At 38.1% G+C, this 144,179-nt stretch overlaps 1 protein-coding gene across 1 annotated transcript; it reads left to right on the plus strand.

The window, feature by feature from the left end:
• Positions 1-22,619: 22,619 nt before the first annotated feature.
• Positions 22,620-121,227, plus strand: PRMT10 (protein arginine methyltransferase 10). Its single transcript, XM_089396369.1, has 7 exons — positions 22,620-23,254; positions 91,725-91,917; positions 92,267-92,372; positions 118,977-119,166; positions 120,147-120,332; positions 120,472-120,555; positions 120,668-121,227. The coding sequence occupies exons 1-7, from the start codon at positions 23,036-23,038 to the stop codon at positions 120,842-120,844; spliced, it is 1,155 nt and encodes a 384-aa protein (XP_089252495.1). The 5' UTR covers positions 22,620-23,035; the 3' UTR covers positions 120,845-121,227.
• Positions 121,228-144,179: the final 22,952 nt, after the last annotated feature.

A 144,179-nucleotide genomic window follows, 5' to 3' on the forward strand; every position in this document is an offset into this window, starting at 1 on the left:
CACCTCAAGATATTTGATCCCTCTCGACACCTTGTAGATCCTGAGTTAAGTTGAATCTAGGTTGATACTACTTATTACAGTGAGAAGTGTTCTCCAACCCAATATGGGAGAGATGTTATAATGTCTTGTGATACTACTTATTACACTGAGAAGTGCTCTCTAACCCAATATGGGAGAGATATTGTAATTTCTTGTCCTGCCTTGTATGTAGACATTTTGACTTTGTCAAATTACAAAATAATAATAATAATAATAATAATTAAAATAAAATCGAGGTAAAATAATCAATTTACCATTGGCAGCTTTTGAGCTCCAGGTTTTTCCAACCCATGGTTTTGTTAATGGTATTTTTATGTAAGAAATTATTATATATATATATATATATATATATATATAACCAACCTAAATCCATCATAAACCTAGAGGGATCAAATCTCTTGAGGTGCAAACCTCTCTTCTAGTGAAAAGATATTTGATCCCTCTTGGCACTTGGTAGATCGGAATTAAGATGGATCGAGGCTGGTATAAATTTCACATCTCCATATATATAAATATTCTTATTTTATTTTAAGCTAAGGTGGAACCATTTCTATTATAACAGGTTCAAACCAGTGCATACATACGATGGCCTCAACCCGCCCCGTAGGGAAACCGGGTCTGTTGGCCATCTAAAGTTCTTAATAGCCATCCAAAAAAAAATTTAACTAGTCTGCTTGTCCAAGCTATATAAACTATCCAATAAAAAAAACTACCACTATTTACTAGCTGCATTATGAAAATTAAACAAAGGGTGGCGAGCTTTTCTACTTCCTAACTAAAGAAGAGATAGACATATCTTGACAAAGTCATTCTTCCATTGCACTCGGCTGATGTTCCTCCTCTTTAACCTCCTGAGTGAGCTTCTTGAGCTGCTGTTGTATCTCGTCGAGCTTGCCATCTTGCATCATGATGGTTATCTACAGTTTGTTTATCTCTTTCTTTAGATTAGGAATGCCTTGGGCTAGTTCGGCCATCTCCATGGCTACCTGTTCCATAGCCTTAGCGAACAGTCGCTTCATGACCCAATACACATGTAAGGCCTGTTTATACAGAGACATGCGACCTCTGGTATTGCCAGGGTCCGGTAACCGGTACTCCCAATCCTCCATCTCAGACTCGGACTGCTCCTGGGTTGCTTCCTCTTCTAGGTGTTGGATTATTCTCCTAATGTCTGCATGCGTGTCCTTGCAATATGCCCTCTCTGCATACTGCACTTGGCAAGTTATCGTTTTCCTTCCTCGTTTGGGTCCTACTGTCCTGGTTCGTCCCTGATCCTGTCGACCTGCTTGCCACCGTCCCCTTCTCCCCCTGCAGCCCCTTCCTCGTCCTGCTCTGCCTGCATTGAATTCCCTTGCTCCGCTGCCCTGACCTACTTCTCTGGCTGGTGCTCTCATGTCGGCTTCCTCTTCTTGGTCTCTGTCTTTCCTTTCTCCTATATCCTCCGCTGCCTGTCTTGTATTCTCTTGAATTCTCCCTTTACCTCTATCACTTCTTCTTACCTGCTGTTGCCTATCCCGTTCCAGGTCAGGTGTCTCCTCTGCGTTTGCGTGGGTCTGTTCCTCTTCTTTCCATTGTTCTACCTTGGAACCTTCTGCTCGCGCAGGTCTTCCTCCCCTGTTTCCCTGCATTACCGTCCTCATGCCGTCCTCAATTTTCCTGCTCTGAGTTTTCCCCGGCTTCAGAGGTCGATCCTGAGTAATTACACCTGCTCTGTCTACCACCTTTCCTTTCCTTCCTCCGTTCACCTCGAGAGCGCTCCTTGCATGCTTCCCCTTATGCCTCCACCCGTATCTATTCCCGCTTACTTGCCACCCTCCTCTGATCTGTTGTACCACCTTTCTCTGCCGCTTGCTTTCACCATAAGAGCCCACTCCTCTGCCATCCCTTGTGCGTCCTGGTCCTTGTCCCATCACCATTCTGTCGTCACCTCCACCACCTCCGTGTTTGAGTTTATTCCTCCGTACCTCCGTGTTTGAGTTTATTCCTCCGTCTGCAATTTAACATGATGCCCAGTCCACCTACCTTGTCTTCCACCTGCCACGAGCTCCTGCTGTAAGGTGGTTCATAATTGCCACCCCGCGTCCCTGTACTGCCTTCCCGTCTCATCATATTAACCACCCCGATCGGGGGCTTATTTTTTATTTTAAAAATTGTAATAATACATATTGTAGCTTAAATATAACTTAATTAAACTAAAACATAATAAAGACAAAGATTTCATCACAAAAATAAAACAACTCATTAAATATTGTATTGTTGAATGCCATCGCCAAAATTTAAGAAACATGATTAACTAATATTGTTTATTTTAACATATATACACTTTAATATATATATATATATATATATATATATATATATATATATATATATATATCAAATTTACTAAAATTTGTTTTTAATATAATCATAACTTATTTTAAATTGAAAATATGGAGAAAAAACTAGAATTCATGAAGAAGAAAAAAAGGAAATAAATCTAACAACAAAAAAATTAGTAAATAACATAAATGGAAGTTACCAAAGAGCCCATAATAAGACCTCATAAGCAGCCAGAGATGGCTGTCCTCACTGTTGGTTTGACACCTGAGTTGATAGGTTTTACCACCTTCGGAAAAAAAATAAGACCTTAACCAATCACTTCGAAAAAAATAAATTTAAATAATAATAATAAAGAACAAAAAATTGAATTCCTAATGTTAAACTATGGATAAGCCGCATTTTTTTGGTCAACCATGTAGTCCTACCAAACTTACTATATATGAATAAATTAAGCTATGAAAATATAGTCATTACAAATATGAATCATTATTTTAATTTATATGGAGGAATGGATCTATATTTATAATTATAATTATATTTTATATGTATTTCACATTTGTATAAATGTTTTTGTTTTTAATTATATGCTTATTAATTAAATTTATTAAGTTTCTATATGTTATTAGTTATATGTTATGAAATATCTTGGTTATGAACATGAATCATTATTATTTAAATTTATATTAATGTGATATGTATATTATGATTTTTTAAACCAAAATTTGTTTATAATATTATTAATTGAAATTCTTATTAATCAAGAAAATAAATATTTTCATGTATAATAAAAAAAAAAAATAATAACTTTAATTTAAAAAAAAAAAAAAAAAAAAAAAAAAAAAAACATTAACATATTGAAATCCTTTAATACAATTCCCTTATAAACCTTCTAACAAATTATGATATATCATAATTAAATAAAATTACTAATAATTAAAACAAAATCATCATTTATAAATAAAAAACTTATTGCAAAAACTATTCACTTAAAAGAAAACTAATATATAACTATAATAATTACCCTTAAATAATAAATAATAAATGAAATTAAAATATATATATATATATTAGATAGATAAAAAAGATAAATAAATAAATAAAAATAAAAATAAAAATAATCCTGTTCATTCAAGCATGTAACTAGTCGGCTCTCATTCTTGACAATTCAGCCTCAACCCTATTTATCATCTCATTTCTCTCTCCTTTGTAAATCAAGTCCTGATGATGAGTCTTGGTCTAGACTCGAAACGTCGACAAAGAAAGAATGAAAACTGTGGATTATCTGAGTTCAGATTATAAAAAACCAAACCACAGAAATCTGCAATCCAAGTGCTACATAGTAGCTAGCATCTCTGTTTAGCTTAATGAAACAAAAAAACAACAAAGACAAAGCTTTCATTACAAAAATAAAACAACTAATAAAATATTGTATTGCTGAATGCCATTACAAAAAATTAAAAATATATTTAACTAATATTCTTTATATTAAAATATTGTGTTTTATTTTTATTAATATATATAATTGTCTACAATTAAATTTATTAAAATATATTTTTAATATAATAACAAGTCACCTTGTCTGCTTGGGGTAGCTCAATTGGCAATGGTTGTGGAAATGAAGTCTCATCGAACCAAAAGTCTTGGATTCAAATCTTGTGCTATCCCCCGATCGAGGTGAGAAGTTGGACATGATGAAGATGTAGTCTTATCAAGCTTACTATATACATATATACATATATACATATACATATACATATACATATACATATATATATATTAACATGTCACCTTAAATTGAAAATATTATGAAAACAATTATAATTCATCAAAATAGAAATAATAGAATAAAAAAAAATAAAAAATGAATTCATAATGTTAAATTATGGATAAGCGTCATAATTTTTTTGTCAAAGACAAATTAATACCCAATCAAAGGCGAGATAGAATGTGTTATACCATGCCTGCAGTAGGTGTAATAAATTGTTTACAAAAATAAAATTACAATATAACAAGTTGAATTGAATAAATTTATTATTTTTATTACTTTTTTAATTGTGTAGGCATTATATTTTAGTATTATTGTTTTTTATCTAACATTTTATGTTACTTGCTAGTACAACATCTCCTCAATATTGGAGTGTAGAGTGCTTCTCACCAAAATAATTTTAAATTATTATTATTATTATTATTTTTAAATAAGTTTCTTTTTATTAAACCAGATTACATAATGTCAAAATCCTTTTGTCGTGGTTTACTAAATTGGAAACTAGATCAATGACAAAAGTTAATGTCTTTTTATCTCAAATGTCCATATAGTAACCATATACAGATAAACGGGTCTATTAACCAAGACTTCATTAGACAATACATTATGTCGTGGTTTTGGTAAATTCGAAGTGAAGTAAAAAAACCATAAGTTAATTGAAACCGTGAAGAGGACATGGAAGTATTAATAGTGCCTGGAATGACTGGATTGATTGGAGGTATAGAATTTGGTTTGTTGCACAGTTGCTCCTTAATGCAAGCAAATTCTTCATGTTCTTCCACCCCTAGCGTGGTTTCTCGATCTTTGCTTATTAGATTGATAAGTTCCAGTCTCTAGTCCTTCTATAAGTGATTATTCTAGCTTGTCGAAAGATGAAGGTGAATTTTGTTGCATCCCAAGTTGGCCAGAAGGTCCACTACCTTATTGCATGTTCTCTTGATGTGAGAGGGAATAACGACTAGTACCATATTGTTAATTTGTGTGATATATTTTTCTAATCTCTAGCTATGACAATTTTTTTTTGGAGAAGCTCCACTGATCAATTTATTTATTCTTAAGATGACCAGTTGAGAATCACCCTTTACGATGAGCCTAGAGAAGGCTTGCAATGATGTGATAACAAGCCCAATATCTAAAGCTCCATATTCGGTTGCATTGTTACTTGAATGTCCCATACTATCTGTGAATATAAACATTAGTTGCCCATAAATGTCATGGAAGATTCCTCCAAAACGAGCAAAACCTGAATCAGCTAAAAATAAATTTATGTTAATGCTTATTTAAATTCGTTGTTTTACACACACACACACATAGTACTTGTATTATATAGTTCTACACATGGTTCATAGCAAATACATCAAGAATTACAGGGCTAATTCATCATTTTTTCCAATTGTTTTCTCCTTTCTGATAGGAATATATGATTTCCTTGAGGAAAATATTTTTGAGCAACAAAAAGAGGGGTTTTGTAGGTGAATATCTTACAAAATAGCCCCAACTAAATGCAAAATTTACAACACATAACACTGCTAGGGACTTTTTTTAATATAATTCATCCACCATTAGGGAATTATAACAAGCTTGATCTGGCCATTAATTTTTAGTTCACTTATCTTCAATTTACATCCATCGTCAATATACTTGTTTGCTTCTCTTTTGAAGTATCTTCGAACATGGAAACATGTTTTTGATGGGATATCTTCTGCAATTTTCCTAATTATTTTGATGATGTTTTCCATAGATTTCTCCTTTGGGAGGGAGCCTTTGAACAGGTGTTGCGGGATTATGAGAGAATCTCCCATAACTGTAAGTGTGTCCACTTGATGTTTTTTGGCCAACAAAAGTCCGTGGTATAAATAATGTATATTTGCTTGATTATTTGTGATATGACCAAGACCCCATGAATGCCTAAACACTTTGTCCACCTCGGGGCCATAGAGTACCCCTCCACCTCCTACCCCTATTTTCTTTAACATATTATCATAATATATTTTAAGATTTATATAAAATTAACATAGTTAGAGATATGTAAATAACAAATATAATTGAATTTACTATTATTTCCATTAATGTGATATCATTATATATTATAAGATGTACATAAAGTTGATATTATTTGGAAGATGTGAGAGATGTTATAGTGGTTGCAAATGAGTGTAAACATTTAAATGTCAATTCAATTAAAAAAATAATAAAAAGTAAAAAATAATAAAATAATAAATCAATTCAATTTGTTATACTGTAATTTTATTTTTATTAATAAAATTACAAAAAAAAATTCTATAAAAAATCATAATATGCATATCACGTCAAAATAAATTTAAATAATACCCGGATGCGGGTGTCTTTACTAGCCCCTCACCATGGCATGCGCCATGACACCTGTAGGCGGAAGAGAACGCCGACGCCTGTACAAGGCAGCCTGTACAGAGCTCTTAGAGTTAATGCAAAGGTTTATTATTCTTGGTCTGCGGCAAAAGAGGGAGGACACTGCATTAATGCCGAGCATGGCAATCCAGGCTCTGATGCGAAAGGGGAGAAAGGCCCAAAGCCTTTCCCCCGTGTTGAAACTGCAGGTTAAGTATTTTATGGCTCTTGAAACGCTAGTCACAGCGCAGAACCATTCTATTGTTACTTTCAGTGCACTGAGTGAAGGCAACCTGTCTGCAAATTCTCAAGGGCTCGCTGAGTGTTTGGTCGTGCTTATCCTTCAAGCCATGCCGCGCAGTAGAGGGGTTCCTAGGCGTGGAGGAAGGTCTGGCACCCGCGTGATTCTGGACGATTTACACCCAATTGCGCCAATTGCTGTAGAGCCACCCTCATCCTCTAGTTCGGAGCAGGAGTGTCTCCTTCCACAGGGCACCTACCAGACCTTCAGATTCCGATTTCCTAGCCGCCTTGTTCGCCCTGAAGTGGTGGTCACCTTTACAGTCTTCATCTCTGAAGAAGAGCCTGGCCGGTCTAATTCCAGCTCCCCCACAGTGGAAATTGTCCAAGACAGCGATATCCTCCTGGCTGATATGGAAGGTTTGGTGTATCGCACTCATCGACACGCAGCCCAGCAAGCAATTCAGGAAACTTCGGGCTATGAAGCCTCTGTGCAAGAGGTCCAGCCGCTGCCCAATTCCAATGTGGAGATGAACGTTTACAGCTCCTGTGCTCCAAGACAGGGCATTACCGGTCCCGCCGCCTCTGTACACGAGGTCATGCCACCGCCCAATTCAAATATGGAGGTGGAGGTCTTCAATGTTCGTGCTTCGCCAGTTCAGGGACACCCACTTCAGAACGAGGACGAGTCGGTGATCTGGCTCGGCACGCCAAGCCCAGATACTGGAAGGCAGGAGGCCACATCCAACCAGCCAGTCTAAGTCACGGGTGCTCTGTTTTAGTTTTTCTTACTGTCATGATACTGCATTTCATGTTGTGTTTTTGGAGTCCTTTTTATGTTTCTGGGTCAGGCCTTTGCTGTAAGCCTCAGGCTTCAGCAATTTGCTATTTCTGTTTAATGGTTCATAATGTAAAATGGCTATGTCAGGCCAGTGAATATGAAGTCTCTGTCATTTTGGGTCTAGATTGTATGAAGTCCAAGAACTATAATGGACTCTGTCTCATGATACGGTTAAAGCTGCTTAAGCTTGAGGACTGGCTTCGGCCTCCTCGCAGAAAGTAAACCTCTGTACATATTTTCTTTTCCTTAATATAGCAGTAGTCTTAATTTAGAAAAAAAAAAATAATAATAATAATTCATTTTTGTGATATATATATATATATATATATATATATATATATATATATATATATATATTCGGGTTGGCTTGAATCACAAAGGATTTGAATATTGAATGTCATGTTTTACATCATACTTCATAACACAACAATTGACAATTAAGTCACCCCTATGGGTTGGAAATGATAACATATAATTAATAAACTATAAAAATTTAACAAATTTAATTAATAAAATATAATTAAAAATAAGAATATTTTGATATAGAGAAATATGAAAGAATATAAAAACCCGAAACAACTTTTGCATATTAAACAACTTAAACTTATGATTCTTAACTCTTTTACTCGATTTTGGGCAAAAGTAACTAGAAAAGTGTGCCCTAAAAAAGGCGAAGTAGTATATTAGTTAGACTATGTATAGCCATGAATTAAGATCCATTGTACCGTATACATTAAAAAAAAATGATTCACATTTGCAACCATGATATTTCAGAACTTTATATTAAAATTTACTTCATAAACATTAAAAAACTCAACACTCACATTAAACTTTATCTCTCATTCTCTCTCTATATATATAATCAATGTTATGCATATCACATTAAAAAATTAAGTTGAAAAACTTATAAAATATGTGAAAGAAAAATGTCAAACTCACTATATATATATATATATATATATATATATATATATATATATATGGGTGGGCAATTAAACGTTTCCTCGATTAAAGAGCTTTGAGCAACGGTTTAGGGTTTTTAAATAAAGTTGTCTGGAAGCCAATGCTATTTTGTTTAAGGCTAGTGTGTGGGCGTTCTGTTGCCTAGACTGTTGTTCGCTCGACGTCCTGATGTTATTCACCTGATGCCTAGTCATTGCACTACACTGTTGTCTTTGTTGTGAGAATTGGTTTGTGGAGGATTTAGGATTTAACCAGTTGTGGTTTAGGGTTTAACCTTTCATGGACTATTGCTCCATGCCCGTGGCGCACCAGCGCTTGGCAGATTTGTCTACTTTCGAACCTTTGCAAGATTTCAGTTAGTTCAATGGTGGATATATAGGTTTCACGCTCCAATGGGTTTTCATGAGGGTAAGTTCACTTGACACTCATTTTTCCTTGAATTTCACTTGGGTTGATGGGTTTTTTGCAATTTGTTTGAGACCTTTATGCTTTGTGCTGCAAGTAAGCTCGATTTTTGTTGCAAGTTAGGTATGGGGAGATGTTGGGATCTTCAACATTGATGCAACAACGTTTGTGTTGCTCAGTGTCTTCGTCAATGGCTGTCCGGTAGGATTTTTAATCCTACCAACTAAAACTTTGTGTTTGTCAACGCATTCAATCCATATGCTCGGAATTGTAGTCCATTCAGTGCTTTTATGAAATGTGCTCATTCTATTTGTATTTTCCTATTTGTGGATAGTCAGAAATCCGCTTAGCATGATTATCGTAGGGTTTTTGTAAGTTTTACAAAGGTTTTTGTAAGTTTTACCAGGGTTTTTGTAAATTTTTATCAAGTTTTATTGTAAATTCTACGAGGGTTTTCGTAATTTTTATCAGGGTTTTCGTTATGTTACTTCTTTCAGTTGGATTCTTGCACTATTAAATTTTACAAGGGTTTTTGTAAATTTTATCAGGATTTTTTGTAAGTTTTACCAGGGTTTTTGTAAATTTTATCAAGGTTTTTGTAAAATTTACCAAGGTTTTTGTAAATTTTATGAGGGTTTTTGTTCTGTTGCTTCTTTTAGTTGGATTCTTGCAATATTGGATGAGAAATTGGTCACATCCTTGGTTAAAAATCTCAGGATATGTTGTCATTGATTTGGTTGGTGTACATTAATTATTTGGAAATAAACCCCAAGTCCACAAGAAATTCCAAACTGGAGAGGCTAATGATAAAACTCAAATGGAATCTCATCTTTATATTTGGTTAAATTGGCGTTTGTATTGGGGTGTATTTGGGGTTAAATTGGGGTTTGTATGGTATTGGTTCTAGAGAAAAATGTGTGTCTGGTGCTGGGCATCACAAGTCTATTTCGTGTTTCTTTTGGAACCGTTGCAATGTTGTGTGTCTGTTTGGTGCTAGTGTAAATAAGTCTATTTCGTGTTTCTTTTGGAACTGTTGCAATGTTGTGTGGAAGGTTGAATTTGCAATGTTGTGTGTCTGTATGGTACTGGTGTAAATAAGTCTATTTTGTGTTTCTTTTGGCACTATTGCAATGTTGTGTGTGTCTTGTGTTGGCAGACATACATATATTTTGTGCTTCTTTCGGCGTCGTTGCAATGTTGCGTGGAAGGTTGGCACTACTTTTGGAAAATGCATCATAGAGAGCACAAATTTGTGTTGTTTGATGTACTTACCTTTGTCAAGTGCGTTTATCGTTATGGGCAACAATGTGAACTAATGTGCTCCTCAATCTGGTTCTGACCAACTTTTGGCATGTTCTTCTGATGTATATCTTATTTTGAGAATGAAATATATTGATACTTATTTACAAAAAAAATAAAAAAATAAACTTTGGCATGGATGCATTAGAGGGATACTGAACCTGAACAACCAACTTGTAAAATGAAAGCAAACTGCATCCTAGTAATGTATTAGCTTTGATGTCTTTCAAATAATAGTGGTGTGGTGATTATGTAATACAATTTGTAAATTTGTGTGATTCATGAATTATTTCGAATCATGAAGTATTGAAATTAAATTTCATATGATGCTCCAAACTATCACATTTATGTAGAAGCCTCTATGATGTCAATTTGTCTTCAGAGGTCCACATATAAGCCAAATAAGGGGAAATCTTCACATAGGACCATTATCCACTCATAAGCCACCCATCCATGTAAGAGACAAGGCATTGGGCTAATGGACCTCTAGCCATGTTAAGACCCACTCATGGTTATGGTAACTATTTATTGTTATTGTTATGGTTATTGTTTATTGTTACTGTTATAGTTATTGTTTATTATTACTAGTCATTGTTTACTGTTATTGTTCATTTTTTAAGAGCTAGGGAGTTGGGCTAATGGGCCTCTAACCATGTTAAAACCTACTCATGGTTACACTTACAGTTTACTATTACTATTATGGTTATTATTTACTATTATTGTTCACTGTTTTATGGAGTTTTCAAATTATAAGAAGTGAGTTGTTCAAGATTTCATTATTCCCTCATTTTTCATTTATTTAACAACTCACAGAAAAATCCATTGTTGTAAATCATTTGGTATGTAAAGGCAGAACAAAAATTCCATTTTCATTCTCAACTAGGATTTCTCCATTCTAATAGACTATGAATGTTGCTTCTAAAATGGCTTTTGATTACAATGCCCCAAATAGTATGAAATAAAATGACCTAGGTTATAATCCAAAATCCTCATGTAATAATGAAAAGAGGTAATCCATCCAAAATCCACATCTTAATGTGCTTACAATAAAAAACATATACCACCCCTGTGTTTGATGACCTCGAGAATATTCAGTGCCCAAACTTGTTGAGTTGCTTGCTTGAGCCAAGTAGGTTGGCCTACCTAATAATGGTTGATTAGGATGTGTTAGTTTGTTGTTATGTGCTTCAGTCCAATTCACCCCTTGTCGCCATGGAGGAATTGAGTACCCATAGCTCACAATTGCGCTACTAACCTCTGCATTAAGTTGAAGTGTTTGATAATCATACATAGGATTAACACCAACACCGGTAGGAATATAGCAAGTGGGAAAACCCCCATTTTGATAGCGAGGGACTTGGATGTTTATGAGGTCTTGGAATAATGGTGTATTATCTGCAATATGGTCCCATGTTTCTGACATCATCCTGGTTTCATTAACTGTTCTTGAATCATTGTCATCCCTTGTTCTTTTTGAAGCGTTTATTGAGCCTCTTGATTCCTTTTCCTGCTTTGCCAATTGTTTTTATATGGTCCTTCTCTTGCCTTACTTTCTCTATTTCAAGCATTTCCTTTACTCAAAGTTGTGTTTTAACAAACCTTGTTGCCTTCTTTTCCTTGCCTAAATCCTTATTTTTTCTATCATTTTATATAGTCTTCTGAGGTGAGTAATTGTGAACTTCGGCCTAAGTGAAGACTACCTAGTGTTCCTTGCTTTCTTTTCATTAACACTCTCTCTACTAGTAGCTTTATGAACTAACCAAGTAACTACTCCTTCCCTAACACTTGCATGTCATTGCTTAACACTTTCCTTCCAATACTTGGGATATTTGATTGAACTATATTGTTATCTTCATCCGATTCCTCATTATGTGCACTATGTTCTTCCAATGATCCATTGTCCACACAAAAATGAACAATTTCATTGTTCAATTTTATTGGTTATGAAGGCATGTTCATGCTTTTTCCATTGGTTCTTAAGCATTATGTTTGTTCATATTCATCATGGATTTTCCCAACCATGACGGTGGGGTTACTTGGCTTGGCAAAATCAATTGGTCATTGTTGTTTCCTAGTGCAATATCAACAATGTCATTTTCAACCACATTCTCATTGCCAATTGCATGAACAACAAAGTTGTTACAAGCCATTTTGTCACATCAACACAATAGGCCTGCAAACCAAATCAATATCCTAGAACACTTTTTCATAACCCCTTCATAAAGCCCTAAGCATCACTTCTCCAAATAGTCTGAGTTTCTGGGACAATTAGATCAAAAACATTGTTTTTAGCCCCAATGCACCTTGCATCCTTAACCACCTGTGTTCAACGCGTGTTGCATGCCTATTAGCCAGTGCTGATCAGCACTTGTTGATCCCTTCTACAGGTGCGCTAATTCTAAAAATTTGAGGAAAAAAAATTCCAAAGCTTCCTCTTCTATAAGCTTCCAAGGTAGTTTTAACTATTTTCCATGGATAGAGAGCTCAAATCCTATCTTGGAGACCTTATCTCCTATCACTTGTGCTCATCTTGCCCTCTTAAGTGGATCTCAAGCCTAGATTGGTAATTGGATAATAATTCCTAAACTACCACACTCCTATAAATTTACTGCCTCCCATAAGGTCTGGGTTGGATTTTGGAGAATGAAAGTGCCTTCATGTTGTTGCTTTGAGCCTAAAGGAGTCACCATATTCATGCATTAGGGTTGATGTTGAGGTGTGCGTTGTGACAAGGAAGGATAAGTAAACTTGGGGAGGCATCTACAAAGTCAGCTTCTATTTATGATTGTAAACTCTCTCCTATATTTGTTAATACAAAGAGTATTTTGTTTTCCTATATTTATTGTGTTATGTTTACACTCATGTATTTTAATGCCATGTTGATTCATTGAATAAAGATTTTAGATTATGCTACGTCGATGTTGTGGATCATTTGCTTGTTTTAGTCATGTGTGCAAATTTTAATTAGAACACTTGGAGATAGAATTGGAGCTTACAAGCAAGGAGGAAATAAAGGCTTGCTACAAATTCCATGTAGGATTCTTTCCCATACTCTAATTTCTCTAAGGGGAACTTGAATCTTTTTGTTTTATGTTGTTCTAGATTAGGCGACTAGATCTAGGGAATTCACCTTTGTCCGCATTCATGAAAAATCCATGTAACAAAAGTCATTAAGAATATCACATGCAGAAGTTGCATGTGCTTCAATTGGTTCATGATTATACTGTGTTTCACTTACATATTTATCATCATCACCATAGAAGTGTCCTTGAGAGAGGGAGATGATATTATCAGTTGCAATTGCATCTTTCTATTCATCCACTTCTTCTTGACCATCCACGTGAAATGCCTTGCTGCAACCAGTATCATGCATAAGAGCATCATAATTCAGTGGCCTGATTCCAATCATCCTAAAGCCAACCTTGATATTTGATGGTGTGAGAGCCCTTTTAAAGGATTTACTTGCAAACTTTGCTAGCTTAAACCTTTTCACCTCAACCCCTGGATTCTTTGTCATCCATGAAGCGCGCTCTAACCTGAAATAGTTCTTGAAAGGCCCAAACACATTGACAACAAGGGGTTGCAATCCGTTAGTTGTATGAGCAGGCAATGTTAATAGGGTGATGCCTAAATTGTTAGTCTCCTCAATTGTTTGCACAATGGTGTGGCTTCCATGGCTATCTAAAACCAAAAGGTGTATGTTCTAAGGTGAGACACCACCTAGTATAGATGCAGTAAAGTGACAAAGACAATTCAAAGAAAAATTCTTTAGTCATCCATGCATGGGGATGTGCAACCATGCATGCAACCTTTGGCATATTTTGACTCCCTCTTTTGGCAAATACCTGCATGCCACAATTCATTCCTACCTGTAAACTTGTTTCAGCACGGTTCCATATATGGTATGGAGCGTAAGAATGTATATTTAAATCTCTGTCTCGGTTGTATGCAGTACAAGGTCTAAATGCTTTTTTTAAACCTAAACCACCATGATTTACCAGGAAACCTATCTCTGAACGAGTTTGGCCTCCCCTGATAGATTTGAGAAATTGTGGATTTGGGTTGTATCAATTCTAGCCCATGTCCCAATTGGGCCATTTCCTTACACCACTCAACCACCTCGCCCTCCTCCTCTTCAGTCATAATGGTAAGAGGCCCTCTATGTTTTGAACGAGTGAGCCCATTTATCAAGTAATGTATTATTCATGGAGTAATACCATGATTTTTTGTAGATGCCCGGACTGAATATCCATTAAACTCTATATCATCAATTACAACTAACATGCCTTCTTTTGTCCAACCTCTTATAACATTGATCTTCTTAGTTGAACTCACACCTTGGATTGTGGTCGATAGTGGCTTTGTGGTTGATGGTGGGACAACATCATATTCTGTTGCATGGCCATCCTCAACAACATTGTTCACATTCACATGATCAACCCTGTCCTCATCTGATGAAGTGCATCACAACTAGGCACCCCTGTTCACTTGCTTGCCACTTCTCCTTGTACAAGCAACATAATTACATCTTGTCATAGATGCAACTACCTCCAGATTGATTACATGCATTTAGTTAACGATAATATATTACATAGGCTTATATAAAGGTTTAAATTTTGCATTCCTACAGACTATGAGTGTTTATACTTTCCTACAGATAATTAACAACATGTTAGCTTATTCAGAATTTATAGGAGATTTCAATAAAGAATTTGCAAAAACATGGATTAGAATAGAGACATAATTCACAACTAAAAACAGTAGTAGCTTAACAAATTTTCATACATATGCCTTTTTTATAGTATCCTTGAAAAATCAAATCTACAAAAGGAATTTGTTGTATGTCTTCAAATATATCAGTACATGTTTTTTGTACCACTCCCTCCCAAGTCTACCCAAAGTAACCATGCCAACCGGGGTAAACATGAGAAGAGAGGCTACTATGATCCAATTCAACCTCCTATGTCACCTTAAGGAAGTGGAATCGACGAAACATCACACACAATCATCCAACATCATCAACAGACCCCTCTAGAGACAAGTGAACAACTTAGATAGCCTGTCCCTGGGTCCCACTGCTATTTTATAGCTCTTAGGCCTCAGCCTCTCTCATGCTATGGACAAGGGAGTGACCAACAACCTAAAGTCACTCTTAAAGGCCTGCCTGCCAGCGACTATAGTCTAGAATTGCCAGTGTTGTGCCAACGACCCTAGGATTTGAGCCACTTTTCTAGCCTAGAATCCTGTCCTTTGCCTAGAACTTGTTGTAACTTTCAGAAATCGTTAAGAACATGATAACCATGCTGATCAATAAAAAATTGCCCTCAGGACTAGGTCTGAGCATCCTAACCGGGACTGACATTCTGTCAAACACTTGGCATCAATGCAACCTACAGGTCTAGGATATAAGACAAAGCATAAATGGCTGAAACAAATTATGAAACATAACTAGAAGGATCACCTCCTTCTCCCTTGAACTACTACATCATCAATTAGGTCTTGCATCCATCCATTTAATAGTTACAAGTAAATATATGAAATAAACATGACATGAACCAACCATTCAACCATGCTTATAACCAACATAAAACCATATAAATATCAGAGACATGACAACAATTAAATCCACTTATAAATCAATGAAAAAGTAAGAGAACTTAAATTTTATTAATCATAGGCAAACCAGACCAGGATCGGGACTTCCACGTACCACTTGACCATAAACATGGCTGAACAAAATCTCTCTTTCAGCTAGTCACCCCCGTGCCATATTCCAAGCATGAATGTGGGATCTCATAGAACAACCAACCCAAGAACCACCAAACCACCTCCATCCTCATACAACCGTGATCACACCCAAACCGGTGCTCCGATCACAACCGAACAAAACTTGGAATGCCATCCAAAATCCATCACTATCCTTGAGGAATTTTCCGTCTCCTTGTCTCTCATGCTTTACCACAATCCAAACTCAGATCACTAGGCCCTAAATCGAGATTGCTCCCTCAAGCTTTACCATGTATCTCGCCAAAACCAGTCAAGGGAGTCCTAGGCCTTTGGGAATGAACCTTGAGACCACCTCCACCCTAGATTCCGAAATCTATCCGGTAATTCCAAAGTTCTAGAACCGAAATAAACATCCCAATATACCGTGGCATCCGGAAAAAAGGCAAGGCTGAGCTAAAAACCACTGTCATAACCCGATAAGACCATGCCACACACAGAAAGAGAACCATACACCGCCATGCATGTCCAAACCAGCTAGGAAATCATAAATGCAAAAGGTTACCTGCAAGTATTCTTTCTGAAGTTGCTTGATCTTGCTTTCCTTTCCTTGTTCCTTGCTTGCCTTCCTTTCCTTTGCTTGCTTTTCCTTTCCTTGCTCCAAACTAGAGTGCTCCAAGAAAACTCTAAGTGACCAAGAGTGAGTGAGAGAGAATAATGAGAGAGTTCCAAACTTGAACTTGACAAAAGTCATGAACTGATCCTCATAAGCCTTTTTATGAGTGAGACCTCTATTTTCTTCATTTTCCATTATTTTCCTTCAATTTCCTCCTCACATGCAACTTGTGACCTTTTACCTTCCTTTTCTCCTAATTTCCTTTATTTTCATAAATAAATGTGCCAAAAATGCCTTTTTGCCTTTTAATGCCTTTGACTTACCCTTTGCCAATTTTCCTTAGCCAAAACACACATCCAGTGATGCCCACTAGAATATATTTGCCCAACATTCAGCCTGGAATAAGTGTCCCTTAACTGTGGTCTTATTTTGCCTTTATTAACTTGTATTACATGAACTTTTCACCAGGGCTATTACAGTTTTTATGACTTGTTTTTCCACTTAAAATACTATGACTATATTTGCACTTGGAAAATTACTGCGAGTGTGTTGAAATTTACCTAGAATTGGTTGTATGTCTTCAATTATATTAGTAAATGTTTTTGATAAATTGCTTGCCTTAAATGTTCTATTGAGCTGTTAATTTCCATTAAAAAGGTTCAACCTCGTGCATGAACGCTGACTTTACCAACATAAAACTCGATCAATTGCTTTCTAATGATTAGTGATTCTCATATTGTAGGAATGGTTCTTAGATTTCCAATATTGTTGTTCCTATAGATAACAATCTCCAGGCAAGATGAAAGCTCCAGGCTTGCCTTAATAAAGGTTATATTGAGCTGCCAATTTCCTTTAAAAAGGTTCAGCCTCATGTCCATGAATACTAACTTTACTAACATAAAACTTGATCAATTGTTTTCTAATGGTTAGTGATTATCCTATTGTGGGAATGGTTCTTAGTTTTCTAATATTGTTATTCCTATAGATAACACTCTCCATGCATGAAGGAAGCTCTAGGATTGCCTTAGTGAAGCTTCTATTAAGTTGCTAATTTCCTTTAAAAAGCTCTAGTGTCATGTCCATGAACATTGACTTCACCAACATAAAACTCGATCAATTGCTTCATAATGGTTAGTGATTCTCCTACTGTGGGAATGGTTCTTAGTTTTCGAATATTGTTATTCATATAGATAACACTCTCCATGCATGAAGGAAGCTCTAGGCTTGCCTTAGTAAAGGTTCTATTGAGCTGCTAGTTTCCTTTAAAAAGGTTTAACCTCATGTCGATGAACACTGACTTTACCAACATACATCTCAATCATTTGCTTCCTAATGGTTAATAATTCTCTTATTGTGGGAATGGTTCTTAGTTTGCCAATATTGTTATTCCTATAGATAACACCCTCCAGGCAGGAAGGAAGCTATAGGCTTGCCTTAGTAAAGGTTCTATTGAGCTGCTAATTTCCTTTAAAAAGGTTCAACGTCATGTCCATGAACACTGACTTTACCAACATACAACTCGATCAATTGCTTTCTAATGGTTAGTGATTCTCCAATTGTGGGAATGGTTCTTAGTTTGCCAATATTGTTATTCCTATAGATAACACTCTCTAGGCATGAAGGAAGATTTAAGCTTGCCTTAGTAAAGCTTCTACTGAGCTGCTAACTTCCTTTAAAAAGTTTCAACCTCATGTCCATGAACACTGACTTTATCAACATATAACATGATCAATTGCTTTATAATGGTTAGTAATTATATATTTTTTCATCATTTAGTCCCTCCGTCTTTTAGGCATCTTATACCACTGCAATGAACAACTCGATTTGTTTTGTCTGTATATAGGCTGAATGTTGTATTTCAATCTTGGATAACATCATCTTATACCATTGCAATGAGAAACTCCATTTTAGTTTATGTATATATGCTAAATGTTGTATTTCAATCTTGGATAGCAAATTATAAAATAATTGAGAGAAGCTTATTTGAAAGTATGGAACATGCTAGTTGTTCCATGCACCCTTACTATGGTTTCTATAATGTAATTTTGCTATGTAGATATTGGGTTTTGTTCGGCAAGCAGGTCAATGCATTGAATGAATTGCTCGTATTGAGAAACAAAGTATATGAGCATAATAATTGTTTTAGAATAGTTAAAGAGATATGTAATATGAAATGTAAGAGAATGATGATCTATGGATTTGGATCATGACTTGGTTATGATGTTGGTTATGTTGCTATTGGATCTGGTTATGGATAAGGGCCACCAAGTTGATGTGTCTATCTATGAGAGTGAACTCTATAAACTGTTGGGTAATGCTAGCCTACATTGATGTGGTGGCAACTAAATTCGCTTTTGAATGATAGGATTGGAACTGTAACTACTGGTAACCTGCAACCTGCAAGGATAAATGTTTTGTAGAGTTCAATGTTTTGAGTGGATTTCATGGTTTCCTATGACAGTTTGTGCATGAGGCAACCCGCAACCTGCAAGGATAAATGTTTTGTATAGTTCAAATTTTTGAGTGGATTTCATGGTGTCTTGTGATATTTTGTGCATGAGTTTATACTATGCTTGAGTTTATACTATATAGGTTGTCTTGGAAAAAAAATAGTAAGAACAATAACAATAAATAACTTGAACAAAGATCAATGAACTTAAAAAAACTGAAATGCACACAGTGCAAAAACTGAAATAAATAAAATGAAATACATATTGTGCACTCTCTCTGATGGTATGTCACCAGGGTTGATGAATAATTTGAATGTTTAAAATACAATTTCAAAAAGGGTTGAACTTCTTTTATAGTTTATTTTTTGCTATTGAATTTGATTGGTAACAAGGATTGACATGTATTGCAATATCTCAAATTTAAATGTGTTCTGGATTTACATGTAATCTAATGACTGAGAATTTGCTATGGTTGATCCTTGTGCTTTGATATGTTTAATGGAGAATTTAATGCGTTAGATGTCATTTATTGAATTTAATGGGTTTGATGTCATTTATTGAACTCAGTGGGTTGAATTGTTGAATAACTCAATAATTATGACTAACATCTATTAATGTTGTATATGTGCATGTATGAATGTGCATTGGGATACTTAGCTCCAATTCAGTTCAATGGGGGTTGAAGTGATGGGTACTTTGTATTGGTGGATTACGACCATTTTGGGACAATTTATAGTTTTATTTGTTTTGTAGTTGGGATAAGATGTTTTGTACTCTTAATATTTAAAAGACTATTTATGGATAGTTGTGGGCCCAATCAATATTTGGGGAAATTTTGGACATAAATTAAATTATATTTGCACTTAATGTTATTTATTTTTTGTTTAAATATTGGTTTAATATGTGCGAAGTTTTGGTGGCTTGGTGGACCCAATACTATGGCAACTAGTCCCTGCAGAACATTAGACATCTCTCCCCCATGTATCAAAGTTTTAATAAAATTGAAAATAAGAATATCTATATATAGATATATCTTAAGTTTATATAAATATAAATAATATTATTAAGAACCAACATAAATTCATTTTAACTCTTGATTTACCAAACGTTGTGAGGGATCAAATCTCTCAATATACAACATTTAGAAGTGCAAATATTTTTTTTAAATATTGCATTAAAAAAAAATTCTCATCTTAAACTATTTGATTTATTCACTCTCTATATTTAATAGATAGAAAATTAAAATAAATCTATACAAATTATTATAAATAATATATATAATTCAAGTATGGGGGGTTTACGCAGTGCATTATTATATTAGATATCATTTTGGGATTCAACTGCGTTAAGTAAGTCATTCACGTATGACCATGTCCATGAGAGGTAGTCGTAACTGACTAATTTCTCATGATCTTTGAATAGTTCACTTAGCACTCATTACATTGGGTGATGCTCACAGGGGTGAAGAAGTGGGATTGAAACCAGTGAAATGAATCACATAGCATCAATCATCACTTCCAGGGCTTGCACCCGGTAACCAGGACTTCCCAGGAGGTCACCCATCCCAGAACTCCTCTGGCTCAAGCGCGCTTAACTGTGGAGTTTTCCCCACAATCAAGCCCACTTAGCTTGCTACCCCATTTGCAAAACCTTAGCAAGTATTGTGCCTCATGAACCATTCAAGTAGAGATCCCTTGACTCTTTTTGAATTTAAGTGTGGGGGTTTTACGCAGTGCATTATTATATTAGATATCATTTTGGGATTCAACTGCGTTAAGTAAGTCATTCACGTATGACCATGTCCATGAGAGGTAGTCGTAACTGACTAATTTCTCATGATCTTTGAATAGTTCACTTAGCACTCATTGCATTGGGTGATGCTCACAGGGGTGAAGAAGTGGGATTGAAACCAGTGAAATGAATCACATAGCATCAATCATCACTTCCGGGGCTTGCACCTGGTAACCAGGACTTCCCAGGAGGTCACCCATCCCAAAACTCCTCTGGCTCAAGCGCGCTTAACTGTGGAGTTTTCCCCACAATCAAGCCCACTTAGCTTGCTACCCCATTTGCAAAATCTTAGCAAGTATTGTGCCTCATGAACCATTCAAGTAGAGATCCCTTGACTCTTTTTGAATTTAAGTATGGGGGTTTTACGCAGTGCATTATTATATTAGATATCATTTTGGGATTCAACTGCGTTAAGTAAGTCATTCACGTATGACCATGTCCATGAGAGGTAGTCGTAACTGACTAATTTCTCATGATCTTTGAATAGTTCACTTAGCACTCATTGCATTGGGTGATGCTCACAGGGGTGAAGAAGTGGGATTGAAACCAGTGAAATGAATCACATAGCATCAATCATCACTTCCGGGGCTTGCACCCGGTAACCAGGACTTCCCAGGAGGTCACCCATCCCAAAACTCCTCTGGCTCAAGCGCGCTTAACTGTGGAGTTTTCCCCACAATCAAGCCCACTTAGCTTGCTACCCCCTCTCATGGACATGGTCATACGTGAATGACTTACTTAACGCAGTTGAATCCCAAAATGATATCTAATATATAATTCAATTAATACTTATGTATAATTAAATTAATTTATAAAATAGTAAACAATTAATTTATAAAAAAATAATTTATAAATTTATAAGGAATAAACCTATCAAAAAGAATATTTACTTATAATATAAAAATAAATCACAAACTAGAGTCATTATAACGCAGTTGTCTATAACGCGACTTTTTGAAAGCTTTGAAAGCTTTTCGGGCGGGTTTTTCCGGTGAAAATCCGGCAGCAATTTATTGGAATCGCAAGTTTGATAGCTAGTTTCTGCACAATCAAAGCGTCTCAGGGGTTTTTCAGGGTGCTGAATCCGAATATGCAGTTAAAAAACCATTTTAACTGCAACAAATCATGATTTAATCTCAATTTCTTCCGCCGGATTCCGTCACCGGAATCTCCAAAAAGTCGCATTATAGACAACTCCCATTATAACCACAAATTCATTAAAAAATTAATATATTGCTTATTATTCTAAAAATTTAATATATTGCTCATAAGAATAATACTTTTCTTTTAGAGTATGCAGGTCGAATCTCTATAGAATATCTTACTTTTATCCGGTGACTAGAGAATATATCACATTTACACGATGGATGGGTATTTTATCATTAAATAAATTTATATATTATATATTCTTATTTTACCATTAAATTAGAGATTAAGATATTTTAAATAAACACCTATGAGTTACTTTCATAAAGATATTTTTGTTATATGATATTATAGAGCTTAACATGCTACAAACAAACACATGGAATCCTAAGCTCAATCAAATCTAAATTCCTTGTGAGGCAATTTTATATCTCACACTTCAATCCATACCAATTATCTAATTTATATTTTATAAATAGAGACTTAAACCTATTTAAAAATTTAAATTTAACCCACTATTAAAATTATAATTTAACCCCCATAAAGAAACTGCGATTTATGTTTCATTAGGGGCAATTTGACGAATGTTTATTTGCTGTTTGTCCAACTGCCCGTTTCTCAAGTCTTTGAGCGGGCTAGAAAAGAAAATTTCCCGAAAAAAGTAATATACTTTCTTTCAGAAAGAAAACTTTGTTGTATTTAAAATCGTAGTCTCTCCACGATTGCAATGTGTTGGACGCCGAAATGATCTAGGTCACCGTTCCATACCTCTCTTATTTTGCGCTGTCTTCGGCCTGACAGCCTGCTTTTCCTCAGGGACTGAGACTCGGAGCTAGGATGCTACACAGAGACCCAGTTCTACACACGAATTGATACAGCGGTTCTCTTCTCTACCCTGGGTCACAGAGGTTTTCTAGATTCAAGGACATATCCATCCAATCATATACCAAGATTTCATTCTGAGATTCTTGGTGTGAAGAGCTCTTGATTTTTACTTTTGCATCTGTGTTAGTCGTTGAGTGGGCATAAATACAACCTCAAAGCTTATTTCATTGATTTTGTGCACAATGAGTCAGACTGCAAATGGGTTTGAAGAGCAGCCGCAGCGGACTTTGCCTGCTGCCAGAGCTGGAGGAGCCGCTGTGGTGGACAAGGCAGCAGATTTTGCTAATTATTTTTGCACCTATGCGTATCTATATCACCAGAAAGAAATGCTCTCTGACAGAGTGAGGATGGATGCTTATTACACAGCTATCTTTGAGAACAAGCACCACTTTGAAGGCAAGGTAGGCTTCGGAATCCTTCATCATCTTTACCTTAACATGCTTTTTAATATAATGCTGGTAATATGTGAGATTGCAACTGGTACTGAATATATATAAACATTGGTTACATCATTTTAATTAAAAAAGCAGGGTGCGGTAGCCCCTACAACGCTAGCAATAAGCTGTTAAAAACTCAAAGGTAGGCTGTATTACGCCAAAACACCTGAGAAGATGAAACAGAGTAGCAAAATCCAAGCTGCCTCAAGGCATAAAGCTTGATGCAGAGACATTACAGAATAATGGCATCAACTGGTGAGGGCTCATCACGGTCATCCGGGGCAGGCTCCCATTCTGTCACCGTTGAAGGCTCATCAGCTGGCTCCTCCCACCCATCATTGGTGGGGTTTTGGTGCTTTGGATCTTCCGATATAGCCAGGGCCAGGGTTGGAAACTGTTTGTCATTCCCGGCAGGAGCCGAAGGCTAGCTGCAACCGTACTTCCTCCTCTCCCTAAACCGTCTGCCTACCTGGCGGGTCATTGGTCATTTGCGTATTAGTCTGAATTAGCTTTTCGTTTTTCTGTAATTTATTTATTTGTAAGAGGTTCAGACTTTGAGTTTAGGAGTCCGGCATGGGTGCTATACTTCTGTTAGGGTTGGAAACTGTTTGTCATTCCTGGCGGGAGCCGAAAGCCAACTGCAACCGCACTCTCTCCCTTCCCTAAGCTGTCTGCCTAACCGCTGGGGCATTGGTCATTCGAGTACTATTCTTAATTAGCCTTCGTTTTTCTGTATTTTATCTAATTGCAAGAGGTTCAGATTTTGAGTTGAGGAGTCTGGATTGGTGCCATGCTTTGAAGGCAAATTTTGTGTCAACAAATATGTTTGGTAGAATACAATGTATTTTCGGACATTTCCCGTATCCAAACCATCATGTCATGGATACTTTTTCCCGAAGTGATCTAAGAATGTTTTGAGGGGCCGCATTGCGAAGTGCGGACTTCGAAAATGTCTCATCCCCTTGAAACTCATGCGATGCAATGGGAATAGAACCCAGACGTTTAACACTCCGTGCACCTCAACAGTGAACAGATACTCCGTTGGTAATATTTTTTCGTTTCGTTAGCCATTTGTTGTATGCATCATACAAGGAAGAAGTGACGTAAGATAGGGCTAATGTGTTTGAAAGTATGTTTCAAACCCGAACACTCATAGTATAATCTAGAATTTTGTTATGTTTTGTCCCTTGGTAAGACTGTTTTCATACTTTGTTTTCTACTGTAAACGTTTCTAGTGCAGAAACTGGTACAAAACGTCCCAGAAACACCCTTGAAATGTTTCACAATCATATCCCCAAATCAAAACATCCAAAAACCGTTTGGGATATATTCTGCCGAAAAATAAAGTTGTTTTCAGTGTTTACTCCGAAAGGATAAAAATGCTAGTTTATTGAGAAACATAAAACTAAAAAAAGGAGCAAAATCTTAAATATAGACATCAATAATTGCAAAATAAGGCCATAAAAGAGGGTTTTTAACTATGTTGCACTGCCTTTGGGGATGGGGGGATGGCGGAGACGAGCTTCTGGTACGGCTAGAGTGCACCCCCAATTTTTCCAAGGGACGACATGTTGGGGAAAGCTATCCAAACAACAAAGTAAACCCAGTCAAAATTGTGTCAGACATACCGTTTTTTTTCCTTTGGGGACAGTGAAATGGTGCTCGAAAAGTCCCCAAAATTTGCCTGGGACGGATTGGGAATGTTTTGGAAGTCCCCAATGAAGTCCCAAAAAAATTGGGGATGTTCCCAACCCCTGTAAAAGTCCCCGGAATGTCGGGTACGCAGGATTTTTTGGTGGGGATGGGTCCCCGTGCAACATAGGTTTTTAACCATATATAACACATTACAGACCTTCTCCATGGATTGCCACATTGAGGACCTATTTTGGAAATTGATTTTTTTTTTTCCAATTTTTGAAACAGGTTTGCAATGTGTTATATATACATTGTTATAGCTTCGAGACATCCATTTTTATTATGTGAATTTTTGAAACATGAACTATCATATTTTAGAGAAACTAAATCTCAATTGTTGGGACAATTCGATTCTAGAATCCAAAGTTACACTTCACCTTCTATTTCATTGCTTTTTGGATGTTGCAATGAGAATGATCTTTCGGTTTCACCTGGCTTGGTTTTCTCATATTTTATAATATGCCTTGATTGTTTTATTGCAACGAATCATTGTTTTATTCTTTCAGCAACAAATCTTGCTTACAATGTCAAGTTTGCCTTCTATGTGGGTGCGAATTACATGAACAATATAAGCACGACAATTTTGCTTGCGATGTATCATTTCTTTTAAAGCTATGGACTTCTCCATAAAGCTTGATGCAATGATTTTCATGGATCTTATTATCATGTACTTACAAAAAAAGGATTCACCAAAACATAAACAGTTCTATGGCATAATTTTTTTTGGGATACCTTCATGTGATTGTCAAATTTCAACAACAGTGATTTGTTTTGGTGCTTGTCTGGAATTTTATTGTGTCAAATTTTATTGTATTTTAATGTTTTTCTAGTGTATGATTTTGTAGTGATATGAAATTATGTAAAATTTCTGGCAAATTAGATTGCTATCTTAGATTTCAATGCAAAACAGATTTTACCTCTTTGATGAGAGTTTTTTCAGATCTTAACCCTATGAATTTTCAACCTGTTGTCAAGTAGTGTAAAAAACAACACCAGAAACAGTACAATATTTCATTTCCAAACAGTCTGAACTTCTAGGAGATCCAAGGAGAAAATATACCGAACAAACATGGATACATTCCAGTCCTCTAGGGAATATTATTCCACATGATACAGGTCTGAAAATATCTGTTACAGAAATTACAACAGCAGTATACCAGCAGGTATAGCAGCAGCAAAACAGCCCTGTAGATTCCTCAATAAAGATGTTAAATCACTCAACAAATGTCCTTACATGTCAAATCATCAAGATATATATAGTGGTAAATAATAATACATAAAGAACATATGTGGTTGAAAATCAAATCTGCAAAAATGTTTTGGACCAATGTTGCACAAAGTGGGGATGTGGAAGCGTCATTTCCCAAAAATCTAGGAAACAAAGCATCTCGGAAGTGTCTACCATATATATATATGTATATTATTTTTTTGCATTTATATTAAAAAACATCCCAAGTACCAAATTAGTTGTAAAAGACATGAAAACATGCATATTTTTACATAAATCAAGATAGATATGGCATCCATGATTCCATTGTACATCATTGATTAATTATTCGAGCATCAACCATCCAGATTCTAGCAATTACAAACATACATCAAGTTTTTAAGCATATCATAAAACATAAAACATTTAGAAGATAAAATCATCAGACATTCAAGTAACTTATTTAGCAAGTGAGCAACTGTCAACATGAGCCATGTCCAAAATTCAAATAATAACGTTTACAAAATGGGCCACTTGGCCACCACCAATACTCAAGTACACATTGAACTAGGAAGAGTGATAAAAAAGTTCAAATTCACAACAAGACTACAAGTTTAACCTATGACAAAAGTAGTAAACTGTGAACATATCTACTAACCTTTCCTCCTTCCACCACGAACAAGACGTGAGCCTCCACGTGGTGGCAGTGAAGATGGTGGTTCTAGAAGTAGTGGCAGTGGAATTGATGAAGATGAAGCCCCCGCTGTTGGTGTTGAAGCATGGAACCTGGGAACCAAGGGATCGGATGGGGGTGGCATCTCAACTCAATCATCATCATCTTGGATAAGAGCATCCTCCAATTGCTCTAATCGCAACACTCCATCCTCCAAATTGGGCTTCTCTAGATTTCTGTCTCAAACCTTAAGGTCTTTATTACTCTTTGCATCATCACAGAAATGGGACAACAATCACAAGTTGTAGTGAATATAAACCTAGCTCTTTGCCTGGTCTAAATTACTTGTTCCTTTTAATGCTGTGGATGAAAGAATAAGAGCTCCAACACTTCTTTGCAGAAGAAGTGTTTACCACCTGTGATAGCACCCACAATGCCAAAGTTTGTAGAAGTGGAGTAGCACCTCCATGCATGTTCCACCACTCAAGAGACGAAAAATTCTTTCAATTTCTAATTGCATGCATGCTCCCAAATGGACTAGTGCTAAGCATATAATTGCTCAAATGTTTCCGTAGCATGGCAAACTCCTCACCAAGGACTAATTTATACAATGCTTTCATATAATTAGATAGAACCTTTGGATCTAGGTGTGGTTTTTTCCTGCTCTCCCCCCCAGGTGCTTGTGTTGAAAGCCAGGATGGATGATAGTATTTAGGTGTCAAAACATATGCTAAGGCATGCAATTGAACGTTTAGCATATCCCATCTTTTTTCCACCTCTACACGAATATAATTGTACAAGGTGATATCTCTAGGCTCAACAATGTCTTTAATCTGCCCAACATGCTATCCATTTGCTCATACACCTCCCAATTATTGGCCGATTTGAATCTGCAAACTTGATCATGTAATAAATTGGTTTGGTGAATTGCAAAACATATTTAATCTGTCATCAAAAGTAATTGTCAAGAATAGTGTCCTTGGCTACATTAGCACCATCTCTATCAATGTTAAATTGTTAATTTCCTCCCATGACAATACTAGTTAAAGCTTGTCTCACCTTCACTAGGCACCTAAAGGTGAGGTAATAACTTGCAAATCTCATTTTTGCAAGTTTAAGCAACTGCAACTTGGAGTAAGTGCCATAAAAGTAGTTTACCCTTATATGCCATGTGATAAATTTAATGAGTTGGTTCCCTCTTTTGTAAAGCTCATTAATCCATTCACATTCTTTATGCTTCACAATATCATGCATAAAAAGCTTAAATGTGTGCACCAAACACCCAGACCAAAAGATGTGTGGATGAGTACGCTCAATAATTTTTCCTGCTGGCTTACAATTTGTTTCATTATCAATGATCGCTTGAACCACATTATTAGGACCAACATCTTTGATTGATTGCAGTAGGAGTTCTGTAATGTTTTGGGAAGTTGCATTGATGGAAGAGCAATCATGACATGTAATAAACATTGCACCACTAGCAGAAACTCCACGAACATTTATCAAATGTTGGTTTCTAACATTTGTCCACCCATCTGATACAATGGATACCCCACAATCCACTAACTCATTTGTAAAACATGTCAGAGCTCTTTGAACCTTTGCTTTTTCTCTTTCTAATAACACTGTTTTAGCTTTCTCATAGTTGGGGCTCTTGTATCCTTTTGGGCTTCATTGATGGCCTTAACCATATCATGCCAATAGGGACAGCGAAGCACATTGAATGGTACACCTCAAGCACAAAGAAATCAAACTATCTTTCCATCCACATCATCCCTCCCAAGAACATTTAGGAAATACCCTATTGTTCTTCTACTTCTAGAGGTTGCAGAAGTACCATGAGGAGATGAGCTACCAAATCTAGAGGTTGCACTTTCAAAATGAGTTTTTTCTTTTTCTTTTGTGCAACCATCCTCTATTTGGATGAATTTTCTTCTTTGTTCAGCTGAAACCTTTGGGAAAATTGATATCCCTGACACCCTTTTTGTCATCACTGTCCAACACCCCACAAAGATGCCTCCTCACACGGGTATATGAACCACTGTATGGTTTTCCTCCATGACACCCACAAGGGCATAAAAACTTGTAGCTTCCACCACCTTTTTTCCCCTTCAAGTTTGGTCACAAAATTCCACAAGGATGTCAATGCAGCTTTCCCCTCTAGTATTTAAGTGTCACCCTCATCCCCTTCCTCTTTAAACCTTTCCTCCTCATTGTACATTGGGTCACTCATATGGGGGCCACGTTCCTCTTGTTCTTTTTCCCTTCTATTCCTACTCCCCTTTACCACCATGAAAAACAAAAGTGAAATGATACATAGAAGCCAAAAGAACACCATTTTGGAATATGAATTTAGATGGACAACCTGCAATGAAATGAGCAAGAAGAAAGAATGGGAAAGAGTAGGAGAAGGAGGAGAAAAAATACAAACAATAATGACAAAAAAATGAGGGAGTTTGGGGTTTGCACCTACCTCTTTAGCTCTTGTAGATGGAAGCCCTTCTTTACTCCAACAAGCTCCTCCTCCTTCACTTGTTCTATCTCCTCTTCCTTCACTCCTCCAAGCTCTCTTCTCCTCTCTTCTCCAAGCTCTTCAAAAATACAAGAGTGAGGAAATGAGAGGGGGAAATGGACATTATCCCCATTTATCATTTTCCTAAATCAATCTAAACCCACCCCCAACTCATGTTAGAGAAAAAAAAAGTTATTTGGGTTCGCTGCGTGGAACCGCCTGTCAGACATTCAATCTGCTCAAGATTTGTACGGATTTGTGCCCGATCTGTCGCGGATTCGTGCTTCAGAAATCCAGAATCATAGATTGGGCTGACATGGTTCCGAAATTCTAGGAATTGTGTTTGCCGGCCTAATCCGCGGTTTTGGATTTGCGAACTGCGGATCCAACGATGAATCCCCCACAGATTTGTAGGGGCTGCAAATCCTGGTTTGGATCTAGGGGGAGAGGGGGTGTTTCGTGTAACATTGTTTTGGACAGCTGAAAAATTCATTTATGTACTCAAGATAAAGTACATGTCCATCCCATAACCTTCTCTCAAGGTAAAGTCTCTCACCTCTTCAAAACACGAGCTAGGGAAAACATTAAAACCCTACCTCAACCAAGTAGCTCCGATATGCAACTATCACTCCAACACATGCTCCAAGGCAAGATGTTGTCTAATCTTCTTCTTCTCCATTAAAGGTACCTTATAGTTTTATATCAAAATATTAATCTTCAGTCTCCAAGGGATAAACCCTAACTGTAGACCTTTAGTATTCTCTAAGATAGCCTAAGAAGACCAAAAAAACCTAGAGAGAGAGAGAGAGAGAGGATTAATGTGCACCCCTCTTTAGGTCATGTCTGATCATAAGAGTGAATACAAGTGAGTGAATGAATTATCAATGAGAGGGACTCTCTCCTTCCCCTATTTATATGAGAGGTAATGGAGGCCAACAATGCATGTGGGTTGAAGCCCTTACAAACAATCTACAAGAAGCTCATGTTGGCCAACACAAGTAAGATGCCACTCTCTAAAGTAAATGTGTCATGCTCCAATGTAATGTTGTATACAATAAGGGATCCAAGATGATGTGGCTACACAAGGTATGTCCATACGTGTTTATCACAAGCCTCCATGGACTCCATCCATCTTCTTAAGCAATGTACTCCACTGGCTCATTTGGCCCCTACAAGAACATTGTTGTAGCCGGTTGCCTCAAAATCTCTAGGGTTGATGTCATCTAATGTAAATGCTCCAAATGCCATGTTCAAGGGTGATGAGGTGTCCAAGGTGATGTAGAAGCATGTCAAGTCCATGATTTGATGGTTGGCCCTCAAGTCCACCTCATTTCCTCCTATGGGGTACCAAGATCTAGCTCGGGTGCCACAAAATGGTCTCCATGGGTCTTCGATTGCTCAAAGTGGCTTCGTCTGCTCTAACTTTGAGGGCTTGTCAGGTGCAACTAGTCCTCCCTAGTCTCTCAATGTGAGACCATCCTCATCTTGGCTCTAAATCCACTGACATCCATGAATTGTTGTTAAGGTCGACCTAGGGCCATGTTGGGTCCAGGTGTGTCATCTTGAGGAATCATCAAATTTGGTACAAAGTGATCCAATGTCCTAGGTGCAGGAGGTGTCTTGGGACACATGTCATCTGATGTTGCTGCTAGGATGCCCAAGGGTCTCAATGCTTCACCTGTTTGTGCCATTATACTTCTTTGAAGTGCTTGGGTACTTGTGGAGAGGTGCCCAAGGCCTAGGTTGCTGAACCACTTTACAAGAACAACATGGATTCTAGTGAAAGCAACAAATCATTAGGGACCTGTTACACACCAAAAGTGGGTACCCCTAGGAGAACTCTTCTCTTAATCATCTTCTTCCAGCTGGTAGCCAACAACCCTTTTGTAGCCGATGTGATGTGCCATTTTATCTTCGCCACCTGCATCAACCATATGTTTCCTCGCCCATTTGTTGAGAGCACATGGTAGAAGGTGGGCAATACGATCCAAAAGGTATGTTATCATTGTGCAATCAGGTGCTTATGCTTGTTTTTCATTTAGGCATTTGGCATGGATCATTGGGTGATGTGGAAAAAGGAAGCGCTTTGATCGTGTTTTTGTTCCCTCACCTTAAATGGGAGGTTAATCTTCAATGGTAGTTTAGTGGGACCTCCCCTAATGCCCATGGCTTTAGGAAGGGCACTACTCGAGAAACCCCGATTGAGATAGCATGGTCACGTTTTCCCATTCCATATTTATCACTTCCCTTCGTACATTACGAGTCCTATACTCCACCTTTCCTCACTGGGTCCACTGGGTTCTAGCACACCCACCCCCCTTGTCCACATATCTGGAATGGCCCTGGAAACGTTGCCTCGAAGTTTGATGCAGCTAAAAGAAAAGTAAAAAGCATATCATGGTTACAAGTAAGAAACAAAAAGAAAGAAATTTGTAAAATGCAAAAGATGGTTGGGAAGTTAATAATAGCACGTGGGCAAAACCAAGCATGAGCTCTACCCCTTATCATTATGGCCATCACTCGGTTCTTGGGGCCAGTGTTTCCTTATCACATCATTGAAAATGAACCCTTACATGTTCCAACTCCTGGTGGGGGATGAACTGCACTGCCATTAAGGGGGTAATCATTGCTACACATCAATGATCATACACAACATGCTCTCATTTCCTAGAGCTTTGAGTAGTATACAAAGAAAAAATCAAGAAAAGTCAAAATGTAATAAGGGGTGGAAAAACAAAGGTTGGGGCAACTCATGCATCCACGATTGCTCCCTCTTCACATCTCTATGCCCAAAATGTGGGTTTCCTTATTATAGCTCTGCCTTTGACCATGGCATTTGGCCCAAAGACCCCTTTATCCCTCTTTCGTTCCATCATTATTCACATGCTACCTATTGGTTGAAGGATGTACTAGGGAATTACCTTTCCCCTTAGGGTTTAGGAACACCTAATAAGATTGTCTATTAGCCACTCCTACCTAGGGAGGTAACACTATTATGTGATTAAAGCCCCAAATTTGGAAGGGAAGCCTCGTTTGAAGTGTCAATTTACCCTTGAATGAAAAGCTTGGTTCACTTAGATGCACTAATGATTATTTTACCTAATGGTGAAGATGAAACATTGGTCATTGTGTGTAATTGGTAGGTGGTTTTCATCATGGATTGGGCAAGTTAACTAGGGCCCAAGTCCACTAGAGGAGCATTATGACACCCTACATGTGAAGCATTGAGAGCCATGGGACTCCTGTTACTTGTAGAGCATTCATTCCATTCCATGGGCCCAAAATGTGGTTTTCCTTATTATAGCTACCCCTTTGACCATGACATTTGGCCCAAAGACTCCTTTATCCCCCTTCCTTTCCATCATTATTCACATGTCACCTATTGATTGAAGGATGTACTAGGGACTTGCCTTTCCCCTTAGGGGTTAGGGACACCTAATATGATCATCTATTAGGCACTCCTACCTAGGGAGATAACACTATTATGTGATGAAAGCCCCAAATTTGGAAGGGAAGCCTCGTATGAAGTGTCAATTTGCTCTTGAATGACAAGCTTGGTTCACTTAGATGCATTAATGATTATTGTACCTAATGGTGAAGATGCAACATTGGACATTGTGTGTAATTGGCAGGTGGTTTTCATCATGGGTTGGGCAAGTTAACTAGGGCCCAAGTCCACTATAGGAGCATTATGACACCCTGCATGTGAAGAATTGAGAGCAATGGGACTCCTATTACTTGTAGAGCATCATTCCATTCCATGGGCACCTACAATACCCCCCCAACAGTTTGCACTTTGCCCCACATTATTCATGAGATGATGCAGTTGGACTAGTGTGCCCCAATTGACTTAACAATGATCACATGGTTGACAGTTGATCTGAGGCCCAAATGATGTTTGTCTCACCACTTGAGACATGGGAGGCCTAGCACCATCCTTAGAGCCCTCAATGTTGGAGCAAAATCAAGCTATTTTTATCACCAAGAGACCCATGAGACCCATTTTGTACCCCAAACACAAAAATGAGGTCCACGCAATGATTTGCATGGAGATTTAGGGGCCAACCCCTAAATCATGATGTTTGGAGTCCTCTACACTCACTTTGGCACTAGAGGAGCTCAATGCATGCCCTCAACAGGCCTATGCATGCACAATGTTGACATTTTGACCCTCTTGTGAGTGATTTATTATGATTTTACATTGGCTATGAGGTTGACTTGTGTCCTCACTTAATATTTGCCCATTATTTTATGACTTGAGGGGATTTTAGGCTGAAATTAGAGATCATTGAACATGTATATATTGGAGAGAGATCGTTTGATGTCTCATCATCAAACTTGTGAATTTCAGACCTCTTAGAGAATTTGCACTTGCTTCTTGTGGGTGATTTTGGAGATACTCGGATGCATTTTGATGTACGGATGCTGGTTTTGACATTCTTTGAAGCTATTTCTTGGTCTAATGAATGGATGTGCTACATGTAATCTTGTAAGTGCCTATTGTTGAAGATTATTATTTTGAATTGTCTAATGTATGGAATTGTTACTTCTAGATTATGTTTGTTTGTGCCCTAATTTGTTGAAAATAAATTTTAAAGGCTATCTAGGTGAGTATTGCATATGTTACTCATTGTATAACGTGTAATGAATGTTCCTAGTGGTGTACTTGTTATTCTCCATAAAAATCCATTATTCCATTAAATGGGTAATTGTTGAAAGCGTATGTTAAATCATATTTTGACCTCCTTGGAAAGGAATTAGGCTTACCTAGCACATCTTTGACTCCATATCCCCATAGGACAAGGCACTAGTCCAATCACTTTATGATAAACCTTAAATTTGCTCTGTAATTTTCTCTTCTCAAATTCGGTCCATTCAAGGCTAGGGCAAAAATCTAGGGCTTGGAGTGAAATTTTAAGGAGGAGACTTTTTCGTGATTTGAGAGCTTAAACCTCAACAGATAGGTCTAGGCTACCTAATCTATCAATTTGGTGGGCATCCACTCAAATTTAATACATAAAATCTCTTGCTGTAGTTGTAGCTTAAAGAGGGAAGCCCTAATTTATTTTCCCCTCAACTTAAGGACTTTCTTGAGGGTTTCATAAGCCTTTTTTTAGTTGAATATCTTTGTAAGAAACCCGTTCCTTTGGGCCTTGACTTTGTGAATACCTATCACCATCAAAAATCTAAAAAATCCTAGGTCTTGAGCGTTCTTTTATTGGGATTTTCTTTGAGAGTGTTTTGCTTCTTTGAAGCCTTGTAGCTTTAGTGTGCCTTTCTTTGAATGATCTTTAGTAGGGTCACTTTGTACCTTATCATTATCACATCCATTTTAAGTGATCTCATCCTTACTGGGACTCCTCCCATTGGTGAAAATCCGTAAAGAGCAGGGGGCCTTGGCTGTGGTGACAGTGGGCCATTGCCCCCTTGTTGGCGCTCAGTCTAGCTTTTTGTCTTGTAGGGTTTCCCTCTCCAAGGCTTGCTAGATTTTGTGGTAATAGGACCAAGATCAAAAATGCATCTAAGTGGACCAAACTTGGATGTCAAGGGCAATTTAATACTTTAAGCAAGGATCCCTTTCCAAAATCAGGACCATAATCTTGCAAAGGTGTTTTGCCCCTAGGTAGGGGTGGATAAAGGTCAACAGTTCCCTGGTCCACCCTTCATTTGATAGGTGTTAGTGAATTATAATAATGTTAACGAAAGGGTTAAGACTTCATGGCCAAATGCCATGGTTAAAGGGACCAACCATTGAGGGTGTCCAAATCCTGAGTGTATAGATGTGAGGAGGGAGCATTCATGGATGCATGTGTTTCCAATTTGACCTTAGGTTTTCCACCTCTCTTGTTCGCCTTTATTTTCTTCTTGATTTTTCTTTGTATTACGACTCATAGCTCAAGGGTTAGAGCTTGCTTTGAATGATGTAGCAGTTGTATTATCCCTTAATGATGAGTCAGTTCATCACTCATTGGGGTTGGGACATGCAAGAGTTCCTTTTTTTGATATAATGGAGTGGGACAATAAATTCTCAGGTTCAGGGTGATGGCCATATAGGTGAGGTAGAGCTCATGCTAGGCTTTGCCCACATGCTAATTTTTATGTCCTTGACCATCCTTTGCATTTTGATTTCATTTCTTTAGTTTTTATTATGCTCATGATTTGCTCTTTCTATTTCTTTAGCTGCATCAACCTCATAGGGCAAAGTTTTTGGGCGCTACCCAAGTGTGTGGACACATGGGTGCCAAATCCCAAAGAACTTATGCTTAGTGGAACTCGAAGAATGGAGGTGAGATATGGGGTTGTAATGTAAGATGGAAGGTATTAATTATGATATAGGGGAAGATGGAATTGCACTACCTCAATCAACGCTTCCCAAGTGGTGTACATCCTATACCTATTGGGCCTTAAGGGAGGTCCCATTGAACTATGGTCAAAGATAACCCCTATTTAAGGTAAGGGAACAAGATCACGGTCAAAGTCTATCAATTTTCTATATAACACCATAATCCATATCAAATGCCCACGAAGAAACAAGTATAAGCATTTGATTGCTAAGTAGAGAATCACTCCATTTTTGTTTCTTATAATCACTTGTGGAATTTGGCCTCCTTTAAAGAGCTTGACTTAGCATAGATGTAACTTGCTATTTGTGGATATGTGATATTTTTGGAGCTATTGCTATTGGAGAATGATTTATGTCTGGAAGATGTCTTTTTGGGATTGAAATAAGGCTATCTCTTGGAGAAATTGTAAGTGTAATTGCAGATTTTTAATCTTTTTCATGTGATATATTTATGCTAGCGTCTCTTTTATTCTGTGTCTAAATGCATATATTTTATGGAAAATCTTGCTTGATTATTGCATGTTAAATTTGTCATCCTTGAATGCCATTGAGGACCTCCTAGAGAGTTTCCCTCTACTTAATTTGCCCCCACATAAAAAGATTGTTAAGGTTTATAAAGTGAGAACTATGGCTTTCCCCGTTATTACAAGCATAAATTTAGTTTATCTTAAATTTAGCTCTTAAGATTCCATCACCCAAGTAGGGAAAGGCATTGGGAATCCTTATGGTGATAAAAAATCATAAAAACTTTTATCCTTTCTTCTTCCTTATTTTTTTAAGCCCTTTAAGGCAAGTCGTTAGGGCTAGGGCATAGGGATGAAATCAACTAAGACACTTATTGGAAGGATGTTGGAGCTTAGGTAGCTTGAATTCATCATTGTTGATCCTTTGCAATTAAAATGTAGCGTTTTTCATGGTTGAATTTTCTGTAATACTGTCGACGTCATCTACCCTAGGCAATTTGTGCCCCAACAAAACCCTATCCTTAACTAGGGCTACAACTTGGGCTTAATTTGAAGGTTTTCCCTCTCACTTTGGTTGATTAGTTTATTTGCAACCCTTTTCTTTGTGCTTGTATGCATAGGTTGTTGATATTCATAGCTTGCGCAGGAACTTCTACACATATGTAAATGTCTAGGCATGCAGAAGTTGCCCAAGATCTCCTTAGAACATTTGCTCTAGTGTGAACAAGTTGCATTTGTAACTTAGCTAAGTTAGACTTAAGAAAAACACATACTTAGGAATATGTTTTAATCTTAGTCCTTGATCTCATGTGAGGCCAGATCTAATTTCAATTGTCAATCACTTTAGAGATTAGGGTTAGGGATTTAGCTCAATGTAAAGTGGGTTAGGGATTTAGCTCAATGTAAAGTTATAAAAACAAGGTTACGAAAAGGGAGAAGACACTATACAACAACATAATTTGAGAGAGGCATATAAGTGAGTGTGTTGGTTTCTAGGAAAGGGCAACAAGGAGATCCAGATTAACTAAGGAAGGTTGATCAATTAGATCAGATCCAGTGTTATATGTAATTTCTCAGTTAGGCCATTTTCTCAGGAAGGGAGCCCAAGTAAGTTCATAGCTTAATGAGGAACTTAGATTGGGAAGAATACGTGTTATTTTTGTGATTGAGATTGATACAGTTTGCTTTCTGCTAAATTTTTTTGGAACCTAGTTGTGTATTTAAATCAATAGATCAATTTTTTTGCTAGGAATTTAAGCGTTAGGTGTTATGTTTGCAAAAATATAATATAGGCATTCCTTTGTTGATCTATGTCTTGAAACCCTCGATCACAAGTCCCTCTTTAGGCCTTTGTATATGGTATGCTGCTCCTACACATAGAGAATTGTGCCCTTGTCCTTTGAAGAAGTAACTCTACTTAGCCTTTAATTCATATCACCTTGAGCCATCTAACTTAGAATGTCCTTTATGTGAAATTTGGGAAGCATCTTGTGTGGTGTAATTCCACTATAGAGCAAGAGGAGGATTGCTGAGGTGACAATGGAAATCCGCATCATTATTGCAACAAGGTTATATTTTTAAGTTGACTTTATGTGGAGAAAAAGTACAAGGTTCAAATATAAAGTTATAAAGTGACTATGGAGTCATAAATGAGGGGGACTACATAAAAAGGGGGTCAAGTGAGGGAATGATCTCCACTATTGATCTAGAGGGTTGTGTTAGAAAATGTAAAGTGGTACCAATTATAACTTCTTTTCTTTATTCTTGATACTTGCTTGTGAATCTTTAGTTATTTTCTTTATGTTCTTTATTTAGATCTATTCATCAAACAATATCAAGAACATAGTTTTAAAACTTTGACTTCGACTTTGACTCCGACTCGACATGGATTTGGCCTAGTTAATTTCAATGACTCGGTCTTTGTAAAAAATACATTAAATATATATTTTTATTTATTTATGAAAGAAACATAATTTTAAAGATTTTCATTCATGTTTCCAAACTCAAAGCATTAGAATATAGAGAGAAGACAACATATGATCAAAGTATGCTCATGAATATATCTATTATATCAAAATGGCACCCAGTGCACTGTCCAATACATGTAATATATAGAGATGAAAAGAAAAACACATAACCAAGGAGGCTCTAAATGGCCTCTATAACAACACATCACTAGTCACTACTCACTGCTGCTAGAGAAGCCAACATCATCTGGCTCAGACTTTGAATCAGAGCGAGACGGGGAAACCCATGGCTCCTCCTTCTCATCAAGATCTCCAACTACAACTATAGTAGTAACACTAGCACACTGAGATAGAGGAGCTATGCGCTTGCGTCGTGGTTGAGTAGAGGAAGTGCCTGCAACTAGAGGACTTGGGGTTGGGCCTGGTACTAGTGGATCTGCATTTAACTAAACTTTATGTTCAAGTAATGCCTCCATCTCTAAATCCAAATCAAGAACAATATCCTCATCAGGGTCAAACTTTGTTGGTTGACTCTCCACTACACAATTTGATGTTGGATCAATATCTTCCAACACAATGGGATATGTATCAAGTTTTTTGTTCCTCTCCACTACCCAATCTAATGTTGGATCAATATCTTCCAACACAATGGGATATGTATCAAGTCTTTTGTTCAACAATTGGTTGCGTCTTAGCTAGAGGTTGTATTGGATGAATACTAGATCATTTAACCGTTTTTGTTCCAAACAATTTCTCTTCTTAGTGTGAATCCTCTCAAAGATAGACCAATTGCGCTCACACCGATAAGCACAACAAGTTTGACTCAAAATACGGATTGCAAACTCTTGAAATTTAGGACAATGGCTATCAAATGTCTCCCACTATTGTGTTGCAAAAAACATGGTTGTGTAATGTGTTAGCTCAACAAATTATATCCAACTTTCAAATTATAAAGTTATAAATAATTTAACATAATAAGAATTTGAAAGTTGAACTTGTTTACCTGACTCATCTGCGTCCCTTGCAATCCTTGATAGGTTCTTGCCAAAGGTACCTGTGGCTCTACTGAAGCAAGTGATTTGTCGGTGTATCTCTAATTGGTCACTCTCCTTAGGTACCACTCTCAAGGCACTCAATCAATCCATCTCTAACCTCTCCATTCAAAGCCTTTGCCTCTAGAGCTTTATAATTATACCTTGGGTTCAGAAAAAACCCAGCTGCATGTATTAGGCGATGGAGTTGATTGTTCCATCTTTGATCAATGATTTCCCAAATTGGTTCATACTTAGCCACTCTATCTTTTTATGCGGCCTTAATTTGCTCCTTTGCTTGATCCATAGCCTCATAAATGAAGCCCATAGCTAATCTTTCTCCATCCACCAACCGCAACACCTTAACTAGTGGCTCAACAACCTTCACAATCTTTGCTGCCTTTTTCCAAAATATTTCTTCATTAACTTTTTTTCTCACATCTTTGCCATCCTGTTTGCGAGCCCATTAACATTCATTCCATTCATCATTGAAAAACATCCTCTGCAAGTTTCTATGTTGGGAAAGCATAGATTGCAATATCAAAAAATGAGTTGCAAATCTAGTGATAACAAGCATAACAAGATCCTTGCCCCCTGTGTTTTCCTCATCAAGTTCAAAATCCATGAGTGATTGTAGATATATTTTGTTATGCTTTTGGCATGCTCTACAATGTTCTTGAACCAATCTATTTTACCAATATCCTCAAGCATGAGGTCTATGCAATGTGCAACACATGGGGTCCAAAAGATGGTTTTGTTTTTTCCTTTGACATTTTACCAACAAGAACATAGGTAGAGGCATTATCTGTGATGATACAGATAATCTAAAAAACATTAGCCACCCCCACCTCTTTAACAACTTCATCCAAAAGTTGAAACAACAAGTGTGCATCTTTCACCGTATCAGATGCATCAACTGATTTTAGAAATATGGTTCCTTGTGGGCAAAAGATAAGAAAATTTATGATGGTACAGTTCCTTTGATCAATCTATCTATTTGACATGATGGTACATCTTGTTTTCGCTCATGAGCTTTTGAAATCTTTCAAATATTCATCAATGGACAAACCTTTTTTTGAAAAAGAGATCCCCTTAACTCATGCATAGTAGGGCCTTTGAAGCCCTTACTAGCAACAAATATGGCATCAAACATGGGTTCATAATATGGTGAACGAGATGCATTGAAGGGGATATCAACATCAAACCACCATGTAGCAATGTAATCACAGGGTGTTTCTCTCAATTCTTTCTTCCAATGGTCATCTAAAGTAGGTTGCATTTGACCTCTATTAGCTTGAGGACCATGTGCACTATTAGAGGGAGAGGAGAGTGTGACTGTGAAATAACTTTTGATATCACCCTTCTTTTTAATTTTACCCTTACTATTTTCTTGAATTGTCTTCAAAGAGGGAGGAACATAGCGACAGGTGTGGGATGCATTAGCGCAACAGATAGATAAATAGCCCTCATAATCAAAATTGGGGTTGGCAGCCATCATGTGTTTTATACTCCTCTTCCTCCCAATTTCAACCTCAATTTCTTTTTGCCTAGATTTTTCTTCCTTGAACTCTTCAATTTTTTCTAACGACTCCTTCCTAATATCCCCAGTTTGTTTAACTGGTGCTGCACCTGGAACAATTTGGCCTTTAATACCAGCTAAGTGTTGTTTCAGCTTATGAATGCCCCCTGCACCTCCCTTAATTCTTTTATTACAAAATTTGCAATGCATTTGATTATCAATTATCTCAGCATATACCCAAGCAACATCTTTCATTCTAGGATCCATTTTTGATATTTGGACTTGGAAATGAATGGGCAAAAATCTATAAATGAAAAGAAAAAAAACAACTCTTCAATGTTCATTTATTTTACAAAAATTACTCTTCAATTTCTAGATTTGCAAAAAAAAAAAAAAACAAGAAAAGGCAAATTTGAGAAGTGAAAAAAAAATACCTATAGGCTCTAGCCTCCTCAATGGTGCTCCAACAAACCAACTCCTCAATGCTACTCCAACAAACCAAATCCTCAATGCTGCTCCAACAAACCAACTTCTCAATGCTGCTCTCGTGACTACCCAAGAAGCTCCTCACTGCTGCTCCAATGATTTCCCAAGAGACTCCTCATTGCTGCTCCAAAAACCAACTCCAACTCTTCACAAACTCCTCACAAATGCTCACACAAATGTAATGAGCTAACTGTGATGAAATGTGAGGGGGTTGGGTAACTTTTATAGGTTTGGGAGAGGGTAGATGGAGTGCAAAAAACCTAAAACAAAAAAAATTCGCTTTTGGAGTCCGTCTTTCCCTCTCTTTTTTGCCGCAGACCGACTCGACCTGGTTAAGACAGGCTCGATCGAGTTGGCTGATCCGTTACTGAACTGGCCGAGTCGGTGACTAGCTCAGCTGGTTTGGTAACAAACTGACCTTTGGTCCGGTTTTTGTACTGAGCCGACCCGGGCAGCGGTCCAGCTCGGTCAACTTGTCTGTTTCTGTTTCGGTTCGGCCGTTTTAAAACACTGATCAAGAAACAACAACAACAAAAGAGGACATAGATGTAGGCTCTCAGGCAGGGCAAAACCCCTCCAAGGGGAGAACCCATAAACTCTTCTCTTCTTAGAATTTGCTTCAATGAGATACACTAACCCAGTCCCTATACCAAGTCCTTCTACCAATACCAACTCAGCCCCTTCCTTCAATCCTTTCTTGAATCTATACCAAATTGCTTCTTCCTTGCAACTTCAACCTGCCAACTTCTACAACTTCGATTTCCCAGCTACTGCTACTCGACCTGCAACTTCGGCCCAACTACTTTGTACTTGCAACTTCCTAGAAACCCTAATATAGCCTTCCTCTAAGACCTACTTAGAGCAAGACAACTCTCCCAAGGTCAGTGAGGTCTAAATAAGGGTTTTCCTTTCTTCTAGCTATAGATTTTCCACTTCATCCTCCAGCAACTTGAACCTGCAATTTCGACCTCCCACTGCAGCCCAACAACTCCAGAATTTTGCACTTCTTCTAAACTTACGCTCTCTTTCTCCTAGCTTCCCAGCCACATATTGAACTCTTTCCTTGATAGATCAAACTTGTGAGAGAGTGATTCCAAATGAGGTCAAACTGCTTCCTTTAATAGCTTTCTCAAGGGGTTGAATTCCCACTTTTAGGTCTACTTGAGGATCCCAGGGTTGACTTGTACTCTTGGAGATTCCAAGACTTTCTAGACTCAAAAATAATTCTTTTTATAATTTCAAATTGCCCGGAAAGGTCTTATAAACATGATGTTGACTCCTTTGGCTCACGACAATAAATCCTAAGACCTAACCAACACTAGAAGCACGAAAAACATGCTTTTATTTAAAAGACCATCAATAATGAGCATGAAACCCATGCTTTAATAATAATATTTGTTTTTTCTTTTTCTTGTTTTTTTACATAGGATACATATTGAAATGAGTACAACAATTATGAAGACCGAAACTAGTTATATTTCTCAACACTTCCTTTTAACTAAGGAGGTCTTCAAATTTGTACAACCAATACAACATCATATCTCAAGTTGAAGAGTTCTCAAGAATAGTCAAATTGATAAGCCACTGTAAGCATCATCATCATGACCAACAATGTCCTTGAGGCTTAACTAGACAAGCTCTTATTTAATCAAGAGCATTATGCTGGGAGGCTTTATGTGTGATACTGCACTACCTCTCTAAGGTACATATCTCATTTGGATGTCCACATGATATGTCCTTTTAGGGCTATTCTTATCTTGGATCTCCATACCTGAGTCCTCAAAGAATATCAATCCTCTTCGACCACTCTTCTCTTGGATTCCTGTCCCATCCTTAAAGCGTGTCAGTCCCTTTGCTTTCTTGGATGTTATATCGTCAAGGAAACCATAGATGCTTATCCAATCATCCGTCATTCTTTCTTCACCACCTGAAGAGGAGAATGCACATGTGATGTCCAACATCACTCCCTCTCAATCAGAGAGTACATCCCTATTCTCCTTTAATCTTGAGAATAGAACCTTGCTCCTTTTTCAAGGAGACTACTTTGCTCCTCAAAACCAAAGGGGATTCCAAACTTTTAGACTAGGGAAGTTAACAACTTATATAACTTATTTTCATCAGAGAATCGACTACTAGTTTTCCATAGCTACATGGCTCCCTTTTTCCTTTGCATCTCCTGTATCGAGCCTTCTCTCTTTCGAGGTATCATGGAGCCCTCTCTTCTCTAGTGACAAGATTTAGAGCTTCTCACTTGCTCATCACTTTCTTCTTCGATATGAAGGCATTGCATTGAGCCTTCCCAAACTTCCAATGGATCATAGCTTCCTCAGGAAGGTGATCTTTGACCTTCAAGTTATCTCCTCGTACAAATACCTCTTTAATTTCAAGATGGACTTATCTTGACTTCATAGTTGCCAGGTACCGGATATTGAGCTTCCCTCAACTGTCATCCTTTATTCCTATAACATTCTCCTAGGTAGCTGAATTAATATGTTAACCGGATAACCAAACCATAAATGAAATAGAATTACCTCACCATGGTGACCTTCTCGTATCATCAACATCCTCATCGACCATCTCCACTTGAACTTTCCTTCTTGCATCAGAGTGCCCAAGGATCGAACTTGATTACCAAGTTACAATTTTTTTCTTCCGGAGATTATACCAAATGTTAAACTTATCATATACATATTCTAGAGAAAGTCCTAATTTCTTTATGCATAGTAAGTCAAATCTTATTCTAGCATCATAACTTTCATAACCAACTTTCTTTCACCAGATGCTTATATATATGAATCTTTGTCCAAAGTTAAACATACATTCCTATGCTTTCATCCAATCATCTAACTATCCATACAAAAAGTTTTCATCTTGACCCATTGCAACCTTTCATCCCTTTTTACTAGCATGTTTCCACATTACATAGAATATATACTATTTTTGTCATAATACTTTTCATAAGGACTTTCTAATATAATGGTCCTTCTCGGATCACAATGATCCCCTTAAGCAAGATGACAACCTCTAACATAGTGTTAGATAATATCTGGATGAACAATATGCAAAATGGTCTAACATTCTATCCTAGATGATTTCTACCAAGCAACTTAATCATATAAGTTTCAAACATGCTATCATCATATGCTTCTATCCTATGATCCTTATGCATAATAGATCAAAAGAAAAATTAACATTCTTAGAGAACCTTGAAGTTAGTGAACCTTATTTAATAGTAAAGATCCTTCACATCTTCTTTCTTTGCCTTCTTCTTAGGTTCTCCCATTGCTTCGGCCACATGAGCTTCATGCCAGCCCTTTCTCTTGTCGTTTTGTTTGTTTGGACAATCCCTCTTAAAGTGTCCAAATTCGTTGCATCCAAAGCATTGTACTTTGGACATATCTTTCTTCTTGGACTTCCCAAACTTTCCCTTCTTCATCTTCTTGACTCAAGCTAGAAATGCTTGAGACTGCTCATCATATCCAATGTCGTCCTTGACCTTGATCCTTGACTCTTCTAGAATGCATTGTGCGCACAACTCATCAAAGGGAGTTGAATCTTTCTTGGAGTATATACTTGTTCCATTCCAATGACAATGCATTCAGCACACATATGGTTGCCTCTGAATTAGTGATCGGTTCCCAAGTACTTGCACAAATGGTCTTTCAATGGAGAGACTCATGAAGAAGGATGCCATATCCATACTTTGATTTCTTCATTCTATATAGCTTGTTTTGCAGAGACATCTTTTGACCTGTTGTACTTATAGAGTACAGGTTCACTAGCTTGTCATACATTGCCTTGGAAGTCTTCAAATTTGCTACAAATGGAACAAGAGAATCCTTGATTGATTTCACTATGATCCTTTGAGCTCTTACTTTCCCTTCCTTGTACCTTATTAGTTCTTGTGTCTTGTCTTTCTCAGGTTCAGTGATTTCTTTGGTAACATATCTCATTACGTCTTGCTTTGTGAGTATCAAGTCAATCCTCTTCTTCCATGCTAGATAGTTCACTGCCCCAATGGGCTTATTCCTCTCTTTGAAGATAGAACTTACATGACTTCAAGATTCAACCATTATAAAATAGTGTGATACTTAAATACCAAGGTTTTTCTTTTGAAAATGCCCCCAACCTTCTTGATATCTTCAAGGCCTTTCAAGAGTCCTTGATGATGTCCTTGAAAGATGTTCACCAACAACTTCCAAGATTGATACTTTTCCAAGTAGATTTCTTATTGTGAGATCCACACTCTTCTTGCGAGATTGATGTAGTCCTGATTTTCTTCAGTGTAGAAACCCTAGATCAGAAGGTCTCTTACCAACGAGTTTGTATTTAGATCCTTCAAGAGACAATCTTCTTCTTTTAGGCCTTAAGAGTTTCCTTTTCCTTGATCAGCAAATAGTGTCCTTCCAGCTGCCTTTCTTTCTTACCTTAGCTTTGATACCATGCTAGAAAATGTAAAATGGCAACAATTATAAGTTATTTTCTGTATTCTTGATATTTGCTTCTGAATCTTTAGTTATCTTCTTTATGTTCTTTAGTTAGATTTATTCATCAAACAATATCAAGAAACAACGACAACAAAAGAGGACACAAATGTAGCCTCTCATCCGGGGCAAAAACCCTCCAAGGGGAAAACCCCAAAACTCCTCTTAGAATTTGCTTCAAATGAGATACTCTGAACCAATCCCTAGACCAAGTCCTTCTCCCAATATCAAGTTAGCTCTTTCCTCAAATCCTTTCTTGGATCTGTACCAAACTGCTTCTTCCTTGCAACTTTGGCTTGCTAGCTTTTGCAACTTCGATTTTCTAGCTACTGCTACTTGACCTGCAACTTCAGTTTGCCAGCTGCTATAACTTTGATTTCCCAGCGCATGCTACTCGACCTGCAACTTCGTCCCAACTACTTTGTCCTTGCAGCTTCTTGGAAATCGTAATACAACCTCCCTCTGAGACCTACTTAGAGAAAGACAACTCTCCCAAGGTCAACGAAGTCTAAATAAGGGTTTTCCCTTCTTCTAGCTACAAATTTTGTACTTTGTCCTCCAACAACTTGAACCTGGAATTTCGGCCTCCATTGCAGCTCAACAACTCTAGAATTTTGCACATGTGAGAGAGATAAAGCCCAAAAACAACAAATTTCGTCCTCCCAGCTTCTTCTAGACTTTCGCTCTCCTTCTCCCAACTTTCTAGCCACAGATCAAGCTTTTTCCTTGATATATCGAACTTGTGGGAGAGTGATTCCAAATGTGGTTAAATCAGTGTTTTTAAAACCGGAACCGGTGACTAGACCGGTCCACCTAATGAACTGGTTTATTGATCGGAACCGGTCTAACCGGGACTGGTTTGGTCTAAACGAACCGGTTTTAAAAAAATACATTAAATAATTAATTTTTAATGAAACAAAACTATTTTTAAGATTTAAAACCATGATTCCAAGCCAATAGAGACAAAATATGCAAAGATTGCTCATTTATATACCATGTAAAGGTGAATATATCAAAATGGCACTGAGTGCAATACATATCATCGACAAAATAGCACAATACATAAGCAATGAGGCTCTAAATGGCCTAAAAGTCCAAAAACAATGCTGCAAGCTATGAGGCCATTGGCCTACTACAATTCTACAGTGTACACATGATCAATCATCAAGTTCATCACCACTACTAGCCAGAGGATCATCATCAGGAGCTACATAGACATCATCTGGTTCAGAGTCTGAGGATGCCTTAGCTTGATTTGCAACCTCAGTATCAATGCCACGAATAACAATAGAAGTGGACCTAATGGAAGCACGAGTTTGTTGACCTGCACGACTAGTGTCTTCCATTGGTTCTTTGCCTTTCCTTGATGCCGCTACTGATCCTGGTTCTGATGCCGCCACATAATCTGCTTCATCCCTCACTAAAGCCATGTCGATATCAAAATCAACCTCAAACATAGGATCTTCAGTCTCCTCCACCCATTCTGATGTTGGATCAATATCGTCCAACACAATGGGATCTAGATCAAGTGTTTTGCTCATCATTTGGTTCCTCCTCAGACGAAGGTTGTATTGCACGAAAACAAGATCATTTAACCGTTTTTGTTCCAAATGGTTTCTCTTATTCGTGTGTATGCGCTCAAAAACAGACCAATTGCGCTCACAACCTGAAGCACTGCAAGTTTGACTGAGGACTCTAATTGCAAACCTTTGCAATTGAGGACACTAGCCACCAAATGACTCCCACTAATGTGCTACAAAGAAAAAGACATTAATTAGTAACTTAGTTTATAATTTGAATTGTAAAGAACGTAAACAATTTTAACTTGAAAAGAAAAACAAATTGGAAATTGGAATTGCTTACCTGGTTGGTCCACATCTCTTGCCATCTTTGCCAAGTTTTTGCCAAAGGTACCACCTGCCATAGTGAAAATAGTAAGTTGTCTATGTATTTCCAACTGGTCTGCATGGGTAGGGACCATGCGCTCCAAGCAATCAATCAATCCAGCTCTGACCTCCCCATCATGCAGATCTCCTAGCCGATTTTTATAATGATACTTTGGGTTCAAAAAATACCCAGTTGCATGTATAGGACGATGGAGTTGATTGTTCCATCTGTTATCAATGATCTCCCATATACGACCATATTTAGCTAACATGTCCTTGTAAGCTACCCATATTTGCTCCTTTGCCTGATCCATAGCCTCATAAATGTAGCTCATGGCCAATCTTTCCCCATCCACCATCCTTAGCACCTTAACAAGGGGCTCGGTGATTTTCACAAGCTCTAGAGACCTTTTCCAAAAATAAGCGTCTAACACTTTCTTTTTGGTGTCTTTTCCATCTGGTCTACGAGCCCATCGAGATTGAGACCATTCTTCAGAGGAAAACATTTTCTGCAAGTTTTTATGTTGACCATTGAGACATTGCAACGTGAGGAAGTGAGTTGCAAATCTCGTAATTGTAGGCCTAACAAGCTCTTTGCCCCCATTGTGTTTTTTCATTAGGCTCATTACCCATGAGTGGTTGTAAATGTATTTTGTAATGCACTTGGCATGCTCTACAATGTTTTTTACCCACTCCACTTTGCCTATATCCTCAAGCATGAGGTCTATGCAATGTGCAGCACATGGAGTCCAAAATATGGTCTTATATTTGGTCTCAAGCATCTTTCCAGCAAGAACATAGTTTGAGGCATTATCGGTGATGACCTGCACAACATGCTGCTCCCCAACTTCCTGAATAATGTTATCCAAAAGCTCAAATAGAAGGGCTACATCCTTCACCTTATTAGATGCATCCACTGATTTAAAAAACATGGTTCCTTGAGGGCAAGAAACAAGGAAATTAATGATAGTGCGGTTCTTTCCATCGGTCCATCCATCTGACATGATGGAACAACCTGTTTTGAGCCATGAATCTTTAAACTCAACCAAATACTCATCAATGGAAGATATCTCTTTTTGCAAAAGAGCTCCCCTCAAGTCATGCAGACTAGGGCCTTTGGAGCCTTTTCCTGCAGCTATAACAGAGTCCCACATAGGTTGGTAATAAGGTGAGCGAGCAGCATTAAATGGGATATCTGAGTCATACCACCATCTAGCAATGTATTGATGAAAAGTTTCTTTGCATTGTCTTTTCCAATGTTGATCCAAAGTGGGTTGAGAACTTGGCTGGGAGGAAGTAGGATTAGAAGAGGCAATGTTGGCAGAAGATGAGAAATAACTTTGGATGTTTGTTCTCTTTGTTCCTTTTGATGGTTGGCCAAAAGAAGGATGAACATAGTGAAAGGGGTCATTGGTGGAAGGGATAGAAGAGGAGTCTTGAATCTCATAATCATCATACCCACTCTCTTTCATGGCTTCTAATAATTCCCTCTTCCTTGCAATGTCATCTTGGATGACCTTCTCCCTATCCTTATCTTCACAAAATTTTTCAAGCTTGGAAATGTATTCTGCCCTAATAGGACCTAACACTGCATTTGGTGCATCACATGGCTTTAGTTGGCCCCTTATCCCAGCCAAGTGTTGTTTCAACCTAAGAATACCCCCACCTCCAATAGATTTATGGCATAATTTGCATATCATTTTTCCATCAATTACATCACAATGAAACCATTCACTGTCCTTTCCTTTTGGAGCCATGTTTGCTTGAAATAATAACAATTTGCAAAGAAATCTGCCATTAAAAAAAAAAATTGCGGCTAAGCGACATGGAAAACCAAAGATAAATGTGGGAAAACAAATGCACATGCAAGCTACAAAATTTGATTGCATAGAGCTAGAGAGTTCATGAATCATAGCATAGATGATAGTCATAGAAGTGAGAAGTTTATAAATTTATAACACATAAGAAAATTTAATTCATGGGCAACAGTCAGATGAGGAATTTTCAAGTGAAAATCCTTACCTGGAAATGCAAACTAGCTTCCTTAGCCTCCTCTTGAAATGGCAACTCCACTGACAGCTACACACTATCTCCAAAATAGCTCCAACTCCAACTCCAAGATGACTACTTCAGCAAAAACTCAACACTCGCCAAGCTCACAAACAAACTCACAAACACTCATAAACACTCCAAATCAGATGTGTGAAACAAATGAGAGTGAGAGGGGCCTCTTAAAGGCTTGGAGAGGGTGTTTTTGGAGGGAAAACACCCTTAGTTCCCCCCCAAAACCCATAAACCTTAGTCACAAACTCGCTTTTTGACTTCACGTTGGGTGTGCCTCCTAACCGACTGGTTTATGACGGAATTGGCTGGTTTGTAGGACCGGTTTTTGCCATAAAATGGAGAAATGGGCCTGCTAACTGGGTTTTTGACCGGTTTGGACCGATGGGCCTGCTAACCGGCCGATTAGACTGGTAATCGGTTAGCAAGGCCGGTTTTGAACCCATTGCTTCCTTTTATAGCCTTCTCAAGGGGTCGAATTCCCTCTTTTAGTCAGATTCGAGGATCCTAGGGCCGACTTGTACTCTTGGAGATTCCAAGACTTTCTAGACTCAAAAATAATTCTTTTTATAATTACAAATTGCTTGGAAGGGTCTTACAAACATGATGTTGACTTCTTTGACTCATGATAATAAATCCTGAGACCTAACAAGCCCTAGAAGCACAAAGAACATTCTTTTACCTAAAAGACCATCAAGCACGAAACCCATGCTTTAATAATAATATTTTTTTTTTTCTTTTTCTTGTTTATACATCGGATACATATTGAAATGAGTACAACAATCATGAAGACTGACACTGGCTACATTTCTCAACAGTCTGAGATCTAATCTCAACCCTTGATCAAAAGGGTTAGGATTCTTCTAACTAATGAAGCTAAAAAGGGAGAAAAAAAGGCATAGAGTTCTTATTCGTATGTGCATTTTGTGTGGAGAGAAAGAGAAGAGCAAGCGAGGAGAAAGTTTGTTGAAGGAGGAGCGAATTTTAGCAATTGGAGGAGGAAATACATTGTAGTTCTTAGGGAGATCTCAAGCATGCAAATATAGGAAGTTTCAGGCAACTTCAACGATCATCTTTTGTGTGATTTTGGAGGAGACCGTGGTACATTTCCATTTGAGATATGGAGGAAAAGTTTGGTCTGAAAATTAAGTAAATAGTAGTGTATTTTAGCACTTAAATTGAGGTAGATTTTGCATGGTTTTTAAGGCTAGTGGAGGCTCGAATTTTTAGGAGATTGCAGAATTGCCAGACATAGTTTTCTATGCAAAAGGAGGTTTGACAACAACACTATTCCCAAGATGTTTAGTGCAGGGTTGACTGTCTTGAGTTTCAAGGCAGTGAAAGTCAAACATTGACACAAATTTCTAGGTCAATAATTGCTGGTTCAATTGCATAGAAATCGAGTTAGGTGGTTTGATAGAGCACACAATTTGACGAGGCAGAGATTGCATATTGTGAGACAAATATTAGACTGTGGCTCAAATTTCAAGGGGGAGATAAGTACCCTTGAATGTGTTTTTTCTTATGCTGTAAAAAATCCCAAGAAAGCAAATAAAATCTCATTAGTACTGGTTTGCCCCATTTTGGGGTTTTTCTAGGGTCACTGTTGGACCAAAAATAATTGTGTAAAAATTTGTGAATGCTTGTCTCTCTGTTTTCTATTAGCTTAAAAAGTGAAAAGAGTAGAGTAGTCCTATAATGTTTCAGTTTAATTTGCATTAAAGTTTATTTATCAGCGAACATTTGGGGTTGTGGGCATTAAACCAAATGCTAGACCGCTGAAACAAGGGAGGGCTACAAGGAACCTTGAAGTTTCTACATGGTATCAAAGCTATGAACCTATAGTAAACGAACCTTCAACTGACAAGAGAAACCAAGTAAACCTTCTGTTATAAGACATTGAACAATGAATTAAAGCCTGCCTATACATATGAGAGTACAATGGTTGAGAGGGAGGAGTGACAATCTTTAGTGATTGAGGAATTTGTGTTGGTAGTGGCATTGGTTCTAGGGTGGAGGATAGGTTGAGTGGGGCTGAAAATTTTGGTTCCAAGGAGAGAATGATATTGTTGCTTGAGGAAGTTGAGTTGTGGGACATTGTGGAGAGTTCAATGCAACCTCCCACTGATCCAGCTCAGTGGGTTGACTTCAATAAACAGAATGTGAAGGTAAGGAGAATCATTCCTAATGCTATTAAGGACCATCTATTCTCTCATGTGACAGGGAAGAGGTTTGCCTCTGAGATGCGGGATTCCCTTGTCATAGTTCACTAATGCTCCAATGAGAATATGAAAATGTTGTCGTGTTAGAAATTAAGAATCACCAAGATGACCAAGATTGATACAATGACCTCATACCTTACCAAGATCACATAAGTGAGAGATGAGTTGGCTGCGGTGGGAGAGGCTATTCCTGAGGACTAGTTGGTCAGGATGGCACTAGATGGTTTTCCCAAGTAGTGGGATGGATTCATAGATGACATTGTTGCCAAAGAGCATTTTCCAGATTGGAGGAGGATGTGGGATGATTTCATCCAGGAGGAGACCAAGAGGAGTGCCAAGAGTGGCAACTAGCATGGTGGGGTAGATGATGAGGAGAATGTTGCCCTCATAACTATAAGGGAAAGAAGCCCAAGAAGGGGTCTTTTAGTGGAGCCAAGCAACAAAAGGGGAAGCAAAAGGCCAAAGAGAAGGACATGAGCAAAGTAAAATGCTTTGTGAAGTGTTACCGCTCAAACTAGCATGGGACCTAAAGGGGATCCCTAAAGGGCAAATGCTAGACCAAGGGCAACAAATGGAGACTTAGCCCACTGTCACCTCAGCTAAGGCTCTCTTCTAATTATGAACTTTCACCGATGGGAGGAGACCCGATATATTATGGAGTCACCAATGAAAGATATAAATCAATGAATGGATGTGTTGTGACCCAAATGATTCCTTTCCAGAAGAGGTTGAAGGATAGAGTTTGCTTGCTTTTTAAACGAGGTGCAATGACTTCTAGGAGAGGAATGAGAGGATTTAAGGGATAGGTTTGAGGGATATGATTCGTGAAAAAGTTTCCCAATCCCTAAAACCCTTAATGAAATTGGTATCCTGGAGGGTTCTTGAAGAATTATCTTTTCAAAGGAATGGGACCACACTGGACCCAGTCTAGAATAGGAGGAAAGAATATGGCAACCAATGTTGTTCTACCCTAGACAAGGTGGGGGAAAGGATCAAAGAAAGAATATCCACTTAAAGGTTTGAATTGATCCAAAAAGGTACTAGCCTTTGGGGATGTTAAGGCAAAGTTTGATCTCGAAGCTAGGGCTTGGCTTTTCTCACAACTCCGCCATCGTAATGGCCTCAAATTTGGAGGAGGTCTTGAGGAAACACTAGCGCAAGAGACCTTAAGAGATTGAACTTGTTGGATGGCTAGTTTGTCGGGAAAATGATGCCCTAGGTGACCCAACTTGGCTAGACCTGGGAAAAGGTGAAAATATATAATTTTAGGTGACCACCTCTTGGTAGATCAGTGCCTTAGTTTTGGGAGAATGGAGTCTATGATGAATATGAGTGAGGATCTTTGATTCCAAGTCAAGGAGGCCTAAAGACCACTTCGCTAGCCTTCCAGGTCAAAGAGAAGCAATTTTGCATCTTTTATACTTCAATGTACAAAGGAGATGTTTTATCAAGGTCAATTCATTGATAGAATTACCCCTAGGAGATTTTGTTCACATTACATGGCCCATACATTGAGAGATGCTATAATAGAGACAAAATTTCACAATTTAAAGCAGTAAATGAATGCAACAATTAGCCCTAAAAAGTAGGGAAAATACCAGTCCAATGTATATGACAAAGTAAAACGAGAATAACATTAAAAACATGTACGCACATGTAACAAAATATACCCAACCATCCACAATTGACAAAAGAGAAGCTCTAAGATAAGATAGACCAATATCCACACATCAAAATTCATCCATAAAACTCCAATTCATCTTTTAGAAAAAGTGCGAAATTATCAAGAGATAGAAGATCCAATCCAAAGTGATGATGAGGTAATGAACTCTAATGAGGAGTTCGAATTAGCCTCCTTGGCCTACATAAGCCCCAAAAATAAAATAGTGTTCTAATAATCCAACTTTTGGTGACAAGCCCGCCAAACTAGCTCATAAATGAAAGAATAAGCCTTTGAAGAGGTCAAATAATAATCTATGTATGTCGTAGGGCCCTCTAAGAAGCCTAATGAGGTCCATTGGTGCCATAATGAAGAGTAGGACCCTCGAAAGCAATAGACAAGGGGTTGGCCCCTTGTAATAACTTGTGGTGCTCCAAATGACATGTGGGGGGCGCACAAGTGTCCTCATGGGTCTCCAAATAAATCGAAGATGACTATACATCGCTTGCAAGGGCTAGAATGATGATGTAGGTGATGCCACTTCATCGTGCAAGTCTTGGATTATCTGCCAAGTGAATGGTGAAAATCTGTGGCCAATTGGGCATGATGGATCAGGTGCATCTTCCTTGTCCAATAAGTGAACTGCGAGCAATTGTTGAATGGCTATGGGGATCCATGGAGTGCTATTTGCTACTGTGGTGGCTCATGGCTCTTAATGCACACTCTACATGTGCCAATGTTGTTAAAATTTGGGTACCAGAGGACAAGTCGTTCCCTAAGGCTTTGATCTTTGGCCTAGGGAAAAGTGTCCAAATTTATTTGTACTTTTTTCCTAAAGTGACTTATAAGTGGTAAAGTTACATTCTAATTTAAAAGTGACTTTATAAGTGGTAAAGTTACATTTTAATTTAAAGGTGAGTTTATTAAACTCAATGAAGAATTAGAAAGTGAAAAAGTGACTATGGAAATAAAAGACTAAGTGGGTCTTTATTTAAGTGGGTGAGTTAAAAAATAGAAAGTGAGAATTAAATGCACATTTATTCTCATCCTTAGATTTAAATGAATCTCAGCCATTAGATCTTAGGGTAACCCAAAAGGTCATTTAGAGAATAAAAGGAAAAGAGGAGGAAAAGATCATTCATTCTTTCATGAGCATTTGGGAGAAAAAGAAGAGGGAGCAAGGAGAAAATTTCTGAGCAGTGAGGAAGTGAAGGAGAGCAACAAGAAGACATTTCAGCAAATTTGGGCAGAAACATTTATTGGTACGCATCCTAAGGAAAAACCGTATAGCAAGAGAAAGACACAGAAATCGAGGAAGAGGGACAACAAGTTTTGGGCATGTTTTTTGAGGTTGGCCGTACATCATTTAATGCTGTTTTATCACTGTAAAAATTTCTATTTTTGTTGTTTGCTGATTGACACGATTTTTGAGGTGGAGTTCAAGCACGAAAATTGAGATAAGTTGTAATTTGTGGTTGCTGGAATTTTTACTGTGTATTTCAGTTTCTCTGTAAAAGCATTTTCAAAAATAAAGAAGAGCTCTCAAATTGGTTTTCCCCAAGAGTTGTAGGGGGTTTTTCTAGTGTCACATTGACCAAAAATCACTGTGTTATTTTCTCTGTGTGGCTGTCATAATTTTGCTGTGTTTTATTTTTGCAATTTTAGCAGTTGTGAAATTTCTAAATTTGTGTTTTTAGAAAATTATTGTCATTTCTAGATTTTAGAATTTTTATCATGCTTGGATTTAAAACTAAATGCATGGAGTGATAAGGAAAATTGATAATCGGAGTGGGGGTTGAAATTTCTTCATGGTATCAGAGCTTGGTTAACTAAAAAGTGCAATTTGGGAAAGCAAAGTGAAAATTACAGCACATTGATTTTTACACATAAAACAAAAACTTTTACCATAGATTTGAAAATTTCAATTTGGTAGGACAGTGAAACAGTCTTTGGGTTTGATAGTTGAAGACAGGTTGGATGGACAGAACAACTATAGTGCATGGAAAGAGAGAATCCAGAGCATCTTTGAGGAAACAAAAGTCTGGGGCATTATGGTAAATACTACAAAAAACCTAGTAGTAGTACCTATTGACCCTGCACAATTGGCAAAGTTTAACAAAAAGTATGCTAAGGCAAAAAGGTTGGTTCTGGAAGGAATCAAAGACCATGTCATTCTTCATGTGAGAGGAAAGACTTATGCACATGAGATGTGGACAACGTTGACTAGTCTTTACCAAAGTTCAAATGAAAACAAAAATATGGTCTTAAAGGAGAAACTGAAGGCCATTAAAATGGTTAAGACTGACAGTGCTACATCATACCTCACAAAGATCACTTCAGTGAGAGATGAGCTGACAGCGGTAGGTGAGATCATTGCACCCACGGAGTTGGTGAGGATTGCTTTGAATGGTCTTCCCAAGACTTGGGAGAATTTTGTGGATGGCATTGTTGCACGGGAAAACTTTCCCGATTGGGAGAGGTTGTGGGATGATTGCATTCAGAATGAGATCATAAAGAACCATCTTGGGGCAGCCAAACAGGTGGAGGAGGATGACAATGTGGCATCGTTAGCAAGAGGCAAGAAGGGCAGAGCAAAGAAGCAAGCTTCCAACAGTGGAGGCAAAGGCAAAGGTAAAGACAAGCAACAAAACAAGGAGGAGGACTATTCCAAAGTCAAATGTTGGAATTGTCAAAAGTTGGGAAACTATGTTGTTGTGTGTTTGGAGAAGAAGAACAAGAAAGGGAAAGACAAACCCATGGCATCTTTTGCAGAGATAGAGAGCTTCTCAGAGAGCTTTGATCGGGTGTTTGGGTTCATAGCTTGTGAGGCCACTAGTGCAAGATCACCTGCCATACAGGTTCAGAGGGAGTGTGCATTCCCTGCTACTAGTAGAGCATCTTCTAGCATTTGGTATGTTGACAGTAGCGCTTCTCGCCACATGGCAGGAGTCAAAGAGTACTTCTCAGAGCTTTCAGAGGGTGATACTAATATGGAGGTGGTACTTGGTGATGACAACTAGTGCTTATATATCTTAGGGGAACTCCAGCTTCTTCAGCTAGAAAGATTGGTGTGTGCCATGCCAAGGTGTACAAGTTCTCATTCCAGCCCCTGATGGCATTGAGTAGCAGCACTGGAGACAGGACCAACAACAGATCTAACAACTCAGAGTTGTGTGAAATTTGGCACTGTAGGATGGGGCACATGTATCATTGGGCCTTGAGTACATTGCGGGAGATCATCACTGGTGTGCCAGATTTCAGTTTTGATCACCTTGATGTATGCAGAGGATGTACTATTGGGAAGTTTGCCAGATGCCCTTTTCACAACAGTGACAACAGAGCGACCATGATCCTTGACTTGATTCATATCGATGTGAGTGGTCGGATGTCTCATGTATCCTTGAGTGACTATGAGTACTATGTTTTATTCATTGATAACCACTCTAGGAAGACCTGAATTTATTTATTGAAGACCAAGAGTGAGGTCTTCAAGTGGTTTCAAGAGTTCAAAGCTCTTGTGGAGACCCAGATAGGTAGGAAGATCAAGGTCCTCAGGTCGGACAATGGAGGGGAGTATACCCTTGGAGAGTTTGTTGATTTTTGTGCTGAGGTAGGCAATAGGAGGGAGTTCACAGCTCCTTACTACTCCTAGTAGAATGGGGTTGCAGAGAGGAAGAATAGATCCATTGTAGGGAAGAAGAATAGATCCATTGCAGGGGCTGCAAAAGCCATGCTTCATGATTAGGGGTTACCTTTCTTTTTGTGGGCAGAGGCCTGCAACACTGCTGTGTACCTGCAGAATAGGAGTCCACATCGTGCCTTGGGGAATGTGACTTCGGAGGAGGCTTTTTCTGGGAAGAAGCCTGATGTTGGGCACTTTCGTATCTTTGGGTGCCTTACATATTCCTATGTCCCCAAGGAGAACAGGACCAAGCTAGAGCCCACTGCAGACAAGGGCATCTTTATGGGTTATAGAGAGACCTTGAAAGCTTATCAAATTTATATTCCTGCTCAGAGGAAAGTGGTTGTCATGCAGGATGTGAAGTTCGAGGAGGAGAGAGCTTTCAGGAGGTCACGAGAGTTAGAGTATCCAGAGTCACCAGACCCTCAGGAGCAACTGAGTTAGTCGCAAGGATTCAGTGGTGGGGGATCAGGAGGTATGTTGATTACAATGTCATGTTCATCAGTGACCAGTGGCTCCTAGAGTCAGGTGGGTGGTTCTTCGGGCAGCATGCAGGGCAGTTCGTAGTGCAGTTCACAGGGTAGTCCAGTAATGGACAGTTCACACGATACTTTAGCATCTACAGGCATAGATTCAAGCATGAGGTTAGTTGACAGGCCTTCAAGAGTTCAGGCTTCTGATGATGATGAGGATTCTTTCACGCCGGTGGGAGAAGTATGCTCAGGGAAGAGGAAGCCCAAGTGGCCTCAAGATACCTTGTGCGAGGCCACATCAGTCGCTGGGCCAAAGGCACAGGTTAGAGAGAGTAAACCACCTGAGCGGTTTTGTAGTTACATGGCATTTGTAACAAGCATTGTAGACTTTGAGCCTTCTAGTTATGAGGAGGTAGCCAGCCAGCAAGTCTGGAGAGAGGCCATGATGGAGGAGTATTCTTCTATTATGAGGAACGATGTTTGGGAGGTAGTGCCGAGGCTTGAAAGTAAATTAGTTGTTACTTCTAGATGGCTCTACAAGATAAAGCATGTTGTAGATGGCAGCATCGAGAAGTTTAAGACTCGATTTGTGGCGAGAGGGTTCTCACAGGTAGAGGGAGTTGAGTATGAGGAGACCTTCGCTCCCGTAGCTCGGTATACATCTATTGACTCCATTCTGTCGATTGCAGCAGAGATGGGTTGGAAGATCCACCAGATGTATGTGAAGACCACATTTCTCAATGGCTTCAATCAGGAGGAGGTCTATATTGAGCAGCGGCAGGGCTTTGAGGTGCATGGGAAGGAGTCCCATGTATGCAGATTGAAAAAGTCACTCTATGGCCTGAAGCAAGCTCTTAGAGCTTGGTACTCTAGGATTGATACATGCTTGCAGTAGTTGGGTTTCACAAAGAGTGAGGCTGATCCAAACCTATAATTCATTGTGGTGGGTGAGGAGCCTCTCATTCTGGTGTTGTATGTTGATGACTTGATCATCACTGGTGTAGAGAGACTCATTGAGGGCTGCAAGAGAGATCTTGCTTCAGAGTTTGAGATGAAGGATATCGGCTTGATGCATTATTTTCTGGCATTGGAGGTGTGGCAGGAGGAGGGGCATTTCTTCTTGGGGCAACATCGTGGATATTCTTAGCAGATTTCACATGGAGGACTGCAAAGCCATGTCTACACCTATGATCACTAACTGGAAGAAGCTTCACACTTTTGATTCCGAGTTGGTGGATCCTACTCTATACAAACAGTTGATTGGTTGTTTGATGTATTTGGTCAACACTCGACCAGATATATGTTTTGCAGTTAACACTATGAGTCAGTTCATGTGTGAGCCTAGGAGAGTGCACTGGGTGGCTGCAAAACACATTCTTCATTACTTGCGGGGGATTGTGGATTTTGGTCTGGATTATAGACAGGGTGATGGAGTGAGACTGGCAGGGTACATGGATTCAGATTGCACAGGTTGTGCTTTAGATAGGAAGAGTACTTCCGGGTGGTGTTTTGGGTTGGGTTTGGCATTTATGTCGTGGATCCGTCGGAAACAATAGTCAGTTGCATTGAGCTCAGCTGAGGCAGAGTATATGACTGCTAGTTTGGCTAGTTGTGAGGCCATATGGCTTTGCAAGATGTTGTTTGGTCTATTTGGTCAGCATTGAGACCTTCAATAATTTGCTGTGATAATCAGAGTTGCATAAAACTCACGAAGAATATAGTTTTTCATGACAGGTCAAAGCATATTGAGATCAAGTATCACTTCATTAGAGACTATGTCCAAAAGGGAGCTATCAAGCTTAAGTACATTTCCACAAAGGAGCAAGTAGTGGACATTCTCACCAAAGCCTTACCACGGGGCAAGCATGTCTACTTCAGAAACAAGATGGGAGTGGTGAAGAACACTTTCCTCGATAAGACGGAGTGTTAAAATTTGGGTACCAAAGGACAAGTGGTTCCCTAAGGCTTTGATCTTCGGCCTAGGGAAAAGTGTCCAAATTTATTTGTACTTTTCTCCTAAAGTGACATTATAAGTGGTAAATTCAATTTAAGTTAAAAGTGACTTTATAAGTGGTAAAGTGATATTCTAATTTAAAAGTGACTTTATAAGTGGTAAAGTTACATTCTGATTTAAAAGTGACTTTATAAGTGGTAAAGTTACATTCTAATTTAAATGCGACTTTATGAAACTCAATGAAGAATTAGAAAGTGAAAATGTGACTATGGAAATAAAAGACTAAGTGGGTCTTTATTTAAGTGGGTGAGTTAAAAAATAGAAAGTGAGAATTAAATGCACATTTATTCTCATCCCTAGATCTAAGTGAATCTCAACGGTTAGATCTTAGGGTAATCCAAATGGTCATTTAGAGAGTAAAAGAAGAATAGAAGAGGAAAAGATTATTCATTCTTTCATGAGCATTTGAGAGAAAGAGAAGAGAGAGCAAGGTGAAAATTTCTGAGCAGTGAGGAAGTGAAGGAGAGCAGCAAGAAGACATTTTAGCAAATCTGGTTAGCAACATTTATTGGCATGCATTCCAAGGAAAAACCGTACAGCAGGAGAAAGGCATGAAAATCGAGGAAGAGGGACAAGAAGTTTTGGGCACATTCTTAGAGGTTGGCCGTACAACATTAAATGCTGTTTTATTGCTGTAATTTTTTTTGTTTTGGCTGTTTGTCGATTGGCACAATTTTTGAGGTGGAGTTCAAGCACAAAAATCGAGATAAGTTGTAATTTGTGGTTGTGGATTTTTTACTATGTATTTTAGTTTCTCTGTAAAAACATTTTCAGAAATAAAGAAGAGCTCCCAAACCGGTTTTCCCCAAGAGTTGTAGGGGGTTTTTCCAGGGTCACATTGACAAAAAATCACTGTGTTATTTTTTGTGTGTGACTGTCATAATTTTGCTGTGTTTTATTTTTTCAATTTCAGCAATTGTGAAATCTCTAAATTTGTGTTTTCAGAAAATTATTGTCATTTTCAGATTTTAGAATTTTTATCATGCTTGGATTTAAAACTAAATGCCTGGAGTGGTAAGGAAAACTGATAACTGGAGTGGGGGTTGAAATTTCTTCAAATGTAGCCTTCTGGAGGATTAGAACCGCATATAGGGAGACCAAGCCCAAGAAGGAGACCATCTAGCATTCCTGCATAAGATCCAATGCGTTCCCTAGCCTTCCTGTACAACGAGTCATTAGAGAAATCGAGTAAATGAGCTTACCAATCATGGACCATTGTTGGGAATCATGATTTCCGTTAAACCAAAACCCACAGGTGTTAGTTAATGATCACATCACTAGAGATAAGGATCCACGAGAGGCGGTTAGTTCATGTCACGAAACACACAGGGAAGCGTTGGTTTATCCTCGGAAACAACATCTGGAAGTACTCTTTCTTTTTCGTTGCATCAACCTCGGGTTTCATTCCAGGCCATGATCCAAGGTGTAGGCAAGGGAAAGGGGCAAGCTAAGCCTATGTGGACCCATGTGGGAGAAATGATGAATAGGGTAATAATGAGTGGAAAGAGGGTAATATAAGCAGATAAGGGAGTGGGACCACACAACCAAAATCGAGGTTTCCCATGAAATACCATCCTTAAAGCCAAATGGTCGGTAAAAGAGATCCCACAGGACTAGGATACAAGGTTAATATTCAAAAGGTGGCTAGGGGACAAGGGCACAGACCTTACCCATTCTTTCTGTTGAATCCCCCCATTAATCCATGCCTAGAAGTGTCCATGATAAGCAAATTACAACACTGAATTACCAAATGACAAGGCATACCTTTAGGTTTGGAAGGACCGTCTTCAAACATACGATCATGGCAGATGGGCGAGGGACCACATCGATGGCTCAAGTGGTGGAGAAATGGCACAATGAGCTAGTTAGTGGTTGCAAGGGGTTGTTGACTGCTGATTGAGGACCATCTTGGAGAAAAAATTTCTCCTAGGGATATCACCCACAAAATGGTGGGTAACAGGAAGTTGGGTCACTATGTTGTTCAGTGTCCCAACAAGAAGGGGAAGAAGAAGGGCGTTGCAACTTTGGCAGAGGTGGATGAGTTTTCCACCAGGTTTGATATGGAGTTTGCTTTAGTCTGGAGTCTTGCCACTAGTGTCACATCTTTTGGTGTGTGGTGTGTAGATAGTGGAGCTTCCTTCCATATGATTGGAATGAGAGAGCACTTCACGAGTATCACAATGGATGATATTGACTTGGAGGTTGTGCTTGGAGATAACTCCAAGGTCAGAGCAACAGGAGTGGGGATAATATCTGTTCAGAGGGAGTCATCACCTCCTTTGAAAATGACAAATGTTCTTTATGTTCGATGGTTAATTTTAATCTCCAATATTGAGGGCATGGGTTATGTAGTGGTGTTCCAAGGAGGATAGGTGCTTATATATCTTAGGGGATGTAGTATCGAGTTTGCATGAGTGATTGGAGTAATGTCAAGGCTTGATGGGAATTCAATATTGACTTCCAGCTGTCTCTACAAGATCAAACATGCTGTAGATGTCAGCATAGAGAAGTTCAAAGCTTGTTTTGTGGCACAGGGGTTCTCATAGTTAGAGGGAGTTGACTATAAGAAGACCTTCACATCATATGCTTGTGATACTTCTATTAAAGCAATGATCTCCATAACAAATGAGATGGGTTGGAAGATTCACCAAATGGATGTGAATACTGCCTTTCTCAATGGGGTCATATAGGAGGAGGTGTACATTGAGCAGCCACAGGGCTTTGAGGTGCGTGGGAGAGAGTCTCATGTGCGTAGGCTTAAGAAAACCTTATATGGATTGAAGCAGGGGCCGAGAGCATGGTACGAGATGATTGTACCTACTTGCAACATATGGGTTTCAAGAAGAGTGATGCAGATCCAAACCTATACTTCATCATGGTTAGTGATGATCTACTCATTCTGGTTTTTTATGTGGATGACTTGTTTATTACAGGAGAGGAGAGACTCGTTCAACATTGCATGAGGGACCTTGCTTCAGAGTTTGATATGACTGATATGGGACTAATGAATTACTTTTTGGGGTTGGAGGCTTAGTAGGAGGATGGGCATATCTTTGTGGGCAGGGAAAATATGCAGGAGACATGCTGAGGAGATTTCCTATGGAGGATTGCAAGCCTATGGCTACTTTGATGATCACCAACTGGAAGAAGCTGCGTGCTTTAAATTCCGATTTGGTGAACCCCACTTTGTATCGTCAGTTGATCGATTCATTGATGTATCTGGTCAACACTAGATTGGATATCTGTTTCACAGGGAACACATTGAGTCAAATTTATGATGGAGCCCAGGAGAGTACATTGGGTGGCTGCAAAACATGTGTTGCAATATCTACAGGGCATAGTGGATTATGGTCTGGACTATATCTGGGGAGATGGAGTTAGGTTGACAGGTTGTACATACTCAGATTGGGCAGGCAGTGCTAGTGATTGGAAGAGTACTTTTGGATGTTGTTTCATATTGGGTTCGGTATTGGTGTCATAGTTCAAGAGGAAGCAAAGATTAGTGGCACTGAGCTCAGTGGAAGTTGAGTATATTGTAGCTAGTCAGGGCAGTTGCGAGGTTATTTGGTTTCACAAGATGATATGTGGCTTATTTGGTCAGAGGCTGAGACCAACTATGATATACTATGATAATTAAAGTTACATTTCACGAAGAATCCATTATTTCATGACCAGTCAAAACACATAGAGATCAAGTACCATTTCATCAGGGATTGGGTTCAGAGAGGAGGAATGGGGCTTAAGTTTATATCCACTGATGAACACGTTGCATATATTCTCATCAAGTCATTGCCAAGGGGAAAGCATGTGTATTTTAGAGATACGATGGGAGTGGTGATAAACACTTCCTCAGTAAGAGGGAGTGTAGAAGAAAAAGGTGCCAAGGAAGTGTTTCCTAGTGCATTTGCCTTTTTGCCTAGGAAAACACTTTATAACACATTTTTGGCAAGTGACTTTATATGTTATATTAAATTCATGCTATAAAGTCACTTTATGTGGTAATCTATGTACTATGTTATAAGGTCACTTATATTTTTAAGTTGACTTTATGTGGAGAAAAAGTACAAGGTACAAATATAAAGTTATAAAGAGGCTAGGGAGTCATTAATGAGGGGGACCACATAAAAATGGGGTCAAGTGAGGGAATGATCTCCACCATTGATTTAGAGGGTTGAGATCTAATCTTAGCCCTTGATCAAAAGGTTTAGGGTTCTCCTAACCAATGATGCTAAAAAGGGAGAAAAAAAGGCATAGAGCTCTCATTCTCATGTGCATGGAGGGAAAAAGAAGAGCAAGTGAGGAGAAAGTTTGCTGAAGGAGGAGCGAATTTCAGTAGCGAGAGAAGAGGAGATGCAATGTTGTTCTAAGGGAGATCTCAAGCACGCAAATCGAGGAAGTTTCAGGGAACTTTAATCGTCATCTTTAGCTTGATTTTGGAGATCAGGGTACATTTCTAGCGTAGATAAAGAGGGAAAGACTAGTCTAAAAATCAAGGAAATAGCAATATATTCTAGTGCTGAAATCGAGGTAGATTTTGCGTGGTTAGGTTGGAGGAGGCTCGAATTTCCAGGAGATTGCAGGCCTGCTAGACACGACTTTCTAGGCAAAAGGAGGTATGAAAACACTACATTTCCCAAGGCATTTAATGTAGGGTGGATTGGCTCGAGCTTCAAGGCAACAAAATGCAAATAGTGGCACAAATTTTTGGGTTAATAATTGCTGGTTCAGTGGCATAGAATTTGAGTGAGGAGGTCTGATAGAGCACATAGTTTGAGGAGGCAGAGATTGCATACTGTGAGACAAATATCAGGCTATGGCTCAAATTTCTAGAGGAGTTGAGCATGAACTTCAAGGGGGAGATAAGTACCCTTTAATGTGTTTTTTCTTATGTTATAAAATTTCATGTGAAAGCAAATAAAATCTCCTTAGTACTGGTTTTGCCCATTGTGGGGTTTTTCTAGGGTCACTGATAGACCAAAAATAATTGTGTAAAAAATTGTGAATGCTTTTCTCTCTATTTTCTATCAGCTGAAAAAATGAAAAGAGTAGAGTAGCCCAATAATGTTTCAGACTAATTTGCATTAAAGTTTATTTATTAGCTAACATGTGGGGTTGTGGGCATTAAAGCAAATGCTATACCATTGAAACATGGGAGGGGTACAGGTAACCTTAAAATTCCTACACTTGCTTGCTAGTTTTTGAGGCAATAAGGCCAAGCCCATCCCTCAAGGGATCTTTGCTGTCGTGATAACACCATCTGGCATACACCTTTCAAGATCAAGTGAGATCTCTAATCAATAGGGACAAAAACCTTTAAAGCATCATAGTGGACCATATGTAATGCTAAGGGCACAAGAATAGTTCTAAGAAAACTCACCTTTAAATGTCTAACTAATTTAAGACTTGTAAATAGGTTACCTCACTTATATTAGGAATGCTTAGGTCAATAACCCTATTAGTTGTTTCCAACCCCCAAGGGTAGTGACATGTCCTAAGTTAGCCCATCAATCCATAGATGTGTGTGATAGTGATGGTTACGAAGTGGGAAATATTTAGGGTAGGTGCCACAACCATGAGACCAACTTATGGGGGTCCAACATCCTAAGTGTATAGATGTAAGGAAGGAGCAATCGTGGCGGCATGAGTTATGCCTTTCCTTGGTCAAATTTTTCCACCTCTTTGGTATGCCTTTTACTTTAATGATTTGTCTTTATTTGGTCCATAACTTAGGAGTGGAAGCTTGCTTTTGTATTTTCCAATACCCCTTAAGATGTAGTAGTTTCTTGCTCATCAGGTTTGGGCCTTTCAACAATTCCTTTCTTTAGGTGGAACATTAAATGCTTGAGGAACTGGGTGATGGCTGCTCATACTAAGATTTTGCCCACGGGCTAAATGATGACCTAACCATCTTTTCCTTTTTACATTTTCTTTCACTGTGGCTTTTATATGTTTTTGACTTTTTTTTAGTTGCAACAACCTTCAGGGCAAGTTTCCGGGTCTTGACTCAAGGATATGGATGAGGGGTGCCAATTCTAATGACCAATGACTACCAACCCAATTAATGGAGATGGATATCAGGGAGAGATGGAGAGTGGTTAGTATGGATTGCCTTGGACATGCAACATAAATCAATGCTTCTCTAGTAGTGCCCTTCATAAACCCTTAAGCCTTAGGGGGTCCCACTAGATTAGAGCCTATGTTGCACTACCTGTGGGGACGTGGGGTACGAGTTTCTGGGATGGCTAGAGCACACACCCAAACTTTTAGGGGATGACAAGCATGGCAACCGATTTTTATACTTATTAAAAAATAAAATAAAAATAAAATTTAGTAATTCATCATAAACAATGAACATGAATTATAAATTAAAATATCAAAATTCAAACTATTACTAATTTTGTAATAAAAATTACAAAATAAAATACTAATAGTATAATACTAATACTATCTAATCATCATTACACATCAAAAAAGCAATTCTCGTTATCATTGACCATTGTCAAGAACTTAAGAAGTACTATTAGTTTGCTATAACACAATCTACTACTATCTACATAATCATTATATGATGTGATGCATGATGAATCATTTCAAAATTTAAATAAGAGCTAAACTTTAAAGCCTAAAAGTATAATGTAATAAAACTGTCAACATGAACAAGTCATTAAAGTTTAATTATACATCCAAATTAAGAGTTTTGAAAACCAAGGATTATAAATTTATAAACTATAGTCACAGACTATAGTTAGGTTTTATTTTTATTTTTTTTAATGTTTAAGGACCAAGATATCAAGGGACACCCTGAAGTCCCCAATTTATTCAGGGATGTTTGGGAAGTCCCCTAAACGTCCCCGATTTTTTGAGGGATGGATTGGGGACGACATGGAAATCCCCAAGTCCCCAGTGGAGTCCCTGACCAAGTGGGGATGTTTCTGACGAGTTCCAAAGTACCTAGATTGTTGGGACGAAGGAAACACTATGAATTTTGGTGGGGACGGGTCCCTGTGCAACATAGATTAGAGCCAAAGACTAACCTCCCAGGTGAAGTGTGGGAACAAGAATGCAATTGAGATTAGTCAATCATCCAATTTGCCCCATGATCCATATTAATTTGCCCATACCATTAAATGAAAGCACATGCTTGCAAGAATGGTTAGAGTACCTATAGGTAGAAGGCCCGCCTTTGTTTAAGAAGAAATGCCAGATGGGAGAGAGATATGACCATAGCAATAGGTGGAAAATATTGGCATAATGTTAGTGTCCAAAGAGGAGAAAAATTCTCCTATGGGTTACCCACTTTTTGGTGGGTAATAGTCCACAAGGTGCATGAACACTTGTGATAATCCTACATGAAGAACAAGTGTGTGAATCTTAAGGTGGGTGCTTCAAACTAGTACATTGATAAGTGTGCAATAACAAGTCCACAATGGTCAGACATAATGGCTTGGCCATATGTGAAAAATAAAAACTAGGGAAAAGGAAGCACAACTTTTAATGCATAACAACCCTCAAACAATATGCAAGGAAGGAGTCAATAACAATGTGAAAATTCCTTGAAATTGCAACAACTAGAAATTTATTCTTCTAACTAATTAATTATGTAGTTTATTTGTTATGGCAAATAATGAATAAATCACACTACAATTCTTCATAAAAAAATTACTTAGTGGAAAATACACTGGAAATTGAGAAATAGACGCGCAAACACACAATAAAGATGACACCAATATTTTTGGACAATAGTCCTAGGAAAAAACTCGAAGGGAAAATTGGTGCAACATATGAGGGTTTATTTTATTATTATGTAGCAACAAAATCTGAGTATAATATATGGATGCCCAAACTCGCAATCCTCCAACAAAATAATTTGGCCAAAATATTGGTGAGACAATTTGTCTCACCTGACAACTGGTTAGGCTCCAATAATTGGCCCAACTAGGTTACTCGATTGCCCCTGCGTCAACCTTAGCGTAGGCTCTACTCGTGCTTCTTGTGGAGCTACCAGAAAACTGTTGTTCTACCTGACTTTGCCTTTAGAGATGACTTGCTTGGCCTCTTAGAAATTTTCTCGGCCACTAGCACTTGAATCGATCTCCTCTTCAGCTGAATCGATCTGCCCTCTGAAGCTCCTGCGCTGCCTCTATGCAGCCTCACTGAGGAAATTATGTGGCCCTCTTGTTGTTGACTCTTCGGCACTGGAACCCACCGAAAATCACTGCTTTTGCTCCCTCTTGCTTTTGCTTTTGCTTCCTTCTTGCTCGAACTCTGCAACTGGATAGCTCAATTTGCCTAGGAAGTCACTCTCCTTGTGTGTCGCTACTATGCTCAAGTGTCTTTTTCATCCTCACCGTTATGCTCTTATTATAATCTCTCGTTGTAGCACCAACGACCATGATTAAATCGTCATCAATGACCAAGATTATGTCAAACTCAATTCGTGTGAGTTTCTAGAGCTTTCTCAGCTTTCCTTAATTCCTATCAATTAACCAGTTTTCCTAAGTTAAACTTAAGAAAAATTTAAATGACGCTTAATTAATTAAATTAAGGCGTTTCACAAGCTTATCTTGCGGGTTTGAAGATATCATGTTCCATAGTCTCTTAGACATAAAGAAAGATTAGAACACTTGTCCGATGCTACAAAAACTAACACTCCCTCTTAGTGTGGAAGGCGTTCTTTCCCATAATATCTTCCTTCACGCTATTGATGTCTAACGTTTGTAACATCTTGTCACTGTCCATAAAGCCACTGCGCATATTTTGATTCATCTATTAACCCTGTAGCTGAATCACCTTGCATCTACGTTGCTGCTGACATTGCACTGTTGCCAACTTTGCCTGAACTGTATTTGAGCTGATGTTGCTGCTGGTGTTGCAACTACTGAAATTAAGAACTAATTTGTAGATCCATCATATCTCCATACGACTCTGCAACTGCCTCTTGAGTCTTTTGACTGCAACTAGTATCTGCATTGTTTACTGAGTAATTGTTTGTGCTGCATCTACCTTTGCGCCCCTCTAGTAATTGAGTTGCGACTGCCCCTCACAATTTGATTGCGTTTACTGACTCTGATCCTCTTGCTACTAAAAATTGTGGGCCCCTGTAGCAAGGGTAATGATCTAAGAGGAAACACTTGTCCTATGTAGTCCTCCTTGGATCTTGCCCAAACTTGCAACTCTGAAGCATCACGCTCCTCCATCTGGAGGTATAGCTGCTACCAACGCAAATTCCTCCAACCTGGAGGTTAACTCGTCTATATTTGCCAATGCTGCGGTCTGCTGCTCCACCTTCTTGTCCTTCTTCTTCTTGGGTCATTAAGTGCTGTAGTGACCAAACTCACCACACCTGAAGCATTTGATCTTCGACAGATCCTTCTTCTTCGCCTCTCCTCCCTTTGAGCCTTGTACCTGACTAGGACCTTTCTTCGCTTTTACTTCACCGGCAAGGGCGACATTCTCCTCCTCCTCAACCTTCGACCTTTTGCTATCACTGTTGGTGGTACCCTAGATAAGATTGAGCCTACACTCCTCTTGTGTTAAATCACTCCGTAGGCATTCCTAGTTAGGCAATCTGTCTCGTCCACTAATTCCCTGAACAAACGTGGCCCACTATTTGGTAAACCCATTTAGTGCTATTCGCACAAGTTCACTTTCCTCTGGTTTCTTACCTATAGTTGCTAGCTCATCTTGGACATCTTGAATTCTAATGAGATATGGAGTTACACCTTCACCCTTCATCATCTTTGTGGTCCTAAGCTTTTCCTTGAGAACCATTTTCCTATTCTTAGATGGATCCTGGTATAACTTCACAATGACATCCCACATCTCCTTTACTGTTGCCTTCTCTACAATGTGTGGAACAAAATGATCTCATACTCCATCCAAGACTATCATCTTAGCTTTTGGCCATATCCTTCCTATACTTGTGGAACTGGATAGGGTCTGCTGGTACAGTTATGGCTGTTGTCACAAACTCTTTCAGGCCATGCTCATCCAATAGGAATAACATCCTAGCCTTCCAAATACCAAAGTTTGAGGCTCCCTCAAGTCTATCATGATCTCTAAGACTTGCTGCGACCATCTTTGTGAAAACTCAAAACACTGGGAAATAAATAGGAATCTCCTCGCTTTCCTGCTCGGCCTCTCTCTTTGTTACTCATAGTCCTTTCTGGAATGCGCAGATAAGCTTTTCCTTGAGAACCATTTTCCTATTCTTAGATGGATCCTGGTATAACTTCACAATGACATCCCACAACTCCTTTACTGCTGCCTTCTCTACAATGTGTGGAACAAAATGATCTCATACTCCATCCAAGACTATCATCTTAGCTTTTGGCCATATCCTTCCTATACTTGTGGAACTGGATAGGGTCTGTTGGTACAGTTATGGCTGTTGTCACAAACTCTTTCAGGCCATGCTCATCCAATAGGAATAACATCCTAGTCTTCCAAATACCAAAGTTTGAGGCTCCCTCAAGTCTATCATGATCTCTAAGACTTGCTGCGACCATCTTTGTGAAAACTCAAAACACTGGGAAATAAATAGGAATCTCCTCGCTTTCTTGATCGGCCTCTCTCTTTGTTACTCATAGTCCTTTCTGGAATGCGCAGATATGCTACTGCTTGCATCCAGATGTCCTTCTCCAGTGCTCACACTACCCGTAACACCTCAACTGGGCAACTCACTCAACCTTTTGCAAGTTTTTCCCCGGAATCTGGCACATGATCTGCTGCTCTTGAAGCTTGCATTCGCTGACTGACGAAACTTTTTCTTTTGGAAATTATGGATTTACTCTTGGAAACTGGATATGGAAACCCCCTGAGAAATCTGAAATTCATATCCTCTGTGTGCTTTTTTCTTCCACCCACAGTTGATCTGCTATTGCTAAACTAGTTGCAAACCAACTGCACCTAGATCAAATTGACTGATCTGCTCATTGAATTCCTCTATCTGGCAACTCCTCACCTGCAAATCTCTGCAATTGAGTTTGATCGAATTTTTGCGCGGGTTGCAACTAAAAATCAAACCTTCTACCTCTGCAATTCGCACTTCTTGGTGGCCCGCGCAAATTCGAGAAATTCTGCTCAGAACTTCTATTGAAACTACAAAATTTCTCGCTCTCGCTACTGAGCCTCTGGTCTGGTCTTCAATGTTCTGATACCATGTGAAAATTCCTTGAAATTGCAGCAAATTTGATTTTTATTCTTCCAATTGATTAATTATGCAGTTTATTTGTTATGACAAATAACGAATAAATCACATTGCAATTGTTCACATATAAATTATGCTGAGGAAAATTAACTGGAAACTGATAAATAGATGCACACACAATAAAAATGACACCAATATTTTTGGACAACAGTCCTCAGAAAAACCCCGAAGGGAAAATCGGTGAAATAGATGAAGGTTTATTTTATTATTATGCAGCAACAAATTTTGAGTACAATACCTAGATGCCCAAATTAGCAATCCTCCAACAAAATAATCTGGGCAAAAGATTTGTGAGACAATTTGTCTCGCGTGACAATTGATTTGGCTCCAACAACTGGCCCAACTAGGCTACTCAACTGCCCCTGCGTCAACCTTTGCGCAATCCTTGCGCAGGTTCTACTCGTCCCTGCATGTGGAGCTACCCAAAAACTGTTGTTCCCCCCACTAGCACTTGAATGGACCTCTTCTTCAGCTGAATTGATCTACTCTCTGAAGCTCCTGTGCTGCGTTTGTGCAACCTCATTGAGGAAATAATGCGGCCCTCTTGTCGCTGATTGTTCGACACTGAAACTCCATTGGAAATCATTGCTTCTGCTTCCTTCTGGCTTGAACTCTGCAACTGGATAGCTCGATCTGCCAAGGAACTTGCTCTCCTTGTCCCACTGCTATGCTCAAGTGTGTCTTCTTCATCCCCATCGACCTGCTCTTATAATCTCTCGTTGGAGCACCAACGACCATGATTAAATCATCATCAACAACTAAGATCATCTCAAACTCAATCCGTGTGAGTTTCTAGAGCTTTCTCAACTTTTCTTAAATAATTCCTATTAATTAACCAGTTTTGCTAAGTTAAACTTAGGAAAAAAAATTAAATGATGGCTAATTAATTTAATTAAGGTGTTTCACAAGCTTATCTCGGAAAACCTTTTTTGGGTTTTGAAGATCTCATGTTCCTTAATCTCTTAGACACAAATCAAGACTAGAACACCTGTCAGATGCTACAAAAACTAACAAACAAAACAATAATCAATGCTTAACTAACTCCATAGGTGCGCCCTATAAAAGTGTGCCAACCTCCATCGAATTATAAAATAATGCTCTACCATGCCATAGATTCAAGTACATTCCAACAACTTGCAAGAGCAAGGGGATAGCCTCTCCACTCAAGCAAAACAATAATAAAATATGATAATATGTCTCGACATGTGTGCTAAAGAGGGGTTGGACTCCATCAAAGTGTTGCATCATTAATTTAAAGTTCTTTCTAGCAAAACCCCACCATAGTACCATGATAAGTCCCAATCAAAAAATATAAGGCTCAACCTAGGATTGAACCTAGGGTGCACCATCACCAAGGGACTAATACATCAATATTACATCAAGAAACCTTAGGAAAAGGCTTGACCACCATGAAAGTCCTTATGTAGTAACCCCTCCTTTAACTCAACCTTAGGAAATAATACACATCAACGGTACTTACGACATCAAATACATCCCCACTAGGTGATGTGTAATATTACAATGTTATTATCACCTAGGACAATACCACCAAGGAAAATTTTATCACCACACCACATCTAAAACCATAGGAAAGAAACATAAGAAAATTGCTAGCTCAAGTATACCCTCACTAGACATTCAATAGAAGGTATCATGTATAACACCCCCTCTTAGTGACAAACTAATGTCACAATTGCATCATACATAGCATGGTTTTAAAACCAGGTCGATCCGACTCGGATTCGCCTTTGGTAGACTGAGCCAAACCCCTATCGGGGCCAACTCGGCCAATTAACTGGTCTGACAGCTGGTCCTTTATCGAACCGGCTGACTTGGTCATCGACTCGGCTGGTTCGGTAACAAACCGGCTGACTCAGTCGAGCCTGATTTAAACTGGTTGGCCTAGGCAGCGGAGAAAAATGCGGCAGGGCGGATTTCAATTTGTTTTTTTTATTTGTTTTTTTCCTTAACGCCTCTACCTCTCTCCCAAGCCTATAAAAGTGACCCAACCCCTTCACATTTCCTCACAACTATCTCATTGCATTTGTGAGGAGTTTGTGAAGAGTTGGAGTTGGTTTTTGGAACAACAATGAGGAGGTTCTTGGGCAATCATTGGAGCAACATTGAGGAGTTGTTTTTGGGGCAACATTGAGGAGACTACAGGTATATTTTTTTTGTTCACTTATCAAATTTACCCTTTTTTTTGCATATCTGGAAATTGAAAAGAGCAATTTTTATAAAAGAAATGAAGAATTGCTATCTTTTTTCTTTTCATTTTCAGATTTTTGTCCTTTCATTTCCAATTCCAAATATAAAAAAATGGCTCCTAGAGTGAAAGATGGCAGATGCTACTTGGGAATATGATGAGATGATTGACAATCAAATGTATTGCAAAATTTTTCATAAAATAATTAAGGGAGGTGGAGGGGCATTCACAAGCTGAAACAACACTTGGCTGGTATTAAAGGCCAAATTGTCCCATGTGTAGCATCAACAGAGCAGATTGGGGAAATTAGGAAGGAGTTGTTAGAAAAAATTGAGAAGTTTGAGGAAGAAAAAGCTAGGCAAAAAGAAATAGACGCTGAAATAGGGAGGAAGACGAGTATAAAACACATGATGGCTGCCAACCCCAATTTTGATTATGAGGGCTCTTCATCAATCCCTTGTATTGATGCATCCAACCCATTTTGCTATGTTCCTCCCTGTTTGGAGTCAATTAAGCAAAAGGGTAAGGGTAAAATTAAAAAGAAGGGTGATATCAAAAGTTATTTCTCACCCTTCTCTCCCTCTGATAGTGCACATGGTCCTCAAGCTAATAGAAGTCAAATCCATCCTACTTTAGATGACCATTGGAAGAAAGAATTGATATCCCCTTCAAAGCTGCCCATTCACTGTATTATGAACCTATCTTTGATGCCATATTTGCTGTTGGTGAGGGCTCCAAAGGCCCTACTATGCATGAATTAAGGGGATCTCTTTTGCAAAAACAGGTTATGTCCATTGAGAAATATTTGAAAGATTACAAAAGCTCATGGGTGGAAATAGGATGTACCATCATGTCAGATGGATGGATTGATCAAAAGAGAACCATACCATTATAAATTTTCTTGCCTTTTCCCCACAGGGAACCATGTTTCTAAAATTAGTTGATGTATCTGATAAGGTGAAAGATGCACACTTGTTGTTTCAACTTTTGGACGAGGTTGTTGAAGAGGTGGGGGTGGCTAATGATGTTTAGATCATCAAAGATAATGCTTCTAACTATGCTCTTGCTGGTAAAATGTTAGAGGAAAACCACAAAACCATCTTTTGGACCCCATGTGCTGCACATTGCATAGACCTAATGTTTGAGGATATTGGTAAAATAGATTGGATCAAGAACACTATAGAGCACGCCAAAAGGATAACAAAGTATTTCTAGAGTCACTCATGGATTTTGAACCTGGTGAGGAAAAACACAGGGGGCAAGGATATTGTTAGGCCTACTATCATTAGATTTGCAACTCGGTTTTTGACATTGCAATCTATGCTTTCCCAAAATAGGAACTTGCAGAAGATGTTTTCTAGTGGTGAGTGGTATGGATGTCAATGGGCTTGCAGAATGGAAAAGATATAAGAAAGAAAGTTAATGAAGACACATTTTGGAAAAAGGCAACAGAGATTGTGAAAGTTGTTGAGCCACTACTTAAGGCATTGCGGTTGGTGGATGGAGAAAGATTGGCTATGGGTTTCATTTATGAGGCTATGGATCATGCAAAGGAGCAAATAAAGACAACATACAAGGATAGAGTTGCTAAGTATGGGCCCATTTGGGAAATCATTGATCAAAGATGGAACAATCATATCGCCTTATACATGCAGCTGGGTTTTTTCTGAACCCAAGGTATCATTATAAAGCTTTGGTGGGAGAAGATTTCACTGGGAAGGTGAGAGATGGATTGATTGAGTGCCTTGAGCGCATGGTCCTTGATGAGAGTAATCAACTGGAGATACACTGACAAATCACTCGTTTCAATAGAGCCACAAGTACCTTTGGCAAAAACCTAGCAAGGATTGCAAGGGAAGCATATGAGCCATGTAAACAATTCAATTTTCAAATTCTTATTTTGTTAAATTGTTTATAATTTGAAAGTTGGATATACTTTGTTGAACTATCTCATTACACAACTATGTTTTTTGCAGCACAATGATGGGAGGCATTTGATAGCCAATGTTACAATCCGTATTTTGAGTCAAATTTGAAGTGCTTTTGGGTGTGAGCGCAATTGGTTTGCCTTTGAGAGGATTCACACAAAGAAGAGAGACCGTTTAGAACAAAAACAATTAAATGATCTAGTCTTCGTCCAATACAACCTCCGGCGAAGATGCAATCAGTTGCTGAACAAAAGACTTGATACAGATCCCATTGTGTTGGAAGATATTGATCCATCCTCAATCTGGGTAGTGTAGAATCAACCAATAGAGTTTGATCCCGACGAGGAATTTGATGTTGATGTTGATTTGGAGTTGGATGTGTTGTCGCACAAAGTGTCTAGGCACTAGGACAACGCTCAAAGTAAGGGCTGTCACTCTAATCCTTACTCATTTCGTTTAGACTCTCTCTTAGACAAGTCGAGGGGGGTAGTCCCTGAGGTGAATGAATGAGAATAGCCTGTGGAACACAGACTCTAGGAGACTTAAAGATGGACAACTTGATGAATGTAAACAAGTCCTGGTTAACCGAGATTGATAAATCTTAATAATATAAGACACAACCACAAGATAGAAATGATTATAGACCAGTGCCTTTATACTCAATTAACCATAGACTAAATAAAAAAACACGTTATCCAGAGCAAATTTATAGATGTGGCAAAGCGATGATCATGAATAATTAAATGTCAACGCCCAAAACCTTATCATGCAAGATATCTAGCAATTAAACCCTGTGAAGAATTATGAAATTTAAATCCTAAGCAATGAATCCAGATTTAAAATGTTTTCCATTGATAACTCAGATCTAGAATAATTTATCATTCTCCAATAGTCAATGATTTTAAAACATTAATCGCCCCTGGCAATACAGAGATCACTATCACAAAAGGACACCAAGGAACTTTAGATTAACAATTTAATTATTCCTTAGGCAATTAATTTAATGTGGCAAATGAAGAAATTAATTTTTTAATGTGACCAAAAAATCAAATCAAAAGACCTTAACTAAAATTAAAATTTTTTATGGGCCGTAGGCCACATAAAAATTATTATTCTTTTAAATGTGAGAGCACAAATTCCTCTTTTGATTTAGTTCCTTAGCAATTCTAATGTCACAAAACAAATTTATTCTTTTTTAGATTTTTTAAATGTTTCTTAATTTTTTTTAAAGCAAAATAAAAAATAAAAATAAAATTAAAGGAAAGGAAATCAAAATCAAAATAAAAAAATCATAAGTAAAAATAAAAAAGGAAAATGTGAAATCAAAACAAGACAAAAAAAATAAAAATAAAAAAATCAAATTTTAAATCAAAACAAATCTAAAAGACAAAATAAAATAAATCTAACTCAAATCCTAAACTAAACAAACATAGATAATAAAAAATCAAATTAAACAAACATAGATAATAAAAAATCAAATTTAAAATAAAAAAGGAACGAGTTAACCAAACTAAAAAAAATCAAATGAAATAAAAACGAATTAACTAAACTAAAAAAATTAAAAATAAAACTTCAACCTAACCTAACGCATAAACAATACAAATGAAATAAAAAAAGAAAAAAATTTGAATTGCTTGGGTTTGTTGTGTAGGTCGAGAATGAGGCGGAGAGGAGCTCGACGGACGAGAGGGAATAAAGCAACGGAGAGGAATGCGACTGCGGGAAGGGAAGAGATGCACGCAGTGGTATGGCAGCAATAGAGGATGAGGATTATACGCAGTGTTGAAGGCAGCGGGCATACAATGGAGCAGTGGAAGTTGCGGGTAAGAAAGGACAACGCAGGGAAAAAGAGCTGTGGCGAAGGATAAGACAATGTTTTGGAGGGGCTCGACGACGGAAGGAAGTGGAGGAGCCACGGGATGGAGGAAGCAACGGATGAGGGTTTCGAAGACAATGAAGGGTATGCTGCAATAGAAAGGTAAGGCTGTGAGCAGAGGAGGAAGGCGATAGATCAAAGAATGGAGCAACAGAAGGAGAGGGCAGCGTTGAGGGAACTGTGATGGGTTTGATGAAGAGAGGGAGCAGTAGGAGGAACGTGAATCGGTGAGGGGAGAAGGCAACAATGGAAAAGGAGAAGAGGACGCAGGCTGAGAGGTTTAGGAGGAAGCAACAAACAAAAATGCAGGTAGCAAGAGGAGCGAAGAAAAGGAAAGGTTCTTTTCTAAGAAAATTTTGAAATTTTCTGCAGCAAAAAATAAAAAAAACCCCAGGTAGCAGAGAGGAGAAAAATGGTAGCCAAAAACTTGCGAAAATTTCCTAGAAAATCTTATTTTAAAATGATATGCTTTTGCTTCAGATTTCCTTGAAACCTTTATAAAATTTCCAGATTTAAAACTTTTTAAACCCTTGGACTGCAAAAGTATGTTGATAAACCCCCAAAAATCTAGATCTTACCCTCCAAGGCCTAGATTTGGACTGTACACAAATTTCCTCCTCAGATTTGTAGCTACACGACAACAAGAAAACACCCCAATGATATATATAATGATAAAAACTAAAACCCAGAAAAACCCACGTTAGAAAAATAATTACAAAATTTACAAACTACAGGCTCTAATCAGCCAGATTTATCACTATGCCGCACAAAAAAATTAAAATTTTAAATTATAAAGGAGGTGCTAACTCGAAACTCTTTGTGCATCACCAACAAAAAATCTTATGATAAGTCCAGAGCTAATTTAGATGGGCTCTTCAGGAAACAAAGATTGGGAGTTGGCTAGTCCAATTGAAAACTTCCCCTAATGCCCGAGGATCCTAAATCAAGATTTCCCTGCAAAACTCGATCCAACCATTAAAAATAGAGCGAGAAAATAATAATAAAACTCAGACAAATAGAGATACTTGCTATTACGTTCAAAATTTAGATTATTATTCAAACCCTAGTGACTAAGCAAGATACCTGTACTCAAATCACTCTTTAGAAGCTATCATCAATGGCTTTAGAAAAAATTATGTACGGAAACGACACATCTTACAATATTCTCATGAAGAGTAACACTAGTAGAACTTAACCCCAAAGTCTTTTTTTATTATCCATAAAAAGATTACACAAGAGCTTCTTGCTAAACACACGGCTCAAAAGTCAGATCCATCAACTGACAAACGACTTCCTATTTAAAGATAAATCCTCCAACGACTAGTTCGAGTGATCCTTGTCAAAACAATCTCGACTGTCGATGAAGATTAATATTTTTTTTAATCTTATCCGTCAAAATATTTAAATATCTAGGGAAATTCGATTCTTTTCATTAAATGCATTTCATTTAACTCAAAAATAAAATTTGAGTTAATTTCCCAAAAAATTTGACTTTGACTTAACCCCCAGGGATCAAAGGTTTAAAATTTGGCAAAATAGTTAATTTACCTTTGTCCCGGGACCTTTTAAAATTTAAATTTTAAGGATCAACGAATTTTGCCTTTGGAGAATTTAAATTTACTTAGGATCTAGAATTAATTAAATTTCTGGCATAGGATTTTAATTAAATTTTTGGCCAGAAAATTTAATTAATTAACCTATGAGGGGATAAATTATTTTTCCAACCCTCAAGACATTTTACATCATGATTTTCCCATTTTTTACATTATACCAGTTAGATCACTTATATTTAGAACACAAAAAAGAACAATAGAAGTAAACGCTTTTATTAATATAATCTTTATAATGAATCAAGTACAATATGGGTAGGGCTCCAACCCTTGATGAAGACATCCAGGCTCCAACCTGTGATGTGCCAAGCACCTGCCTACTTGGACTTTAGTGAGGCTCTGACCTCTAGGGCTTTGACTCTATCTTATCCAAGCAACCAACCTTGAGTTTAGGAGCATCAACTCCAAGGACACCAATCCTCAATCTTCTAGGCTACAACCTGTATTTGCCAAGCACCGACTTGGACTTCCAAGGTTCCAACCTTGTCAATTTTGAGGCACCAACCTCAAGTGCTCCAACCCTCTATCTGGTTCACTTTGTCAAGGTATGTTTGGTTGTACTTCACAACTCCCAATATCTTCTTCAACGAGCCCTGTCAATCTCTTCAGCAATGCCTTCTCCAAATTACTTCATCGATGACAACCTTGTCTTCTCAGAAGGTGTCACCACTGCACTTCATGTTACTCAAACAAAACTTCTTCAAGGTCACCTCATGACGACTTCAATGTATCATCATCTCTAAGGGTGCCTTTAAGAATAACTTCTTCAAGTCTTCCAAATGTCTTCAAGAATCCCTCAAGGTGTCTTCAATGAGCTACTAGATGATTCTCCAAGGTATGTTCAAGAATCTCCCCAAGGAGGCTACACATCCACTTCAAGATATACTACTTCAAAATATCTTCAAAACAATGTCTGATGGACTGCTCTCAAACAATATTCGAATCAACTATACCAAGATTAGTTTCTTCAAAGAAAAGCTTCACAAGTTGCAAAGATAATCCTTTAATTTGTCATCACGGCAATGTTCCAAAGTAATTGCCAACCTAAGTCTACTTTCAATTGCTTCTAGGACTGTTTCAAGATGTCTACCCAATGTTGCTCTAAGGTTCTGTGCAAACAATGCCTTCAAGGAAGCTTTATCAGCCTGCTGCAATAAGCCTTCAAAATATGCTTCAATAGAGCTCAACAGTTCAACGTTTCTATCCAAATAGTCTTCAAACACAGTTGGTCTTTTTCATCCAAGTCTTCAAGTAAGTTTTCACTGTAAAAACCAATATGAACTATGTCCCTCCAACCAAGGTTTGCTAGAAGACTTTATTGTAAGACAATCCAGCACTGTGTCTCAAACAATTCCAAGACTGTGTTTGCAACCCAGATTTGTTCACAATAGAAAATACCAAATATTTTCAACAATCTAATTCTTTGTAGTTGAGGAATTTTGCACAGGTTTGAATTTATCTTTAGAAAGATATTATAGGTCCAAAAGTCTTGCTTGTTCCACAAGTTTGAGGCCTATACTTCTTCTAATTCATCACAGGTCCAAGCCTTTCAAAGATTAACCCAATCAACAAAATTCCTCGACTTTCGACGTCCTTCGACCTTCGACGTCCTTCTTTCCCGCTGGACCTTCGGCTTCCTTCCTTCTGCTCGAACTTCAGCTTTTTCTGTTTCTTCAAGTTCACGAGTTGTGAAATGTTACTTCTTCTCTGTGTTAGATGCACGAAATTTGTTGCCTGAAGTGAAGCGTTTCAACTTGTATATATATGAGTTTTGCCGATATGTCGAGGAGAGGCCGACTTATGAGTTTGCACATTAAAAGATTTTATCGGAGAGGCCCTTTTTTTAATATTCATCCAAGGCTATACCCGCATGGAGGTCCCACATTAATCGCAATTGCAACATTCATGAAAATCGAAGTTATTCCTTTAATCCTGCAATCACAATTTTTCGGAGGTTTGCACATAACATAGTGATTCGACTACTATCGACGGAGGGGATGCGATATGATCTTAAGCAATTGTTAATAAACCCGTCGGGTCCACAACCTTATCGCAATTGGCAGTTTGACATCCCTTAGAAACTAGCGATACTACGGATGCAATATTGTATAAAGTCATGTTATAGTGGTGCAGCGGGTCCGTAATATTATATCGCAATCGGAGGTTTTACCGTGACATTTATGACCTGCAATATGAAAGTTCATACGACGGATATTATAATGGAGCCATTGGGTCCGCAGTACATATCGCAATCGACGTTTTAACGTGACATCCCGTTAAGACTTGTGATATGAAAGTTTCGATGAGGTGGACACGATATAACATAATAGTGTATTCTAATGGAGCGGTCGGGTCTGCATATCAAATCGCAATTGGGGGTTTTGTGCGGTGGCATATAATAAAACTCGTCGATATGATATGTTAACTCCATCGGTTTATGCGCTGTGAAATTTTAAAAGGTTTCCACGGTTTATTCCTTCCCCCGATATTGCTCTTAATCTTGGCATATGCGATAGATCTTCTTTGTCTTGGCTTGTCGCTCTTGTGGCTTCTCCTCTTTACTCTTTCTCTTTTTGTTCTCATGGCTTTTGATATATTTCCTCCTCGGTTCCACTGTTTCTATTATGTCTATATTCAATCCTTCGATCCTCCATGAGCAATGTTATGATCAATGGGCATCAATAGGCAACATCATGTATTAAAGAATTTGCCATCACAAACACTACTATATAGACATCAGTGACAACCTAGATTAACAATCTCCCCCTTTGTCATTGATGGCAATATTCTTCTTCTCTCCCCCTTTGACATCAATGGCAAAGGAGCACACAAGGACTCCCTCTGTCGAACTGCTCCTCTTATCAAATTACTCCCCCTATCATGGTGCTCTTCTTATTGCTCAAGATAGAAGGATTGCTGTCTGTACTCTGTTGTCTTCCATAGTCAGATTTAAGAGGTGTTCATAGTCCGAAACAATAAAAAAAAAGCCACTGAAATTGTCTTTCTTGCTATCTTTCTTCAAATCCGAGTTCCTCTATATTTCTGTACTTCTCCTTAAGTCACTGCCATTCAATATTTTAACATTATTGCATTTTGATGAAATGGTGAGAGATTGTGCCCCACTGTTGCTATTTTCCAAAGTGACCAACATTAAACTAAGCTTATATTTGACTGTGCAACATCTTCTTTCTATATTACTTTTGATGAGCCATTTTTCTTTGCGTTCTAGTAAAAGTTTTTTGCAAGTTATTTCTACTAGCAAATTTGACATCCAGTCTATGACACTCTTTTGAATTCTTTTTACCGGTTGACAGCGTTTTGCAATGCTTCAGTTTTGTCAGATGCTGCCAATTGCTCTTGCTTCAAGCTTCATTCACAAATGTATTTGTTTGTTTGAAGGTTGCCTCTATTTCTGTCCATAATTTACCTGTTCTCATATCAAATCCCTGAGTCGAAATATTCAACTTCTGTAATAACAACAATATAGTTATTCACTTATTATCATTAGATGGCCTTTTGCTGCTCCAATTTCTGTTTAGAAATCACGTGGAAAATATTTCTAACAATAGTCCATTGGATAGATAAGAGATCATGTTCTTTCAAAGGAGTGTTCCTGAGAAATGATCTATTAAAGAATGATTGTTAATATAGCTCATCAAGAATTTCATAAGCACCCTTTCACGGATAGCTTCTGCAATAATGATCAAGAATCACAAGCTCCCCCTAACTGTATGCATGGTTTCTTTTTGGTAGAATCCCATCATCAAACACTCGAAATATCAAGAATATCTTCATCAAGTCAACAACATGTGTTGTTGGTTGGAGAGTTCAGGAGATTTTCAGATTGTATTTGCTTTCTTCTCCATACTTGTGTAACTTTCTTTTCTGGCATGGTTCTAGCTTGTGTAGGAGCCCAAGTTAAGTTACAATCACATGCCATATGACCAATGTTATGACACTTGAAGCATTCTATGTTGTTCATGAATAAGAATTCATGATTTCTTCCTGCAGAATTGCTTCTCGGAGATTGTCGGGGACCATAGTGTCTATCTTTGTGGTATGCCCTACAATCTTTTGCCATGTGTCCAAAGTTTGTACAAGAATAACAATAACCAAGAAATATACTTTGGTACTTGGGAGAAGAAGGTTTCCTTGATGTACTTTTGAAGTCTTTCTGCCTTGAGATCCTTTGATTATAACCATTGCTTCTTGCGTCCTTGACATCATCTGCATTTCTTCTTGGAATAGGATTTCCTTCATTGTTGCCTTGACTCTTATCCTTGCCTTTGCTGGAACTGGGAGCATCAAGATTTCTTCCTGGCTTCCTCACATCCTTTTTGTTTGAAGCATTATCATTCTTGCTTGAGGATTCTCCTTCATAGCCAAGACCTGATTTATCAAATGGGGATCTTTGATGGCTGAGCATGTCATCTAAAGCTTGAGAGATTTTCAAGAATTTGTGCATCCCTTCAACCTTTTTTTTGAGGGAGACAATCTCTTCTTCCAATCTTTCACAATCATTATTCTTCTTAGCAAGTTGTTTCTCAAACTTTTCTTTGATACATATTGCTTCATTTGATTCTATTTTAAGGGAGATGATTTCTGATTTCATTATGAAGATTTCTTCATTTTCCTTAGCTAGACTGCTCTCCATTTCTTCCATGATCCTTGTAGCTTTACATGTTTCGGCCTTGAGAAGGTTGAGGTCGGATTTTAGTTTGAATATTTCTTCATCCTTTGCTTTTAGTTGGCATATCATGGTGTTTTTCTCATTTTTTGCTTCATCAACCTGTCCTTCTATGATTACCAATGCTTCCATTGTCTTCTCAGTTCCTTGTGCTTGTTTCCTTGCTTCTTCTAGTTGTGATCTAAGGGAGGAGACCTCTTCCCTGTATTGACCAATCTTTGCTTCAAGTTTGTTCAAGCTCCGGTGCCTTTGTTCAAGGTGGCTTGACAAGTTATCTTCCCGTTTCTTTGCTTTATCCAATTGATTTGTCATGGTTATGACTTATTCATGATGCTTTCTTTTGCTTTGATGAAATTCCTTCTTAAGCTTGGCAAGCTCTTCATCCCTTTCTCGTACTTGAAGCTTGACAAGGTCAACTTTCTTCCTTGTTTGGTCTTGGTCACCAGCTAGTGCTTTCTTATTAAGTTCCCTGTTTTCCTTTTTCAAATTGATAAATCTCTTCCATGGCAGCCATAAGTTTAGTGAGGAGATCTTCTTCAAAATCTTTTTCATTCTTTTCATCTTCTAGGTCTTCTTTAGCCTTGATGTCATCATTCTCATTTTCAGCTTTTATGATGGGTTTTGGATTTCCTTCTTGGTTTCCATCATCTTCTTGACTAGTGGTCATGGTCAATGCTCCTTTTGAGTGAAGGTCATGAAGTTTGTCCCATATACCCTTCGTTGACGAGCATTTTCCTAAATTGTTCTTTATAGGATCTGGTAGCCCATTCAAGATTGCCTATATTGCTTTTGCATTGTACTCCTTGGATTCTCTGTCCATCATGCTATCAACAATCACTGATTTCCAGATTTCAATGCCTTGAGTCTTTAAGAAATTCCTCATTCTTGCTTCCCATATATCAAAGTTGCCATTGAACAACGGAGCCTTCACAAATTGATTGACTTCTATTTAAGTGGTAGAGGGAGACACATCTTTAGGAGGATTGGAGACTTTCTTCCTTGGCTTCGCCATTTGTGTTCTAGTGATCAACCTTCAAGCTATTAGGCTTTGAGTGAAGATACTGGCTCTGAAACCAATTGTTGAAAATAGTGAGAGGGGGGTGAATTAGTATTTCTTTTCAATTGTTACTTTTACCAGTTAGATCACTTATATTTAGAACACAAAAATGAACAATAGAAGTAAACTCTTTTATTAATATAATCTTTATAATGAATCAAGTATAATATGGGTAGGGTTCCAACCCTTGATGAAGACATCCAGGCTCCAACCTGTGATGTGCCAAGCACCTACTTGGACTTTAGTGAGGCTCCGACCTCTAGGGCTTCGACCCTATCTTATCCAAGGCACCAACCTTGAGTTTAGGAGCACCAACTCCAAAGACACCAATCCTCAATCTTCCAGGCTCCATCCTGTATTTGCCAAGCATCGACTTGGACTTCCAAGGCTCCAAACTTGTCAATTTTGAGGCACCAACCCTCTATCTGGTTCACTTTGTCAAGGTATGTTTGGTTGTACTTCACGGCTCCCAATATCTTCTTCAACGAGCCCTGTCAATATCTTCAGCAATGCCTTCTCCAAATTACTTCATCAATGACAACCTTGTCTTCTCAGAAGGTGGGCTCCAACCCTATATTTGGTTCACTTTGTCAAGGTATGTTTGGTTGTACTTCACGATTGCCAATATCTTCTTCAACGAGCCCTGTCAATCTCTTCAACAATGCCTTCTCCAAATTACTTCATCAATGACAACCTTGTCTTCTTAGAAGGTGTCACCACTGCTCTTCATGTTACTCAAACAAAAATTCTTCAAGGTCACCTCATGACGGCTTCAATGTATCATCATATCTAAGGGTGCCTTTAGGAACAACTTCTTCAAGTCTTCCAAATGTCTTCAAGAATCCCTCAAAGTGTCTTCAATGAGTTGCTAGATGACTCTCCAAGGTATGCTCAAGAATCTCCCCAAGGAAGCTACACATCCACTTCAAGATATACTACTTCAAAATATCTTCAAAACAATGTCTGATGGACTGCTCTCGAACAATATTCGAATCAGCTATACCAAGATTAGTTTTCAAAGAAAGGCTTCACAAGTTCCAAAGATAATCCTTTAATTTGTCATCATGACAATGTTCCAAAGTAATTGCCAACCCAAGTCTATTTTCAATTGCTTCTAGGACTGTTTCAAGATGTCTACACAACGCTGCTCTAAGGTTCTGTCCAAACAATGCCTTCAAGAAAGCTTTATCAGCCTGCTGCAATAGTCCTTCAAAATATGTTTCAAGAGAGCTCAACAATTCAATGTTTCTATCCAAATAGTCTTCAAACACAGTTGGTCTTTTTCATCCAAGTCTTCAAGTGAGTTTTCACTGTAAAAACCAATCTGAACTATGTCCCTCCAACCAAGGTCTGCTAGAAGACTTTACTGTAAGACAATCCAACACTGTGTCTCAAACAATTCCAAGACTGTGTTTCCAACTCAGATTTGTTCACAAGAGAAAATACCAAATATCTTCAACAATCTAATTCTCTGTAGTTGAGGAATTCTGCACAAGTTCGAATTTATCTTCAGAAAGATATTACAGGTCCAAAAGTCTTGCTTGTTCCACAAGTCTGAGGCCTATACTTCTTCTAATTCATCACAGGTTTGAGCCTTTCAAAGATTAACCCAATCAACAAAATTTCTCGACCTTCGGCGTCCTTCTTCCCTGTTGGACCTTCGGCTTTCTTCCTTCTCGCTCGAACTTCGGCTTTCTCTGTTTCTTCAAGTTCACAAGTGGTGAACTGTTACTTTTTCTCTATGTTAGATGCACGAAATTTGTTGCCTGAAGTGAAGCGTTTCAACTTGTATATATATGAGTTTTGCCGAAAACCAAAAGACACGTTCATTGGGAGTAGAGTCCGACTTATGAGTTTGCACATTAAACGATTTTATCGGAGAGGCCCTTTTTTTAATATTTATCTAAGGCTATACCCACATGGAGGTCCCACATTAATCGCAATCGCAACATTCATGAAAATTAGAGTTATTCCTTTAATCCCACAATCGCAATTTTCGGAGGTTTGCACATAAGATAGTGATTCCACTCCTGTCGACGGAGCAGACGCGATATGATCTTAAGCAGTTGTTAATAAACCCGTCGGGTCCACAACCTTATCGCAATTGGTGGTTTGACATCCTTAGAAACTAGCGATACTGTGGATGCGATGTTGTATAAAGTCATGTTATAGTGGTGCAGCGGGTCTGTAATATTATATTGCAATCAGAGGTTTTACCGTGACATTTATGTCCTGCAATATGAAAGTTCATATGACGGATGCGATATAGTATTAAGGTGTATTATAATGGAACCATCGAGTCCGCATTACATATCGCAATCGGCGTTTTAACATGACATCCTGTTAAGACTTGTGATATGAACGTTTTGATGAGGCGGACACGATATAACATAATAGTGTATTCTAATGGAGCGGTTGGGTCCGCATATCAAATCACAATCGGGGGTTTTGTGCAGTGGCATATAATAGAACCCGCCAATATGATATGTTAACTCCTTCGGTTTATGCACTGTGAACTTTTAAAAGGTTTCCACGGTTTATTCCTTCCTCCGATATTGCTCTTACTCTTGGCATATGCGATAGATCTGCTTTGTCTTGGCTTGTCGCTCTTGTGGCTTTTCCTCTTTCCTCTCTCTTTTTGTTCTCATGGCTTCTGATATCTTTCCTCCTCGGTTCCACTATTTCTATTATGTCTGTATTTAATCCTTGGATCCTCCATGAGCAATATTATGATCAATGGGCATCAATAGGCAACATCATGTATTAAAGAATTTGCCATCACAAACATTGCTATGTTGACATCAATGACAACCTAGATTAACAGATTACACAAGAGCTTCTTGATAAGCACACGACTCAAAGGTTAGATCCATCAACTGACAAATGACTTCCTGTTTAAAGATAAATCCTCCAACGGTTAGTTCGAGTGATCCTCGTCAAAACAATCTCGATCGTTGATGAAGATTAAAATTTCATTTAACCTCATCCGTCAAAATATTTAAATATTTGGAGAAATTCGAATTTTTTCATTAAATGCATTTTAATTAACTCAAAAATAAAATTTTTGAGTTAGTTTCCCAAAAAATTTGACTTTGACTTAACCCCCAGGGATCAAAGGTTTAAAATTTGGCAAAATAATTAATTTACCTTAGTTTCGGGACCTTTTAAAATTTAATTTTCAAGGATCGATGAATTTTGCCTTTGGAGAATTTAAATTTACTTAGGATCTAGAATTAATTAAATTTCTAGCTTAGGATTTTAATTAAATTTTTGGCCGGAAATTTTAATTAATTAGCCTATGAGGGGATAAATTATTTTTCCAACCCTCAAGACACTTTACATCATGATTTTCATATTTTTTTACATCATAAGGGGGAAATCCCATTTGTAATAGACCCTCACAGACTACCCATTTTTGCGACACAAATATAATCTAGTAGACCAAGCATTTTGTAATAAAATAACCTAACCAAATAGTTAGGATTATTCCCAAATTACTTTTACATAGACTCGATCTAGAACACTAGGACTCGCCTAAGATCCTAGTGACAAAATCCATTTCAGCGTTGGGAAAGGCTAGAGAAAAACTCTGCTGACTATCCGAGAATGGATTGGTGAGACAAAAAACCTCCCAGAATGGAGATCGTCACTAGAAAAGTAGGTTTACATAGGTCGTTACATACATGACACAGATCTGCTGAGATTATTTACATTATACACATGCAAAAAGGGTTTACATGACATCTTGGAAGTCAAGCTGATGATGATAGCTAAACGACACAAACACATCGATAAAGTACTATCCTTTTTGGGGTTAAAAAAGGGGGTGTACTGCTATGGGTAGTTGACACGTAGTGGTCAACATGATGCATTACAGACTGTTCAAGCAAGTGTAGATCCACGAGTACCGACCCCAAGTCCTTCGGCTGCAAGCACTTCCTCTACTCAGCCATGACGCAGGCGCGTAACTCGTCTATCTCAGCGTGCAACTAGTTCTAATACTACTATTTCTACAGTTGCAGTTGGAGATCTTGATGAAGAGGAGCCATGGGTTTCCCCGTCTTACTCCGATTTAGAGTCTAAGCCAAATGATGTTGCTTTGTCTAACAGTTGTGACTATTGATGTTTTGTTGTAAAGGCCCTTTAAAGCCTCCTTGGTTATGTGTTTTTGTTTTGATCTCTATATACTACATGTATTGGATTCTGCACTCTGTGCCATTTTGTTATAGTAGATATATTCATGAGCATATTTTGATCATATGTTGTCTTCTCTCTATTATTCTAATGCTTTGAATTTGGAAACATGAATGAAAATATTTAAAAATATGTTTTTTCATAAAAAAATAAATAGTTAATATATTTTTTACAAAGGACGAGTCATTGAAGTCAACTAGTCTGAGTCGATACTGAGTCGGAGGTGGACTCCGAGTTTAAAACTATGTATAGTCAGTAGATGTTGCAAAAAAATGACACATGAAGTATCAACCATCCATATGTCAAGAGAGTGGACCATCAAGCAAAGGCATTAAAGCAACACCTGTTGTCGCTCAGATTGTACAGGCATCGATACAACGGCTTAGGGCGGGGGCTGTCACTCTGATCCCCGCCCACTCCGTTCTAGCTGTCTCCCAACAATAGGCTATGGGGGGTAGTCCCTTTGGAAATGAGGTAATGAAAGACAAGTTGGGAACCACTTGTCCGGGAGACACATTTGAGTGGCCTAGCTACTTGGTTAAATTTAGCAAGACTTAAAGATTTAATTAGATTTAGAAACGAGACATGTGCCTTACGGAGTCAAAATTCTTGCTTATTACAAATTAAGACCAAGGATTTGGATGGACAACCGCTGCTTAAATGATTGACTAATCTATATGCTATGCAAATCCTAAGATCTAGGTGTAATGCAAGGATCTCAGCTGCTTTTAAATTATATGCCTAGTCTAAATGGAGCGTCCCTCTTAACTGTTTTGAGACCAGTATATAGAGTAGGTTGTGGGATGGAAGCCAACGGGAAGCAACCAGAGGCTTGATTAATGATACCCCCCCCATGTTCCAACCACCCAGTGCCTTCGGCGCTGCAAAGACTGTGGCTCTAAAGACTGCAAGGTCACTATGTTAACCACTAAAAAGGGGCTGAATCCCTCAAGCTAGATGAGAAAGGGTTGTCCTAGGAGTCTATCAACCAAGCTTATGCTTGGAGGTAAATTATTAGTGCAAACTAAGCTTAGAATGCTTATGCAAAATATTATGGGTGAATTCTTGGTTTAAGGTTGAGTTAATGTTTATGATTAGCCTTTAAATGACACGAGTACCAAGAAAGTGCCAATTTACTTAGTGCCAATATCTAATCCACAAGATGCCAATAAAATTACCAAAGCTTCTAAAGATTGTGAAAGAGCACAAGATTATGAATTTAAGTTAGAGCAGCTATGAAACAAATATGCCAATTAGATTTTAATGCCCAAATTCTCAATATGCCAATTCTTAAGATAGACATCACAAGGTGTTTAGCAATTATCAATGATTCCTTAGCAATGCCAATTAGATCAATGAAACTTTAATGCTCAATGTAACTTAAACAATTCCATAAGATTAGAGTTATGATGTGTTAGTGAATTTAGTGCCAAGTTAACGAGAGTTTGATCCAACACAAAACAAGTAAATGTTAGTCTTTAATAGCATAAACCACAATGCGCTGAATTGACCACAAAAAATCACTTTTAATCATGTATAGGACAACAGTAAATATGTCAGTTCAAACCAAGGAATTAACCAGCATAAAAAACTGAAAATGACCAATGGAATGCCTAATGACTTGCCAATTGATAAAATAACTTTGTCAATGTAATTTTTTGAACTTTTAGCCCATATAAGATGCAATATTCAGTGCATATATCAGATCTGAAATGACTTATTACAGCAGTGAGAAAATTATGCAAACAATGAACTATCATTGTAGTATCTTATGCCAAAATATGCCCAAAACTTTCTAAATCTTGAAACAAGTTTACCAATGTGCAATTATGAGCTTTTAGGGCTTCTTATTATGAATTATTCAGAAATGATCAGATCTGATATATTCAGTGATGCAGAGATTTTCCAGCAAGCAAAAGTAGATTTAGGCTAGATATTTAATGCCCAAGTAGTCAAAACACTAGCAAAATTTTACCATCAAATTATTAGGGTGTTTAGACCACCTAGATATGATTTTAGGGCTTTTAATTCACTGTTATAAAATGAATATGCACTTAATAAGCACTTGAAGAAATTATTTCAGTCTGAAAGAGAGAAATTTTATTAAGCTCAGGAAATTTACACAGAAATGCACAGGAAAATTCCAGCAATTAATAGCCAACTTATCTCACTGAGTCTGCCCTCAATTTCTGTACCAAACACCTAGGAAAATGTCCCAGAAATCCCTCCTTGATTTCTGTGCCAAATCTGTCCCAGTTTGATAGCGTACGGCCTCCTACAAAATCATGCCCAGCTGTTGTACCACTGATGTACAGACTTTACCAGCAGAACAGAAAATTGCTGCCTCGATTATTGTGCCCTAGATTTCACTGTAAATACAGCAGTAAATGCGCTGTATGGACTGCTAAGTTTTTGCTGAAAGTTCCTTGAGAACTGTGCCAATCTTTCCTAGATATGCATGCCCAACTCTCCTTTCCTTGCTGCTCCTTCCAATTCTTTCTTCAGCTCTCCCTTTCTCTCTCTCATTAAAACCGAAGAAAAACTGTGCCTCTTCTTCTCTCTTTTCTTTGTGTAATTTCTCATTAATGACTAAAATCCCTTACCCAAGATCTCAATAGTTGAGAACTTGAGATTCAATTTTACCATCTCAAGATCAACGGTCATGATTTCATTTCACATTGGGCCCACTTTAAAGTTACACTCTTTATAAAAACCTACTTTTTAGTCATTAATTAAAAAGATACACCTCAACTTTATAAAATCATTTTATAAAGTGTCTAGGGACTGATCTACATGCTGGTTATTGATGAATGCATGAATCCACAGAAAGGAATCTGTGGCCTTATGGGATGCAACTGGCAGTGTTTGCTTTCAGATTAAATGCCTATGGTCATAGGCAACTAGATGCCAATAACTTGAAAATTTCATAAGGCAGCTTATGAACATGCTGGTTACTGACAATTCATTGCTTACAATTACTGTATAAATTTAGTGCTAAGTTGCTCAGAAACTGTTTTTATGACCACTTGCACTGAATGAGGAAAATGACTAAATCTGATTCATGAATTTTTCTGCAAAAAATCAAAGAGCCTCCATTTTTCTGAGGGGGCTTAGCAATGCACATTTTGAGAAAGGACAAACCAATGTTAGCTGAATTTACCTGGCAAGGGTGGCTTTTTGGCTATTAATTCTAAGCAGTGTTGGTTAATATAACATATTTCATAGGAATTTGACTGTGCAGTCTAAAATATGTGTGTGTATCTCATGTGAGAAATGTTTGGGATGAAGACTGTTTTGGATGTAGGCACAGGAAGTGGCATTTTGGCAATTTGGTGTGCACAAGCTGGTGCAAGGAAAGTTTATGCTGTTGAAGCAACCAAAATGTCAGAACATGCACGCCAACTTGTAATCGGAAATGGTGTTGGCCACATTGTTGATATAATTGAAGGATCTATGGAGGATGTCATGTTGCCTGAAAAAGGTTAGAATATATGAAACTTGTATCATGTATGCTTTTGTCCTTCTGATAAATAATGGACTCCTTCAAATTAGCGTTGCCACTTACCTCTTGAAATACTCTGAAGGTTTAAGGTCTATCTTTCTATCTTTATACATATGTGTGTATCAGTTTGTTGTGTACTGGTAGTGTGGAAGGTCATGTCTTTGATTAGCACTTAGTCCACTGTTGAAAGGTGGAATTGCTTCTTTAGTTCTTCTATTTACAATCTTTGTGCTTATGACTTTCTGTTTGATGTTCAACAATTTTTTTGCTGCGGTCAACTTTTGCTTGATCAAATTTTCTGATAACAGTGGGATCCTTTGCTGGACAGTTGATGTCATTATCTCAGAGTGGATGGGTTATTTCCTTTTGCGTGAATCCATGTTCGATTCTGTGATCTGTGCTCGTGATCGCTTTCTGAAGCCAACTGGAATCATGTATGTTTTTCATATTCTGTTTAACTTATCGCCCAAAATCTTGAATTTCCAGATGATCTAATGGCTTTTTGTTACTTGTGTTCTTTCTTCTATTTTGTATATCTACAACAATTTTTACCAACTATTCCTAGGAAACTTAAACAATGTGATGCTTGTATCTTTTGAAAGCATAACAAACAGTCTCCTCATGATTCTCATTCTAGAGCACATAGAAAACTTGAATTCATTCATTTTGATTTATGTGGTCCAATCCCTGTTCCTTCTGCAAATGGTAATAAATATATGATGACATTTATTGATGACTACACCAGAGTGTGTTAGGTTTATTTATTGAAGAACAAATCTGAAGCTTTGAAACATTCAATAAATTTCATGCATGGATTGAAAATGATGTACAATCTCAGATTGTCTCTATTCGTACTAATAATGGGAAATAATATTCTTCAAATGGATTTAAAATTATCTTTGCCAGCATGGGATCAAATATCAACAACGTGCCTTATAATCCCCAAAAGAATGGAGTAGCTGAAAGAATGAACATGCCAATCTTAAATATGGTTCATTCAATGATGTTTTCAAGAATGTTAAGCTGATGTTTTGGGGTAACGCAGTTCTATGTGTTGAGAAATCTAAAGGGCTATAATTTGAATGATTTCTCTTATACTTGATAATTGCTTGTGATGTTTTTTTACTTTTTTTCTTGATTATTCACTTCCCCTCTTATTATTATGTTATTGTTATCATCAAATAACTACCAAAACAAGAAGATCAACAATACACAAGAACGCAGGATATACGCCGCATGTTGAGAAATATAGGACATAGAGATTAAGTGATTTCTCTTTGATTAGTAACTGCTTGTGAATGCTTTTTACTTTCTTAGATTAGGATCCTCCTTTACTTAGATTATTAGTGTTCGTTTTCATCAAACAACTACCAATGCATAAACCATAAAGAGACAAGAGACACAAAATATAGGCTATTATCTAGAGCCAAAACCTCTCTTTCTTGAGAGGAAAACTTGAACAAATTCTTCTTCTTATAGAGATTCCAATTGATGAATACCAAGACCAAGACCCTTGACCTATTTACAACTCCAAGACCAAGACACAAGTTCCCTTGATGCCATCCTTAGTCAACGATAGCCAACCTTCTGCTCCTTCCTTCCTCACGGTTCCTCTTCAGGTTTGGCTTCCTTCTGCTTCAGACTTTTGACCTCCTTGAATTAAGTCTGCAATTGTTGACCCTAATTCATTCATAAGACCTTCCCTTTATGACTTGATTCCCTTCGCTTTAGAGGGAGTTCCTTTCCTTGGTAACTCGGCTAGAAATACACTCTTGTCTTCTCTTGATTTGTCCTCAAATTTGATTGTCAAACTTCAACTTCTTTCTGCAGTTCGGACAACAGTGATTCCTTGCACGTATGGATAACTTCAGCCCTCAAAAGAAACCCAAAACAATGCTAGGTACTTCGATCTTTCGTCCCTTCTTTTCGCTGATCATAAGACTACCTTTCGCTGATCTTGGCACAACATACTGACTTCAGAACTTCACCGATATTTCTAGTCTGAAATGTGGATGTGCTGGCTTATTTATAGTTGCTGTAGCATCATAATAATCCGATTTGAGAGAGGGTGAGCCGACATGTCCTTTAGTTAAGATCTTTTATTCCATCTTGAAGCCAACTTGAAGAAGATACTTTTGCTTGGTCTTGGAGGGCTTTCTAACTTATTTAAGGACTTATGTAAATATGTAACATACCCAAGAAGGGTCCTTCATACATGAAATAGACTCAAATTGACTTTTATGACTAGATGACAAATCCTAAAAGCTCACAATGGGAGCCATCACTAAAATAAAATTCCTTGCTCATGAAACCCATGAGACAAGTATCACAATAATAATTTTACTTTTCTTTTTTCATCAATTACATAAAATCACAATTACACATATCATTATGAAGATCGAACCTAGTTACACTTTTCAACCCTCCCTCTTATTAACTAGGGAGGTATTCATAATGGTACTTGGTCATTCTCAATCTGAAGATTTTTTCATAAGAAGAGTCAGATTGTTAACCCATCTGTATAGCATTATATCAACCAACGTTCTCACATAGCAAGGCCTTGACTAACAGTGTTATCTCTCCACGAGATATGAGCACAATGCTGGCGAGATCAATGATGTATAAACACCCTCATCATTGTCTCTCTCGGAACATACCCCACCTGGGTTCTTTGGGTGTGTTCCACTAGGACTATTTTATCTTGAAATCCTAGTCCTCAAAGAGCATCAGATGCTAGATGTTTACCCAATCCTCCATTCTGTCTTCCCAAGTGAAGACAAAAATGATGTGTCTATCTCTCCCTCTTAATTAGGGAGGACATATTTATTCCTATGTTACCGGATCCGGCTCAGGCAAGTGGAGTATTGCCGGATCCATGGATCTGAACCGGATCCGGATACGGATACTCCCAAATACGCTTAAAATACGTATATTTTTAAAAACGCGGGTTTTGGAAACGGCAAGCGGATTTTGGATACGGATCCGGACGGTGGCTGCCGGAAGCGGTGATAGGTGGCCGAAAAAGTTAAAACGCAGATATTTTCTAGGTTTTAAGGTTAGATATTTTGTGGTCCCGATATATTAAAACATTACTTTTAGTTTTGTCGGACTCTGCGTTGCTCTGTCTGCTTTGACCCTTTTGTTTTGTCGCCATTCGTTCTGGGCTCAGTGCTCACCGTCGGCCCCTCCTGCACAGGACTTTTGCGTTGCGGGCTTACCGCCGGCCCCACTGCACGCAGCACCATTCACTGCTGCTGGTTCCGTGCACGCAGCACACATTGTGGGCACAGTCGGTCACGCCGAGGGTTTCAGGCTTCCGCGTTAACCAGGTAAACGTTTACGGTTCGGTTTAATATATGTTAATGTAACATTGTAATGTAATATTAATATATTATTATATTAATGTTTAATAACAGTTATATATAATACATGTTATATATGTTATAATAGTTATAATAGTTATATGGTTATATACGTTATGGTTTCGATAAACCCTGCATTATGGTTTCGATAAACCCAGAAAGTTAAAAACTGCATTATGGTTTCGTCGTTTCGATAAACCCAAAAGTGGATGGGATCCGGCTTATATATATATATATATCGGTTTAAACCATTTCGTATATGTTATTTAAGATTATGTTATATATATTATTTAATATTTATATATATATATATATATAGTTATATATATTATACAGTTATATATATTATTTAATATTTATATATATTAAATAACAGTTATATATATTATACAGTTATATATATAAACATGAGAAAGTAAATAATTATAAACCAGTATAATTGTAAATAATTATATTTATAACAGTTATATATATTATACAGTTATATATATTATTTAATATTTAACAGTTATATATATTATTTAATATTTATATATATATATATGTTATATAATATAATTATATATGTTATAACTTATATAACATAATAAATTATAATAACAGTTAATAGTTATATTAATATTTAATATATGTTATTCAAATTTTTAAAATGTATTTAAAATTTAAATTTATTTTTTTTTAATGTATTTAATTTTACAATTTAATTTTTAATTGTTTATGGATAATCATAATATTAATATATTATAACTTGACTTTTAAATGCAGTGGCAACTTGCAAGTAACCAATAGAGTCTATATTATTATCATAATGGAACCATCACAAGATTCACATCATGAGCATAGTGAAGGGGAAATCATCAAAACAGATCCAAAATCTCCTCTATGGCAGTATGTGGAGATTATTGGAAAAAATCCCGGAGGTGGTTCATTTAAATGGAAGTGCAATGAATGCCAAGATATAAAAAATGGCTCATATACTAGAGTGAAGGCCCATCTCACCGGTCAAACTAACACAGGGGTGCAAGTATGCACTGGGCCAAAAGATGCAAATGGAAAACCTGGCCAAGGTTTGAGTCCTGGAAAAATGAAATTCTATGCATCTTTGCAAGAAGCTGCTGATAGGAAACTTGCTAAGGGAAAACACCCTGTGCAAAGTTCTACAACTAGGCCTCCATTGCCATCTAGGCCTGCTGCTACATCTAATAAAAGGGCCACTCTAGGCCCTCTTGAAGCATGTTTCAATAATCAAGGTAGAGACATCGCTGATGAACACGTAGCTCGTTGCATCTATGCAAATGGGCTAGCATTCAATTTGGTGCGTTCCCCTTACTGGCAACAAATGATTAAGGCAGTTAATGAAGCGCCGAAAGGGTACAAAAGCCCTGGATATGAAAAGGTCCGCACTACCTTGTTGGCATCAGAAAGGCAATCCGTGGATAGACAGCTACAGGCAATCCGGGATACATGGGCAGAAACAGGGGTGTCCATCATTTCTGATGGATGGAGAGACCAAAGAAACCGCCCATTAATTAATGTTGTTGCAGTATGCCCCCAAGGGGCAATGTTTTTGAAGGCTGTTGATTGCAGTGGAATAGAGAAAGATGCATCTTTCATATCCACAATTCTTATTGATGCAATAGAAAGTGTGGGGCCACATAATGTTGTCCAAGTCATTACGGACAACGCACAGGTTTGTAAAGCTGCAGGTTTGATTGTGGAGGGTCGATATGATCACATCTTTTGGACTCCATGTGCAGTCCATTCATTGAACCTTATGCTTGCCAAGATTGGTGAGATTGAATGGATTAATGAAATATATGTAGCATCAAAAGAAATCCAAGCATCAAAAGAAATCCAAATGTTCATAACAAATCATTCAATGTCCCAAGCCATTTATCGGGGTTTTGCAAAGTTGGAGCTACTGAAGGTAATTTTTTTGATCATTACTATTTGTATTAGAAATAATGAAATTCTTATTTTTAATTACAAATTTATATATGGTTTATCATTTGAGATTTGGCCTTTTGAAACTTATAGGTTGCTGAAACTCGTTTTGCCTCCCACACTCTTGTCATAAAGAGACTTGTGGAGGTGAGACAAGCACTACAAGCAATGGTCATTGACCCTCTTTGGGAATCATGGAGGACTTCCACTTCTGATAGAGGGCAAAAAATCAAGTCCATCATTCTTGATGATGCATGGTGGGACAAGGTTCAATATCTTCTACGGTTCATTGAACCAATCTTGACCTTGATCAGGGCATTAGATACAGATACACCTTGCTTGGGGGAAGTTTATGAAAACATTGATAGTATGTTGGAGAGGATAAGGGAAATTATCAGGGCAAGTGAAAAGGACCCTCATGAAACATTCTATTATTTAGTGAAGGACATAGTTACGGAAAGGTGGAACAAAATGACCACGCCATTACACCTTCTGGCATATGCATTGCACCCTAAATACTATCATTCTAAAATTTTGTCTTTACCTGGTAGAGCAGCACCAAACAAAGATTCTGAAGTGGTACAAGGATACAAGACGGCCTTGAAGAAAATTTATAGAGATATGGGAGTTGCAATGGAAGTCTGCCAAGAATTTGGAGGGTTTGTACAGTCTACTGGTAGCTTTTCAGATCCAGTAGCTATGGATGATCGAGGACATCTTGATCCTATTACTTGGTGGGGCTTCCATGGTGGGGATAGCATTCATCTGTCTACTCTAGCCACTAGGTTGTTATCACAGTTTGCTAGTTCCTCATCAGCTGAGAGGAATTGGAGTACATATGGCTTCATCCATTCAGTGAAGCGAAACAGGTTGGGAGCGGCAAAGGCTGAGGACCTTGTTTATGTTCATTCCAACCTTCGTCTTCTATCACATGTTGAACCAGAGTATAAAAAAGGTCCGAGCAGGATGTGGGATGTGGAGCCTGAGATCTCTGACTTGAACCTGACACTGAATGCCATGACTCACCTCAACCTACTTGAGGATATTGTTCCACCACCAGTCCAGCCTACTGATGCAACTTCCTACATTCCAGGACCCCCATCATCTATTCATGATGTAGAGTTGCAATATGCAGAAGATATAGATCCATTTGAGGATATGTAAATGTATTTACTATTATCATTCATGATATTATGAATCATGATCCTTGGACCTTTTTGTTACTTTAGTCTTTGTATGAGGGACGATGCACCATTTCAATGTTTTAATCTTCATATTTATGATTTTATCATTCAATGTTCTAAAAATGTTTGATGGTTTCATGGAGTATTTGATTTTTTAGCTTTAAGGTGTTTTTTAAAAGTTTAAATATATATATATATATATATATATATATATATATATATATATTGTACGTGACGTATCCTTGCCGTATCCGGATCTTAGATTTTCAAAAAACTAGCGGATCCGGATCCGTATCCGGATCCGTATCCGTATCCGAATCCTGGTAACTTAGATTTATTCCAATAAAGGAATGTACTCATTCCTATGGAAGGAATGTACTTAAACTCCCTCTTAGCTTAAGAATTTTTGCTTCCAAGTTTCTTCCAAGTAAGAAAACTTGTTTCCAGGCCTCTCTGAATTAGGGACCTACAACAACTCCTCAGGTGGAGATGAAGGGACAATCAACTGCTTGAAGAACTCCTCACGATATCATGAACTTCTTTTCGTTATTTAGGAGTCTTCATGTTTTGGGACTTCTTCATAGTGCACAAACCATCCATCACTTTCATCCATGAGTCAGTCATGTCATCATCGGAAAGTGATTCATTTGTTCATATCTGTTCTTCCTTCATGCCATGTTGCCTTCTTCATGCCACGTTTCCTGAAGGATCTTTCATCCTACTGCAAGGGCATCAGTGGTGGAAGATATCCATAAATCTTCCCTTGGCAACCCTGCATAAACCCATCTAGATATTTTTTCAAAAATAAAGGAATGAACATTAAAATCAAAATTACCCTTGTGATGGTCTTTCATCATAGCATCTTCTAGTTTGTATCAACGTCCTGCATACATATTGACACATCTCCCAAAGATATATATATATATATATATATATATATATATATATTGTCAAGGGTATCGTTTTTTTCTGGATTCCATTCGAATCTTCATATCTTTCATGGAGATATCCTAGTCAAATATTCTTGGTCTATGGATGTTGATTGCCTTTTTCCATGGTTGCATATCCACGATCTCTTCCTTCCTTTCTTCACACATTTCATTCTCAGGAACTTCCAATCAGAGTTCCTCCAATTAATGTCAACCACCTCATACTTCATATGAGGACATATTATGTTGATTTCATCTAGTGAATGTGTGACCATGCATTCCTGCATTCCTTTAAGGGAGGAGATCCTTCCTTTTGATTATGCTCTCAAGATAGAGCATTGATCCATGTTACTTGCAACCATATGATATTGAATATAAGCATACATACCTCATTTTCCGTTGGGTCATCTAGACTTCCTGTAGCATCTCCCTGGATTGAAAAACCTTCAATCCATTGCTTTGCCACTTTTATGTCATCATACCATCATCACATGAATTCCACAAGTTTTGAATTCTTGATGAAACGCTTTCTTCCCCTCATGATCGGTGAACCTTTCAATGAAGATACCATCAAAGAATCTCGAGGCTCTGAAGTATCCCCATCAACAGATGTTTCCTTTTGTTAGATGTATGGTGAACCTTATACGAGATGACCTTGCCATTTATGTTTCCAATGGGATTCCCAAGAGCTATATCCTTGATTTCCATAGATTCTAACCATCTTTCGTACTTCTCTATGATGATGTCCCGAGCTCTTGCTTTCAATGCTTCTATGATGCCTTGGTGCATCTCGTCATTTTTCTTAGTGAATCATGACGACCATATCTTAGAACAAAATACTTAGGAACTTGAAAAGAACATAGACGAGGAAGACTATCTTAGTCATAGTAGAGATCTCTTACTTCCTCTATGTTGGGCTTCTTCTTTTCATCTTCCTCTACTTCTTCAATGATATGATCTTCTCTTCCTCTTTTGTTATTGCCCTTCTTGATCTTAGGACAATCTCTTTTGTAGTGTCCATATTCTTGACACCCATAACATTGAATCTTAGAGATGTCCCTTTTCTTTTTTTGAGAACCAGAATTTCCAAATTTTCCCTTTCTTCTTGTCATCGAAGCATAAGTTTGATTTTGCTCGCCTGTTCCCACATTAGATTTGGCCTTTAGTCTAGATTCTTCAATCGTGCACAATGACCATAGATCTTGGAATGGAGTAGTTTCTTTCTTCCCATAAATGCTTGAAGTAAAGTTACCCCACTCCTCTGGTAGTGCATTTAGTACCACTGTAGCCATTTCTCTATCATACGTGACTTCTCCTAGATCTTTGTAGTTGATCACAGATTTGAGATATCCTCATAAAATATGAGGCTATTCCATCTTCCCTTGACATCTTTAGCTTGTAGAGTTATTGCCTTAATGAGATGACTTCTCCAGCGATGCTTACAAAATACAACTCTACCAGTTTGTCATATATTTCTTTTGAAGTTTTGAGTTTGGATATATATGGGATGAGGGTATCTTTGATTGATTCTATGAGAATTCTTTGAGCCCTAACTTCCTCTTTCATATACTTTGCAAGAGCTTGAGCATCTTCCTTTCTTGGTTTAGTGATAGATCCTTTGACATGTTCCATAACCTCATTTTCAATGAGATTCAAATCTATCCTTTTCTTCCATGCAAGATAGTTTGAAGCCCCAACCAATTTGTTGCTTTCCTTGCGAAAAGACATTTTGACAGATTCAGATGTGGACATAAATATACTTGATAGGATGCTTTTTCTTCTTGTTGCTTCCTTGATGTTGATGATGATATAGAGGATAGAAAACTTCTCCTTGATGAACATAGTTTTCTTCAAGAATGATCCTTGATCCCACAAAGAGTGAGATGACATCGCCTTTTGATCTTGCTTCGTTGGGATGAATAGTCTTTCAAAACACTTTAACTTGATTCACAGATTTCTTCAACTTGAGTAGATCTAGGGTTTTTGCCTTCTTTTCTTGATGATGATCCCAATATTTCTTTGTAGACTTCTTTGATGTAGGGGTATGATGCTTCCTTTGACTTCAAGTTGATCTTCGCTTTGATGCCTTCCTTGAGATTTGATCCTTGAGTGTCCCTTGATAAGATGCCCTTCCTTGACTTAGTCACCTTAGCTCTGATACCATGTTGAGAAATATAGGGCATAGAGATTAAGTGATTTCTCTTTGATTAGTAACTGCTTGTGAATGGTTTTTACTTTCTTAAATTATGATCTTCCTTTACTTAGATTATGAGTGTTCTTTTTCATCAAACGACTTCCAATGCATAAACCATAAAGCGATAAGAGACACAAAATATATGCTATCAGCTAGGGCCAAAACCTCTCCTTCTTGAGAGGAAAACCCGAACAAATTCTTCTTCTTATAGAGATTCCAATTGACGAATACCAAGATCAAGAACCTTGACCTATTTGCCACTCCAAGACCAAGATACAAGTTCCTTTTATGAGATCCTTAGTCAATGATAGTCAATCTTTTGCTCCTTTCTTCCTCTAGGCTCCTCTTCAACTGCGACTTTCTTTTGCTTCAAAGTTTCAACCTCCTTGAATTAGGTCTGCAATTGTTGACCATAATTTAGAAACCCTAATTCATTCATAAAACCTTCCCTTTATGATTTGATTCCCTTCATGTTAGAGGGAGTTCCTTTGGTAACTCGGCTAGAGATACACCCTTGTCTTCTTTTGATTTGTGCTCAAATCTGATTGTTAGACTTCGACTTCTTTTTGCGGTTTGGACAACAACGATTCCTTGCATGTATGGATAACTTCAGCCCTCAAAACAAACCCAAAACAATGTGGGGTACTTCGATCTTTCTTGCCTTCTTTTCGTTGACCATAAGACTCCCTTTCGATGATCTTCGCACTACTTACTGACTTCAGACCTTGACCGAAATTTCTGCTATGAAATGTGGTCGTGCTGCCCTATTTATAGTTGTTGTAGCCTCATAATAAGCCGACTTGAGAGAGGGTGAGCCGACATGTCCTTTAGTGAAGATATTTTATTCCATCTTGAAGCTACTTGAAGAAGATACTTTTTCTTGGTCAGAGGGCTTTCTAACTTATTTAAGGACTTATATAAATATGTAACATGCCCAAGAAGGGTCCTTCATACATGACATAGACTCAAATTGACTTTTACGACTAGATGACAAATCCTAAAGGCTCACAATGTGAGCCATCACTAAAATAAAATTCCTTTCTCATGAAACTCATGAGACAAGCATTACAATAGTAATTTTATTTTTATTCTTTTTATTAATTACATAAAATCACAATTACACGTCATTATGAAGATCGAACCTAGTTACACTTTTCAACACTATAAGTCAGGGCTTAAACATCTCCCCTTGAGGTGAAAACCCACAAATCTCTTCTCTTCTTATAAATTCTTCAAATGACGAATTCCAAGACCTCTAGACCAAGACCACTACCCTTCCAAGACCAAGTGAAACCTTCTTGATGATATGCTTCTTCTATCCAAGTCAAACCTAGTCAAACCTCTTCGAGTTGCACAACTTCAACTCCCAACTACAAAATTTTGGCCTCCACTGTAGGTTTGAAATTTTCGACCCCTGCAACAATTACTGCTTTCACACGTGTGAGTAATTTAAGGGCTTCCAAGGCTTCTTAGGTCACCTAGTTGAGGAAGGTTGACCTAAGAGTCTTGTTGGACACCTAATCCTCAATGGATTAGTGTGGAAGCCGAATGGACAAAAGGAGTCCATGAGACCTTGGGATGTGAAACCCAACAGTCACAACAATGTACTATAAATGTATATGAGTTGTTAATAAAAATGTATTGTCATGTTTTATCTTTCATATTTCTTGTTGCCCATGTGTGTTTAACATGGTATCAAAGCGGGCGATCTCCTGCCCTGCTCAAGTGTGAGCCACCTGTTTCTGTGGCCTTTGTAAACCAATGCTCTCCTCCAGAAATTCAGACATGTCTACAATATGCACAAGAACATATTGAGTTTTCGCAGCTTGAGACAAAGCTACAGCAGGAAGAATTACAGCAGTGGAGTCATCATTCTGAACCTGTTTCTTTTCAGAAGATTGAAACAGACTTCCATAAACAGCGAGACAATAATGTTACAGTTCATTCAGATTTAGTACCCCATAAAGCAGCAGTTGTACATGCAGATGCAGAAACTCAGTGTGCGATTCCCAAGCCCATTATCAGACCTTGGGAACAGCTTGTCCACAACAAGCACAGAACTGGTCTTGTATATGACAAGGACTTGTCCTTTCATATTCTAGACTACTCCAAGCCCATTCAGTTTCAGAGTGCTGGATTCATTCATGACAGTTCACCTGCTCCTCATGACAGTTCATCTCCAGCTGTTCCAGATTCTGCCCTTCTTCCACAACAACAACAACAACAACAGATCGTGAAATGCCAACACTGTGACCGAGTTGGCCATTTGAAAGATCACTGTTTTGATCTTCATCCATGTAAGCACTATCATAAAACCAGTCATTCTTCACACAGATGCTTCAGAAATAAACGTCCTGCAAGAACAAAGATTCATCTTGGATGGATTACTTCTTGGCAATGGGCATCAACAACCAAGAAGATATTCCAAACACATGTCAGAACTTGTTTCAGAGTATTGAACAGTCTTGCAGTTGAATTTTCTCCATCATTTCACCTTGTATCTGACAGGGGGGGGAAATGATGGTCATCTACAAGCTTCAAAGTCACATCAAGCGAGCCTGAGCCACAACCTGCCACATCAGTTTCAGAGTTGTAGCCAGAGACAAAGATGCCCGTAAGCATGCCTTCAGTTGGCAATCTGGGACACTTCCTCTAGCAGAAGACTTCAGCTTCTTGCCAGTTTCGGAAGAATTCCAGGAACAAAATTGAGGACACTTCCTCTAGCAGAAGACACCAGCTTCTTGCCAGATTTGGAAGAGTTCTAGGAATTGCATTAAGCATTCTAGAGTTGTTGGTCATCCTTAAACCATCACAGGTTGAGACTTCCCTTTTTAGGTTGAAGTTCTCCCTTTTATGCGGGGTGAGACCTCCCTTTCATGGTTGAAGGTTTCCCTCTTCAAAACAATAGGAGCACTTCCTCTAGCAAAAGACTTCAGCTTCTTGCCAGTTTTGGAAGAGTTCTGGGAATTGCACTAAGCATTCCAGTGTTGGTGGTCATCCTTAAACCACCACCCTTTATACCAACATTTCAGAGAGCACATTCAGTCTAGTGCTGTCATGCATTTTTGCACATTTTGTATTACAGCTTTCTTCTTGGACACATACATAACCCTTCGGATTAAGGGGGGGAATGTTGGACACCTAATCCTCAATGGGTTAGTGTGGAAGCCGAATGGACAAAAGGAGTCCAAGAGACTTTGGGATGTGAAACCCAATGGTCACAACAATGTACTATAAATGTTTATCAATTGTTAATAAAAATGTATTGTCATGTTTTATCTTTCATATTTCTTGTTGCCCATGTGTGTTTAACAAGTCCCTTCCTCAACCTTCTTTTTGTAACTTTCACAACTTCTACCGTGCAGCTGTAAAACCCTAGCCTTTCTTTCGCACGAGAGAGTGAGAGAAATAGCCCAACAAATTCGTCCTTCGTTCTTCTATCCTTCTTCGCTTGCCTTTATTTTTATTCTCCTTCGCTTGGATGATGAGAAGTGAGGTTGAGTTCCCTCATATATATAGGCTTTCAAGGAGGACGACATGCCCTAATGAGGCTGACTTCTTAGCTGCCAGGCCGACTTGGTCTTGGAGGGTATTTTAACTATTTTAAATACAAAAAATAATTCTTTTGACATGATACAATGTGCCGAATGGGGTCTTCTTCATATGACAATGACTCTATTGACTTCTTGACACTAGAAAAAAACCCTAGAAGCACTCAATGGGTGCTTGACCTCTAACTAAAAAGACCTTGAGCATGAAACACATGCTACAAAAATAATAATAAATTTTCTTTTATTTTTACAATATACAAGAATTAAGAGTGCATTTCATATTTATGAAGACCGAACCTAGTTACACACTTCAACACTATGTGTTGTGTATATAAAGAATAGGTGTCCATCTCATGCTCTGAAAAACAAGACTCCTTATGAAATGTGTATGGCCACATTCATTCGGTGAGACATCTCAGGGCCTTTGGTTCCACCTGTTATGCATTGATACCTAAAGAACAAAGAAACAAACTCAGTTCAAGGAGTTGCAACTGTATCTTTTTGGGATACTCAGATACCTCCAAAGCATACCGTCTCTATGATGAAGTTAAGAAGAAGTTTACAATATCCAGAGATGTGATCTTTCTTGAATCTTCCAACACTGATAATGTTAAGCGACAACTTGATCGCATAGATACCCAACTCAATGTAAGGTTAGTTTGGTTGAAATACAAGCGAGAGTGGGTGGATAAATACCTTATTCAATATAAGGTTACTTATGGCTAAAATACAAGTGACAATGCGTGTATAGATATACCCAACCAATGTCAAGCATGCCGAAATAGAAGTGAGGGTGGGTGTATAGATACCCAAATCAATAAATGGTTGACCATGGATGAAAATACCCAAGTAAGTTTAAGGTCGAGCATGTTGAAAATGTAGCGAGCAAGGTCTTTTGGCTTGTGCCCTAGCCATTGAAGACCTCGAGTTGGCCTCATGAGTTAGACTTCAGTTATAATGAGTTATTGCTAGTTTACTGGAATAATCATCAAGTTAGCATATGTAGGGTTGGAACTTCAGTTAAGTGGAGTCTTCATCGTTTTGACTAGAGAACAAGGTGGTAGTTAGCAGTTTAGTTAGAGCGATTTAGTCTTTAGTCTTGATTGAAGGGAGAGATAGTTAAATCTCCAGTGTTGATTGGAGAGAGCACAACTTAACAACTCCAATGATGATTGGAAGGAGAACGAGTAACAATCTCAGTTAGCTCACTATAAAATTTGGAGTTCTAAATTAAGCTAGGCCTCCTTGCATGGATCGAAGTTCACCTATAAAGAGAGGATGAAGGAACATGTAAATCACAATTATTTTGTGCACAAAGGTTTGTGATAAGACAAAGCTCACGAGTTAGTGTGAGGGCACCTTGATTGTGGAGCTTAGGAATTGTGTCCTAAAGAATAGGAGCAACAAGTGCGCTAGAGTTTAGGAGAATTGGTTGTGTGCGGGTTGTGTGGAGCTCGAATCCTAAAATATAGGAGATCAAGTGTGCTAAGAAATAGGTGTAGAAATGCGCTAGGAAATAGGAGATCAATGTAAGGAATAAGGAGGCTAAGTGTGCAAGGAAGGAGGGGTAGAATTGAAGCAAGCCAGCAGGGTTTGTAGAGCAAGTGGAGGCAGCAAAGGATCAATTGTGTGTAGAAACTGAGATCAAGGAGTGATCAAGGTAGGCCAAGATCAATTGTATCGGATGAGATTGGTGTGAAAAGTAGAATGCTTTTGTCAAGAGAGACAAATTGCTTTGTAATAGATTTAATTGCTCCAAGACAATCAATAAAATAGGCACATCAAGCAAGCAGGTTTTCCATGTTGTGTTTCCTGAGAGTATAAAAGTGTCAATTTGTGCGTGTATTTTTATCTTTGTGTTTTTCTATTCTGCTGCTTATGAATTGTTATGAAACTCTATATCTTGGTGAAAGTAAACTAGATTTCAGTTTTTAGTTATTCATCTAATTAGTTGTAGAGTTCCATGGAAATTTAATAGAGCACACCAAAATATAATGGAGAGTGGGCATATAGATAACCTACTCACTAAAAGGTTGGCTATGGATGGAAATGAAATTCACACCCCTATTTTCAATGTTTCTTGTTAATTTGTACATGGGGCCACAAATAGAAGGCATTATATCACAAGATTCACATTCCCCTTAATGTTGAATAGGGGCCACATGCTATATCTAAAGCCAATGCGATTCCATAAGCTGGCGGGGGATCTTTAGTACAACTATAAAAGAAGAGAGACCAAATAGAGGAGACATTACATAATATCTAATCCTAAATGGTAAATCTCCTACACCAATTTCAATTCCATAAATCAGTGATGATGACATTTGGAAAAAGTATAGAAGAAGAGACTTTTGGAGGATAGGTTTTGATGAGTCATCGATAAGGCCTTTGCCATCAACATTAGTGGTGCATGACCAATAGCCACACACAGGACGATTGATTGTAGGTAGTGGTAGAGCTAGCAAGATCGAGAATGGTCGCAGGTTGGCATAGTCGAGCGAAGGTCATTCAAAGTGTCAGTGGGTGCTAGAGATGTTAGAGCAACTAGTCCAGCTGTGGGTGGAGCACATGGCATAGATTGCAGCGTGCAAGAGCAATTAGGTGTGTGGGTGCAGCTGCGTACAACCATCAAATGTCAGGGCAGGTGGAAGAGGATAGTCCGCAAACTGCCAAGGAGGAGAATGATTGACAACAAGGAGCAATCGTAGTAGGTCGTGCCACAAAGCAGTGTTGAGGATTGTGTCACGAGAAGAGTGTTGCGTCAGGCATGATCAAGTAGTTGTAGGATGTTGCGGTTAGTAAGGTTAGTAAGAAGTTGCTGGGCAGGGGATTTGTTGCGACAAACATGAGCCAAGTTTTGTTGGCAGAGCTGGTAGTGGCCAACAACAGGTACGAAGGATAATACCAACAACTAATAGGACTGACAGGTGTAAACCATCAAAGGGAGAGAGGGAGACCTTACTAGATAGGGAATTGGTAGGGGCTTTCGTGAGTGTCTCATAGGACTGAGATAGACCCACATTAGTGCTAGATGGACTTAGAACAAGAGAACGTGATGCACTATGGGTGTTGGGACTTAGGTGGAATTTGCTCTCATTCTTAATGATTGGTAAGAAGGGTTTTTGTGTGGCATTCTAGGATGGACAAGCACTGATTAGACCCAAGGGATCTAGGTCAGATGTTGGCCATGTCGTTGGATTTAGAGAGAGCAACGTATATAGGGTAAAGGGTCAGCCTATTTGAGCAACAATTGGACGCAGAGTGGTGACAAAGAACAGGGAGCAGGAAGCTTTGAAGGTTGAGCAACTCAGAGGGAGCTAGCCTTCAAGTTCTGGAAGGGAGGAGTAGTCGACAGATTCCTCCCAATCTGTTAAGAAGGTCTCTTGGTATGAGATGACCTTATAGGGTGTTCAGGAAGCAAGATGATTCTAGGAACAAGTTCATGGGGAGCAGACTTTGAGGATGATAGCAGGGAAGTGTTCCAGTTTAGAGGGAGCAACCATGGCAGGGGATACAAGTCTAGAATCAAAGCTAGTGCTAGGTGATAAAAGTACCTCCATTAGTAAGAGGGAGTGTTGACGTTTGTAGTTTGGGTAGGTACTTCTGAACAGGCCTTGTGTCTAGGCGTGCAGAAGTCACCCATAGTCTCCTTAGGTACTTGCTCTAGTGTGAGCAAGATTGCTAATGTAACTTAGCCTAAGTCTAACTTAGGAAAAAATACATATTATTATGTTGGCTTATTGAGCTAAAAGAAACTTAGGAAAAGTAAATAATTTGCTTTAGTGATTATTTTTAATCCTAGCTGCTTATCTCAAGTGAGGCGAGATCTATTCTCGACCATTAATCACTTTGGAGATTAGGGTTAGGGTTAGGGATTTAGTTCAATGTAAAGTTATAAAAGCAAGGCTAAGGAGAGGAAAAATACACACTACAACACAAGATTGAGAGAGGCATCTGAGTGAGCAGTGTGTTGGGGCAAGAGAGTACAGAGAGGCTGAAGATCCAAATCTGTAGAGAAGATTGAGCACTAGTCTAGGGCAAATCTGTTGGATCAGATATAGGTTTATTTTGTATTTTCTTAGTTGGGCCATTTTTTTGGGATGGTCGCCCATGTAAGTTTGGATTATTAATGAAAAACTATGATTGGGAAATACCTGTTGTATCATTGTGATTGAGATCATTGGATTTGCTTCTGTTGAATTTTATTGTGATAACAAACTTAGTTATGTATTTAATCGGTACATTTGTTAACACTACTAGGAATTAAGTGCCAAGTGCTAGGTTTGCAAGAAATTTAACAATGAATTGGCCAAAATTTAACCTTCTTGCTAGTCTGGGTTAATTGGGTACAAACCACTAATTAGCACTTAAAGTTGGTACATGATTCACATCAATGATCATACCTTTTTGACATTCAATTTTACCCATAGTTTTAAAATTCGGCGGATTCGGAACGGAAACGACCGAGTTGATCCGTTTCAATGCCTAGAATTGTGACTCGGTGAAGGAAACGGTTCGGGAGGCCGAGTCAGCCATGACTTGGCCAACTCAGCCGTTTCCGTATTGACTCGGCCGAGTCATAACCTGCGGCCCGTAACCCCATCAAAACAACGATTTGTCATTTTTTTAATGCAATTTTGAAGTGTTTGCTGATTGGTTTGGACTCCAAGGTGTTTTCTAAATTAGTTAAACGCTATTTAGGGTCCATTCCCCTCTCCTAGTATTGATATGCTATTCAAATTTCATGGTAATGTTAAATTCTTAAAGTAAAAGTGACATTCTCCTTAATCTTCATTTTCATCCTTTTACTTAAATTTTTAACATTACCATGAAATGACTTAGGATGTTTGAGAGTGGTTCCGGTCTCATTGGATTTCATATGGAGAAAGTAGAATTTTAGATTTCATTCAAAATCTAGCAAACTTATCAGTTTTTCAGGACTTCAGGATTGGAGGATTGCAATGTTTCCATTGAATTTTGTCATGTATTAAGGTATGGAACTCGTATTTAATCAAGAGCACCAATCCCTCTATGTACCTTGATGTTAGTGACATTGGTTATCGAACTCCTCTGGGATTTGCTCCCAAACCAGGAGCTTCTGAAAATGTCACTCCCGCTCCCGTTTTCGCTCTCGCTCCCCAGTTTCGCTCCCGCTCCCAAGTAACACTGAGCCAGATGATGTTGGCAACTCTAGCAGTAGCCAGTAGTACTGGTCACAGACTTTTGTTGTAGAGGCCATTTATAACCTCCTTGGTTATGTGTTTTTGTTTTGATCTCTATATCATCATCGTGTATGTATTGGACAGTGCACTGGGTGCCATTTTGATATAATGGATATATTCATGAGCCTACTTTGATCATATGTTGTCTTCTATTTATATTCTAATGCTGTGTGTTTGGAAACATGAATGAAAATCTTTAAAATTATGTGTTTTTATAAAAAATAAATATTTAATGTATTTTTTACAATGACCGAGTCATTGAAATCGAGCCGGCCGAGTCAATATCGAGTCGGAGTCTACCCTCGGCCGAGTCGGAGTCGACCCTCGGCCGAGTCGAAGTCGATCCTCGGCCGAGTCGGAGTCGGAGTCGGAGTTTTAAAACATTGATTTTACCCAGTGTTGCACACATCGCGATCGGGATTTAATCGGCGCCGGGAAAAAAGCGGAAAAAATCGTTAAAATCGGGAAAAAATCGGAAAAAAGCGGGAAAAAATCGTTTGGCACAAAAATATTCATTTTTTTTCAATTTTTTTCAATTTTTTTAATATCTAAACCATCTACAACATAAAATAAATACATTGACACATAAATATGATAAAAAAACTAATATATAAGATGTTTAATATCATTTCTAGCGCTAAAATCACACATAACATTGAATCATGTCCTGAATAGTAAGTCCTGAGTCCCAAGTCCAACTCAGCCTCAAAATATCAACAAAAAATATGATAATGTATCTCATCATGTCATAATGTCATATACAATAAAATGAAAGTCTAATCCTATTGATTTCCTCTGCCCCTCTTGCGAGAAAATGGCACAACTTTCTCTTTCCCTCTAGATGTAGAAGCTGGTGCCTGTGGTGGTGGAAATGGCAGTGGAGTCTGACGTGCTCTAGAAGCTGAAGAACTAGTAGTAGCAGCTACAGGAGGCCGAGGTGGAAGGAGACCACGTCCTCTGGTAGTGGTAGCCCGGGTAGCCCGGGTAGGCGGTGTCACCTCCTCCTCCTGCTCCTCCAACTCCTCCTCCTCCTGCTCCTGCTCCTGCTCCTGCTCCTCCTCCTCCTCCTCCCCCTCCTCCTCCCCCTCATCCTGCACTAACCAATCCTCAGTGGGATCCATGAGAGGCCTCTCGGTCTCAACCCTCCATTCAGCAGTGGTGTCAATCCCATCCAATGAGATGGCTTCCGTATCAGGTGTCTTCTCTAGTTGTTTCACCCACAATCGAAGATTGTAGTAGACATAGACCATGTCATTAAGTCTATGGGACTCCAACCTGTACAAAGTTCATGAAATAATAAATTAATAATTAATAATTAATATTATAAAAAAAATATTGTTTAAAACTTTAATGAATTCAAAAATTTATTTGGAAATTTGCAATATTTTAAATGTTTAAGTGTTAACCTATTGCGCTTCTTGTTGTGTATTTTTTCAAATACACTCCAATTGCGCTCACATCCCGAGGAGCTGCATGTTTGGCTGAGGATGCGTACGGCAAGATTTTGCAAAAGGGGTACTCTGCCACCATACATCTTCCACCATGCGTCTACAACAAAATTACAAATAAAATTTTAAATAAACATAAGAAAAAAATGGAATTTGAAGAAACAATGAAATTTGAAACAAAGTTACAAAGTACATACTACAAACTAAAAAATACCTGGCATTTTAACCGTCCTATCAATGACAGCCATCTCAAAGCCAAATGTGCCAGCTGACAACTTATATTGCTCAATTTGTCTAGAGACCTCCAATTTTTCTTTTGGAGTTCTCACCATCTTCTGGACACAGGTTAATAATCCTTCCACGACCTCAACATCAAAATTAAACCCACATGCATAAGAAAATGCAGGGTTCAGGAAAAGGCCAGCAGCATGAATGGGACGATGGAGTGTGTTGTTCCATCGCTCATCAATGACGTTCCATAGAAGGAGTTGTCTCTGGAACCCATCATCTCCCTTGTCATCATAGTAGGACCGAATGGCTTCTTTGGCCCTGTCCATGGCTTCATACAAATAGCCCATTGCGGGCTTCTCAGCATCAACCAACCGAAGAACCTTTACCAAAGGTTCTGTAACAGCGCACATCTCCTGCACTCCCGCCTAGAAGTCTTCCTGGTATGAAACTAGTCTGCAGACGGCCTCTCCTTCTGGTTTGCGGCTCATTGACGAAGCACGCCACTCCTCTGAAAGAAACATTCTCTTCAAATCCCACATAGAATTCAAGAGGGATTGAAGAGATATGAAACTCGTCGCAAACCGTGTAATGGCGGGGCGCACCAACTCTTTGTTGTTGGTGCATTTTCTCATCAAGCTAAGCACAGATGTGTGATTGTAAATAAATTTTGTGATGCTTTTTGATGAGTCAACAACCTCTTTGACAAAGGGAATTTTCCCAATGTCCTCTAACATCAAATCAATACAATGGGCAGCACAAGGTGTCCAAAATAAAGCAGGATGCCTGTCCATAAGCATTCTACCAGCAGCAACATAATTTGCAGCATTGTCCGTTATGACTTGGACAACATTTTCTGCACCCACCTCCAAAATAAACACATCCAGCAAATCACATAAAGTTTTTGCATCTTTGATTTGATGAGTTGCATCAACAGATTTGATAAACATAGTCCCCAAGGGACAACTAACCAAGAAGTTTATAAGGGTTCTCCCCTTTTGGTCAGTCCAACCATCTGACATAACAGTGCATCCTGTTTGTGCCCATGATGCCCTAAAATCCTCCAATCTTTGGGTGCAGTCACGCTTTTCATCTTGAAGAAGCCGGCCTCTGAAATCATGAAGAGAAGGGAGTTTGTACCCCGGGCCAACACTGGCAATAGCATCAACAGTAGGTTGGAAAAATGGATTATTCCTTATAATGCTGAAAGGAATATCACTCCAGAGGAGAAATTTTGTCATCAACTTGTCAGCTTTTTCTTTTTCAGTTCTTTTTAGCATTGAACCAATAGTTGGTTGTGAACCAGGTGTGGTTCGAGGAACAAAATATGATGATGCAGCTACCGGATTGACTGACGCTGCAGTAGAACCTGTGCCACTTGGCCCACTTCCTTCAGCTGACCTTTTTAGTTGCCTTTTGAGTTCTTCTTTGGCGTCTCTAGTGTGCTCTAATTCTCCCAATGCTCTCATGGCTTTTTGGATAATTTCAGCATTTGTCTTTAGACAGGGCCCCACATCACGTCCAGGGATTTGTGCAAGGTGGAACTTCAACCTGTATATCCCCCCGAATATTTCCTTTCCACACAACTTGCAATACAAGTTTTGTCTATCATTCGGAGTTTTAGGGTCACCATATTCCCAGAAAGGATCCAATTTCCTTGGCATGTTTGTTTTTGAATTTTGAATTTGCAAACCTATGGAAAAATAAGGATTAGGAAATAGGAATTTAGGATTACATAAATGATAATAGTAAATACAAATTACAATTTAGCATTTGCAAAATTACAAGCTAATTATTTCCAAAATCCCAATTTCTAAACCCAAGTTACCCAACCAAATGCCAAAAAACAATGAAAAATCAAAAAAAAAAAACAATGTTTAAAGAAAATGAGAAAATAAAAATAAAAAATTGGTTCTCATAGTCATAACAAACAACCCATCCCAAATCAATGAAAAATTTCCAAAAATTCTTTAAAAACAATGAAAAACAAGGTTTTTATAGAACCAAAACAAAAAAAAATTAATCTACATACCTGGTTTATGGACAAATTGGTGATCTTGGCTTGGATTCCTCCTAAAATCGCTTGGATTCGCTCCCAAATCCGACGGCAACCCTCTCCCTCACTTCTTCTCCTCCTCCTCCGCGCGGACTGCTGAATGAAATAAAAGAAAAATCGATTTTCCATATAAAAAGAGCGCTGCCCCCGTGCCCGGCGATTTTAACATAAAAAATCGCGATTTTTTCGAAAAAATCGCTATAAAAAAAAGTGGCGATTTTTATGTATAAAAATCGCGATTTGAATCGGCTAAATGAAAAAATCGCGATTTTACGATAAAATCGCGATTTTATCGCGATTTTAACAACACTGATTTTACCACAACCAAAAATAGTATGCACCTAATAATATGCCACAAAAATTTCTTTTCTTGTAGTTTGACCAAATGAAGAAAAGAGAGGCATATTCAATCATGTGATGGGTACAACTAGGGTCGAATAACCATTCGCTTTGAAAGTATGAGCATTCAAAGCCTGAGAAGCACTAATGGCAAACATATAGTTATCCACCTTTCTTTTTGAAAGCTGACATTATAGGTCGATCTCCTTCAAGCTACTTGACTTTATCTTCAAGGATTTAGTCTTTTGCCAACAAGCCTACTTTGCAAGTACTAATTTTCCATAATAATGATAAGTCTTCTTCTTCCTACCTTTCTTAGTCGATGCCTAATTTTCATGCTTCTTGTTAATATTTTGGTTGATGTAATCCCATTCTTTCTCTTGATTGCTTGCTTGACCTCTTTCTTTTTAGTTATATCACTTTTTCACTGAAGCAAATGGACATGTTACTTAACTTCAAATTTCCCTTCATCAAGCAATTTTTTCCTTGTACTAATTAACAAACCATAGAAAGAATCAAAGGACTAAGCCTTACCATTTTCTTTTCTGGAAGCCCATCCAACACAAAGTGTTGAACAAGATAAATCATAGGGTGTCTTTAGATTCACTGAGATTGCATACACTGACCATCATTCATTGGCAAATCCTCCCCTTATTCACCCAATTTCAATTGAAGACTTCACACAAGAGAAGTAATCTTCATTTCTCTCAGAACAGAGAGGATCAAGAGAGATCAACTCTTCCTCAATCTGCAAAACCAAACTTCCCCTAGTTTTGTCAGATAGAGTCTTTAGTTTCCTCTAGACTTGATTAGGACCGTGAATCCTGCTTGTATGAAAGCAAATATCTTTGGAGATGTAGGTTGTCATGACTCCTATAGACTTGGCCTCCTTCTCGTTGATGACAAAGTTTTAATGATCATGCTTCAGATTTGTAATTGCAGTGTTGGTAAATTGCAAAAGCACCATATTCTTTAGTAATGTTTCCATATATTGTGCTGACATACCATAGTTGTGGCCATTAAAAAACATAATTCTGTCTTTGAACTCATGATCGTAATCTACAAATAAACGATGATTTAATGTTCAAGTTGAACTGTTGAAATCTTGAGTCAATCTACCAATGAGATCCGACTCATGAGGAGTGTGTGCAAGTGACAGCCTCCAAAAGACTTGTAGGCAACATGTTAGGTCTCAAACCAATAGCTTGAGTCAATCTACCAATGAGATCCGACTCATGAGGAGTGTGTGCAAGTGACAGCCTCCAAAAGACTTGTAGGCAACATGTTAGGTCTCAAACCAATAGCTCTAACCAGGGAATTAGTAGATCAAGGGGCTATACATTCCAAGTGTTAGAAAATCGGAAAGGCAGAAAGATTTTCTTATATTGACAATTGCTTGTGATATTATTATGTTCTTATGAACTTCTTTATGTTCTTCCTTTATCTTCCTCTCATCAAGCAATCATCAAATCCAAAACATGAATATCAGGGACGCCAAAAGTAGGCACCCAGCCAGGGCTAAAACCCCTTTATAGGGGAAAACCCAGTCAGAACTCTTTCTTCAGTAGATTCAAATTAAGACAGACCAAGACCCTAGAACCAAAGACCTTCCTCCTCCACTAAGTCAGCTCTCAAACTGTTCTTCCAACCTTCAAAGGTCGACTGAAACGATACTGCATCAAGGACAAATTCTCAACCCTACTGCATCAGAATTTTGGCCCAGCTTCAAGACTGCAATTTCAGCCCTCCTGCAGCTTTAGTTCCTTTGCACGTGTGAGACAAGATAGAAAAGTTTCAACTTCCTTAGCTAGATAATGACCTCCTTTTCCTTCGCTAGACCTTTCTTTTTTCTTCTTTGAATTTTACACTGTTTGCTGCTTCCAGCTACTGTAGTTCGAACTTGTTGAGCGTGTGTCTCCAAATGAGTTGAGTTGCTCCAATATATAGCGAGTCTGTGAGGTCGAATTCCCTTGTTGAGGCCAACTTGGTGGAGGAGGCCTAATTGACCTATTTTACATTTAAAATAAATTTCTTTCTTGACAAATGAAACCCAAGAAGGGTCTATTACATTATGGCCTACAATGGAGGCTTTGACCTAAAAACATTGACCCAAGCATGAAACCCATGCTTTAATAAGTCAATTTCTTTTATAATATTTTTCTGTCTTTCTTTCTTTTGACAAATACATTACATCATGACTCAAATATAATTACGAAGACTGACACTAGTTACATTCTTCAACACCAAGAAGAGGTGGTGTCTAAACACACTATTATAGCACTTAAGCATAAGTGAGCTTAACATACACAAAACACACATTAGATCAAATATTTTTAATGATAGATTGATCGATCAGGCCATCTATGCATAGCCCTGGTTGACCCAATTGACTTGTTGAATGCTCAATCGACCATCTTGTTGACCACTTAGTTGACTCTCCTAGTTGACTATTGATTGTTGATTGACAACCTCCAGACGATCCAATGATGTGATGAACATACTTAACTTGTTGTTCCAACAGATGATTGTGGGAACACTTGCATTCTTTGTTGAACTAACTGTTCGTTATGTAGGAGCCAAGGTAGATGGTGGAGGTGGATGTCTAGTGGAGTGGGGGTTGCATTGAGAAAAACGTCCCAAGGGCCCATAGAGAGAAGTTCATATTTGTCTAATGTTATTGTGATGGACAAGAAGTGGGGGAGGGAGGGGATCAACTGATGAAGGCAGGGTGTGTAGGTTGAAGCATATAATATTGCACAGGCAACTCAGGGGGAAGGGAGCAGGGGACTCCAAGAGAAAGAGAGGAGGTCATTGTTAGCTGGGGGGAGGGGGATAGTGAAAAGTGAAGAATGTTTGGAAGGAGCTCTCAGTTTGTCAAGATGTAATTGATTACGTTGGCTCCTCTGAGGAAAACATGTGAAACTGCCAGAGTAAGGGAAGGTAGACCATTCAGGAGCACAAAATCACGAGACACACCATTTTGTAGGAGGTGCTGCTTTTATGCTGTGAGAGGCCCTGTATCATCTGTTGAAACTTAAGTAAATTCATGATGTCCAGTACAATCTCTTGGAGTCAAAGTGCACCTTAGATCCCATTGTGAATCAAAATTCGTAGGAATATGGTACAGGCGCTGAAATCTCTTAAAAGGATAACCTTGCCCAAAGCGGAATAGTGGGAGATATCTATGTACATAATGGCAAAGGGGTCCTGGTGGGGTGCAAACTGTGAGGTTGTTGGAGGAAAGTAGCAGACCACAATGTAGACATCTTGAGTTAAGGGGTTGTAGTAACGAACACGGACTCGAATGTACTTGACATGCTTATCTGATGTGATCATAGAAACCCCACCTTGGAGGGAGTCATGGATGAGGCATGAAAACCCTGCAGTTCTCAAACAGTATTAGATTGGCATATCCCCTATTTGTAGGCCAGAGACTAGTGATAGACTCCAACGGTTGGTAGTGTCTGTGTTGAGCTTGCATGGCTCTTTGTGAGAACGAGGATGTCCTTTGTACCAATCACATCAAGAAATGTCCCTGAAGAGTTCCAGAAAGCTATGTTTCAACTTCAACAGTGTATGGAAATGGTGAATGATTCACCCCTATGTTAGCCGTGCTGTCATTTTGGATGGCCAAGGTGGCAAGGACAGGACCACCTTAGAGGAGGAGAATCCTGGATCACTGCTTTAAGATCATGGATAACTGCCCCATTTGCCCTCTTTCTGGATTGCTGCAACCTGTTCCCTGTAGCATCAGAGCTCCTCTACCTGTGATCTTGTGCGAGTTTTTGCTAGTGCCATCTGAGTAAAAACATTGCAACAGATAATTCTTTCAACAGTAGACTGAATGCATATCTTGGCATGTGGTTGATTTCAATTATTTGTCCTCAGTTGTAAGTTGGATACATTGCATGAGACTCTTCACAATGCCAATCTTGGGGGATTTCTAAGTGAAAAGTCCAGCTTAGGAAGCCCTTGGTGCTCCTGTGCAATTGCTCAAAAATATTTTGAGTAGCTATTTGCCTTGACATACGTAATTTTGAGGTTGAGTATGCTCGAGGATTAGTTGTTCTATATTTAACAAATTGACGCTGCTGATATCAATTAGCAGGGTTTACATGATCTGAACCGATGATTGGTTTAACTCTGTAGTTTGTCTGATCCTACAATAAGCTGCAGGTGGTTTGCCCCAGAGTACTGATTTCCTGTTCTTCATCCTAATTTGCTTGGTGCGGTGTTCTACCATTTCAAAAGGGTTTATGCTTTCTTTCTTGTTACTATCTATTTGTTGAAATGCTACTTTTCTTGGAGCTTGTCTTCATCTGTATCTTTTATATTCTTCAGTTTCTTGCAACCCATATAAAGTAGCCACCTTGATTATTGCATAAACATTTTCATTCTTGATATCTATCTTCTATGTTGCTGTCACTTTACTCTGAAGTAATTTCTATGGGTTGCAAAAGGGGCCACTTTTTAAATTGTTTATTTGCTTGTTCACTGAGATACTCTGCCCTTGGGAGGACAATTTTGAGAAAATGAGAATGTTTTTCAAGTCTAGTAGCATAAAACGTTTGCATGCTGCAGGTATCCCAGTCATGCACGAATGTGGCTAGCGCCAATCAGGTCTGGTCAGGGGGAGCAAAAATTGCTAGACTATGAAAATGCTATGGCTGACTGGAATAACTTCATTGAGGATACCAATGACTTTTATGGTGTTGATATGAGCGTCCTAACAGAACCTTACTCTGGAGAACAAAAGAAGTATTATCTACAGGTGAGTAAATGACATATTTTTCTTTTCATGTCAAGCATAGGGAAAGAATGCAAAAAATAGACAAATCAAATCAATTATAATGAATTCTCTAGAAAACTTTCTTTTCTTTGGATTCAAAGAAAATTTCTTACCTTTGGGTATGTTTCTCTTGAGAAGTGTTCGAGTCCACAAGTTCTGCCTAATCTATATTATAATCTGTTTCTCAGAAATCCAAGACCTGTTAAAAACCTGCAGAAGTAAAGCTGCAGACTATCTGAATTAGAAAGGTCAGAAGTGTCTTAATTCTTGCATGTTACCGTGCTTGATTACTTGCTGCTAATATAGCACCCATTGTACCAGTACCTGTTGTCTGGGACACAGTTTATGTTGATGATAATCTGTCCTGTCTTTATTAATATATAGAGCCTCCCTCCTTGATCTCAACATTGGTACTGCCACAGGATTGGCACATCCTGAGATATCTCATGGATTGGACTCTGGAGTATATTCTTTGTGAATGATTCACATTTGAAGTTTGCTTTGAAGTTTGGATGTAGTCCTTAAAAGGTAGGCACTCTTTACACATTTTTGTCTAAATGATTTCCTTGAAAGGGCCTTGGCTTGTGCATTGGAGCATTTTAGGGCAAAGATTAAGGAAGTGTAAGACCACTGGATATTTATTGAAAAGTTCTCTGATAAATACTTTAAACCAATTTTGACAAGTATAACTAGGATTCTTTCACAGCACTAAATTGTTTTGTATTTTGAAACTTCATTTGATGAGGGGCTTCTGTTCATTTTAGAGTGTTGTATTTTGTTTCTACTTGCTTTGCTTTCCTAGACATTGTCTGGACTCATGGATGTTTAGTACCTTTTTCTGTAGTGGGTATTTTAGTATCTTTTTATATATCCTTTTAGTATCTTTTATGTATACTTTTGATTTGGCTTAAAGATCTTGAAGTGTATCTTGGATTTAAGGGAGAGTAAAACATTCTGTGCAGACATCTCTTTGGAACAATCTTCATCCACATCAAGTAATTGGCACTCCTTTTATCGTCAAAGAAATGGATTGCCTCACAGCCACTCTGGATGAAATTGCTAGTGTACATTCAAACTTTACAACTCCCATTATAATTGAACAGGGGAGATTCAGTGGATTTGCTGGATGGTTTGATGTCCATTTTCGAGTGAGCAAGCTGACCTTGTTTCTATAAAATATAAGAATCCTTTCCTTTTTGTCCATAATGCTGCTAAATTTTAGTTTATTTGTTTTACAGAGTTGACTGGATTTCATACAACCAAAATTTGTGTTTTTGGCCTTCCCAGGGAAGTCCTTCTAGCCCAGCTAACCATGAGGTTGAATTGACAACAGCTCCTAGTATAGACAATTCAACGCACTGGGGTCAGCAGGTTTGGAAAAATTTCGTTGCGCTTTTCAACATGTAATTTGTGCTTTTGATATTTGCTGCTTTACTTTAATGATGCGGTTCGATAAAACTTTTCTGTTTCTCTCTCAACATAGGTGTTTCTGTTGCATCCTCCTATGCGAGTAATGAGAGACGATGTCCTGGAAGGGACTTTTTCCATGACTCGCTCCAAGGAGAACCATCGTTTGATGGATGTCCAGTTTATTTATAAATCAAAGCTATCATCCGGAGAGGCCACTGATCCTGTCACAAAATTTTTCTGCATAGAGTAGCTGGAGGCATTCTTATCTGGAGGCACTGATACATTTGCAAAGATGGTAAAAATCCTGCTTAGATAGATTGGATATACTAATCTATCAGCTCTGAATTACTAGAAAATTATAAGAGCTCACATATATCTCCACTGTAGGCTCTTCAGTATATTGAGAAAATTGACCAGTTTCAGCTAGCCCGTTCTGTTAAAATTGTTATTGTCAGACTGGAAGTCTTACAGTCTGAAATTATTTTTCACAAGGAATGCGTAAATATCGTGTTGCAATTTTGACAAATTGTGTTTTTATTTCCCTATCCATTTTTCAACAAGGGGCATATGATTCTCTTAATCTTTGTATATTATTTAATATGGCAGGTATTAATCTTTGTTCAGTTAATACCCTACGGTGTTTCGGTTCTTTTTTTTTTTTTTAAATCTGGTGAAAGAAGTATTGTTATTTGTGTTCTGAACTACTAAGTTTGTCTTACATCAAAACATTCTCTTAGCTCTAGCTAGTTTGTATCTAACAAATACCAATTCCATTAAACATGAGTTATGCTTTATGGGTTAAATTTATTTTGGCTACCCTAACTTTGGTTCCGTATTTCCCCTCCCGTTGAAGAGGTTTCGTATACATGCATTTTGCGCATAATCACAACGCAGTCCTGAAGGATTCAGTATTAACTGAAGCTGTCAAAAGCTGAAATAGATTGTGGATATCTGCCTTACTGAGCTCAAGTGAAATCGGAGTAGAAAAAAATGTTAGCATCATTGTAATGTGGGATGTTTTCTATATAAGATGGTCAAAATATCGTGGGACTTTGATAGAAACTACACTGAAAAACCTTGTTATCTTGTGCCTCTGATGCAGAGTGCCTTTACTGCAACATGAAAAATAAGGATGTGAATTTTTTTCCTGAAATGCAATACTATTAATCACATGCATTTTGTGGGATACTATTATTGACATGTTGGGAAAAGTGGTTGAGGGGATTCTGGCTATTGAGATTTGATATTGTGCATCTTTATGTGTGTCTATATATATATTTTCTAAATTTTTGAAAAAAAAGGGAATAATATATTTGGGGTTTTACTTAGCTAATAATAACAATAATAATCACCTAATGCTGCATTTACCATTTTCGGAGGGCATTTTGGTTACAAGAATGACTTAGTTGATTGACAGACCGAGATCCTTACATACTCTCCCACTCAAAGATGTTGCCATCTCTGGCAACTTCCAACAATCATAATGTAAGTCGTCCCACTCCAACTGGCACAACTTGTTGAATTCCTTTGATTTTTGTCATGTCTGTACTCCCACTATCTGTCATGTTTTCTAAACGTTGCATGTGCCCCAAGCCTTGCATTGTTTAGGTGGATAATTCGACTTGTCACGTCCAAGTCTTGAGATGTGCTTCATGCTCAATCATAGTAATTTGTATATGCACCTTTGTCACATCGTCCAACTTCCTTCTGGTTGCCATCCAATCTTCATTGAGGTGGTGGTCATTTGTGATGCCCAAGTGATGCACATTTGAATCTACTGTGCATCCATACCTCTGACCTCCTTCACATGTTTCCGTGCACTTACCCAAGCATTGAATTGATTAGATGGCCGTTCCAATCGTCAGTTTTTGTCTCTTGAAAATGAATTGTTGTGTGCGAGTCTGATCATAATGTTTGCAATTCGATCTATCTACACATATTTTGGATTCCAACTATCATGCCCTAAAACAAGTCATCTACAAAACCTTGGCTTCACTATCTAGTTGGTAATTAGCCAATCTTTTGTAGTACACCAACCCCTATCACACCCAAATCGCAAAGAGTCTTTGTGTGCCAAATTAACTTGCCCTTCTGCTCATCCAATGTTCTTGTTAATGTTGCAACCTTGCCCAAGTCTAGCTCAATCCTCCTTGGTACCCTAGTCCATTGCCAAGTCTTCTCGGGTTGATTATACCTGACTCCCTTGGTTGAATCTCCTATCCTCCACATCCTTGAATGTGACATGTTTGGTCACTTGCACATCCAAGTTGTCTTTGTGTCACTACTCCAATCCACTTGGTCATTCTCATCCATGTCTTGAAATGGTCAAGACTCAAGTATGCTATCCAAGCCACAAAGTGTCGCCCATGTCCAAATGATTATTCCATGTCACAAAAACCTTTTTCCATGCAATCCTCTAAGTTAAAGCAAGCCGACAACTTGCCCCATTCTGTTAAGTCACTTTTTCTAAAACCCAACACTTGAATGAAGGTGGTCACTATGGTTACAAATAATTGTAGGAATTAACTCACTAGAGACACCAATTCTCACTACAACAAACATTTGTAGTAACCAACTTAATGGAGACACCAATCCCCTCGGCAACAATTATTTATAAGCACTATTACCCACTAAAAGTGGGTGACCCCTAGGAGAAACTTTTCTCCTATTCATCTATTCCAGTGAGTAGCCGAGAGCCCTTGAGAGCCACTTTGTAGCCGATGTGACATGCCACTTGTATCTTCGTAACTTGCATTAATCATATATCTCCTCTCCCATTTGTTAAGAGCACATGTTGGATGGTGGGTTTATGATTAAAAGGTACTTTATTCATTTGTAATCACGTGCTTATGCTTTTGTATTTGGGCATTTTGGCGTGGATTATGGGGTACTTTGGAAAAAAGATGGGGTTTTCTCGTAATCTTGTTCCCTCACCTTAAATGGGGGGTCAGTTTCAATCCTAGTCTAGTGAGACCAATCCTAGTCTAGTGAGACGTCCCCTAATAGCCCATGGTTTTATGAAGGGGTACTACTTCGGAAACCATGATTGAGATACTATAACCCCATCTATCCTTAAAACATACTTACCACTTTCCATCTCACATTACAAACCCTTATTCCACCTCCTTTCTTCAGGTCAACTGACCATTGGTTCATTGGGGTTTGGCATATACACATCCTCATGCCTTGGGTATGGCTTCTGGGAGGTTGATGCAACTAAAGGAAAAAAAAAGAACATATGATGGCCACAAGAAAAGCAAAATAACAAAAGCACAAAAGAACGATCAAACTGCAAAAGATGGTTGAGACTTATAAATTAGCATGTGGGCAAAAGCCAAGCATGAGCTCTACCTCTATCATATGGCAATCATTTGGTTCTTGGGCTAATGTTGCTCTATCTCATAGAAGACAATGAACCTTTGCATGTCCCAACCCTCGATGGGTGATCAATTGCCCCATGCCAAAGGGGGTAATAACTGCTATACATCATACAAAGCAAGCTCTCATTCCTCGAGTTACGAGCAATAATACAAGGAAAAGAAAAAGTAAAAGAAAATATAAAGGGGTGGAAAAACAAAGGCCGAGGTAACTCATGCATCCATGATTGCTCCCTCGTCACATCTATACACCCAAGATAAGGTATTCCATCATTGTTGGTCCCTTTGACCATGGCACTTGTCCATTTAGTTCTTTCCCCCTTTGTTCCATCATTATTCACATGACACCTATTGACTAAAGGGTGGACTAGGGACATGTCACTTTCTTTGGGAGGTCAGGAACACCTAATAGGGTTGTTTATTAACCACTTCTACCTAGGGAAGTAGCGCCATTTCATGGCTAAGGCCCCAATTTTGAAAGAGATGTCACTTATGAAGTGTTACTATGCCCACTTCTTTCGAGCTTGGTTCACTTAGATGCAATAATGATGAGTGCACATGATGATGGAAGTTGCAACACTAGATATTGTCTGTAATTGGCAGGTGGTACCATTTATAGCTCTGGGCAACTTAGCTGGGGTTCAGGTCTTTTAAAGGGATATATGGACACCCACAAGTGATGCATTGAGAGCCACCCGACTATGAACAATTATAGAGCATCATTCATAGCTATGGACGCCTTTAACACCCACAACACCCCTACATTTGCTTTATTATTAATGGGATATGCACTTGGACCATCATGCCCCCAACCGATTTAGAAGTATACATGGTGTGGCAGTGGATCAACGACCCATATGAGGTTTGTCTCGTGCCTTGAGACATGGGAGGGCTAGCACCATCTTCGATGCCCTCAATGTTGGAGCAAAGATAAGATTACATCACTTGGAGACCCATGAGACCCAATTTTGTGCCCCAAACCCACATTTGGGGTCCACAGAATGATTTACACCAAGATACAGGGGCCAACCTCTTGATCTTGATTTTAGAGGCCTTTTTCGCTTATCATGGCACCAAAAGACCTCAACGTTAGCCTTCGAAAAGCCCACTCAAGGATGATGTCAATAATTCGACTAGCATTTGTGGAGAAAATCAAATATGCAAAAGTTACTAGGTCAACTTGTGACTGAGGCCATTACTTGCACATTATTTTATGATTAGAGGGGCTTGTAGGATAAAATAGGATATGATAGAACATATATATTATAGATATCTCATCATTATCACTCAAAATTTTGCCCCCCCGAGGAATTCACACTTGCTCTTTTGTGTACTATATTGGATATTGGATGCATTTTGATATTTGGAGCTGATTCTAGTTCATGCTAAAATTGTGTGCTAATTTTATTGAAGAGTAATTGAATGCTAGCTAGATGAATGTTGCATGCATTACTCATACATGACATGTTAAGAATTGTCCTAGTGGTAAACTTCTAGTAGGTCTACTACAAAACAACATCGCTATAGCAACATTGTAACAAAAACAATGCAACAACACTATAACAACATTGAGACTAGCAGCACTGAATGTTGTTGGTATAGTAGCACTATAATAGCATTGTAACAACAATGGGCATAACAACATTTTAACAATGTCAAGGGTAGCAACTTTGTAACAACAATGGTGTAGCAACGTTGTGACAACATTGATGCAACAACACTCTAACATCAATGTTGTAGCAACACTATAACAACATCAATGTAGCAACATCATGGAGTTGAAGCAAAGCACACAAGGTTCTAGTGTTGCAACATGAACCCAATGTTGTAATAGTAGCTCAAGGTTTCAATGTTGCAATTGAAGCTCAAGGTTCCAATATTGCAACACATACTAAAATGTTGTTTTGTCAATAAATATGATCTAGATAATTGAGATATTTTGAGGATAGACTTATGTTTACACAATAATTGTCATATTAAAATTCTCAAGTGCTCACTTCGCATATTTTTTGTTATAAGAGTAATATCAAACTAGTTCTGGAGCAATCAACATGCAAATCAATTTTCAAAGATACATGCAAAATATGTTATTTATCTAATATTTAACCATATTTCACACAAATTTTACCAAAAAAATGCAATGGAAAACACTTTGGGTTCAAATTCCAACATAAGCATTAAAACGAGTTAATACAAGGTCATAGACAAGTGAAAAGGAATTAAAAATGGAGAAAAAAGGATGTTAACAGATGATATTTATGTGGCCCAACAATAATCACTATTCCTGGTGCTAACCAAGATCTTTATTGCTGATCAATCATTTATCTGGGTAGTGACGAAGATCTTATAGGCTAGGTGGTTGTGAAGTTGTACGAGTGTATTGTGGAATGTGTTTAGGTGACTTCTGAGGAGAACTTAGCGGAGACACTTGGGGACTCTTAAGTAGAGACAATGATTTTCCCTACACTAATAGACGATATAACAATTACTTTGCTCACATCATCTTTACCTTGTGCAATTTGAGATAGAATTATTTCAAAAAATTTACTTGGTTATTCTTTTCTTAGATGTTTAACATTTTGTGGAATGGTTATCTTGATAGGCTATTAACTAGTGTCTCTACTTGTGCTTTGGTAAATACCTAAGACTATTGATGTTTTGCAAATCCAAGGTTATACAAAAAAGATTCTAAAGATATGCTAATTTCAATAGTTTCATATTGAGATGCATTAGGGAAATTTTAAGTTAAAAAATGGGTCTCAAAATGAAAGATGTACTAATAAAATAAAATTGAAAAGAACCGATAGAATTCAAAATGATGATGTCACCCTAGAGGTAAATATTTTTGGAGGGAAAAGAAACAAGCTACTTTTTAATTGTATTTTCGATCTATCTCCCTATGATTATTCATTTGGATTAGTTATAAGAGTAATATCAAACTAGTTCTGGAGCAATCAACATGCAAATCAATTTTCAAAGATACATGCAAAATATGTTATTTATCTAATATTTAACCATATTTCACACAAATTTTACCAAAAAAATGCAATGGAAAACACTTTGGGTTCAAATTCCAACATAAGCATTAAAACGAGTTAATACAAGGTCATAGACAAGTGAAAAGGAATTAAAAATGGAGAAAAAAGGATGTTAACAGATGATATTTATGTGGCCCAACAATAATCACTATTCCTGGTGCTAACCAAGATCTTTATTGCTGATCAATCATTTATCTGGGTAGTGACGAAGATCTTATAGGCTAGGTGGTTGTGAAGTTGTACGAGTGTATTGTGGAATGTGTTTAGGTGACTTCTGAGGAGAACTTAGCGGAGACACTTGGGGACTCTTAAGTAGAGACAATGATTTTCCCTACACTAATAGACGATATAACAATTACTTTGCTCACATCATCTTTACCTTGTGCAATTTGAGATAGAATTATTTCAAAAAATTTACTTGGTTATTCTTTTCTTAGATGTTTAACATTTTGTGGAATGGTTATCTTGATAGGCTATTAACTAGTGTCTCTACTTGTGCTTTGGTAAATACCTAAGACTATTGATGTTTTGCAAATCCAAGGTTATACAAAAAAGATTCTAAAGATATGCTAATTTCAATAGTTTCATATTGAGATGCATTAGGGAAATTTTAAGTTAAAAAATGGGTCTCAAAATGAAAGATGTACTAATAAAATAAAATTGAAAAGAACCGATAGAATTCAAAATGATGATGTCACCCTAGAGGTAAATATTTTTGGAGGGAAAAGAAACAAGCTACTTTTTAATTGTATTTTCGATCTATCTCCCTATGATTATTCATTTGGATTAGTTTGGAATTCTAGTTATTGCGAATGTCGTAAATGAACTAATGATTTTGATGGTTGAGATACTTGTGAAGCTTCTCTAGATGGTTTACTAATAGGTTGTTCATGTGAGTTTGGATGGCTAATTTAAAATAGACACTTTTCATACCATTCAAACATTGTTCTCTTTTAGCATCAACTATTGTTGATGGTTGAGAATGGCCCTACCAAAAACAAAGATGATTATCCCTGATCAATGGACCTATTAGACCTATACTCATTTCGTGTGGTGAAATCTACTAGTATGTGGGTATGGTTTCCTCAACAAAATGTTTTAGATGTGACAAAATGTCAATCCAAAGAAAAAATATATGACCTAAAACACACACACACATCAATCAAAGTTTTAAGACACAAAAGGATTATTAATTGTATGATTTAAGAAATAATTGATCAAATTATATAATGAATAAGCTCAATGCAATTTATAACTATTTTAAATAATATTTAATTAAAATAATTGATAGTGTAGTATGTATATAATTACTTTACGTTAAGAAATTATAAAAAATAAGTAAAGAATTTCAAGTTTTTATATTATAAAATTTAAACCAAGAGTCTACATAAATGCATGTTGTAAGATCATTGATTCGCAATAGCAAATTCCCAACAAAATCTGGACATCTAGGTATTCAAATTACTTCAAACCTCAGCGAATAGAACAATCCTGAATTAAGATGCAAACACAACTTAAAGCTTATATAGGATCTAGACATCTGGAACATCAAAATGTTGTGCCATTCCAATTCTTTCTAGATTTAGATGCAATAAAGAGATGAGGTAACCTTATATCCGGATAATTAGGCATATGCCAATGAGCCATTATATTCCAAGTCATGGATTAATCCAACAGTTGGGCATTTGAAGTATTAAGAAGGCATGCATATAATGCTTACTATAGATTCCATATGTGATATCCATTAGGGGAATTTTGAGGTCTAAAATGGGCCTCCTAAGAAAAATGTACAACCAAAATAAACTTTATAAGAACCAATAGGATTCAAGATGATGATGTCAGCCATGGGGGATGATTTACCATTTTTGGAATAAAAAAGTAAAAAGATAAAAAAAAATAAAAATAATAAAACTATTTTTCAACTAGTATTTTCAACTCATCTTCTTAAAGTTTTACTCAAATTTTGAGCGGGAGTACTCGTTGGATGCAAAATTTAATTCCTCATCCAAGGAGTACTCATGTTGCATACTTTTGATGAATCCTGCTACACGAAAAATGAGAAATCGAAAAAACGTGATTGTAGTTATGTTTTTCATGTATTTCACATTTAACATGTAGTAGGGGTCCATTAAAAGTATGCAACACAAGTACTCCTTGGATGAGGAATCAAATTATGCATCCCATATGTGTTTCCGTTCTAAATTTGAGTAAATACATAGGAGATAAGATGAAAAAATAGTTCTCCCCCCTCTAAAATTTGAGGATGTAATGTAATCTTATTTTATTATTTACACTATTATTTTATAATTTCCCCAGGAGGTTCATTTTAGACCTCAAAATTCCCTTAATGATCATTATTACGCCAACAATCCAACTCAATTGCCACATTCATATGAATTAATAATTAATGCCCAAGGAATGACATGTAATAAATTCCACGTTAGTGTTCCAACTCAACTACCATGTCAACATAAATGACATAATTCAAATAAAAAATTAAAAGGAAAAAGATGGACTTATCATTGACATTCAACATTCAAAGGAAACAAAATTAAAACTTGAGGATTACGTTTGGATTTGGATTTGGATGCAAGGCATTCGACATCCACTTGATTAGAGGATTTGGTAGCAATGTATCTTGATATAGATGTTAGCACCACGTTTGATATTTAGAGGACATATCAAGCAACATACTTTCTCCTTGATTTGGATCTAGATTACCCTTATTTGGGTATCCAACATTCAGTTTCATTCAATCAAGGAATCATGAATTAAGTCCAAATTTCTACTAAGCATAGTTTCCCTTTGAAAGATTTGACATTCTGCAAAAATAAAATAGAGATGAAATTGAATCACAAAGGAAAATTTATTAAGGGAAATTCATTAAAGCAAAGTAAAAAAGACTTGTGAAAATTATCAAACAAATAAAATCAAAATATGTATAATTATGTTAGAATCCAAGTTAAATAATTGAAAATAGGTAATGATCACGATGTAAGAAGAAATTTAGAAGGGTTCCCATTAATTTACGAATTATTCATATCATAATGGGGGGTTGTTGTGCAAACTACAAAACCTCCCAAGGGTTATTTTCAGTCATCGTGGTTCTCGATTGGTTATGGAGTATTCACATTAGATCTATATCAACATTGAATCTCTAACTTTTCCTATAAATGAAATCCATGGGGTAAGATTTGAAAAGAATATTTACAAGCTTATATTGGAGGAATGAGCTTGGATATCAATCATCTGTGTCCCTCCATCTCTACTGTCCATTGCCCTCATGCTTGCTTGTGTTATATCCTCAAGGAGTTAAAATTTCATCATTCACCATGATTAAAGAGAGGCTTCAAGAAGGAAAGGGCCTATTAGAAGGAGAGTGATAGAGCCACTAACATTCATTTGTTGTTATAAGATGATATCACATGTTTTATATTTTTCCATTGGACTAATATATGAGTATTGTTGTTTGCATTCCATCCTTATATTTTTAATGTAATCTTTGTGGTCAAAATTGTAATATAATTACATCAAAATTTATAGTTGTTTTATTTTTTATTATGATACTCTTCTTTTCGACCCACAACTAACAATATCTCTTATTTAGCCTATAAACTAGCTACATAAATAGTTTTTAACAATGCAACAAAACCCCAACTAGAGACTTGTCCGATAACAAACAATATCTCTTGTTTATCCTCCAACTTAGCTAAATAAAAGTTTTTTCTTATCAATGCAATAAAACCCCAACTAGAGGGTTCTTTAAGGTCAATCATACAAAGGCTTATTCATCAATGCCACTCATGGATATGGTTTATGATGTGTGTAATATTTTTGGTGACGTGGTAGGGATATCAACCTTAGTGCCATAATAAACTACTAATTGAAAAATGGTTAAGAATATCATGGAGATTGACTCAAAATTTGAATGAGTACATGGGGGTTATTTGGGTGGTGATTCTTGTGAGGGATAATTGAAACAATATAGGAAAGCAAAGTCTTTCATGGGTTTTGGGGGGACAAGATTTGAAATGTCATCACGTGGTTGGATGGATCCTCACAAATTTGATCTTCAAACTTGTGCATATCCAATAGAAACATTGTTGGCATAAAATTACTAGCCATATGGTATCATGGAAGATAAGGTCATCAAGGAGATATGAAATATATAAACGTTTCACACTGGGCATGGATAATATGATTTGACGAATATTTCCCCATACTTCAAACATATCTTCTATTTAAGTGATTGTGATGTGTTTATCAATGATACACCTAAGTGCTTAGTCAAATGAAGTTCAAATATATGTCTAGGTAAAATCTACTTATGAGTGATAAAATTAGTGTGATATAAAATATTGGTCATTAGAATGATCTATTTAAAGGGAACACATGTGCATGAGGTGAAAAGTGGTTTTTAAATGTGTGTATGTTGGGTTGTGTTATATTCTTTCCACGTAGTTAACAGGGGGTTTGAGGGGCACCCGTAACCCCACTTTATGGGGTTCGGGGCAGCGCCCCGGAAAATTTTGGTTTTGGACCTTATGTTAGGTTGGGCGAACCCACCTATGGTTTTGTGCATGATTTTCGCACATGTTTTTTGGACGCGATGGTTTTTCGTCCATGGTATTGGACGCAATGGTTTTCGGTCCATGGTATTGGATGCTTCGGCGTGTATAAATATGTATTATAACATTGAAAGGAACATAATGAGAAATCAAGCTGGTAGTCCCGGTTTTGGGATCCAAGGGAAAATCTCTGTGTATATGTGTTTTATGTGTTATGCTCTCGCATTGTTTATTTTGTGTTTTAGAATTCATATGCAGGGAATTTCTATACGAGGTTAAAACCTACATTTGGTATTAGAGCTGTCTTGGCTTCAAGGGGACGCCTTTGTTGCTGAGGGGTTTCGCTCGGGCCTGTAGTAGACCCTGTTCAGTGGGAGATCTGCGAGATCGATTCTAGTGGTGAAAGAATATGGTGAGCAGTGGAAAGATAGAGATCGAGAAGTTCAATGGTTAGAGTTTTGAGTTGTGGAAACTCAAGATGGAGGATTTGTTGGTGGATAAAGATTAGTGGATCGCGGTAGATCTGGGTACTAAACCAACGGGAGTGACCGATGAAGAATGGAAAAAGTTGGATCGGAAGGCAAAGAGCACAATACAATTGTGTGTCTCAGATTCAGTATTGTTGAATGTATCAAGGGAAGCTACGGCGAAGGCTTTGTGGGACAAGTTAGGGACTTTGTACCAATCTAAGTCTCTGGTGAATAAACTGTTCCTACGGAAAAAGCTGTATAACCTGAGGATGAAAGATGGAGACTCGGTGACAGAGCATCTGAATGCGTTTAATACTGTGGTAAGTCAGTTAACATCTGTTGATATTAAAATTTCAGATGAAGATAAGTGCATCAATTTGTTGTGTTCTCTACCAGATTCGTGGGATAGTCTAGTTATTGCAATAGGTAGCAATGAAACTGCCTTGCAATTTGATGAAATAGTCTCATCCTTGCTGACGGAGGAAATGAGATGGAAAAATATGGAGAGCCAAAATGGTGATGCCTTGTCTGTATGAGGGCGGACCCAAAACATAATAAAAAATAAGTCATCGAGTGGTAGATATAAATCTAAAGGGAGATCTAAATCTCCTGGAAAACCTGTAAAGGTGGTGTGCTGGAAATGTGGAAAGGAAGGGAACTTCAAAAGGGACTGTAAATCTAAAGCTCCTGATAAAGGAAAGGGATCTAATGATGCTCCTTCTGCAGAGGTGAAAACCACCTCAGATGAAGGTGGGGATGTGTATTTGGCTTCTTCAAGTACACATGTAGATCATGAGGCATGGTTGATTGGCTCTGGTGCATCCTTTCACTTCACTCCCCATAGAGAGTGGTTTTGCGAGTATGAGAAATGCGATGGTGGTGATGTCTTTTTAGGGGATGATAGGAAGGCTAGAATCGTTGGTCGCGGAAAAGTAAAGTTGAATTTGCAAGGTGGAAGGGTTAAAACACTTCCGGCTGTTCTACATATTCCTCCATTGGCTAAAAATCTGATTTTTGTAAGCAAGCTGGATGATGTTGTAGGAATTTACAGGGTAAGTTCCACAGAAAGAATACCAAAAGGACACCGCTCACAACCAGATCTCAAATCAATACACCAGTATTTTTGACGTGGTTAAAACCCTCAGAGTGCAAGGAGGGAAACAGTCCACGGCCTGTCCCAACGTGGGTACTACAGGCAATTTATTAATCAAAGAATGAAAATTTACATAAGCTTCTCTCATGCACGGATTACCCGAACAATGACCCTCCATGCGCTTTAAATAGAACTCATGGACCAATCGGGTGTCAAGCCACGGATCAAGTGTCGGTAATACCGAGGTGAGAGTGAACCGTCGGATCACTACATATCGTGACCGTCGGATTGTAAGTTACAAAATGTACAACGGTAAAGAAACACACTTTACCTAACTCTAACCTAACTCTATACTAGACCAAGTTGAACTTAACTATATCCTATGTGTCGGAATATCCTAACATCCCCCCTTAAGAACAACTTGGGATAGGATTGAAGGATTTACAAATATGACACAATAGGAGAAGGAAGGAGGCACTAGAGCCTATCCCCCCTTAGTGACAACTTCCTGAACTCCAAGCATATATCGAAGTTTAGTGAACTTCGCCTCTGTGAGAGCCTTTGTGAAGATGTCTGCAACCTGATCATCTGTTGGACAATATTGCACTTCAAGAACATGATCATGAATGAGCTTTCTGATGAAGTGCATGTGTAGTTCAATGTGTTTGCTGCGCTGATGCTGGACTGGATCTTTGCATAGCTGAATGGCACTTTGATTATCACACCAAAGTGTGGTTGAATGCTGCTGCTCAAAGCCAAACTCTGATAGGATCTGACGAAGCCACAAGGCTTCCTTACTAGCTTCCACGGCACCACGATACTCTGCTTCTGCTGACGAAAGAGAAATGGCAGCCTGTTTCTTACAAGCCCATGTAATAGGTCCTAAACCAAGAGTGAAGACATAACCGGCAGTAGACTTCCGATCATCAGGGTCACCAGCCCAATCAGAATCAGTGAAACCAACTAACAGAGGAGCTGCTTTGGCACTGTAATGAATCCCAAACTGTACTGTACCTCGAACATAACGAAGTATTCTTTTAGCTGCTTTCCAATGACTTTCACGGGGGTTTTGCATAAAACGAGCAACAAGGCCAACAACAAAGGAAAGATCAGGACGAGTATGGGTTAAATACAGGAGTTTTCCGACAAGTTGACGGTATAAGGTAGCATCAACTTCAGGAGAAGTACAAGAGACTGAAAGTTTGACTCCAGACTGAAAGGGAGAAGGGGCTGGCTTACAGTCTTCCATGTGAAAATGACGAAGAATATCACAAGCATACTTGGACTGGGAAAGGAAAATACCCTCTTGGGATTGCAAGACTTGAAGACCAAGAAAATAGTGTAAATGTCCTAAGTCTGTCATTTCAAATTTCTTTTTAAGGCTGGACTTCACATGGTTTATAAGGTTGGGATCACTACCAGTAAGAATAAGATCATCAACATAAAGAACAAGGATGATAAGAGAGTTGCCCACTTTCTTGGTGTAGACAGTATTGTCAGAATGACACCTAGAAAAGCCAGATTCTAAAAGAAAGCTATCCATTTTGGCATACCAAGCCCGAGGAGCTTGCTTGAGGCCATAAAGGGATTTCTTAAGTCGACAAACAAGGCTGGAGTCTGTTTGTATGAAGCCAATGGGTTGTTCCATATAGATTTCTTCCTGCAAGTCCCCATGTAAGAAGGCAGATTTAACATCCATCTGATGGACTTCCCATTTTAAAGAGGCAGCAAGGGAAAGAACAAGGCGGATGGAGTTCATTTTGGCAACAGGGGAAAAGGTTTCAGTGTAGTCAATGCCTTCAACCTGTGAAAAGCCCTTAGCAACGAGACGAGCTTTATGTTTATCAACTTTCCCATCTCGTCCATACTTGGTTCTGTAAACCCATTTACATCTAACAAGTTTGCGTCCCTTTGGTAGAGGAACAAGATCCCATGTATCATTTGTCATCAATGAATGATATTCTTCATTCATAGCTGCTTCCCAATGTGGATGGCCTGAAGCTTCTGCAAAAGTGTCAGGATCATGATTTACTGGAGCTTGAGCCAGTAAAGAAGAGGCTCTTTCAAACTGAGAACGTGTACGTCGCTGATCTGTAGGATCACCGGCAAGATCACCTGCTGCATCCCGAGTGGCACGGACCCATCTTGGAAGTTGAGGATCCTGAGAAGGTGGGGGAGGATTATCATCCTCGCTTTCATCATCTGAAGAAGAAATGTTTTCAAAAATAGAAGAGATAGGAAGAGGTGGCACATCCGCCGGACTAGGCTCGCAGGCCGATTTATTTTCATCAAACTTTACATCTCTTCTAATGATAACATTTTTAGACTTAAATGGAATAAGTCTATAACCTTTTACATCTTCAGAATATCCAACAAAAGTACATTTCTCACTCTTAGGTTCTAAAGCTTTATGCTTTTCATCTGGAATATGGGCCCATGCTTCACTTCCAAACACACGAAAGTGACTTACATCTGGTTTAATGGAACTCCAAGCTTCTTCTGGAGTGATATTCTCTAGAACCTTAGTAGGAGTGCGATTGATTATATAATTTGCACAATTAATTGCTTCGGCCCAAAAACTAAGACTGAGTCCTTTAGATTGCAGCATACAATTAGCCATTTCCTTTAAGGTGCGATTTTTCCTTTCAGCTACACCATTTTGTTGTGGAGTGTATGGAACAGTATGTTGCATTTGAATTCCATTTTCGGTGCAAAAGTTGATGAATGTGTTTTTAACATATTCTCCACCATTATCAGTTCTTAGCTTAAGAATTTGATGTCCAGATTGTTTTTCAACAAAGGCTTTGAAGGCCAACAAAGTGTTAAATACTTCGCTCTTGAGTTTTAAGAAGTATACCCAAGTGCGTCTGGAGAAATCATCAATGAAAGTTAAGAAGTACTTGCAGCTAGAGAATGAAGCAACATGAAGAGGACCACATAAATCACTGTGCACAAGCTGTAAAGGGGCTGAGGCGTGCCAAGAGGCACGTTTGTCAAAACTGTCCCGATGATGTTTTCCGAGTACACATCCGGAACAAACACCATCTCTGCAAGATACCATAGGAAGACCTGTCACCATATTTTCTTTACATAGATGCTGAAGGGAGCGATAGTTTAAGTGACCAAATCGCTCATGCCAAAGTTTGCTCACTTCATCATTATGAGCAACAAATACTGAGGGAAGATTTGATGACCCAAAGTTGTGAAACTTATACAACCTTTTGGAATCATCAGCAAGACCAGTAGCTAGAATCTGTTTAGGATCTTTTAGATCCTTGATTACAACATCATGAGGTGAAAATTCAACAATTTTACCTTCACCTGAATGAGTTATCTGATAGACAGATAGAAGGTTGCAGGATAAGGTTGGAACACATAATACATCATTAAACTGACCATTGTCTAGATGAACAGTTCCAGTCCCTACAACATTAAGAGATCTATCATCACCAATATATATATTTTTGGTGTTACAATCATTTAAAGAAGAAAACATGGCTTGGTTTTTGGCCATGTGACAAGAGGCTCCAGAATCAATGAGCCACTCATGAGAATGAGAAGAAGAAGAAGATACATTTAATGCATAACCAGACTGAGATGATTGACGATGACATGCAGAAAGTGCCATTCCGGAAGTTGAAGTTGAAGTAGGCTCCACATGGATGTTATGTTTCTTCATTGCGGCTTCCAAGGCTTCCATCTTCTTAAAGCATTTAGATTCTAAGTGGCCATCTCGATTACAAAAGTTACAATGTCTATCAGTCTTCTTCCATTTGTTTTTATTGGTCTTATCATTTTGCTGAAATGATCTTTCATTTTGAGGCTGAGATGGTTTAGGACCATTCTTTTGAGGATATGACTTCTTAGGATTCTTGGAATTTGGTTGCTGCTGGGCGGCTAACGCTTTCGTGGAAGAGTTGCCAAGATTAAGAAGACCAAGGTGTAAGAGTTTTTCTTGTTCTCTTATTAAGGAATCACAAAAGGAGTCAAAGGAAGGGGCTTTGTAGTCTTGTCCTTGACAAATGAAAGCTTCTCTTGTAGAATGGAAAGTGGAAACAAATACAGAGTAGGCTGGTCCCAACTTAGTAAGGATGGAATAAATAAGGTTACCATCGTCTTTCTTAACTTTAACACCTTCCAGGAGATATCTAAGGTTCCTGAATTTGGACAAGAAATCTTCAATGCAAGAAAAATTATTAGGATCCAAAGTAAGCAGCTCATTTTCAAGTTGATGGGCTCTAATTTCATTTTTAATCCCAAAAACTTTAGCAAGTTTTTCTAATGCTTCATGAGGAGTCTCAAGTTCTGCAATGTGGAATCTAAGATCAGGAGAAATAGACATCCCTATCAAACCACGTGCTTGATCTTGTCTATTTTCCCATTTTGCCGCCTTGTCTTCATCTTTTGGTTTCTTCTCTTGGTCTGTGGCTATTTTGAAGAGACCTTTACTTCTAAGTAAATCTTCGATGTAGGCTACCCATTGGAAGTAGTTAGTGCTGTCAAGAATGACTTGGCATGGGCTTTCCATTTTAAAAAAAAAACTGAAGCTGAAGATTCTGAAAGTAAGTGTTCCAATGGATAGATCTCGAAAAAATAGGCGGTTTTAAAAAAAAGGCTCTGAAAAAGGCTTCCGGATGAAGAAGTTATGGCTTTTTGAAAAATAATTGTTGAAGTTGCCAGCAAAGTGCGCGAATGTGCGGGAATGAAAAAATCCGCCCCCACAAAATGGAGACTTGAACCCAAGACCTCTACTCTCTTAAAATAGCTTTGAACCAATTGATCTATACAAAAAATTTGAGAGAGAGAGAGAGAGAGAGAGAGAGAGAGAGGAGGGGGGGGGGCCTTGGTTTGCGTGCTTGCCTCGAGAAACCTCTTTTTCCCTACAAAACACAAAACGCAAAACCCAACACGAATATGCAAAGAAAAACGAACCTTGCGGCTCGAAGTTAGCTTTAGCCAAAAAATTAGAAATTTTAAAAAAAATCTCAAAGTTAGCTTTAGCCGAAAAACTAAATATTTTTCTCAATGTTTCTGATTTTCCGAGATCACACTAAGGTGCAGGGAAAAGAGCATACGCATGAGAAAAATCCTTCCTTTCTGTTTCTGATTTGCCCAGATCGCACAGAGTCGCAGGGTAAAGAGCATACGCAGAAATGAAAGGTATAGATCCGGTTAAAAAAAGGCTAAATAAACCGAAACCGAAATAAGCAGAGAGAAAATAACAGTAAACTGCAAAAAAAAACACTGTATACCTCCCGATCTGAAAAATGACGCAGCTAGGGCTACCGGAAACCTTTTCGCGTGAAACGAAAGGGGTTCCTCACTGGAACAGATGCTCCAAACGCAACAGAGCAGTCCTCTCGGCCCAAAAGCAGTCAGAAACAACAGATCTAGGAAACGACAGCCGCATGCAGTTCTACCGGCTTCAGATTTGGATCACCAACGGACGCGGCCCTCAAATAGCTCTGATACCATGTAGGAATTTACAGGGTAAGTTCCACAGAAAGAATACCAAAAGGACACCGCTCACAACCAGATCTCAAATCAATACACCAGTATTTTTGACGTGGTTAAAACCCTCAGAGTGCAAGGAGGGAAACAGTCCACGGCCTGTCCCAACGTGGGTACTACAGGCAATTTATTAATCAAAGAATGAAAATTTACATAAGCTTCTCTCATGCACGGATTACCCGAACAATGACCCTCCATGCGCTTTAAATAGAACTCATGGACCAATCGGGTTTCAAGCCACGGATCAAGTGTCGGTAATACCGAGGTGAGAGTGAACCGTCGGATCACTACATATCGTGACCGTCGGATTGTAAGTTACAAAATGTACAACGGTAAAGAAACACACTTTACCTAACTCTAACCTAACTCTATACTAGACCAAGTTGAACTTAACTATATCCTATGTGTCGGAATATCCTAACAGATGTAGGTGTAAAGACAGTGTTCGAGAAGCATACCTGCAAAATGGTTCGGGGAGAATTGGTATTGATGCGGGGAGTTCGAATTGGAACTCTGTACAAGTTGCAAGGTAGCACTGTTATTGATGGGTGCAATAGTTCTATGGTTTCTAAATGTGGACCAGAAAATCTAGTGGTCTTTGGAGAAAAGACCATGTTGTGGGATCAAAGGCTTGGACATATTGGAGAGAAGGGCCTTCGAATAATTCATGGTAAAGGTATGGTAGAAGGTATGAGTAATGGCTCTCTGGATTTTGATTTCTGTGAAAATTGTGTATATGGAAAGCAAAATCGGGTGAGTTTCCCCTCTGGTGGTAAGAGGACGAAACAAATATTAGAGCTTGTGCACAACGATGTGTTTGGACCTGTGAAGGTTCCATCACTGGGTAAGTCTTTGTACTATGTATCATTTATAGATGACTTCTCAAGGAATACATAGATATATTTCCTTAAGAAGAAATCTGAATTCTTTGATAGGTTTAAAGAATTTAAGGCTCTGGTGGAAAACCAGACAGAGAAGAAGATAAAGGTGTTGAGGATAGATAATGGTGGAGAGTTTTGCAGTAAGGAATTTGAAGAATTCTGTAAGAAGTGTGGTATATCACGACAGAAGACTACTCCATATACACCTCAGCAAAATGGAGTTGTAGAAAGAATGAACAAGATGTTGACGGAAAGGGCAAGAAGCATGCTCAGTGGTGCTGGGTGAGGACATGAATTCTGGGCAGAGGCGGTGGATACTGCATGTTACCTGGTCAACAGGTCACCTTCATCGACGTTGAAGGATAAGACTCCACAAGAGGTATGGACTGGTAAGAAACCCTCTCTTTCACATCTAAGGGTATTTGGATGTGATGCATATGTAAATGTTCCAAAGGAGAAACGAATCAAGTTAGATAGTAAATCTGAAAAGTGCATCTTTATTGGGTATAAGGATGGTTTAAAGGGTTATAAGCTTTGGAACCCAGTCACACGGAAGGTTGTGTACAACCGAGATATGGTGTTCAGAGAGGTGAAAGATGTTATTAAACATGAAGTCCAACGAAAGGAACCTGAGAAGATAGAGTTTGAGCTAAAGGAGGAAGAATCAGACTCTATAGCAGAGGAGGAATCAGAAGATGAAGAGCCACAAACTCCGGCTGTGAGAAGATCAATTCGAGAAAGAAGGCAACCAGAAAGGTATAGTCCATCCACTTTTTGTTCAAATTTTGCTTTATCTATTACTGACGATGATCCTAGAACTGTGAAGGAAGCAGTAGATTCAGAGGATGGAAAGCTCTAAAAAGAGGCCATGGTTGATGAAATGGCATCTTTGCACAAAAATGAGGCTTGGGATTTGGTGGAGTTGCCGGCTGGAAGGAAACCCATTGGCAGCAAATGGGTGTTCAAAAATAAGACAAATGCAGAAGGAAAAGTGGAGAAATACAAAGCTCGGTTGGTAGCAAAAGGTTATTCCCAGGTGTCGGGAATTGATTTTGGTGATATTTTTTCTCCTGTTGCCAAGGTAACTTCTATTAGATTACTTTTATTTGTTGCTGTTGCTTTTGATTTTGAGGTAGAACAGATGGATATGAAGACAACATTTCTTCACGGGGATCTGGAAGAGGAGATCTACATGAAGCAACTTGAAGGCTTTGCGGTGAAGGGTAAGAAAGAACTGGTATACAAGTTAAAGAAGTCTCTGTATGGGTTAAAACAGTCACCAAGGATATGGTATCAAAAATTTGATACATTTATACTTGGACTTGGCTTCACCAGAAGCAAAGTAGATCACTGTGTGTATTTTAAATTAAATGGTGACCGTGTTATTTATCTGGTCTTGTATGTGGATGATATGTTGCTAGTTGTAAATGACAAAGACGTATCCAGGATTTGAATACCCAATTGTCCTCCAACTTTGACATGAAAGATCTTGGTGCTGCAAACTATATTTTGGGCATGGAAATTAAAAGAGATCGGGCAAAGAGGAAGCTCTGGTTAAACCAGAGGAAGTATGTTGAGACAATATTGCAGAGGTTTAATATGCAGGATAGTAAACCGGTGAAGGTTCCTATTCCTGTAGGTGTGAGGTTATCTGCTGAACAATGTCCCAAGACACAAGAAGAGGAAGAGGACATGTCTCGTGTTCCATATGCAAGTGCAGTCAGTAGCCTGATGTATGCAATGGTCTGTACTAGACCAGACATTGCACATGCAGTGGGAGTATTGAGCAGGTTTATGTCAAAACCAGGAAATGAGCATTGGACAACAGTGAAGCGGGTTTTCAGGTATTTGTGTGGCACTAGTGATTATGGTCTGTGCTACCAAGGAAGACCAGGATTGGACAGAGTGTTGGATATTCGTGGCTTTGTTGATGCAGACTGGGCTGGAGATCTGGATCAGAGAAGATATACAAGTGGGTATGTGTTTAACCTATTTGGAGGTGGAGCCAGTTGGATGAGTGAGAAACAATCTGTAGTGGCACTATCAACTACAGAGGCAGAATATGTGGTAGCCACTCATGCAAGCAAGGAAGCAGTTTGGTTGCAGGGATTGTGTTCAAGTATGGGGTTAGTACATGAAGCTATTGTTGGAAATAATACTGAGAGGGGGGAGTGAATTAGTATTATCATATCAATATAACTTTTACTTTCCATATTAAGATTCATATGTGATGCAACAAGTATATATCCAGTAAACATATGATTCAGTTAGTTGATATCTAATGAGTGCATCAGAACATTATTAACCATATGAGTAGTAAACCAGAGCAGTAAAATAGAACAGATCATCACACACAAGAAGCACACATGAACACCATGATGTAAGGTGGAAACCCAATGTGGGTGAAAACCACCTGCTGCAAGTCGTCTCAATCTTCTTTAATAATAAATACCTTTTACAATAGTTCTGTACTGGTGTAGACTTATACCAGTACATAGGCTTCTACCTGCAGAAGGCTACAACCTTCTCTCGTTCTCTAGACTCTCCTGGAAGGGAGCTACAACCCCCTTTGCTCTTGTACTAGCCGATACATGTACTAGTACACAGGCTGCTACTTGCTGAAATGCTCCAACCTTTACTTGTTTTCCAGCTGCTACTAGAAGGGAGTTACCACCCCTTTGGCTCTTGTACTAGCTGATGTACTCGTACGTAGGTGCCAACCTACCGAAGGCTACAACCTTCTCTTTCTTCCTCCAGGTACCACGTTTCATCAATTTTCAGACTGGATACACTGAAGCACAACATCATAATCTGAAAGGCCACGTTTCATCCAATTTTCATACTGGACCCAACAACAACATTGAAGCACAAGAACAATCACTATTGCAAAACCCATCAACTATACTTGCATCATCAATCTCTGATTTATCCAATACTGTAACACTGTCAATCAACACAGTCACATAACTGACAACAGAACTCTGCAATAATAACCAAATCCAACTGTATCATCAAAAACATGCATCAGAGTGCATACGCTACTTGGAAGTGCTGAACCTGCGTGTATACGCAACTTCACCAAAGTGAACCAGCGTATCTGTCATCAATTACTTACTTATAACTTGATGCACTTTTTGACTTTAGACATATCCAGATTATTAGTTATACAAGGATAATATGTGTGTTAGCAACCCGATCTAGTCCATTAGATCACATAAATATGAGTCATTATGATCTTGATCCATTATTAGATCTCATCCATCAACAATGAGGCTAAACACAATCAATCAAACTGAATATGTAGAATACTGACACCATTAAACAATCATAAGAACACATCAACAACCAGAACCACCTGTAACTTTAAACATCATAGCTCAAATGGTATACGCTACTACAATGAACCAAACCTACGTACGTATGCGCTTTCACCAAAGCCAACCCGCGTATAGATCTATAAATATTCAATCATGACTTGCAACGATTTCAAACTTAAGTTATACCCAGTTCATATCATTACAAGCGTCAGTATATAGATAATAGAGATAATTCATTTCAAACCATTTGATCCCGATCTAACCTTATATCTTGTTCTCCATCAACCGGTGAGATCCCTCTTTAGCTCAGATCCAGATATGCACCATAACCCAATCACAGTATTCCAGATCAAGCACTTTATCAGATATTCAATGATTCAGATGATGCTTTGCCAAATGATCTCCTTCCTCTTTTATAGTCTTAGGCCTTTCACAATACCATGGTCCAAAACCATAATAACACAATACCATGAACCCAATACTTGGGATCAACACTTTTGGATGCAATACCATGGACCAAAACCATAGGATCAAAAACTGTCGGACTAATACCATGAACCAACCATGAAAGTGCGTGAGATCAACACTTTTAGATGCAATACCACGGACCAAAACCATAGGATCAAAAAATTTCGGACTAATACCATGAACCAACCATGAAAGTGCGTGAGATCAACACTTTTGGATGCAATACCACGGACCAAAATCATAGGATCAAAAACTGTCGGACTAATACCATGAACCAACCATGAAAGTGCGTGAACTTTTCTCTTGCATGAAGGGAACTTTTCTCTGCATGAAAGTCAGGGAAAATTTTAAGAACCCCCCCTAAATTTATAAATATAATAAATGGGCGAATCTCCATGGTATATAAGAAAAATGAAAGGCGATTTTATCAATAATATAATATGTATATATAATTTTTTGGCGAATCTCTCACCAGGCATGGCGAATATTTTACTCAATTATAAAATCTTGTAAGATCTTGGCGAGTCTTTCACTAAATAATAAAACTTTGTAAAGTCCTAGTGAATCTTAGCATAGGCTACATGCTGGTTTAATTCCCCCATTTAAATAGGCTACATTCCAGGTGAATACCATGGGTCAATACCATGTGCCATTTTGGTGAATACCATGGGTCAATACCATGTGCCATTTTTATTTTTATTAATTCTAATATTAGGGTTAATAATGGTTTTTTGCATGGTATTAATAATAATCTAGTCCATGGTATTTGTCCCATAGTATTTTGGCCATAGGTTTCACCTAAATATAACCCATTTTTTGAGTGTTCGTAAATATAAGGTGACTTATGGAGTAAATATAAAAA

This window comes from Pinus tabuliformis, chromosome 1_2 (assembly GCF_031772625.1).
Source record: "Pinus tabuliformis cultivar Carrire ecotype Pingquan chromosome 1_2, CPIR1, whole genome shotgun sequence".
Classification (NCBI taxonomy): domain Eukaryota; kingdom Viridiplantae; phylum Streptophyta; class Pinopsida; order Pinales; family Pinaceae; genus Pinus; species Pinus tabuliformis.

Bases quoted from the DNA above. Each gene is read 5' to 3' on its own strand.
- PRMT10 (XM_089396369.1), top strand. From the start codon at position 23,036: ATGAGTCAGACTGCAAATGGGTTTGAAGAGCAGCCGCAGCGGACTTTG. The intron at 119,167-120,146 runs GTGAGTAAATGA...CATTCTGTGCAG, and splicing joins AAAAGAAGTATTATCTACAG to ACATCTCTTTGGAACAATCT. The intron at 120,333-120,471 runs GTGAGCAAGCTG...TGGCCTTCCCAG, and splicing joins GGTTTGATGTCCATTTTCGA to GGAAGTCCTTCTAGCCCAGC.